Source organism: Pteronotus mesoamericanus, unplaced genomic scaffold, assembly GCF_021234165.1.
Source record: "Pteronotus mesoamericanus isolate MK-2021 breed Mesoamerican mustached bat unplaced genomic scaffold, CSHL_Meso_final contig_130, whole genome shotgun sequence".
Classification (NCBI taxonomy): domain Eukaryota; kingdom Metazoa; phylum Chordata; class Mammalia; order Chiroptera; family Mormoopidae; genus Pteronotus; species Pteronotus mesoamericanus.
In genome coordinates, this window is record NW_026555060.1 from 20,761,018 (window position 1) to 20,868,048 (window position 107,031).

General features: G+C 36.1%; 1 protein-coding gene and 2 non-coding genes across 3 annotated transcripts; 2 read left to right on the top strand and 1 right to left on the bottom strand.

Moving 5' to 3' along the window:
- Nucleotides 1-24,004: 24,004 nt before the first annotated feature.
- Nucleotides 24,005-86,488, bottom strand: STAM (signal transducing adaptor molecule). The gene is made up of 14 exons (XM_054593102.1): nucleotides 86,250-86,488; nucleotides 72,949-73,033; nucleotides 50,969-51,044; nucleotides 50,792-50,887; nucleotides 48,396-48,542; nucleotides 44,119-44,209; nucleotides 42,139-42,331; nucleotides 40,864-40,958; nucleotides 37,482-37,570; nucleotides 35,825-35,912; nucleotides 35,313-35,367; nucleotides 34,500-34,653; nucleotides 32,442-32,617; nucleotides 24,005-25,484 (listed from the first exon to the last, which is right to left on the bottom strand). Exons 1-14 carry the CDS (start codon nucleotides 86,287-86,289, stop codon nucleotides 25,259-25,261), a joined length of 1,611 nt encoding a protein of 536 aa, XP_054449077.1. The 5' UTR covers nucleotides 86,290-86,488; the 3' UTR covers nucleotides 24,005-25,258.
- A 4,594-nt stretch (nucleotides 86,489-91,082) lies between these two features.
- On the top strand, nucleotides 91,083-91,209 carry LOC129087863 (small nucleolar RNA SNORA28). The gene has a single exon (XR_008530954.1). It is a non-coding gene; the product is annotated as a small nucleolar RNA SNORA28 (small nucleolar RNA).
- A 1,308-nt stretch (nucleotides 91,210-92,517) lies between these two features.
- LOC129087876 (small nucleolar RNA SNORA48) lies at nucleotides 92,518-92,652 on the top strand. The gene has a single exon (XR_008530957.1). It is a non-coding gene; the product is annotated as a small nucleolar RNA SNORA48 (small nucleolar RNA).
- Nucleotides 92,653-107,031: the final 14,379 nt, after the last annotated feature.

Consider the following 107,031-nt stretch of genomic DNA (forward strand, 5'->3'; position numbering starts at 1 on the left):
ATTTTTACTTTGCTAGTCAGGAAACTACCATGGCGATATTAGAAACCTGTTATCAGGATTAATACTAAATTAAGAGCTCTCTACATCTAGCCCCAAAGCATATTGAGTACTTAAAACACAATTGTTTCCACGAATATCCTTCCTTAGCACCTATGATGAGCACTTTGCTAGGTGTTGGGGTGTGAGGATGCATGAGTGACGACAGAAGGTTCCTGCCGTGAAAATGCTCACAGTTCACGGGAGGAAACAAACCTTTGAGCAACAAAAAATAACTGAGTTCAGAATTATAACCTAAATGCTATGGTAACACAGAAGAGAACTTTCTCTTGGTCTGTGGGAAGGGGAGGGAACGATAAGAACCACGATATGGATGGCAGGTGTCAGGGCGTCAGTGACATTTCAGGCAAGAAAAAGAAGCAAGGAGGCTGGAACAGGTTACAGGTCCAGTGTGGCACGTGGCAACGGGAAGGTGACATTGGAAAAGTCGGCCGGGGTAGGAATGTAAATGTCCCTGGTGACTGTGGTAGGGAGGGGGAGGTAGGGAGGTGGAGAAGGGTGCAGGGGGGTAAATGGTGATGGACGGAGACTTGACTCAGGGTGGGGAACACACAATACAATTTAAAGATGATGTGTTATAGAATTGTACACCTGAAGCCTATATAATTTTATTAACCAATGTCAACCCCACAAATTCAATAAAAAATAAAAATAAAAGTAATTCTTGATTGGTACAAACTTACGAATGCCATTGAATTAATTTTTCCTGGCTGTTTTGTAATTCCTTTGTTCCTCTCTTGCCATCTTCCTTTATGAATAAATAATTTTCTGTAATTAAAAAAAAAAGAATGTAAATGTCCCATGAAGGATGTGGGGTATATGTGTGTGCAACTTTTTCTGAACAAAGGAGTCACTTAATCATCTGGAAAGGAGAGCGAGTGCAGGTGCGGAGGAAGAACGGGAGCAACGTTAATCGGGAAGCAGGAAGAGAGCTGGGAGCAATAGAGGAGCCTGGGCGAGAGATGAGAGAGCCCGTCTACGGCAAATGGAGCGGGAGGGATGAGAGCGCTGTACCCACGTGCCTGCCGTGCAGGTGGCTTTCCCTGTGCCTGCTGTCACACTGGGGCAAGCCAGTATTTCTCGAGGCTCCTCTCCCCCAAGGCCCTTTGCAGAAGGGACCCTGCACTGTCTGGCTCTCCAGGTGGACCCGGGATTCTGGTGATGGCTCTGAGAAGTACCACCTCCTGCCCCGCCCTGCCTGCCCCCCACTGCAGGGTAATTAGCCAGTTGGTTCCTTAAGCTATCTATTATAGTTATTTTACTTGAACTTGAAGTTTGAATTCACTGACCTTTAGCAGAAATCCTCTCAAATGAAAGAAGAGACTTGGAAGAACAATGACAAGCCTATGGACAGATAGGACAGGAAGCCCTCTGAGCAGTGGTTCTGCCGCCAAGCATCTCCAATATCATGTAATGACATCGGTTTCCTATAGCAGGGGTCTCCCACCCCTGGCCCACTGACTGCTACCGATCCATGGCCCATAGGAACCAGGCAGCACAGGAGGAGGTGAGCAGTGGGCAACCGAGCGAAGCTTCATCTGTATTTACAGCCACTCTCCGTCTCTACATCACCACCTGAGCTCCACCTCCTGTCGGATCATTAGCAGCATCAGATTCTCATAGGGCACAAACTCTACCGTGAATTGCACATGTGAAGGGTCTAGACTGCGTGCTCCTTCTGAGAATCTAATGCCCAACGATCTGAGCTGGAGCTGAGGCAGTGATGCTAGCACTGGGGAGCAGCTGCTAATACAGATTATCATTAGCAGAGAAGTTTGACCGCACAGAGACCATAATAAATCAATTGCTTGCAGACTCACATCAAAACCCTATCAGTGAGTGGCAAGTGACAATTAAGCTGCATCTGATGTCAGGCTTTAGGTCAGAATCTGACTGATTCTGCATTATGGTGCATTATATAATTATTTCATTATATGTTAAAATGTAATAATAATAGAAATAAAGTGCAAAGCATGTGTAATGCACTTGAATCACCCCCAAACCATACCTCCTCCCCCTGGTCTGTGGAAAAATTGTCTTCCATGAAACTGGTCCCTGGTGCCGAAAAGGTTGGGGACCACTGCTCTTTATCATCCTTAACAAAAATTTCTATTTAAAAGAAACTAGATACAAAGTATATGTTAACCTCTGAACTCTTTGTCTTGAGTCATCAAATGCTATGTTGTATTACAATTTCTTCTACAAATTTTGTGCATTAATAGAAATTGTGACCTGATCATTTGAAGACAGTGGTTGCATAAAAGTATCCTTGCTCCAGGGAAAAGAATCTTTGCCCCGCTTATAATTAACATTTTAAATGCTTACATTTTATTTCCATGCATGGGAATTTTAAAACGGACACTCACTTTATTTATTTGTTTGTTTATTTATTTTACCTCTCATTTTCCTCTGGTTCCTAAGGGCTCGCTGCCTCTGCCTTCAAAGACCGCAGGCACCGAGAGCACGAGCGCCGCTGTGGGGAGGCCTGCAGCCCCGGGCGCAGGGGCTGCCGTCAGAACTCGCTCTGCTCTCTCTGAGCAGGAGCGAGGTTGTGCGTCTCACCTCTGCCCACAGTGAGCCCAACACCATGGAAAAGGACGATTGTGTTAATGTTCATTGAACACTTGTCGTGTGTGGGTCATGGCAGACACATGGTCCATCACGACCTGCACTCTGCTTGGGGAGATGACACAAACACATGGGCAAGACCTGAGAACATTAATGGAGTGAGCTGGGCAGGTTAGGTCTGTAAAGCGCCGTCCTGCCCACAGTCCCCCAGCCCCTTTCTCCAGCCACATCTACGTGAACAGACTCTGGGCCACAAAATGTCCAGACATGTAAGTACAGCCTGGCAAAAACTGGGCCCATCGCCTTCTCACCCTTAGGAATTTGGACTCAGAAACATGGGGAGAATTTGATAAGTGGAATTAAAAGGAGGCCAGGATTTTAACTGAGTCAGGATTAGAGCAGCCCAAACTGTCCATCCTAGAACCACTCCTAGCATGTCACTGACACTCAGTAACTACTTGCTGAGTGAATGAACAAATGAATGAATGAATGAATGAATGAACAGAAGCCAAATGATGAGGAAATAAAAGAGCTGATAGAGTAAGAAGTCACCCAGGACAGAAAGACAACTAGAACAAATCAAAAGGGGGATGGATGCAAGCCCACCAAGGAAGACCAGTCCCTTGGTTGGACCTTCCAGTTCACGAGTATTCTCACAATATGGAGCCTTTGTTCTTTGCAACCAGAAGAGCTTGAGTATAAGACAAAAGAATATGTTTATGAGCAAGGGTCAATCATCATATAGAAATAATATTTAAAACTACTGAATGATTCAGAAGAGAGAACTGACAAAAAAAGAAATCAAAGTAGAGTTGATCAGACAAGGCTTCTTGGAGGAGGTGAGTTTTGGCCTGTATTGATTTTTCTATTGACTCAATGCAATATCTATATATTGCTACAGCATCTTCTCTGTATCACATACTGACATTTCCTTTGAATAATAGTCCTAAGAATGTTCCTGATGTAGGGAGTTGGGGAGAGGGTTGGGAGAGAGAAGTGAGTGGTCGATACTATGTATAACAATATGGATGACACAATCTCATCTTTGCTTTAAACAATAGTTGTAGATTTAAATGTAAATTAAAAATCCAGAACGACACTCATCAAACTGTTAATAGAGCTGGCCCTGGAGAATGGGCAGGGTAGAGTGGAGGGGTTTTCACTTTTATTTATTAATACCTGTATAGCTGCAATAATTCATAAGCAAAAAATTAGCAAATAATTTTAGACTCATATAAATCAATTATATTACAAAGCAATTCCAGCTGAATAAACATTTAGTGCTCTATTTTTTTAATCATTCCTCCACTAATTTGTTTTCCCTAACCTCTCGGTAGAAGTGAAGCAAGCAATTCCACTTCTGCTTTCTCTCTTTAAGGGCAACACTAAGGAGCAGGGAAATAGCCATGAGGGAGCCCTCACAGGGAGAGTGCAGAAAAAGTATAGCCTTCGTCCTTTGGCCCTCAGTTTAAGCCCTTTGTGAATCCTTTCCTTGCTCTCCTCCTCCCAGCAGAAGTGAGAATTTCCTCTGTGTCAGAACACCTGCTGAATAGTCTGTATTCATTCAGACTTGGGCTGCAGCACTTCCCTACCTATGTTGTTTGCGCCTGGGTCCCCTACAAAACCAAAGCTCTTTGCAGGCAGAGGACATCTGCTTTCCTCTTTGTATTGTCATGTCTCAGCACAATGCCTAGTAAACAATACAGATCTGTGGAAAGAATGAATAAACAGACAAAGGGAAAGAGAAGTAGGGGGAAGCCGGGCAGGGGGGTGGGGGGGAGGCGGGGGGATGTGCTAGGCTTTGACAATGGCTCACTCATCTTTTATTCCCGAGGAGCGCTGTCTCTCTCATTGACCTTCCAGAAGGAGAAATCATGTACTACCTGTCCCAGCATAATCTGTTCTGTCACGGCTTCGATTTCCTTGTGTGGCCCCAGTTACAACCTCCATCCTCCTTCCTTCATAGCCATGGCTTCTTAGTCTCTAGAAAAGAGAAAAATGAAAAAAAGCCCCTGGGGATCGCAGTTTCGTAATCTCGTCAAGAGTGTGAGGAAAAGACTGTACCCCTCAGCAAGCACTCAAAAGACTTTATAGGTCCCAGTGTTACAGTATCTTTCCCAACCTTTTCCCATCCATGTGCCCTCCAAAAGGCACATTCAATAATGGATTGAAATATTAACGAAGGAGGCTGGTGAGGACTCTCTGGTATTGGCCTGGTCTGAGACACAGCCTTGAATTATTTCAGAGTCCTCGGTCCTTCTAACCTGTTATTTGTCTACATTTTCCATAACAACCTGGGAGGAGGGAAGTTTTCTTGATGAGGGATAAAGGAATTAGCTGACTTGGACAAGAGAAAGAATGCCATTACACCACTGGGCCAACACTAAGCCACTGGGAGAACTAACGCCAGACCCCAGACTTGGAGAAAAAGGCAAAGGGAGATCAGAGAGGGTTTAAAGTCACCTAAGCTTCTGCTGGGACCAGTTTATGCCAAACTCGATTCTTTTCCTTCTAAGTCCTCTGACGGGTCTGTCATGCAATTACACCACCAGCGAAGGGGAACATTTCCAAACCACCAAAATTTTTACTTGGATTCACCCAGAACTGGTTCAAAACACAGTGCCCCCTAGTCTGCTCTTTAATGCTGGGTTTAACAACTTCCTGGTAGGAAACAGATTTGGTTTTCTGAAGCTGGGTCAGTGGTGGAAAGACTGAGTCTTGTGGTTAGAGCTCACTTCCATGTAGGAGAGTGTTGATGCAGTGGTTTTTATTTTAGTAAGCAGAAGATATCATGCTGTCCAGGGGAACACCTGTTCTCCACACTTCCAACTGTCATTTCCTTCCTGCAGGCAGGAAGTCAAAACTGAAAATCTCTTAAATTATTGGTAAGACCATTTGTAACCTTAAGGTTTGTTCATTGTTTTCTGGGTAGAGTCTGCGAAACACAATGTACAGACTGCCAGGAATGTTCTGGCATATCTGTGGTTTGTTTCCTGCAATCATAGGGGGTCGATGTACAAAGAGGCAGGAGCTGGTGGGGTGAACCTGCTGTGTGGATCCAGCTGAGTCTACGGAGGGCCTGGGAAGGAGGTGAATGTGTGTCCCTGGGCCTCATTCACCGATTATTTATAACTTCCAAACTACCTGTCAGATCCTCTAAGCAGGTGTCACCAAATAAATCACCACTTCATATAGGCCCCTTTACCAATGGTATGTTATCGCAGTCCAAACAACACTAAGTTTTTATTACGGAAAAAAGTATATAATTCCATATCTCTGGCTAGTAAATAAACTAATTTGTAAGAGGAAAGGTTTCACTTTTGAAATCCTTTTAATATCCAGTATTTATCTAGTTACTCTATTCTTAAAATTAACAAAATGTAGAGAATGTCCTTACTTTTTAAAAATAATAATAATGGTCCCTTATGATATGTTTTTCTTTTACAGTTGTCCAGATCGAGAAATGAAAAGAAGGAAGAAAGAATTAAGATTTCCCATCCCACCACATAGCCATCACGAAAAGTATGCGTAGTGGTGAATGAATAAGTCAGATCTAAGAATAAGGAGTAGAATTTGGAAGGGAGCATTTAAGATTTTGCATCTCAGCATTGTCATCAATGTGGCTCCAATAAAATCTTATTAAAAGAAGAAAGACTATTAAGGAAAAGAGGAAGTGTCTTCATTCTTTACAGCAGTTCTCAGATTTTATTTTTCAAGAGACTACAGTAATCTGAGTTGATCTTTCAATACTCCAAATTAAGAAATTTAAGCAAGAAATAAAACCTATTTAAATGTACATAACAGTTCTGATTAATTAGTGTACATTCATCCCAAAGTTCACAAAAATGATTTAACTTAAATTTACCAAATCTTCACTGTTAAGAACCTGACATGCTTGCCACTCTTCAATTTTTTCCTTGCTTATGGTAAAGTAACTTGAAATTAGTAGTCATGTCCATATCCTCATAAAATCACGCAAAAATGACAGCTACCCAGTTATTTGGTTAATAGAGATCATTTCCAGTTTTCTTAAGTGCAGTGCTCTCTAACTCCACTGGGTGGTGCAGGTTTTGCTTCAGTCGCAATTTTTAAATGCAGACTTCACAAGATATTACGTTTGGAATCTCCTAACGTAAGTCACCCTTTTTAAAACTTAGACTCTAAATGTATAGGAGTGATATGTCTTTTTGTAGTATGTATATTAGGCCCAAATATTTAATAAGTCAACTTTTCTCTGTCAAAAGGCCCCCAGCGGCCACCCCCTCATTTAGAATAAAAACCCAAGGCTTCATCAGAATTTTCAAGACCCTACGCAATCTATCCCCTACCACCTCTCTCTCCAACTTTATTTCCTATTATCCTCACTCTCACTGTCCTCCTCAATATTCTTTAAACACACCTTCACATGCACACATCCTTTACCCCAGGCTTTGCCCTTGCTGTTCTGTTCCCCAGGTACCTAAAAAGCCAACAACCTCACTTTCCTTGAGGGCTTTATGTAACGACACTTTCTCAGTGAGGCTGCTTATCCAAAATTTTAACTCACCCCCCTCCTCAATTTCCTGTCCTTCTCCCTGCTTTATTTTTCCTCTTATTATGCAACAATAACATAATGTTTATTTGATGTATTTATTACATTGTTTGCTCCTCCAACTAGAACATAAGTTTTTTTAGGGCAGGAATTTTTACCCATTTTGATTTCTGTCACTCCTACCTAGACTAGTGCTTGGCACATAGTAAGATCTCAATAGATATTTGCAGATTAAATGAGTGCCAGAGTGAACTCACAAATGAACAGGCCGGACCCCCTATCCTAGCTACTGTGCTAACGCTGGGATAAATAAGTGACCAAGACATTCTCTCTGCCTTTACAGGCTTACAATCTAGTTGAAGAGAGAGATTCTCATTGTAATTTCAATAGAAGCACAAGGAGAGATGTATGCCCAAGTTGTCACAGGAGCAAAAAGGAGAGGTATATGGTCAACCTAGAGGTTCAGGTAAAGTGTCCTGAACAACAAAAAAAAGGCATGGTTGCTGTACTCAAGGCACTATTCTAAGTAGACAAATGTAATATTCATATGCAAGAATCAAAAGTGAAGTTTAAAAATACCTTAAGATAAATGAAATTAAATGAAATATCTTAAGACAAATGTTCACAACATACCAAAGTGTATGGGATATGGCAAAATACAGAAATAACATGGGAGTTTATAGTGATAAAAAAAAACTACTTTAGAAAAGATCTCAAAGACACAACCCAACTTTACACCTTAAGGAAATAGAATAAGAAAATAATCCCAAAATTAGCAGAAAAAAAGGATATAATGAAGATTACAGAAGAAACAGATGAAATAAAGAATAGAAAAAACAACTAACACTGATAAAAATAAGAGGTTTTTTAAAAAGACAAGCAAAATTAACAAACCCCTAGCAAGACTTACTATGAAAAAAACTTGAGAAGACCCAAATAAATAAAATAAAAAATGAGAGATTTTATAACTGATACCATAGAAATTTAAAAAAGAAATCATAAGGATCATAAATACTGTTAGGAATAATTATATACCAACAAATTAGACAATTTAGAACAGATTAATTCCTAGGAACATAAAGCCTAACAAGACTAAATTAAGAAGAAATATAAAGACTGAACAGATCAATAACAGATGAGATTAAGTCAATAATTAAGCACATCCCAACAAAGAAAACCCCAAGACCAGATGGTCTCATAGGTGAATTATGTCAAACATTTAAATAGTAATACCAATTCTTCTTAAACTCTTCCAAAAAATATAAAAGGGAACACTTCCAAGCTCATTTTATGAGGCCAACGTCACCCTGATATCAATACCAGACAACAATACCACAAGAAAAGAAAACTACAGGCCACTATCTCTGATGAGCATGGATGTAAAAATCCTCAACCACAAAATATTAGCAAACTTAATTCAACAGCACATTGAAAGGATTATATACCATGACCAAGTGGGATTTATCCTTGCGATGCAAGAATGGTTCAACATACACAAATCATTCAATGTGACACATTACATTAACAGAATAAAAGGCAAAAATCACATGATTATTTCAATAAATGAAGAAAGAAAGCATTTGATGAAACTCAGCACCTTGTTACTCCCCCTCAAAAAAAGAGTGTAGAATGAACATTTCCCAACTCAGTAAAGGCCACTTATGAGTTGAAAGCCCATAAATCGAAGGTCACATAAAAGCCCATAGCTAACACTGTCCTCAATGCTGAAAAAACCAAAATCTTCCCCTTAAAATCTGAAACAAAACAATGCCTGTTAGGATTGCGTGTGCGTGCGTGCGTGCGTGTGTGTGTATGTGTATGCCATGTTGGTTAGGGTGGATATGGAGAAATTGAAACACCCCACTTCTGGGTATTTGTTATACATCCAAACAAATTTAAATTGGGATCTTGAAGAAATATCTGACCCCCGTGTTCACTACAGCATTATTCACAACAGCCAAGATATGAAAATATCCCAAATGTCTATAATAGATGAATTGATATAGAAATTGTGGTGTATACAAACAATGGAATATTAATCAACCTTAAAAAAATGAAATCCTACTTCTTGCAACAACATGGCTTGACCTGGAAGACATGCCAAGTTGAAATAAGTCAGTCACAGAAGAACAGATACTGCATATTCCTCTACCATGAGGCATCAAAAATAGTCCAATGTATAGAAGTAGACAATGGTGGCTCTCAGGGGATAGAGTGAGGTAGGAGGAGTTGTTCAATGGGTGTAAAGTTACAGTTAGTTATATAAGATGAGCAATTCCAGAGAGCTGCTTTACTACGTTGTGCCAATAGTCAAAAGTATTGTACACTTAAAAATTTGTTAAGAGGCTAGATCTCATGTTAGATACACTTACTAAAAAAAAAAAAAACACACAAGAAAACTTTTGAAAGTGACTGATATATTTATTATCTTAACTGTGGTGATGGTAAAAGGAGTGTGTGCCTATGTCCAAACTCACAACATTATATACACTGTGTGCAATTTTTATACACCAATTATTACTTCAATAAAGCTGGAAAAAATGTTTCTCCAAACATCGAAATGACTAAAGACGGTATTGAACTTCCCTGTTACAAGCAATATTAGTCACTGCCTCTTCTTATGTACTTAATATATTACTAAATTTTACTTTGTGCTGTACTGTTTAAGGTACATGTTTCATTTCCTTACAGTTATCACCTCCTTAAAGGCGGTGACAGTATCTTGCTGTGTTGTGGGGACCCAACACCATCCCTAGTTTTGATGATTCACACAGAACCCCCAGGGCTCAATATACAGTATTCATGGCTATGATTTATTATAGCAAAAGGACTCAGCACAAAATCAGCAAAGGGAGAAGGTACAGGGTAAAGTCCAGAGGAAGCCAGGTACAAGCTTCCAAGAGTCTTCTCCCAGTAGAGTGACACAGGATGAATTTAATTTCCCTAGCAACAAGCTACGACAACATGTGTGACATGTTGCCAACCAGGAAACCTCACTAGACTTCATGTCTGGGGCTTTTATTGGGGCTGATCATGTGGGCACTCTGTCTGGCATGTATGCAAATTCTAGACTCCCAAAAGGAAAGCAGGTGTTCAACATAAACTCATCTTTTGTGCAAATAGTTTGGGCACAGTGAACCACTCATATCAGTGCTGGGAATGGTGAGGACCCTCCCTAAATCCAAGTTCCCAAATGCCAGCCAAGGGCCAACCTTGAAAGCAAGACTCAAAAGACAGCATTTGGGCCTGCTATGTATGCCCTTTCCTGCCCACTGAGTCACTGTTAGACCCACCAGTGCCCAAACACCTGCCAACTTCCATGTTCAACTTTGTGCTATTGCTAAAATAAGACGATGGGAATTAAAGAAATACATAAAGAGTTATGTTTACATCTTAAAACTGCCTGACATGTTTTTAAGAGCTGTGTGTTTTGCCACTCCATGAATTATTTTTCCTGTATTAAGCTTGGATAAACCAATTTCATGTAAACATCTAGCTAATCACCCTACTAAACACAGAAGTAAACAAAGCTTAATCACCCCCAGAGAAGTAATGGCCCAGATATGATACCTATTTTTAACATCTATTTGGGATCTAACCGAAGGTATTTAATCTATATGACCTTCCTCTGTAATGATAATACTTTAAACTGATATCACAGTCAGTATTAGACTGTTGACAAATTGTATCAGACTGGGAACAAACCTATTAGTTTCAATAATTAAAAACCTTTGAGTGACTTGACAATGCAAGTGCTGGTAGAACCAGGCTTGAGGCTGAGGATGTTTTCGTAGAAGAATGAGCCCCTGCGCTACCGGAATGACTTTACTGGTATGACATGCCCCAAATTATGCTCTAAACAAGAGGCTTGTCTTTGAAAATAAAAGGAAGTAAAACACACACCTTGACAGATCAACAGCCTACTTTATCTCTTTTCTTTTTTTTTGGAAGATGTTAATGACTGCCAACTATGAAATTCTGCCTAAGGCATTCTCTTAATAAACTATATTCTGTGATAAGAACTCATATAGGCTTGAAAGAAACCATATGTGTTGCTTTCATTTATTTTTCTGTGTGTCCAGGAATATAAATGGTAAAATCTGTTCATCTCCCCAGCTCTTGCCGATGGCGGGCAAAGGCTCAGTTAGCAGGGTGGACAAAGTTTACGAGAGGCCTTGAAATCTAGGCTGGGTGGTTTTAAACTGACTCTACGGGACAGGAGTTTGCAAGATAGGACGCTAAGGGATCTCTGAAGAGCCCAAAATTACACATAGAACTGTGGGTAGGAACATGTTTCTGGGGAGAGGACGCACAGTTGTCTTCAGCTTTCAGAGACAATTGTGACCTCAGAATGTTTGTGAAGCCTACAGTCCAGTCCTCATGAAACTTAGGTCAGAAGGAAGTTGCATAGTATCATTAATCCCCAAACTAGTGTGACCTGTGGATCACTTGAGGTACTTGTTACAGATTTCCTGTCCTATCCCAGAGCAACAAAATCAGAATCTCCAGACAAATGGCCTGGAGACCTGTATTTTACCAGTTAGCCGTGGGATGTAATGTCAGGTTAGACACTTTTAAACTCCATGATTTTTATGGGGCTATCACCATTGGTAGAGGCCTGTAATACTCTCTGCTGAAGGTTGACAGGAAAATGGTACCTCCTAGAGTTACCAACCCATTGCTCACTTTTGTCTCATGAGATGATGCTACCAGAAAATAAAGCTGTTAAGTTCTTTCATGAGTTCTCTTCACCAGGAAGTGGAATCACTTTTAAAATCTTGACACATATCCAAGATTCATTACTTATATCTCTAAAAGTAAATTACAGCAAGAAGGTGGTAGTTACCCTCCCAATATAGCACGTCAGAAAATTATCAACACTATGTTTTATAACATGCCTACATTTCAGAATCTGTGGAGGTATGTCAGGGAAGATCCAGAATATTCCATCTATCCCGTAAAACAAAATTCTAAAAAGCAATGTTTTATAAAACAGCAAGTCATAATTTGACTATTCTTTCTTCCCCAAATAACCTGCCTACATAGTCTTCAGTTAAATGTCTGTTCCAGATTATTCAGAATTTAATCTCAGCAGCACCACCTACTCATAATTTAAATTCAGTACTTTATGTAAATTCTTAGTAATGTTAATATTAAACAACTTGAAAGCACCTACAACATGCTGGCTTTTCATAAAATACACATGATAATTGGTAGAGGAAAATTTTAGTCTTTTTACACATAGTGGTGACTCAAATTTCATTAAACGACAACGCATGCTTCAATCCTGCTATAGAATGAATGAGATTAATGTCCTTATAGAAGAGGCTCCAGAGAATTGCCTATCCATTTGTTCTGCCCTGTAAGATTATAACAAGAGGGCCTTCTATGAACTAGGAAGTGGGTTCTCACCAGACACTGGACCTGGTAGCACCTTGATTTTGGAATTCCTAGCTTCCAGACTGTGAGAAATAACTTTCTGTTGTTTATAGCCAGCCAGTCTGTGGTATTCTGTTCAGCCGCCAGAGCGGACTAAGACATGTCCAGATATGGTTCTAACATGCTGGCTTTTTTCTATTTGTCCCACTACTTCTAGATGTATTTTCCATCATTTGGTATTCCCGTTGGCTTCATCCAATGAGAAGATTTGCAGGTCAGAGTACAGTAGAAGACCTTGTGACATCTACCCCTCTGTGCCCTTGTCCTGTCTGCTGTGCCAGTCACAGCTCTGTCACTCTGTCCCTCCTCTATAATCTCCTGCTCCCACTGGGCTCCTTGCATGTTGCTGTGTAACTCCAAACAGCTGCCCCTTTTGGCCTAGGAGTCATGACAGTAATGGATGCTTCAATATCCCTTGCTTGTCCCCTTAGTTTTCAGTAAAAAGTTCTTTCACAAAAGAACTCAGCTGAACCTCCTAAGTATAATTCTGGTTCTTGCCAGGACCCTGACAGGTACATTGAGCTCTCTTGCATACAATAAAATAGATCATTCACTCAACACATAAGTGAATATATTGAAAAAATATTGTTCGAGGGACAATACAGATACAAAGATGAAAAAGATCCCAATATTTTCTTCAAGAAGCTCATACTGTTACCAAATAAAGGTGGGGTTTGGTTGCCCATTGCTGAACACTGGCGTATTTCAAAGATAAAGGTGGACAGAGAAGGAATAAGGTCTTTATTAAACTGTTGCACAATTTGGGGGAATGGGAAACTCCCCAACTCCAGACCAAACTCTTCTGCAAAACACAGGAAAAAAAAAAAACCTATCTGTTCCCCGAAAGACTGAACTCAAAACCATGCCCAGAAATCCCCCTCCATCCTTCTCTGTCCTTTGGAGACTGAGGCTGCTAAGCAGACAGCTGTTTCAAGTTCCCTGGAGTCTGCCTGTGGGGCTAGTGCTGCCATCACTAGGTTGCAGCTTCTCGTGCCCAGGTGCCTGGGGTCATTGCCAACAACTCTGGCTGGACGTTAGGGCTTCCTCGTGCCAGCCCTGGGGTCTGGTGCCTACCACCCGGCCATGCAGGCTCCAGGTACCACCTGGAACCCACAGGTCCCACAAGAGCTCCGGCTCACACGTTACAGGAAGAGGAAGAGAGAGGAGAGTCTCTGCCTTCCCTCTATTTAAATTTTCCAGCGCAAACTTCCATGCACTCTGGAAGGGTTCGGCTCCCCCTGCCAATCCAGTCCTTTTTGCAGGCTGGACTGACAGGTGTTACTCCAGCGCAGCACCACCCCCTGGCTCCATGTTGACCTTTAGGGTACACGTACCCACATCCTCTGTTCTCCCCCTTCAATAAGGGACAGGAAGCGGGTAGGAGGCTTTTCTTTTTGTCCCTCAGTCTCTAGCCTCGGGCAGTCTCTGTGCAGGGCCTCCTCCTATCTCGTTTCTGCCTAGGGATAGGGAAACCTGTCATCTGTTGTCACACACCTCGCCAGCATCCCGCCTTCACCTCGAAGCCTTAGGCATTTCCTGTGACCCCGCCCTCACTCCAAAACCTGGCAACGCACTGGTATCAATACTAATATATAGAAAAGGAAATTTGGGTTTAGTAAAACTTTTAAGGAAAATGGATCACCTAGCTATTTTAATTTCTATACATAAGTTTATTAATCTTAGGTATCAATTAGGTAACCCTTTGACCAAGTCTCTATAGTTTCCAGATTAGAATGCTAAGGTTTATTTGAACAATCTTAAATCAGTTAAAAACCTGGAACGAATTACTTAACCTGAAAATGTGTGAGGTCCGTCGAGAAAAAGTCCAGCCATTATTAATATAAGAATAGTTTGCTACATTGATGTAACCTAGGAGCCAAGGAGAGTGGACTAGAATGCACATGTGTGAACAATGACAACTTCACTGTACTAGTCAGTGGGGATGATAGATGCTGTTGAGTGAGCATGTGTACTGTGTGGCCGTCATATTCAAAATGACTGAGCAACAAATCTGCATCAAAGTTTGCATTAAGCTTGAAGATTTCTCTGTGGAAACTATTCGGATTCAGCAGGCCTCAGCTATGGACAACTGGTGATTGGCAGCTTCATCACAACAATTTGCCCACTCATGCATCATGTCCCATGCAGAGATTTTTGGTGAAACATCCAATCACCCAGGTAACTCATCCCTACTACAGCCCAGGTATGGCACCCTGCAACGTCTGGCTTTTTCCTAACACTAAAATAGCCTTTGAAAGGGAAGAGATTTCAGACCATCAATGAGATTCAAGAAAATACAACAGGGCAGCTGATGGCAATTGGGAGAACTGAGTGAGGTCTGCACATGCCTACTTTGGAGGGGACTGAAGTGTCATTGTCCTATGTACATTTCTTGTATCTTCCTCAATGAATGTCTCTATTCCACATGTCATGTGGCTGAGAACTTTCTGGACCAACCTTGCACACTTTTACATTCTAATGAGTTATTCTCACAAATGATCACCTTGGAGTCCTCTCGTGGAGGACAAACACATGAGTAAAAACCCTTCCTTAATGTGAACGTTCAGCAGAGCAGGGACCTGCCTCGTTCTTTCTCCCCTCCAGCTTTCAGAGTCCTCACAGTAGGGTGAATTACTTTTTTGATGACAAGCGGAGACCAGTACAGCAAAGGGGGTGAGGATACAAACTTTACTGAAGTTTAAAAACCAGCTATGCCACTTTCGAACTGGATGACCTTGAGCAAATGTCTAAATTCTCTGCCTCATTTTCCTCACCTATAACATCACCTTAATTTGAGTGAGTTAACTGAAAAGCATTTAGAGTGGTATTTGTTCCACAATAAGAACAATGTGCTTGTTAATAAATAAAATTACTGTGATGTTTTTACATTGCCTGGAAGCTCTGCAATTGGAAATGACCTTAAGAGATATAATTATCTTATTCTATAAATGATATAACTGAAGACCAGAAGTCAATGCAATAAGCTAGTGTAGAAAGTGTCACTGCCCCGGATAACCTCCTTCCTAGGAAAATCCGCTCTTTGATACAAGATGCTTTAGAAAGAAATGGAGTGCTCTTATCCAACAAAACAAAATATTTTTTCCCCATAGAGTACAAAAACATATGGGCACCCAATCCATTCAGGAAAAGTTTCAGTTATGAATGGACTAATTTCTCTTCCACTAAAAACAATGTCTTGACTTTATTATTATTATTATCCAACACAACTGTCAGTCCTAAGAAGACTCTTGAGATTTTACCTTACTTGCAAGCTAACAAGTTAGCTCTGCACCATTCCATGAAAGCTGACAGAGACACAAGATGCATGGGTCCAAGACTAAGAACTCTATTATTTATAGCATTAGCAGTAGCTAAAATATCAGCATTTTCTTGTGCCAGTTCCGAGCACAGGAATGTAAGCAGACAGACAGGTGATACCTGCACATTCAGTGAGTTGCAAAAGAAAAAAAAAAAGGACCCCTGAGTTTAAAGATCCCTAATCTTTTACATTGGTAAACTTGCCTGCAGTTTGCTCCAGAGGCACCACCTCTATCCCCCAAGGCTGTATGCAATACAAACATCCTTGAAAAGATAGTCTAGGGCAAACAGCTCCTCTGCTTGCTAGACGTGGAGAAGCTCAAATGACTACGGATAATTATCTCTGAACAGTTTCCACCCTTCATTTCTACACCATCTTAGTTTTTGGCAAATTTTCATGAGTATACTGTTTCATTGATCACTCTGATTAATCTGTCTGACAGAGGCTGGGATCAATCTGTCTCATGAAGCATTTAATTAAAATGACAATCAACAGGAACCAGGCAGCAGGAGAGCCAGTTTTAACCATGTCCCAGAGCCTGCACCCAGTCAGTTAAACAAATCCTACAAACCATCAGGGTTCACCTCCAAAAGTCACTCTTCCTGAAGTGGATCTATACAGTGAAAAAGTAATAATCAACTAAATGTTCTGTGAGCATGAAACCAAAACAAGGGGAGTTAAGCTCATCTGAACCATAGCTTTATGCATTACCAGGACACTTTATTTAAGGGGTTATGGTACTCCAAATACACTGGCTACGCTTCATTCTTCCCAGTAGATTCCTTTTTGCTAGACTTTCATGGTTCAACACTGCCCCTCCTTTTCCCAGGCTGTATGTTTTCCATTACTGAATAACAAATTAATGTACATTTAGTGGCTTAAGGAAATAGGTTTATCATCTCAATTTCTGTGGGAGAAGCCAGGGCATGGCTTAGCTGGTCCCCTGCCGGCTGCCGCACACAGATGGTGGCCAGAGCTGAGTTCTCATGCAGAGACTCAGCTAAGGAAGGATCTGCTTTCAAGCTCAGTCCCTGAGCAAGACGGAGTTGTACGTAACATATTCACAGGAGCAATATCCTATCACCTATCCACAGTCTGTGGGTTATTAGCAAATTTTAAGTGCTGCCCACATTTAAAGGGAGGGGATTAAACAAAGGCATGAACATCAACAGGAAAGGATCTTAGGGAATCCACTCTAGGGTCTACCTGCCACATCATGCCAGGCATATTCTTGAAATTATATGGTCCAGTCCTAGAAGGCTTAGGTCAGCACTAAGTCCAATAGGAATAGAATGTGAACCCATATGTGATGTTAAGTTCTCTAGTGGCTACATTAAAAGGAATTAAATACACAAACACACCACAATACTATTCTTTTATGTCACGCAATGGTTACAATGAAATATAGTCCTACCAAAATGATAGTTAACAGGAAAACTATTTTTACATTGCTTCAGGTTTTAAAATTAATTCAAATTAAGTAAGATTTAAAATTCAGTTCAACTGCATTCGTCCACAAGTGCTCAACAGTCCAACTGAACAGTGCAGCCTTAGATTCACTCTAAGCAGCAATCAAAGCCTCAAATATCACCAGGGCTGAGGCCAAAATGAGTGAAGTGGTGGCAAGACGCTCCTCAACCAAACTTTAGCCAGGTTCCTCTAAATCCTTTTCTTGACTAGGCCTCTTTCTACCTGTGCCATACTTGCCTGACCTAAGTAGCCAGTTTTAGCAAGAATCCACCCACGCTCCTTCATATCACGGTACCTTGGCCTGAACTTAGCAAGAATCCCCTTACCCTTGCTGTGCCCTCTTAATAACTTTCCATCTACAGACTCCCCCTTCTCTGCTCCTCAGCTATAAATCCATAGTTGTCCTTACTGTATTCAGAATTGAGGCCAGATCTATGCTGAGGCCTTTTTTTTTTTTTTTTTTTTTTTTACTCTATTGCAATAGTTTCTGACTCCCATTGACTAGTGTCTGGTTCTGGTTCTTTTTGACAGTGGGAGGGTGAGAAGTTGTAAGTAAGGGCTCCGCTGCAAACCAGACAGCACGGCCAGCTGTGAGAGTAATTCAGGCATCATATTGTTAGATCATCTTTTTTTTCAAGAAGCCAAAAAACTCTTTCATGGGAAATTACCGTTACATGTAACATTTACTTTAAATTTTTCTTTAACTCTATGCAGGCAAAATAAAACATGTTGACTCTATCTGGCTGAACCACCGGTTTAACATGCACTTATTTAAGATGCCCATTTTTCTCTGGTGGCTCATTCATTCACTTTTTCAGTTTAATTATAAGGTGTCACATTATTTACTTTCAAACTTTGGGGGAGCTACACCACTGACCACATACAGGGACAACGATCCAGAAAGGAAAGGCTTCTCTAAGGCTCTAGGAATCTCTTCTCCAGCCTTCCCTCTGAGATCCCACCCCTTGCCTACCCTTTGTTTCTAGACTAAAGGAGAGCCTGCGAGGGAAGCAGAGATTGCCTCTTTTTCATTAGACTCTCTTCCCTCTACTCTTAAACATCAAGAGAAAAAAGGGGATATGTTTTTCTGTTTAACTTTATTTCATTCTTTTGTACACTTGCCATTTCTCCCAAGTCAGAATGCAAAGCAAGAAAGGGCAAGAATGAGAACAAGTTTACCTTCGTTCTTCCTGGAGCGGAGCTAAAATGAAGATATAACAGACTTGAAACTGCTGGACTCATAAGGAAATGAAAATACTGCTTTTACTTTGTTACCCACAGGAAGGGTACTATAGGATAGTTTGGTAGGGTGCTTGGGGGGTGAGAATGACCACCTCCTCTTCCACTCCCCTCCACCCCACCCACCAAAGGCCATGCTCCAACAACAGAGTCACTCAACTACCTCCTCTGGGTGGGTACAGGGCTTTGGATTCCGCAGGTGAGTTGTAGCCTCTCTGTGAAATAAAGGTAAACAAACTTAAGGGTTATCATGTTGAATAAAAATCAAATTAGCCTGGGCCTGTTTCAGTTCACCCTTGGTGTCTCCAGCTATAGTCAGAAAACATATTGTGTACCAAATTTCAATACGAGTTGGACGCATTATTATGTTTACTGTTCATTTTTTAGTTAACTTATCTATTGATATTTGTAAATAATTTACATTCCTATTTTCTGACTTGTAAAGATATTTAAATACTTAAATACCCACCCTATCTAGTGGTTTGACATGTCAAAGTTTTGAAAGCAATTAGTAAATCTTGAAAATCAGGGATACAATCAAAAGCCAACCAAATCAAAGAACAGGCTTATTGTTAATCAAAAATCAATGAAAATGACATAATGGCTAAACCCATTTTACTCAGAAAATGGTTATCCTTAATTTTCCTCTTCTCTTTTTTTGGGGTGCAAGGGAGAGGGCAGGATTGTAGGGCATATAATTGCTCAAAAGACTGAATTTAAGCAAAGTACATACTTCTTTGTGCTCACGTTTATTTGGATACTTTCCGATGTGGTAAGAGGAAAGGAGGTTTTGTATCCTAGATGTCTTTCATTCTTATCAATTGTTTAAAAATATAAAAGGTATGTTTCTAAAGTTAGAAATGGTGAATAGCCACTCAGTCTCCGTCTCTAAATACCTTTCAGAGTCAGTTTTGATATAAGAATTGTTTGGAAAACACAAACATGTTGTAGATTTATATACTAGGGAAACAATATCAGCAAAATGCAAATTTCAGTTTGTTTATGCATGATTTTGTCCAGGAGAAATACTAGGTGAAATGTAGAAAACTGCACCCAGATATGCCGGCACACACACCACATACACCCCCGCCCCGCCACCAGTACCCTCGGGAGGTTCACTGCGAAGCCTGAATTAAACGCACCCACATCCGGTGTCAGAACCTGACCTCCAGTTTCAGTAGTCCTTCCTTTTGCGTTCACAGTAACTCAAAAGATACAATCTTTCCAACACGCACTTCCATAGGCACACTTCAGGTTTTCTTTCCAAGGTAAAGTGCCAAATTTATTGTAATATTCATGTATTTATTAACCATTTAACGTGTAAAACCGTGCATTGTATTAGGTTCCCGTCTTTATTCTTAAGTGTGTCACTGCTCACTTGCTGGCGGTGTGCCTCTAACCCCTTTCCCCATAAACCCGCGGGCTTTTTATTTCACAATTACGCACAGCACAGTGACACTGACAAGACTGACGTGCATTACTGCACAATTCACTGTATTCTACTATGAGCTCCAGTTCATCAACATTATAATTCAAGTCCAATACACAAGAGTTATCTGCTAGAAACCACGGCCGATGTTCAGGTTTCTCTTATGTTGATTGTAAGCATTCTGTACAGAATTTTACAATTCTCAAACAATAGCTCTTGGAATAAATACCAAGAAAAAATGAGATATAAGCAGCATTTGATTAAAAAGCTCTAAGTTACTAAATAAAAATGATATACAGAAATATCATTTTCAAAAGATATTAAACACAGTAATTTAGATCAGGATACTTTAATACTTACCTCTTAGTCAAAACTGGAAAATACCACTGAATTCAGAGTTTTTATCTCAAAATGTTTCCTTTTGAAAAAACTAAAATTACCTAAACTCAGCTTCTTTAGCTATTAATCTATCCTCTTTGCCTTAATATTTTGAAAACAATTTCCCTGTGATTTTCCATCATGACATACAAGACTGTGTATTGGTGTTGGCCAAAAAGTTCGTTTGGTATTCTCCGTAAGATGGCTCTAGTACAGTTGTCTTTAACTTCGTTCGAAACAATTTTGTTAGATTGTATTGTGATAGTTGTCTTATCAGATGCATTTAAAAAAAGTATCAAAATTGGTGATTCTTGTGTAGTCATTTTAATACTGAAGATTGAAGAAAATACGCAACATTTTATATTATAAAACATATTATGCTTTATGTCAAGAAAGGTAAAAACGTAACTGAAGTGCAAAAGATTTGTGCAGTATACGGGAGAGACTGTGACTGACCAAATGTGTCTATAGTGGTTTGTAAAGTTTTGTGCTGGAGATTTCTTGCTGGACCATGCTCCACCACTGCGGAGAACAGTGGAAGTTGACAGCAATCAAACTGAGACATTAATTGAGAATAATAAACATTCTATCACGTGGGAAATCACAGACATACTCAAAAAACCCAAATCGATAAAGTTACTGGTGAAAATGAAAAATGGGTGTTTTATTTTACAGGAAAAAAAACCACAGACTCTTTGGCCAACCCAATGCTTATCCTTAGAAGAATGTACTTATCCTCATAAGATACATGATGAAATCTTTAAGAGTATAGTTTACAATGTCTATAACTTGTCTATTCACATAATTATGTGTGTATATATATATAGGCGATAACTACACACATAAACATGTACCTATGTATATGTAAACAAAGAAAGCAAATGTGACAATATGTTGATCAGTGAATCTAGACAAAGAATATGTGGGTGTTCAATATATTATTCTTTCAATCTTTCTCTAGATCTGAAAATCCTTAACATAAAAATTTGCTGGGAAAAGCACCACTTACACAGCATCAGATACTTACTTCAAAGGGCCAATTTAGTTAATACCCTACTTCGTTTCTCTGTTTAATCATAACATCTAAAACAGTGGTGTCCAAATAGGGCCTATACACATCTTAGGGTATAGACTAACAGATTCAGATATATGGGAAAAAATATTTGATCTATTAATAATTTTTTCACTCAAGACTTCTATTTTTTTAGTGTTTTAAAATGTACAATATATATTTACAAAGAACTTGTAAATTTTTAAATACATACACACATACATATTTTGAGGCTATATACGTAAAAATATTCATTACTGATGAAGGTATCACAAAACTACTTTTTTAAAAGTGTCTGACCACCAAAAGACCATTAAAACCAGTACCTTTTACTTTTTCATCCAGGGGCTGCTGACTCTTATTATTTTAACATGTAATCCTTATCAGAATTCTGTGAGTCTATAAGCAGCAGCAAACAGACAATGATGGTAATGGAAAGTATAAGCTAAGGTCCGAAAAGCATCTAAGTTCACCATGACCATAACTTATCACCAATAAAACATTAAATTTTGTTCAGCAAGAAAATCTAAGATTTTAAACATTGAGATTTAAAATGCTCTAGAATATCATTAAAAAAACTGTTGAAGCTAAAAATCTTTAGAACAAATTACTAAGTTTTATAATTTTAAAGGAAGATTATACCAAAAGAGAATACATAAATCTCAGACAGCTGCACTTAAAAACCAGGGGACATTACATATAGTATAGAAAATAATGTAGATACTTGACCAGGGTACTTAATCAAACCACTGTTGTAAAACAAAATATAACTAAACATAGGCCTTTAAGAAACTATTTAGGTAACTTCTATATATTTTATTCTAAGGGGTATACACAGTTAATCAACAAATATAAAAATAAAAATATTAGACAATGATACAACAGTGAAAAATTTAAGCTATAGTCTTAAATATTTTAAAAGTGATATAACAGGAAACTATATTTATTAGCACAATTGGCTAAGTAAACCAAGGGTGTCTGTATGAGAAAAGGAAAACTGCTCTTTCTGTACTAAGCAGATAAAAATATAACCAAATTACATCAATGGACTTCATTTTAACAAGTAATGTATATAGTTTTTATAGTTGCATAGTTTATCATAAAGGGTACTAATTTGCCTTATATAAACTTGAAATTCTGGATTAAAAATATTTTCAAGCTGAATTGTACATGTCATATATGAAAACTATCAAAAAACAATGTAAGTGGTCTGTTAAGCATTTTAAGTACAAAAATTAAGAGGTATACAAATAAAGCTCCAGAGGTTCTTAATATAAAGAGGTCCCTCACTGAGGACTGGTGCCAGTGAAGGGGGCCGCAGTGTTAGGAAACACTGTAAAATCACAGTAAGTAATATAGTACATTTTACTTCTAGCAAGTTTAAAGCATTGCTGTATTATCACGTCCAATTGGCCATGGCATTTGTTAGCTATTTATGCCAGATAGTAACTGAACTTCATTTTTTTATTTAGCTATCATTGGTTTATGGCTACACTTAACACTGTATGAAGAAAATAAATTGAGAAGTAAAATTTACTTCACAGAAATTCACATTATACTCAGTTCATTTTATAAACTTTTTTTTTAAAAAGATTGTCATATTTTAGAGAATTTTTTTTTTTTGAAAGTACAACACACAAAACACTGGGCTCAGAACAAAATCACTGTGCTCCTAACCGGTCCTGCCCTATTTCTGTCCTTGCCATGTCATCTAAAAGATAGAAAATCCAGTGGTTTCTTCTCATTGGAATTTTTCCATCGGGTATTTTTATAGCTAACAAATGAAAAGCACAAACTACTATAGTACCAGTATTAAGTATCCATCATTAAAACCTTTTTAAGCGTACTAATACAAGTTTAAAAATGTATACATATTGTGATAAGGGTAGCTTTCTTCAATTTTACCATTCTTTGACTTTTATATAATAAAAAGCAAGTGAGAGAATATGTAATTGAAGTATATTAACAGAAAGAAAGCATGAAGGATATTAAGATAAAATGGGGAAATGATATACTTGCCACTGGTAAGCAGAAATTTATCAAAAAGACAAAAATACAGTATGATGGGAAAAATGTTTATCAGATAGAATATTTAAATTGGAATAAAGATTACACTCTGACAATGTTTTTAAAAAAACTACATATTAAAATTTTTTAAATGTAAATTTTGAATTCAAATTTAAAAATTTCTATTTGAAGGCAACACACTCTAAAATCAGGAAAACACAACACTGCAGTAGAACACTTACGTTAAAGATCGTGCTTTAAATTTGTAACTAAAATTTAGTCACCATTAAGATTCTTTGACAAAGATGGAATCACTTGTCAAAAGGGAAGGAAAAATGTTATCTGATTATAACAGTCTCAGAAAACGAAAATTAAATTTTCATTTATGGTTTGAAATCTGTTAAATTAATTCATTTAATATGATGCTTGACTTTTCAGTTGATGGTACAGTACAACCAGGAAAATTATGAATACTTAAGGAGATTAAAATGTCAGTGGAAAACATATTTCATGTGGATAAAAAAAAAACAAAAAAGCATTCATTGAAAAATACTCCTGAATAGGAAGCCAACATAATTCCATCAGAACTCCAAAAATAGAGAGAGAGAGAGCAGCCTCATCCAGGTTGAAAGGTAAGAACAAACATACAAACTGTTAAGCAAAGCCAGGAATATTGATTACTTTGAAACATCTGCTTATATCGATTTTAATGAAGAATTAAAGGATACAATGTGTTAAAGACATATTTAAAAGACTAATAATGGAATAAGACAAATGAATCAATTTTTTTTAATATCCTAAACAATTACAAGAGACTTTGAAAATGTAGTGTTTCTCATGGTTTCTTTCCAGTTTAAAAACTTCTATCCATTGCCTCTATCTTTGGTGTCACTGCCACCAATAAACACAGTATACAGTTTATAAACCTAATTACTGTCTTCAACAAGGAAAAAAAGTAAACCAACATTATTCCTTTAAAAATAAGATATAAAGAACATGATCCTACTTATCAATTTGTCTCATGGTCCCACAATACTCTGAAATATCATGCCAAAATGTCTAAGTTTAAAAGGGAACATCATTTGCTATAATTGCACCAAAAATTTAGCTACTGTATGCTGGTGTAATGACAGCTAGTAGTATGCAGAGGCTACAGAAAGATATAATGTACATATGTTTATCTCACAATCAGGCAAAGGAAAAGTTTAATGTAAAAATGAAAACATTTGACAACATAATGCCTTCATGTAAATATGTTACAGCATTGTTCCTTGCAGTTTAAAAGGATAGTGTAATTAGCTTAAATTCACACAAAACATTATGAAACATGGTAGTTGTTCATGATTAAAATAAAATAGCAATGTAAATTAATTTAACAGTGTTAAATATATTCACATGATCACCATTGTGATTCAAAATGGCCACTAATGAAGTTACATAGCAATATATGTACATAACATTTGCCACAACAATTTTTGTAAGTTTGACTTTTTGCAGATCAGGTAATTTTATGAGACAAATAATCTTTTATCAATTCTTTCATATTATGAAAGGAATTAAATGTTGTAAGTAGTTTCATTCCTCTAAGGAGGGGGAGGGGAGAACCTCTAAAAAGTCAGTGCAAATTGCAGAGAGTCCTAACTTCTTGAATATTTGAACTTGTTGACCAAGAAAGATTCCTATAAGCTGAGGATAAACGAACCTTAAGATATCAAAGAAATGCATAACATTGTCAGCGGCATTTTGCAGATCAAAGAGGAATCCCGAATCCTATAGCAGAGCCTTTTGAGAATACGGTTGCTGTGGCTGAGGTGGCTGTTGACTGCCTCCTGGCTGAGGCAGCGCTGAGGATGTTAAATTATAGTTTGGCACGTGGGACATATTAGTTCCTGCATTCTGGTATAGAGTGACATCAGCAGCGGCAGCAGTAGGAGGAGGACTGTACACTGAAGCCTGGCTGGGATATGTATTTCCTTGAACAGAAGTGACCATGGTGCTGTGAAGGGAAAAAACAGTTAGGTCAATATTGACTTCCATACCCATTTAGAGATAAACAGGAAAAGCTATTCATTAAAAATTCATTCAAACCATTCAATAAATATTTATTAAATACCCATAATGAGTCAAACTTGTTATTTCAGGCACTGGAATAGTAAAAAAAAGTCCCCACTGTCCACTGTCGTGAAGTTTACATTCTAGTAGGAGAAAAAAGTATTTTTTAATATGTCAAATGGTAATAACTGGTATGAAGAAAAATAAAGTCCTAGGAACCCTTGGTCCTCCTACTATGCAAGAGATTCTCCCTTCTATACAGTGTGGTAGGAGAAGGCATTTCAGATAAGGAAAAATTTAGGCAGAGACCTGAAAAAAGTGAAAGAGGGAGTCATGTCAATTATATAGGAAAACCAGCTGATGAAGCAAAGGGGCCTTCAACAAAAGAAAATACCAGACATGTTCAAGGATCAGAAAGGAGGTCATGATGTCCAAAGAGTGAGCAAAAAGGAGAGCAGCATACGCTACAGTAGCAGAATTAAGGGGGCAAGAAGCCTTAGAATATACAGAATCGTAAAGACCACAGCAAGGATTCTGGATTATATTTGAGTGGGACGGAAAGACACTGGTTGATTTTGGGCAGAAGAAATGAACATGATTCACTGAGGTATTACCCAACGGGATGCTATTACAACTGTCCAAGTAAGAGCTGACAGGTGGCTGAGGCCATGGTGAACCTGATGAAGAAGAGAGGAAAGGGCAAGATTTTGAAGGCAGTGCCATCAAATTTGCTAGTGGTCAAGAATGCCTGAGGTTTTAGAACTGTACTACACGTACAAATAACTGAAAAGAATGGCCATTCACTGAAAATGACAACAGATGGCAGATAAGGATTACAGTAAATTTGGGCAAGGATAATCAGCAGTTTTGGACATGTCAAGTGAGATACCTAGGAGGTGTACAGGAAGACATAATAAACAGACGGTCAGCTATTTAAGTCTGGAGACCAGGGGAGAGTTAGGATCAGAAACAGATATTTGGGAATCATCAGCATAAACCTGGTATTTAGAGTCGTGGGCTTAAATAAAATCCCCAGGGAATGATCACAGAGAAAAAAGGAGTCCATATTTTGAGCCCTACCCCTAGAAGTCAGGAAAATAGAGAAGCACTAGGCAAAGAAGAACGAAGAGTGACAAAGCAGACTGAAAAGTAGAAGAAAAACTAAAAGAGTGGTCAAAGCCAAGTAAAGAATGTATTTCAAAAAAGAAGTGACCATTGGATCTAGCAATATGAAAATCCAGTTCTTGACAAGAGCAGCTCTGGTAGAGTACAGGAGATGACAGTCTGATAACCTTGTTTTTCTTATTTCCCTGAAAATATAGAACCAAATAAGAGAGACCTTCCATCTACTCCCACCACACTGATCGACCATCTGTTCCTACACCCAATCATATGCTGTGCCTTCCCTCCTGCGGTAACTCATCGGCTGTCAGTGCTCCCATGCAAGACGCCCTCCACTGGTGTACTGCTCCGGTCCACCAAAAATATTCCTTCAGAGTTGTCTTTACTCACTGTCTCTGCTTCCTCCTTCCCATTCCCAGCCTGATATCTGAGTTTTTACCATTTATAAAGCACTAGTTTAGGTATATAAAGGAAATGGTAACAGCTTTAACATTCAGATTGTCCCCACATTTCTATTAAAACTACACAACAGGCAATTTTCAAAGTATTGCCTGTTTCTAAACTTTTCTTCAATTGCTAGATTGTTTATAAATCAATTGCTGGTAAGCTCAATGCCCTAGCATTCTGCACAAATTAAACAATTCATTACTATAACTGATGGTCCTTTAGTGCTACATTACACCAACTAATGCAGCCACTTAAGTAATGCTTAAAGACATTATCATTCCATATGCGCTGCTTTGTTAAATAAAAAAGTATTACAAGAAGTTAGATTTCATGAAGTTATTTGCATCCGTAAGGGCTACAATACGGCTCTAACACAATGTTGGGACTAAGCGCTAAAACTCTGGAGCCAAAATGCCTGGTTTTGTATCTTGGCTGAGTGGAACCTGGGTCCTCCCTCCAGGCCTCAGTTTTCTCATCTATAACATGCAATAACAGTGCACCTACTGCTTCACAGATTATTAATGAGTTAATATGTATAAAGCATACAGTACAGTGCATAGCACTTACTAAACATCACAGTATGTTAGCTATTACTGTAATTATTTGCACTTTGTACTATATTCTTTATCTCAACTTACAGTTCTACCATTCACCCAGCTGCCCCAGGGCAAAACCCAGCAAGTCACCCAATACTTCTCTCTCTCATATCTCCTCTGCACTGTCCCCACCTTGTCACCCACATGAAACCATTTGCTAATCTCCTAAACAACTTTTACAATCTCTATCATTTTATCTTGCAGTTAGACACTCAATTTCTTGTCTAATACAGTCTCCCAGCTTCTAACCTAGAAATTATGAATTCACCTATCTTATCACCCTTTAAATGCCTTTATAGGCTTTCACAGATAAAACCCCAGCTCCTTAACATGATTCCTAGGATCATTCATTATCTTTGTCAATAATTCCAAGTGTATTTCTCACTTCTCCCACCACAGACTAATCCTTTGGTAACATGCTTTTTCATAATTCCCCATGGGTACCATGCCATTTCATACTGCCATATGTTTGCTCATGATAGAAAATCTTTCTTACTTTTCCCCTCTAGGTTAGGAATAACACAGCTTGAGCTTATTCTCTTAGAAATCTTCCCTGAACCCCTAGGCTCCTAAAGCACCTTGCATGTACCTTTATTTGTAATTTGTGTTATAATTACATGTTATTTGTATGGTTTACTCTCCTAGCCTGTAAGCATATGGAGGCTAAGAATTCTAAATCAAAAGTCAACTAATATGACCAGGGAGCCAAGAATACTCAGTGTGGAATGCAGAGTCTCTTCCACAAATGGTGCTGGGAGAGCTGGATAACCACATGAAGAAGAATGAAACTGGATCCCTGTCTTACACTACCCACACACAAAAAAAGGAATTTGAAATGAATTAAATACTTAAGTTTAAGACCTGAAACCATAAAACACCTAGAATAAAAAACAGGGAAACGGCTCCTTGCCAATGGTCTCAGCAGTGATCTCCTGGATGTGACAGCAAAAGCACAAGCAACAAAGGAGAAAATCAACAACTGGGACTGTATCAAACTAAAAAGCTTCTGAACAGCAAAAGATACAAGAAACAAAATTAAAATACAACCTATGGAATAGGAGAAAGTATTTGCAAATCATACATCTAATGAGGGATTAATAACCAAAATATATAAAGAACTTACAGAACTCAATAGGAAAGAAACAGCCATGTTAAAAAGATGCAGAGGAACTGAATACAGTTTTCCGAAGACGACAAATGGTCAGTAAGACAAGAAAAAGTGTTCAATATCACTAATCATGAGGGGAATGCAAATCAAAACCAAAATGAGACATTACCTCATACCTGTTAGAATGGTTATCAAAGACAAGCGGTAACGAGTGTTTCATTGTTGGCAAGAATGTGGAGAAAAGGGAACCCTTATTCAGTGTTAGTGGCAATGTAAATTAGTGCATCCACTTGGAAAACAATATGAAGATTCCTCAAAAACTTTAATACTAAACTATCATATGATCCAGCAGTTCTACTTCTGATTATATATGACAAAGAAGTGAATTCAGGATCTTATAGGAGATTTGCTTCCCTGTGTTCACTGCAATGTTACTCAAAACAGCCAAAATATGGAAACAACCTAAGCATCCACCAACAGATGAATCGGTAAAAGAGATGTGATATAAGTGTACATACATACATACATACATATATCACACACTATGGAATATTATTAAGCCATGAGAAAAAGAAAACTGCCATTTTTAACAACTTGGATGAGACGTGAGGGCATTATGCTAAGTAAAATAAGAAAGACTGAGAAAGACAGATACTGCATGACCTCACTTCCGAATATATGTGGAATGGAAAAAAGTCAAATTAAGACAAACAGAATAGAGTGGTGGTTACCAAGGGTTAGGGGGTGGGAGAAATGGGGAGAGATTAGACAATGGGTACAAACTTCTATTCATAAGGCAAACAAGTTTAGGAATCTAATGTACAGCACGTTGACTGTACCTAATAATACTACTATCATACACCTGAATATTGCTGAGTAAATCTTGTATGTCCTCACCATCAAAAAATGGTAACTCTGTGATGGGATGGAGTTGTTAGCTAATGCTATGGTGGTAATCATTTTGCAATATATAAATGTATCAAATTAAGTCTTACACCTTAAACTTACATAATGTTGTATGTCAGTTATGTCTCAATAAAGATGGAGTGGGGGGGAGAAACTCACACTGTATGTCAAGTGTCTAACATAGTGTCTGGCAGAGACTAAATGTTCAATAAACATCTGTTTAACACAGTAACTGAAGTAACAGACAAATAAACACATAGCTTTGGCTGCTTGAGTACTATCATCACCATGATCACTATAGGTGGGTTAGGAAACTGCATCCACACTACCTTTTTCAATCAGTCATTAAGATTATCCTAAGGTGATATAGTCTGGAAAAGCGATAACCCTAGCACCAAAATTATATGAAAAAAATAAGGAATTACCTCCTACATATGAAGTAGGGCCACTAAAAAAAATCTGCCCACCAAAATAGAAAAAAAACAAAAAATAAATCCAAATTGACCTTGATTTACAATTAGAAAGCTTGAATCAAATACAGTTTTTCAAATGGAAAATATAATAAATAATACTGCAAGAATAAACTGTTCCGTGAACTTATAACTGTAAACCTACTTTTGCCCCATCCTGTGTAACTGTTCTTATATATTATGATATACATTTATATATCTTTTTAAGAACTGCCTCGAAGCCTTTGTGAAGTCTTTGTAAACAATTTAAAAGTATATGCTACTGGCCTAACACAGCACTTGGAGCTCTCATCTTAAACATTTATTTATCAAATATTTACTGAGTTCCTACCAGGTGTAAAAGCCTGTGCTACACAGTGTTGATATAAAGGTAAAAGAGACTCCACTCCAGCTCTAAAAATACTACAACCTAACGGGGATACAGATAAGTCTAAAGGCGATTACAAGACAGTACACAGTGTGCTAGGGCCCTGTGACAGTAAGAGAGGTGGAACAGTGCTGGAGTGGTGGGAAGGGGTTCTAGTAAAAACGAAGCTATGAACAAATAAATAGGAATTAGTCAAAGAGAGCTAAAGATTTCAAGGAAATGCTCTATCTACACAAGCACCTGTTGTGGTGCACATGTGGTTCTTGAGAGATGACATTAATAGCTACAGTGTATCAGTCGAGTCCAGTCACACTTCAGAACACAGTGCAGGCCCCGCACCAGATATTTCACATCTGGACTGCAAAAGCAGACAGAAAACGTCCCACAGAAGAGTAACAAGGTGTTGCAGCTCTACAGTATGGCATGTTTAAATACCTATCAAATGATTCTCTCATTTACAAGGAAATTTCTCAAGGTCCTGAACTAATAAAGGATCTCAGATAATCTCCAGGAACAAGGTGGCTAGTGCAGAATGTGACACAGTAACAGAAGACTAGCTGGGAAGGAGGGAGCAATTCTGGATGACACTAAATTATCTCAGAGATTCCTATATAACTCATGCACCCTGGCTGATTTCTCAACATCCACCTCTCCTCCTTTTGCATCTGGTTTTCAAAACAGCATGCTACTCTTCTAATAGCTGTTTCCTGCCTGTTTGGTTCTTTTCCATATAGGGGTATTCATTTTCACAAAATTTCAACTTAAAAAAAAATGTTGGAAAGAAGAGCTACACTGAACATTTTTTTTTTCTGAGCTATTTAGTAGGATGTACCCTGTTTTTTGATGTCATAAGCAGCCTCCTTTATTACCCTCCTTCTTAAGATCACTTCACAATACTAGATGGGACCACAAAATAATGTTTGCAAACCTCTAAGCATCTCTGGAGTGTGACTCTTTTGAGGAAAAATAAAACAACAGTGGTCAGTATAGGAGCATTCTATGGCAACTCCAATACTGAAGAAAAGGATTTTAGAAATTGCGCCTGTGCCACCAAGAAACTTCTTTTTGAGTCAGAATATCATGACTTCTAGAATTACACACTGATGAACTCTAAAGGCTATCTTTCATTTTGAGCTAAGATTCACAATGAAACAGAAAGGGCATTTATTTTACATAATGTAAAATCATTTAGTTACATGACAGAGGGCGTTATAAGTAAATGACCAAAATAATGAGCAATACTATCTATGTAGTAAGGCTTTTTCTTACCAGCTATTAAGATAGTAACACAACCTTAATTAATACTTATGCTTACAGTAACACTTTGATTAAGGCCTAAGAGACTCATTATTATATTCAAAAACTTGCCCTATGAACTACAGGGGCAAATAACTTCTTGTACTGTCTCTTTTCAGATGATTTATCCTGCAGTGAGTGATATATACTAAATTCCAACACAGGGCAAAAAAGGAAATATTTGTCTTTAAAAGATGGCCCAGAACCATAAATTCTGGAACAATAAATGATAACAAAAACATTTTGATTTTTATGAAATTTGTAAAAATGATATAGTTATTAAAACTTTCATTAAAGTCCTTAGCAAATACCATCATATATTCAAATAAAAAAACAAAATTATGACAGAGTTAAAACCTAAATACAGCAGTTCAATGACTCAGTAAGAGAGAGGACTAGCTTGCTAGCTAGGAAGGCAACACAGTAGGGGTTTCTGTAGAACCCACTCATCACCACAAACAGGGCTGTCTGGTATCAGTAGTGACATCTGTTACAGTTTTCTTATCCAGTTCTTATGGTTACAAATGATCAGGGGTACTTAAAAACTTTAATAGCACTAACTGCAAATAATAGTCAATAATGAAATTACTTAGGGTAAGAAGCCTGAGTCGGCTGACTAGGAAGCCCTGGGTTTGCAGACGGTGGAAGTGCTCCTTGGCTGAGAGAAGACAGCTGCTCTGGGGGAAGACTGTAGCTCTGGAGATGGCTCATCTGGGCATTCCCGGCAACCAGGTAAGCACCGCTTTGAGGAGGCCCTGGATACACCTAGAACAGTTCATGATAACACACATTAGATTTTTCTAAGATTTTAATAGGCAAGCCAAACGCTTTGTAGAGGCATTCAGTGACAAAAAGAACAGTTGCACCCCTGAAATCTTTTTTATAGTTATTTCTGTTAACAGGCATTTTAAAAAATATTTTTCAGTGCAGTTGGCTTCTGATGATTTTATTCTTAGGTAAACACTGACCAAACTCATTTTTATTTCTATCCAGAAACAGTAAAGGAACATATCTTGAAACTTTATACTAGTATTATTCTCTTTTTTCATGTTGATATTTGTAGTACTTCTCTAAAAGGAATCCCAAAGGATGTTTAAGAAGTGTCTTTAAATTCATTGTTTTATATCAACAGACTGCATTTACTTATAAATACAATTTATATTTCTTAAATTACTGTTTACTGAACACATAACAAACTTTTCTGTAAAGGTCCAGAGAGTAAGTATTTTAGGCTTTGTGGGCTATATGGTCTCTGTCACAACTACTGAAGTTGACCCATGTTGAAAGCAGACAGAAACAATTCATAAATGAAAGGGAATGGCTGTATTCCAATACAAGTTTATTTAAACAGATGGGAGACTGGATTTGGCTCTTGGGCCGTTGTCTGCCTACTCCTGCATCTAAAAGCTATGTCTATCCCTGCTCAGGTAGCTGAGTTGGTTGGCGCATCCTTCTGAACACCAAAAGGCTGCAGGGTTTGATTCTCAGTAGGGACATGTACAGGAGGCAGCCAATCAATGTTTGTCTTTCTTTCTGACTCCTTTCCTCTCTCTCTAAAATCCATACACATATCCATGGGTGAGTATTAAATAAATAAATAAAAATAAAAACTACTTGTTTGAACCGAAAGAGACTGATGCCTTAAATTCCCAAAGTCTTAAACATGCACAATGTTCTAGTTTTCTGTAGTATTCCTTAGATCCCTCTATCTCACATGTTTGAGAATAGAACTCTGCTATCCATGTAGTAAGGCCCTTACCAGTTGTTAACAGAGTAACACAATCAGCAAGAGAGAAGACAACAATCATCTTAGTAACTTTGGTTAAGGCCTGAAAGGCTCACTATGCATCAGAATCCAAAAGGTCTTCATTGTAAACAAAGCTATTCCTCATAAAGGAAATGCATTCTTTTTGCACTTTGCAAACTGAACATGAAGAGTTTTTTGTTTTTTGGTTCAGTGGTATTGAGGCCCATGAGTAGGTGTTGTCTAGCCACATGTTGCTCAGGCCTAGCTGCTCATCTCCAGTGTTCCAGCCCCTCATTTCAGAGAAAACTAATCTATTCTATGTTTGTGTCACCCTACATGGATAAAATGGAGTGCCCGGCTAATTAATCCCTATGCCCTGAACTTACTGAGTTTTTGGGAAAGAAACTCTTCAAACAGTTGCTTGAGATGAAGAGAAGGAAAGGGCTCTGTATTGCATTGCATGTGTTATGTAAACAAAGGAGGGAAATCTGTTTAAAGCAGCTCACTATAAAATTGAAACCAATAGATACTCAAAAGAATTTATAACAATTAGAAATTTTACTGAGACAAAAATTGCAGTTCTTAACCAAATAATTACATATGAAGCTTTAAAAGTATACAGATGTTTAGGCCTCCCTCCTGAAGATTTTGATTCAATAGGTCTGGGGTGGCACCAAAGAATCTGTATTTTTTTAAAAAACTTGATGGGTGAGTCTGATGTGCACCCCTGAAGAAAAAGAATTTTTTTTAAAAAGAACTATTGATATAATTGTGTATTATACATTGTATGTGTCAAGTAAAAGATTCTTTTAAAATCTATTTTTTATTTTAAACATTACTTGTAGAAAGTTTCACATTTTGAGAATTTAAAATAATATACTTGAGTTTTTAAAGGCTTACCTGAGAAGCAGAAACACCAGATGACTGCATATAATACTGCTGATTCTGTAATTTTGCATACATGGAATACATTGGATCTTCATTCATTAACTTGGTGTACAGTGAAAGTGCCTCCATCACTTTAACATTAAGTTCTGAGAGTTCTGAATGTTTTCTGAAATATTATACAATAATCTGAAACATAATTGCTATTTAAATAATACAATGTTCTAAATAAGAAACATCAAAATCAGCAAAATAGCAAAAAGTGGTATAAGTAGATATTATTAAAAATTTAACCTCATGCCAGAAAATATCCTGTATTTTGCCTGCAAGGCAATCAAAACAAAAGTTTAGGTACTGTGCTGGGAGAGTTTACTGTATTTGACTTTACTTTGAAATATCTAGGGTTCCCTAGATATTAACAGATGGGTCATTTGGGCTTTGGTAATGACACAGCAAACATGATTATAATAGTTAATCCTTATTTTTTAAAAATACTAATATTATTTTTTAAGTGAGGTCAAATAAATCCTCACATAAAAAAAAAAAAGAAGGGGGGGAGAGATGAGTCTAATCCCAATTCCCACATCTAGCAGAACACAAGTACATAAATAAGAACTGGTTCCTTTGGCACATAAAAATAATAAACATTAAAAAAAATTTTTAAAGTAAATCAAATGAAATAGACTAGAAAAATTAAAAAGTAAAATAGAATAGAAAATAAATAAAAATATTAATAAAGTAAACTAAAATGGCAGCTCTATCTCAGTACATAGTTTATAGAGAACGTTAGGAACAAAGGTATACATGATAGAGCACATGTTCCTTTACCTATCAATATCTTCCAGCTTTTCATCAATGAGAGGTCCCATCTGGTGACACATTGCTTAAATAACAAGATTTGAAGAAATATATGAAATATATGAAGAAATATATGAAAAAAGCAAATCTCTGATGAATATTCACATATTTAAGAAATACAAGATATACCTTGGAGTAATAAAAATTATATTAATAAACCACAGAGGAGAGGATCCAGGATTTTCTTGATCTCAAAAATATTAAAATACCAATATTTATTTTACAACATTCTAAAATGTTGAATAAAATACTTGCATATTTTGAATAAAATATTTAATTTGGACAGAAAAGTATAAGAATGGGAACTGTGTGAAAGGTTTAAATGGCTTATAAATGCGAAACTGGGTCACAGAAGAGTAAGAAATGTTAATATTTTTTATATTATTCTCAATTTTATTGAAATATAAACTATTCTATACATAACAGTAGATATAAACTCTAATTATCCTTTATTTGCAAGGTAAATGAAAAACAAGGTTTACCTTCAAGATGAAGTAACTCTGGAAGATCTGGCTGATCATCACTGGGATCTGTACTTTGCAACATCTGTAGCAACTGGTCCATTTTATCCTACAGGAATTAAATAGTATAAAAAGCAACAAATCGTTATGCAACATACGTTCTCACTTTGTAAATCAGATAGCGAAGAGAGAACATCTGTAATTCACAGATATGGAGACTCCAATTTGGGTTTTATGTATTTAGTATCTGTGTACACTCTTTATGTGAAGTTAAGAGCCCTGAAAGCTCTACCTGTTTTTGCAAATTCTTAGAGATTCTCTTAAATGAGAAGAAACAGAACCACCTTTATACATACAACATGTGAGTTCTTCAATCTCTTTTATCATGGTAGTTAATTTCACTTTATTTTGAAGTACCTGTAGCCCTGACATACTAACAGGTGTGACCTCTCTCTCAAGATGGCGTTACTTATGAGTAACAACTCAGTTATTAACTTCCTCCCCAGGGTGAATATGACAGCTGTTTTAGTAAGGCATAGCTCAGCTATATTACACCTGTTTTCTTTCTATGTGGGGCCATAAAGACTTAGTCTACATTTTCTTTCCACCAATGTTTCAGTTTGGGTTTCTCTATTCTTCTACGTGGAAGAGGCTGGGAGGCATCTCACGGCAATGATTTAGATCTATTTCAGATTCTTTTGTTGTAATAACCAATGGGCCTAATGAAACCATCATTACATAACTATCTCTATGTTATATAAATATGAAGTATTTATATGTAGGTTTTTAAAAATCAAAATACAGACCTCAGAAGCTTAAGAAAACTTATGAAGTGAAAAATTTTTATATTTTGAAATGAGTACTATTTTTCAATGTAAAAGATTCACAATGTTCATTGTAAGTTGTCTTAAAAAGAAGGCACATGTCAGAAAAGTTTGCCTACAGCCAAAAAAAAAGAAGGTGGGGGGGAAGAAGTCTTGTAAAATGAGAGAGCAACTGACATGTGAATAATTTGTGTTGTGTTTGCAGAATACTACACCCTGTTTGAAATTACCTACTGTCAGAAAAATAAGGTATCAAAATAGAAGCCTAAACTGACCCTACCTGCATTATCTTATGTAACACAACCAGCTAATTAACTTTCCCTGACTCAGTTGGGTTCTGTGGCTCCTAGCAGTTTTCTACAATTTATTTCTCTGAAAGAGCACTCTCCTAGCTTTCTGCTTCTGACTCCTCTAAAAGGCTGAAAACCTATAAATCCCATCACAGATTTTAAAGATAACATCTCTTTTCATCATAAGCCTAAAGTGATACCAAGAATATAATTCCCAGGGCTTTAAATGTGGACACTGTAAACAGTTACACATTCTTTGAAATATACTTCCCCCAAATCTCACAATAGTGTTTGTAATAGCAAAAAACACCAGAAAAAACTGAAAACAACCTTAGTGCCAACAACAGAAAAATCAAATCATGATATATCCATTGCATAAAATACTAAGCAGAAATTTAAAATGAGGTACAACTCTATGTGCTGACATGGTAAGAATGGGGCTATATTATTTATATTTTTATAATAACAAAATACGTTTATAAATTAATTTTTTAAAAGAAGACAAGAAAAACATTTCAACCTCAATACCAAGTATGAACCACTCTTATGAAGGAAATCACTTACTTCATCAATAAAGACTTGTTCCGGTTCTGGCTCTATTGTTTCTACCTGAACATCATCACTAAATTGCACCGTCTTCTTCTCCGGTTTTACTGTAAAACATGCAATATTTATCTTTTCCTTATAACAAATTTAAAATTCTATTTGAGAACACTTTAAGTTCCAAGAGTGTATTTGAGTTAAATATTCCTCTTAAGCTAAGAGACTCAATTTGAAGAATAATTAGGTTGCAGATTTAGGCAATAATGACAGAATATTAGTTCATGTCAAGATTTCTTAATTTTTTTCTTCTAAAGATTTACATTTTCCATAAATGATACTCTACAAAAAATAAGACATCTATTTCTGAAAGAAAGAAAAAGGAATAATCATCTATTACACAAGAGAGTTCAGTAAACTGATGAACAAAAAGCAAAGTTTTACAATGGCATAAATGAATGATATAATTTTAAATAAATCCTCTTTTTAAATTACCCATCTTTTCAAAGAAAAATCTTGTTTGATAGACGGTACTATTTCAATGCGATAAACTGGGAAGGTAACTGTATGTTCTCCAGCAGGCTACTCTGACTTTTCACTAAGAAAACGACATCCAGGACAATGGAGAATTTGTCAAGTGGCCTTGACAGAGATCAGAATTTTCCACTATATTATCCTGTATTTTTTTTTTTTAGTTACATTATACTTTGCAATGAAAAAAATGATTATTAAGGGATCCAAAAGGCACTGGTCAGAAAAACGTATTTCCCTTGTTCAACAAAGCAAACTTTAAAAATCTAGTCAAGATAAATTAGTACACATACAGATATGATTAATATAGCAATTAATCTTCTCCAAAAGAATACCTAGGCACAACACAACTTAAATGAAATGAACTTCCTCTCTGGATTTTTCTTCTTTGTAGCAACATGGTCAATCAGTATTCATAAAAATATTAACAATCAAGATAAAAGGGGGGCAAGCATGGGGTAGAATTAAGGAAGGAAATAATATCTACTAAATTATTAAATGTACTTAATGGAATACATACATTTCCTCCAATGAATCTAGATTACAATCTTATGAGATATGCTCATTTCATAAATGAGGTTTAACAGTGGCTTAGAAAGATTATAAATTCTTGGACAGGTGAAATCTACTAAATGACAAAGCCTGGATTTGAATGCCAATCTATCTGGCTCTACTAGCCCACACTACTGGAATCTGGCCTGTGATTTTACTCTGAGAACAAGAAGTCACATCACTTATATATTCTGTGTTGTGTGATGCCACACAAAATGGAAATTGTTTAATTCATCCCATTCAAGTCACCATAAAGCAAAATTCTACATACAAAAAAAAAAAGTTTCAGAAAGTTTTAGCTGATTTCATTTTCCCATGGGGGAATAAAGAGACATCTGCTATATATACTGCTTTCTATATCCTGAGCAATTAATATGTAGAAAGCCGGGAGAGCACCACTGTACTGTCTGCTATCCACAACAGACACATGGTAGATTTCACATCCTAACAGCTGACCATGCATAAATTTGCAATGTTTTTCCCTCATAGAAACTAATACCATTACTATGTTCACACGTGTAGGTGCACATTACATATGTATATATAAACATATTATTTTTATATACATGAAAGATAAAATGCTTTCACAATATCTAACTGCATCTCCAAAACATAAACAAGCTAAGGAGACCAGGTATTTCTATTTGACACGTCAAGTGAAGTAGGTTTCTGTTTCCTCATAAAAAAACGATGCTCTGAGGATCCCTTTAGCACTCGTCTTCCAAACTCAAGAGCTAAAACAATTACATAAGCTCTGCTGCTTCTGTTTCTCTTTTAGGTGTTCCACAGTGAAACACAGGAGATGAGTTGAAATACTCATTTTAAAGCTGTGATGCAGTATCATAGAAAAAAGATAAAATGGCTAGATGATCTACATGAGCCCTTGGATCTCATCCTGAACAGAAGTCCAAGACAATTTTACCCTTTCCAACAGTTGATTCAGGACAAGAAAACCCAAACTCCCAAAAACAAACAAAAATAAACACCACCATCAACCCAAGCTAAAAGTCAGCACAGTATGCACTGCCATCTAAAAAAGGTTCTACAACATGTTTCTTTGAGTTCTAACAATAAACAACTCCATTAAAGAGGAATGAGTATCAGAAATCTGTCTCTATAAAAATGTCAAAAAACAACCTGGCAATAATTATCATAATTAACTAACTATAACTTAACTAATAATAATAATTTAACTAATAATAATTAGTTAAAAAGATGACTAACACAAAGATCTCTTTTTAAAATTCTTATAAACTAAGAAAGACCTAAGCATCTTGCAGTTTATAACTTTGATTTCTTTGTCCTGTCATTATATAGACAGATGAGCTAAGATATTCTGTCAGATAACTTTAGCTCACTGACTTATATCCAAAAATTCTTTTAAAATTCTAAAAATTTCATGGACAAAACCAAAGGGGGTATGATTGAGGGTGGGTAGGGGTGTGGGTGGGGCAGGCAAAAGTGGTGGAGGAAAAATGAAGACAATAGTACTTGAACAATTTAAAAAAATGAGAATTCTAAAAGTTTCAATCACCAATAGAAATCTTTCTAGACTAAAATATCTGTTTCCTTAAACAGAGGGACATAATGACTTAATCCTGATGACTGAAACTCATTATTATGAAGATTCATTAAAGTACAGGATAATGAAGAAATATAGCCAACTGTCTACCAATGTTTTGATAGGCTACTGTCAGTGACATCTCCGACAACTATCACGCCTGTCAGTACTACCACTTCTTCCTTGGGCCCACTTTCTTTATTTCTCCTAGTCAGCAAAGATTAGGAAATCAAACAAAAAACCATATGACTAGCTATGGTTGCTGCTGAATATCTGTCATAGGGTTTAGGATAGCCATTATTGTTGCTTAGAGGCCACAGCTTCTAAGTTTGAGGCTAGAACACTAGAGAAACGGTCTCAATCTTGAACAGGAAGAATTCTCTATGACATTACACTGAATTTGTCACACTTTTATCAAATGATGATAATGAAAATACATAATGCATAAATTCATTAACACTTTTTAATGCGCATTTTTACAACAGCATATATCTACATATATATGTGCGTATGTAACACGTATGTTTTCTTTCCTATGAAAAAGTCCATAGTTTCTCTAAAGATAATCTTGGTAGACAAATGATTGTAATTCTTAGATGATTTCTGGTAAATGATCTACTGACCAGGAAGCTGCATTTTATAATAAACAACTTGAAGGCACTAACATTTGAAAGTCCCAGCTCCAGAAAGTGGAATTTACACAACTTTCATTAAGAAGAGGATTATCGATTACCTTACACTGACAGACTAGAAAATACTTACTCATTTCTGGTTCAGCAGTGAGATCTGCAGTCACAAAATTAGAGGGAAATAACCCCATGCCTTGATGAGTTTCACCTTTCCACCAGTTGGGATCACTATGAGGAACAAGAGGAAAAAAAAAGTCTAAAATGAAGATTTTTATGTCTTTCCATTTTTATAATGTTTAACTTACATTATTAACCAGATTTAAATCCCACAACAATCCAGTGAAGAAGGAAATGAATGTATCATTATTATAAAAAACACACAAGGCCTCAGAGAAAATAAAAAGGCATTAAACACACAGTTCTTTATCTTTTAGAAGGCTGGTGAAGGCTCTGAGGATCTAATATGAGGCTCTGAACTCTTTCCCCCCAGAAAAGGTCCCTGTACTGAACAACTGTCAACTTCAGGTGGTTCATGGGCTCCAATGCAAGAATCTTTTGTTAATAAGATATATGGTAGGGCCGGTGCTCTAGCTAGTATATATCAGCCAATTTTTCCCCACAAGAAAACACATATGACAGGTACACTGTTTATAGCACAAGACATTCACAAGGAACGCACTTCCAGGTGCATACTCATTTTCTCCACTGTATCCCAGTGTGTGGTATAAGAAAAAATAGCAAACTCTCAATAAGTATTTTAAATGCATAAATAATCAAGGTTTTGTGCAATTCTCAGCAAAACAACTTCAATGTAGCTTCATTTTCTTCCACTCAAGAAATTGTATTATAGTGTGATATTACAGAAATAACCTTAAATCTATTTGAATCTTTTTAAAAACCATTTGCAAAGTTTAATACTTCATTATTAGTAATTTTCATGTAAGCATAAAGCTGTAGTAAAAGAAAGATGCACTGATTCACTCCCCATGATAATGTAAATGTATATAACTCCGTGTAAAATGAATTTGTTCCAAACAATACACTAAATGATAAATAAATTCACTATATTTGTATTTCTTACAAATTTCATAAATACATATACATACTTATTTTCTAAAAATTTTAATTTTTTACTAATTTAACAATCTATATTATTAGAGGAAACCAAAGATGAACAGATTAAACAAGGCCTCCAAAACAAACCAAACTATTTAAATATTACAGATAGGAAAAAAATTAAACTACAAAATAAGAATCCAGCTAGTATGACAATAGCATAGCAACCGTCAAACAAAGGAACTAGCTGGGTCAACATATTTTTTAATTGTACTTGGCGAAAGCATCCAACAGGAATATTATGAAACACAGAAGTAACGTGCTATATATTTTCATATGAATGTTCCATCACCTGTCATCAAGAACTGTAATAATTTCTCCAGCTTTAAAAGTAAGTTCATTATCTTCAGCAGCTTCAAAGTCATATATAGCACGAACTTTTCGGCCTTCATGTTGGTGGTTCGTTAAGAGATTTGATGTGCTTGGATACAAAGTGGAAAGGGTGGTGGACTGCTGCCTTTGTTCCTTCAGGGACAACTCAATGGCTAGAAAATAATGGGTGTAAAAAGACCAAAAATGTTAATATAGCCAATAACCCAAAAAAGTACAAAAAGATATCTTAAGGTAAAAAGTATTCTCTCAATAGTGCAGCTAGAATCTAGGACATATCCTGACATAATATATTGAATAAAAATCATTTTATCTATTTTATTTATTCATTCATAACTCAAAGTTAAAAAAATAAACTAAAAAATTGAACAGCATGATGACAATTTTTACTGAACAAATACAATTTAAATAATTCTGGATAATAACAAGGATGTACACTCTTAGATCCATTTTTAAAATTTAGCTGTAGATATATTTTATATTTTTAATGTACTCCTCTAGCTTAAATTCCCAAAATGATAATCAAAATCAGTTGGGAAGTAAAGAGTCTCAAGCCTCACTGGGTACTTACGAAATAAGAGCCTCAAAGGTAGTAGCTGAGAGCCAGTATTTTATTGCTCCAAAGGTAATTCTTAGGTATCAGTCTAGGAACTGGAATTTAGAGTAACTACAGTAAAGTCTCACCTAACAAATTCCCCAAAATAGATTTCAATGCATCTCCCCTATCTCTACCACTCCTCCTCCACTGCAAGCCATCACCATGTATATCACTCAGGCTCTGCAATGTGATCTTAAGGGATTGACTGCTCTGCTTTCAATCAACCCTTAACCCTCTCTTACCTCCACCTCTGTTCTAGATCAATAAAAGACCTAATGAGAAAATAAAACTTTAAAACTATTATTAAAAAATATAGGAAAATATCTTTTAGGATCTGGGGTAGAAAAAAATATTTTAAGACATAAAAAAGCAAAAATAACAGAAAAGCAAAAATCTGACCACATCAAAATTTAAAACTTATTTAAAACACATTATCCAAGTAAAATTATATGCCAAAAGTCAAGAGTAGATGTCTCCTGTAGATATAACAGGCAAAGATATGCATCCAAAATGAAGACTTTTTACATATCATTGTTTTTTTAAAGATACTCGACAGAAAAAGAGACAATCAAAACAGCTAATAAACACACAAAAACGGACTCAACCTCACTAGTAGTAAAGGAAACAAAATTTAAAATAATGGGACATTATTTCAAACCTCTCAGATTCATAAAACTCTAACTCTAACAATCCCAAATGTTGTCAGGAGTTTAAAAATAATAATAGCTTTCATATATTGCTGATGGAAGAGTACCTAAAACTATTTGGCCAAGCTGAAGATGTGCCTGCCCCTTGAGCCAACAGTACTTCACTTTTAGTCACACGAAAGAGCCCCTTGGCTCTGCACCCCCACAAACGTGTACAAGGATATTCAATGCAGCATGCTTGTTATAGAAAAAATAAAAACCAGAAAATCCATTTTTTATCAGTAGGAAGATAAATTATATGTTTATTAATATGCTAGGATACTATACAGCAATTAAAACAAATAAACTTGGTTTGTGTGTCTAATCATGAATAAATCTCAAATGTTGCATGTAAAGAGGCAGGTTGTATCTAAGTATACTACTTATGAAAAAAATTTTTGTGGGACACAGAAGTATTTAGTATTGTTTATAGATATTTATGGGTAAATTGTGTAGTAAAAATGTTAACTGAAATGACATACATGATAGTAGTCGCCTTGGGAGAGAAGAGGAAGGTAGACTTCTGATACTGAGGAGAACCAAGGAGTCTTCAGCTTTAGCTGTAAAGTCATATTTCTTTTATTTAAAAATATCTCAGAGAAAAAATATTAAGTAAGAGACCTATCTTCCTGCCACCATCAGGGACTTAAAAACATACCTTTTGCTAAATCTTCTTCCTCTTTTTTGTTAGCAACAGTACCAGGATCCTTGGCTACCAGAGCAGGGCTGGCTTTTGCTTGTTCTGCAGCCTAACAAAAAAAAAAAAAAGAAACACAACATTTGAGTGTTGATCTCAAATATTCCTACTCCAATCTACAAAGGTGCAAGAACCTTCTTGTCAATCTAAAACAAACTTCTGAAGTATAAAGAAATCCAATTGGATCAGCCTGAGGAGGAGAGGAGTTAGCACTGGAGAAAATAGACTCAGAGCAATTGCATACTTAGAGCCAACAGCTTAACAACACTGTTGCAGGTTTGTGTAAGGACATTACTTAAAAGTTCACAAACCAAAAAAGAAAGACTAGAGATTTTAAAACTTCTAGAAAAATTCTAAAACGAGAAAAGGAGCTGGGAGAGGGAGGTAGATGACCATTTAAAAAGATTTTTTTTAATTTTTTAAATATGTATTTAGGAGTTACATTTTATTGCTTGCTTCCAGATCAAAATCAGGGTATTATCTTTAGGGACCCAGATTTATATATCATATAAATGTACATAAAATTATACTGTTTGGTACACCAAAATACAGGTAGTTAATTCTGGGAATATATTACTGTCCATCATAAACATTTTGTAAGTCAGGTGGTATACAAGTAAATAAATACATAAATTGATTCACGCTTATGGAATTATAAGCTTTCTAACCCTCACTGACCCCTTAGTTTTTTCCATGACAATCAAGGCAAATCAGACTCCAATCTACCTTACCAGTCTTATTTTCAACTACTCTATCAGTTGCCAGAAACTGTTAGGACACATATAGATATAACATTTGTATATAATATATACACACATATATACATACATAACATACATATATACGGGTACTTTTACACCTCTGACACATTTTCTTCTACTTAAAATGTCCTCCCCTCTGGCTCTTTTTACTCCATTCACATTTTTCCCTGTTGAGTTTCAACTCATCAGTCAGTAAACAGCTAAAGTATCACTTTCGCAATGAAACATCCCTAAGCCCCTTAATTAAGCATTCCCTCCTCTGTATTTCTCTGATAACACTTTCAAACAAGGTACTGTGACATGGTAGTTACAGAAGCAGGTTCTGGAGTCGGGCAAACGTGAGTTCAAATGCCAGATCCACCACATTCTAATGTATGACCTTGGATACATTGACCTTTTTGTGCCTCACCTTCTTCACCTACAAAATGAGGATAATAATAGCATCTACACACTACAGGATGTTAGGAGGGTTATATTAACACCTGTAGTTTCCAGAATCAGGTAAGATGAAGGCCATTCAGGGTTTAAAACAAAAAGTATAACACTGTCTTCCAGGATTTATAATGTATGTAAGGAGAATAGATGTCATATGTAAGATGAGTATAAGATGCTGAAGTGAGGAGTACATAAACTCTATACTGTTGCAGAGTTTCTACAATTTACATGAAATAATACAATATTAAGTCAAAATAGACTCTAAAAAGTTATGTATGTATACTCTATAATTCCCAAAGCAACCAATAAAAAATGGAATTCTAATTTTTAAATAATTGTTGAGTGAATGAAAGGCAAAATATGATAGTAAAATATAGTTCTTTATTTGTCACTTAGTATATTTTATGTCAAACAAATGCACAAGGCATTTATTTTTAGAAAAGCTGATTAGAAAAATGCTTTTTATAGTTCACTGAATTGAACTTGATGCACTTTCAATCCTGTTCCACCTCTTGTAATGTTTTAATAATTATGTGACTCTAAAAAATGAAAGTATTCTTGGTCAGAGGCAACCTTTTTCATACTGTATAAATTTTTTTTCCACATTCTGGTGAATTTCACAAAGCAGACATTGATCTTTTGTGGTCTATGAAGAAATCTCTATTGGTCCAGAAGGCCGCAGAACAAGCTGCATTAAGCTCTGTATTCCTGAATTGCACACTTTTCAAAGTTCCTTTCCATCATCAGGTTCTAAGTGTAGCAGTGACACTTGTCTTATTAACTAGCCAAATACAGTAGCAGTGTAACATTATTTTTATCTCTACGTCAAAAATTAGTGCTAAAAAAAACAGCAGCATATAAATAAGTTAGGTGACTAAAGTATGACTTTTCTTAATATATTATTTTCTGTACATGGATTAAAAAATACTTTTAAAATCCTTATATTTTCAAAGGTTTCTGCTAAGTATATTAACAATGGTCTAGTACGACTAAATGTAACGACAAACAACTAAGTGACTTCAAAATCTACAGGGTATTATTCTACAGTTGAGCCTAAATGATACATTTTTTTCATTAAACACGAAGCTCTTTACAAACAGGGTTTTCAATGATACACTTTTCAGAAACTACTATAAAAAAAATCACCATTCTACCTCATATTTTACTTTATATGTATTTTATATATTTCTTGTGGCTAAAAGACAGCAACTATAACAGAATTAGCTTTTACATATTTTATAACATCTTGATGAAAAGAAGAAAAGTAACTCTTAACTTTACTGTTACTGATCTATGTCCTTAATCTTTTGAACAGGAGAGTGACCTAACTTCTATGCCAATCAATAAATAAATGCTCTTGCCAGTGTTCACTCCACTTCTTGTCCTTTGAAGCCTAGTCCAGACAGACACATATCCACTAACCTCTATATCAAACAGGAGGCAGGATCATGTAGTGGAAAGAACACTGGACTGAGAGTCAGGAGGCCTGTGTTCTACTTCCAGCTCTGTCAACTACTAGCTGTGGCCCTGGGCAAGTCACTTAACCATTCTGGGTCTCAGGTGCCTCATCTGTAAAATGATGGGATTATATTAGAGAGTTCCTAAAGTTGTTCTCACCACTACCTGAGATTCTGGGTTAACCGAACAATGCTATATATCAAACAGATCTTCTTCCTTCTGTTACAGAAATAAGTCCCTTTGTGGACAGATATACAGTTTTCACATGCACTGAGAGCTGTGCTCTACTTCAATGTGCAAACAGAACCACCCAGGGATCTTATTAAAATGAAGATAATAAATCCATGGGTCTGGAATGGCACCTGAGATGCTGCATTTCTAACAAGCTTCCAGGTGGTGATGTTGATGATGGTCAATGAACCACATTTTGAATCACAAGCTCTAGAATAGATTCTCTGGGTACAGAAACAGCAATTCCACTAAGCATCTAAGGTCTCTTTCGTCTCTGTAGTGAATGTACTTTGATAATTGAACATTGCTTCTATTGTCAAGAAACTTATAAGACTACTGGATTATTCTGCATAAAATTATTCCTTAATTATACAAATTTTAGAAATTACTGAGAGTAGTAAAAGCCAGCTGTCAATTATGAATGAATACCTCTAAAAGATATAATTTATCATTATAAAACTACTCATAAGTCTAATTTTTTCAAGTAAAAAGAAAAACAGCCTTCCTTCCTTCCTCTCCCAAGTATATGTCTGGTTCTGTACAGTTAAAGAGTACACAGATAAACTAGAAGCACCTTGTGAAGAAAGTTTATGTAAGTCTGGATGAAGGGATCCCTCCACAGCTGAGTTTTATGCTCATGCTTTTATACCACTCAATGCATACAGCGGGGAACTACCACATATTTTAAGCCCCCTTGATTGGCTGGGAACCCTAAAGGATGGTAACCCGAAACAGAAAAAGAATAAGAGGTACTGTTTCATTTTTCATGACATAAATTAGAGATTGGTCTCATTACATAATTTTTTTTCAAAAGGAATATTAAGCCTTACAGCCAATCATATTTATTAGAAGAAAGGAAAAAGATGTTTATATTAAGGGAAAAGATGCTTCACATGCTTCCCTTCCCAATGACCCCCTTATATCTTCTCAATTTTAATATAGGTATTCATGAATTTCATAATCAAAAGAACCTCTAAACTCATCCTTCGATTTTAAGGATATCCCCATTTTTGAGCCGTCATTCTTTGTAGATAAAACCATAGTATTAAGAGCATTTAGCAAGATTGTATTACCTGATATAATGATTTAATTTGGTCTATACTGTTAAAACTAAATTTAAACATTTTAATTACAAAATGTTAATTCATTTATAAAGAAGGAGAAACAGTGGGAAAGTAGAAGTTGGAACATGTTAATATTCCACTATATTTTTCTGGCAACTCTAAATGTGAGATTATTACTATTATTAACAAAAATTCCAAAGCTACCTTGGTTTGGAGGGGAAGAAAATTCAAATAAACATGGTTACTTTAGAATAACAAACTGTAGTGCACACACAACTTTACAAAATACCTGAGAGCCAATAGCTGGAAATGTAACACCTTGCTCCTTAAGGTTCTTAATCATTGCTGATATAAGACTAAGCTGTGGATCATTCTTAAATTCATCCGTCCATTCAACCATAAGGGCCTTTAATTTTTCACACACTTTAGGATGACCCTAAAAATAGAGAAAAAAATTAATAAGATTTTATCTGGAAAAAAACAATTCTTATGAAAACGAGCTGATAGAGAAATATCAATCTGAATTTTAAGTCATTTATTATGGTTTTGTTATTTAATTTTTGCATGAGTGATGTTTTCATTAAAGTTCTCCATACCAAAAAATAAAAAAAAACTAATTTCCTGGCTAGTTATTTAATATAGATATTTTACATATAAAAATTATGAAGTGTTGTAGATCTCTTTTTAAAGCACAAATTATTACTCTTAATTGTAAACAATACATAAGTAAGTATAGTTGGTTATTAAAAAGAAACTAATTTTATTTTCACACTATGAAAAAACAAGAGAAGATACCACCATAAATACCTCACATCAAATTCAAATGGATTAAATATATAACTTATTTTGAAGGTCAGAAACAGAGAACTTTTGAGAGTATTTTGCAACTACGCAAGCTTTGTACATCAGGGAGATAAAATAGTTTTGTTCTTTGTAGACCAATATTATAAAAATAAGTTGGGAACAATAAATAGTACACTTCCTTGATTCCTAATTCTTGACTTTTAACATGCATTACCATGTGTTTTTCCCAAGTGGCTTAATTATTTAAGATCTGATTTGAGGTCCACTGTAGGTCATTATCCCTGGAAACTTTATTTCTTCAAAATACTACCTCACCTAAAGTATAAAACCAGTATGTTCATTCTAAAACATTTGGAATATAAAGAAAAGTCCTTTCTCCTATACAGAGTTGTTTTTCAAAATACTTGTTCATGTTAAGTACAAGTTTGAGTATTATATCTTCAATTGAATTATAGAAAACATTATCATCTTTTCATAAACAGTGGTACAGCTTGGTGAATATTCAGGATATTAAAAGAACAGTTCTTAGTAGAAAATAGCTAAATATTGGTTTGGTGAAAAAGTCCGTTTTTTCCATAAAATAAAAGACACGTTTTTCATTTGCACCAATAACTTTATAAATTTGGATACTTTGAGTATGTTGGCTATCTCCTGCATGGTGTAAGGTTAACTGTTCTCAATTAATGTGTTGATTTGATCGCTATCAACCTCAATTGGTCTACCCGACTGTGGAGCACTGTGGAGCAAGAAATTTCCACACAAAACTTCACAAACCACTTTTGACACGTTCAATCAGTCATAGCACCTTCTCCATACACTGCACTAATCTTTGCATGTCAATTACATTTTCACCTTTCCTGAAATAATAAAGCATAATATGCCAAAAATGTTGTATTTTTTTCCATCTTCAATATTAAGATAGCTTCACAAAAATTCACCAATTTTGATGTCTTTTCTTAAATGCATGCTGATACGACAGCTGTCACACTACAATCTAACAAAATTATTTTGAATGAAGTTAAAAATAAATTAGTGCTACTGGAGCCATCTTACGGGAAAAAAACAAAGTTTTTGGCCAGCCCAATATAAATTAACTTTAAAGCAGAATAATAAAAAATTTTTTATCATGTAACCATGTTTGAAAACAAGTACAGAATTTTAAATTCTCATGTCATTTCTGTATTGTTTTCTATGAAAACCTGATATACTCATTTATTTTTTAAAAAGGGCATTTTCCCTTTTAAGACTTCACAATTTTTTCATGATACATAATGCATCCTCCCACCCCCAGGAAAAATAACAGAAATAACCCACAGAATGCATAAATTTTTACTGAGAAAACTCACATATTACTTAGTAACTTAAATTTTTTTAAAGTCCTTGCATTGCAAGATTTAAATTCCTTATTCTACATGTGGCAGGTAGACAGTACAGTATTAAAATCCAGTGATGGTCAGGTAGTGGCCTTATTCACATCAAGATGAAACTCAACAGTGCCATATTTTGGCAGTGTTTTTGAACACTGCTACATTAGGAAAATACTTCTGTGGCTACAAAAACTGCCTAAAAATTGACAAGTATTATTTAATCAGAAAGAGAAATACACATATTTACCTATTAGATGAAAAGAATGATAAAGAGGTTAAATAAACTGTAATTTCACTTGAAAAAACCAACTCTCTTCATATAAATCTGAAGTCTTCAGCAAAACCTAACTTTTACATATATGATAAACATAGCCTAGAAAGAGTTTTGTTTTTTTTTTGTGTGTTTTTAAAACACAGACTAGTTCTTTGTGATTTAAAATGTAAGGAACTGAACAATAAAATGTATGAAGAAAAAAGACTGTCTTAATTCATTCCTGGGAATAATGTTCCTTACCTTGTTTAATACGTTGCTTACTTCACTAGCAAAATCTCTTGAACATACTTCTAGATGAAAAATTTTGCCACAGTTTGATACACAAGCTCCTAGAAGCTAAATGCACAAATTCCAAAGTTAAATGGGCTCAATTTCAGCAGATAATTTTGTGGTAGTAACTAAAATCAAATCACTCACAGTCAGAGCTTGCATAGCAACATGAGGATCTTTATGGTTCACCCTCCTCATGATGGACCGAAGACAATCTTTAGGTCTAAAACATAAGACATGTAACATAACAATCAATTAGTAGTACATCCAGCTTCCCCCGCCCCTTAACTGTAACAGGCAACAGACTATTATACAAAAGGGAGAATATGGTAAAGGAGTTTAAATTTTATTAATGACACCTGAAAAACTGTGCACTGACAAGTTCCTTTAAACTTTCAAACAAGAGTAACAGACTCTCTTCATTAGCAATCACAATGCACATTACGCTGATTCTGAGTGAAAAAAGTTTTGAAAACAAAATGATAGACCAAGACTTCCACTTCCAGTCATGATAGAGTAACTGGAACCAGACTTATACTCCTGCTATACACAATTACAAAACTAGAAAACTCTAAGTAAAATTTACAGGGATGGGCAAAAGTAGGTGTACAGTTGTAATACAAATAAATAATTCAATAATGAATAATACAAGAATAAACTGTTTTGGATACTTACAACTGTACACCTACTTTTGCCAACCCCTGTATATTGAGGTAACTTTTAGTTCATAATGATGATCTCTAGGAAGGAATACAAATTAGATAAGCCAAATCTTTGCTTCAACTTCTACCTAAAGGCACTTCCAGATATTAATACAGAGTTTCTGCCTAAAGGCAGTTCTGGATCTCAGTGTCAAGAAGAGAACAATTATCTCACTGAGTTGGGCGGAAAGAAACGAGAATTCGGAAGGCTGAGGGAACTAAAATTTGTAGGACAGAGAAGTAGTAACTATATACTAGAAGGGTACATAGAGTAGAGTTCTTTATACTAGAATAAGGGATCTACTTAGGTCTGCTGTGGGGAAAACTCCACAATGCTGGGCAGAAAGTGAGAGCTCTATTTTGAAAAGTCAAACACAAAAGGACAATGTTGTATGACTTCATTTATATGATGGACCTAAAACAAGCAAATAAATAGTAACAGAAAGTAGACAGAAGTCACCAGTGGCTGGCAGGAAGAGAGGAATGAAGAGCTCATATTAATGCATAGTTTCTACCTGGAAAGATAAAAAAGTTTTGGAAATGGATACCAGTAATGGCTGTATGACATGAAAAATGTATTGAACACCACTGAACTGTACATTTAAAAATGGTTAAAGTAGTAATTTTCATAATACTTATATACTATAGCACTATTATTTAGATTTTGCATTTTTCACAGTTGGACTTATTTTAAGAGCCAGAATCTGTGACCCCATGCTAATATTTACAGTTAAGAAAACCACGGTGATACAAAAACGCAATGCTATCATTTCAAAGCACTGGTAAAGGCCATAGATAAAAAGAATTATCTGAATAATAAAGTTAAAACCATTAAAATAACCCATTGATGATTCACCTCAGTGAATGAATATTTTAGGACATTTATACCACCAAATTTTTTTTCCACCAAATTTTTAAAGAAAATTCCTGGTGTATTGGTTTTAAAGCACTTTTTAATTTTAATTTTTTATTGATTTTAAAGAGAGGAAAGGAGATAGATCAATTTGTTGTTCCACTCATTTATGCATTTATCAATTGATTCTTCTTTGTGCCCTGACCAGGGGTCGAACCCACAACTCTGGAGTACTGGGACAATGGTCTAACCAACTGAGTTACCCAGACAGAAAGCAAACCATTTTTTTAAAAGTAAGAATCTAAACTTGTGGTGACTTTTGGAAAGTGTCACAGAGAAAGGGGCTCTGAAATGATTAACTGATCCTGTTTGGACATTTCAGCACAGCTGATTTCCTTTTCTTTTTCTCTTTCTCTTCTCTTTTCTTTTCAGCAAGAGGGAAACAAAGAATGAGATAGAAACATCAATTTGTTTTTCCACTTATTTAGCATTCATTGATTGTTTCTCGTATGTGCCCTGGCAGGTTATCAAACAGGCAACCTTGGCATATTGGGACGATGCTCTAACCAACTGAACTACCTGGCCAGGGCTGACCACAGCACATTCTTAAAACCAAGGCAAAGATATCTCTGGCACCAAAACAAACTTGGCAATTGTGTCATAAAAAGTATAGAGCAGCAAAGCCAATCAGGATGATTATAAATGCTGATGAACACTTCTATGTATGCCAACACAGCAGTATCTATTTAAATATAAACTAAATAAAATCACTTCAGAATTGTGTATAACACTGGCAGCATTCAACAAAAGTGGCCCACAAAAATTTAGCATTAACTATCTCATTCTACTCTGCATTTTTTTCAATTCAGTTTTCCAGTGTTTACACAGATGATAAACAAAACATATAGTGTGCTAGTTATATTTTGAGAAATCCTAAAATTTAATGAAAGATTATGATCAAAACAGTGTTTTTTAAAAGATTTAAGAGTAATAAGTGAATTTAAAGTTAAGTGTACTATGGCTATTATCCTCTCAATGACAAAAGGAAGTTGAAAACAAACGTAGTGTCTGTATAATTTATCATCCATGCAAGCACCCTTTTGAGAGTGAAGTGGGTGCCAAGCGGACATAGTACAGGAACGGAAGGCATATACTGGAATTATCCAAGGCAAACTGGGTATATAGGCACCCTAGGAAAAACTATGTTCATCTGCAAAATTATCTTTTTATGCATAAACCTGGGTCATGCAGTTAGTTCATGAGAGGCTGAGAAAAACAAGGGCAGTACTTTCAGGAAGTTGTGGCTTCTAACATTGTTTTCTCAAGTCACAGATGAAATGAAAAGAGGCTTTTCAGGAATCAAGAGGTAATGTCTTACTCTCACCTTGATTCTGGGCTGAACTCAGTGACCTGCTTGACCAAGCGAATATAATAGAAATGATGTTCTGAGATGTACGGTCATAAGAAGTCGTGTAGGGTATACCTAGGTAGAACATTTGCTATTAGGATGCTCCCTCTAGGAACTCAGCCATCTTTCTGTGAGAAACTCACAGAAAATGATGGCCCCAGTTGAGGTTCTAGCTGATAGCCAGCCATCCACTGCTAGCTATTTTGAGCATCTGTCCCAGTCAGGCCTTCAGATGATTTCACTCCCAGCCACTGTCTGACTGCAACTTCATGAGAGGCCCCAAGTAAGAAGTGCCCAGCTGTTAACTAATTCACAGAACCACAAAGACAATAACTTGCTCTTTTTGGCCACTGAGTCTTAGTATGGTTTGTTATGTAGCAACAGATAACTAGAATAGCCTCTAACAAAGTGTGCTAACAGATGTCAGCTTTAAATAGTAATAATGTATTATTTAGAATTATTTCTTTTCATCTTTTTTTTAAAAAACAAAATTTCCTTAACTGTTTATCTCCCCATCTTGAGGGTTCCTAAAGACAGGGTCCAGGGCCGGGCCACTTAAATTCTCAAATGAAATTTGACAGAACAAAAATAAGAATTATTTAGCAACTGCTGTTGCTCTCTAGTGACTGATGGTAATACAGTTTCTGAATGTTGCCTAGAACAGTGCCATCAGCATGGTAGATGCTCAATAAAATCTTGTCATGCTAAATATAGAAAATACTACTTTTCACTGTTGTATAATAATTAGTACTTAGAATTAAATATACCTTATAAAGCTATTTGTTACCAATTTCTGCATATCTTCCGCTGAGTTTGCTTTCTATGTGAAAATGTACATACTCTCATAAAATTTATTTCTCAGAATTATAACATGACCATGATAAGGGAAAAATGCACAATAAGTGGCACTAGGAGGAGCACAGAATGTGAGGAAAGAGACTGGCAGTAATAAATACAAATAAAGTATTTTGTAAAAATGCATGCTAAGATAAAATCTGCATGTGCATTTAGAAGTCTACCAATGGTTTCTATTGCCTACTTTTTTCTATAAGTGTGGTCAAATCCTCATCTCCCACAAAAACGTCTCAAAACCCCACTTTGGTATTTTAAAACTTTTTGTGAGATACATCCTCTCTTTTTCTTATCTTGAGATGGGAAAACAAGAAATTAGAGGTCAGGGATAGACAAAAAAAAAGTGAAAGGAGATTTATCTCTTATGTCTCTCACTTTTCCAACCCCCAAAATAACTCTCTTTCAGGTGATAAATGACCATAGTACAAATCACATCATTGTAAAATGTAATGAAATAGTACCATTTCCTGGGGTTTGTTGGCAAAGTCAAGGTTATGAGGGAAAAATTGCAGTTCATTAATTTTTCTTGATTAGGGGTTATCTGTTAGAGAACATACTCTGCCATCTCTCAAATATGCTCAATACAGGTGACTTTTCCTCAATTATTAAAGCAAAACATTTAGCACCAGTTGAAGATGCCAGTTTGCATACAGGGTCATGTTGTTTAAAACATGCATATTCTGTGTAAAGATCACACTCAGTGCAGTGAGATATTCACCGTCTATAAGGGAAATGGGAACTGTAATTGTGAGACAGCACATATAAGCTTCCTAAATGAAGAGCAGGACAAGTTTTTAGGAAAAGTAAATTTTGAGGGGCAGCAAAAGAATACTGTCAAAGTTAGCAAGTTAAGCATGCATATGATGCAGCTCAAATCTATTGTCAGAAAAGCAAGGAAAATTAAAACTAATTTTGTAATCCTATAGGTCTTTTTTCAAAGAATAATGAAATTTCAAATCTCTTTGAATAGCTAAGTAAATTTCCAAAACTGCCACATTATATAAATGTCTATCCACTTATATCTATGCTGCTGTACAGTTATCACAGATAAATACCTCAACATTAGTCTTTAGTCACCAGTGAACGAGATTACCTGAAAAGGTCTTTCCATTAATATATAAAGAGAAAGCAAAAAATATTTAATGATTTTGTTGGATAAAAAAGTCAAGATTTTGTGATATCTTTGTGCTTTATAAAACTTTAAAGTCTCATTTCAAATTATATCTCATCTCTACATCCCATGTGAAAAGTTCTTTGTATCATAAGAATAACAGGTTAAGCTGTGATAAAAAGATTATTTTATACTCTTAAGAAAATTATTACCAATGAAAAGACAGTAAATTTAAATTCTGATTATTATATCTCCTACTAATTAACCAATGATTTTCAATCCATCAACTTTCCTAAACAAAGGTACTACCTCTTCATTATCTCCCTCAAGGGGCCTTAAAAATAAGAGGGTTTTCCTTAAAGTCTTGCAAACATAAAAGAAAACCAGTAAAACATATATTAATAGTAATAATACTAAGCTCAGTTAGTGAATGTGCTTGCATAGTTCTAATCATCTATAAAACAGAACTGAAAAAATAGAAAGATACTAGCAATATGTTTCTAAATAGGAGCATAACTGGTTGTTCAGGGCAGAAAAATTATTTTTAGAGTAACACTATCTGGCATGTAACACCCTTGGTCTCCACCTAATCAATGTCAGTAGACAGTGCAACAACCAAAACCATCCCTAACAGAGCAATACCACCAAGGCTGAGAACCACTGCTAGACAAAAGCAGCAGTGTAATACAGTAGAACAAGATATGTAGCTTGACAGACATCATCTGTAATAGGGAGTTCTAATGCTTCCTTATGAGCATGTTATTACAATACTAGAATGGTGCCAGGGACTTGGAGACATTCAACAATGTTCATTCTGGAAAGCACAAACATGTCTCATTCTTTTATAAAGTTACTTTTACAACTTTAGCTTCCAAAGTTAGTTTAGAGTGATTTAAATTTTACATTTTCTTCTGACATGCTATAAAAAATACTTTACTACAACTTACCATTCAAGGATATATGTATTCCATATTGTGGAGAGAGGAAGGGTATTTGCATATGCATATACATAGCTTTTATAGGTCTTAGTATGCTACTACATAGTACACACACACACTATATGATATGGAAACTCAAGTCTTTGCTGAATGAAGTAACTATACACACACGTAACTGTAAGGAAACTCTAACATACAATGTGAAAGAAATCAGAGCTAGGATGAATAATAACTGTATATTCAGTGGAATATTCAAAATGCATAGGTGATTTGTAATGCACATTACAAAGAACACATTCTACAAATCACAAGGGCAAGATGGCGAAACACTGAGTACAAATATCAAATGCTCAATTTCGGGTTTGTAAAGTAGGAATTTCTTACGTGACGGTTGATGGAACATGAATATAATAGATAAACAATTCTCTTTGGCTATTTAAAGAACCTGGCTGGTGTGGCTCGGTGAATTGAGTGCCGACCTAAGAACCAAAGAGTTGCCAGTTCAATTTCCAGTTTAGGGCGCACGCCTGGGTTCTGGGCCAGACCCCCAGAAGGGGGTGCATGAGAGGCAACCACACAGCGATGTTTCTCTCCCTTTCTTTCTCCTTCCCTTCGCCTCTCTAAAAATTAATAAATAAAATCTTTAAAGAATCCAGCGATTCTACTTTCAGGAATACCGTATTTTGCCATGTACAACGCGCACCCATGTTTTTGGTCCAAACTTTCCGGAAAAAAATCTTGCATTTTAATTTTTTAATTCAATTTTTATTTATTTATATTTAGATATTTTTTGTATTATAAAGGAATTTTAGCATTTATTTTTTAACATATTATGGCACAAGAGTTTTTATGTAACAACTTATTACAAAACACAAGAAAAGCTACAAGGTACAAGAAATTTTACTGGTAACAAATGTGTGATATTTACCCATCATAGAAGGCCAAGAACTCTTTGTCACTGTCAGTATCAGAAGTATCATCTTCTTCAATTTCTGCATTACTGGCGTCTTCTGAAGACTCACTTTCCTTATCCTGGTAAATTTCATTGTCTTCAGTTCCAACCCTAGCACTGTTAATGCTGCATTTTTTAAACAATTTCACAATCACTTCCTTCTTGACATCATTCCAGGATCTTAGGCTCCAATCATGCACCATGGCGATGGATGCTTTCTTGATCCTGCCTGTAGGTGTTAAATCATTACCAACTGACTACATACATGACGTCCACTCTTTCTTCATTAGGGCCTTGAAGGGCTAGTTTACTGAAAATCAAGCAGCTGCAGTTGGCTGGTTAGCCCATCAGGTATCACAGGAAATTGGGTTTTTAAGTCTTCTGTGAATGCTTTTGCACTTTGTGTAACATGAGCTTTGAAGTAATCAAAAACAAGCAAAGGTGGTTTTTTAAGTAATCCTCCAGGCCTTTGTGACCAGACATTGTTAAACTAGATTTTCATGTCGTCTTCATTCATCCATCCTTTTTCATGCATGCAAACAATAACTTCATTTGGAATCTTTTCTTTTGGAAACATTTTTCTTTTAAAGTTGAACATAGGTGACAGCTTTGTCCCATCTGCAGAACAGGCGAAAACAACAGTGAAATGTGTTTTCTCACAACCACTAGTTTTAACAGTCATAGTCTCTGCTCCTTTGAAGTCCACAGTTCTGTCGGATGGTATATCAAATGTGAATGGGACCTCATCCATACTGGAGATTTGGGCCAGCTCAAAGTTGTAAGTCTTTCAAAAACTAATAACATCAAAATAAAATTCCAAAACTTGATTCTAACAGGCTACTGGAAGTTCTGGGGCAAGTTTTGTTCATGTCCTCACGCTCAAAGCTTCTCTCTTCATAAAGGTAAAGCACCATTTAGGTGTCCCTGAGAAATCAATGTTTTTTTCTCATGCAATCCTTTTACCTTCTTGTATCATCTTGGTTGAAACAAAGATCCCAGCCTGACAATGCTCCAGAATCCAGGTCTTCACCTCCTGCTCCACCTCCAGCCACTTTGGAGGTATCCCTCGCATTGCCTTCTTCTGCCTTGGCATCTGAAGCAGCTTTTCTTCCTGCTGCCTCCATGATCTGATGACACTCCCTGTGGGAGGAGGTCCAAGGAGCCTCTCGACAGCTCTCTTGCCATGCTTTTTATATATTTAATAACTTTTAGCTTAAAGCTTGCAGTGTACAAAAACCATTTCAACATTTTCCAAGGGATTTTCCAATAATTTATCCCACCTAAAGTCTACAAAGAGAAATGTCGCACTGTTCAAGCTATGGTAATAAAGTCAACATCTTGTCAAGTGGATAACAATCAGCATCATTTCTCTTACACTGTGGGTAACAATATGTGGCTCTTCATTCTTCCTCTCATTTCATTGAATCACTGGCCAAAACTGCTTTCACTGCAGGTTCATTGTAAGATCAACAAAACTGGTTATCATATTCCAAGGTATTATTTTGCAAATGGATATCGTTATTCCTTTCTAGTGTTACACTTTTAATGCAAAAGTATGAATAAAAGAATTAAAAACATTTATATAGATACAGAATTAGTACTACCCATGTATAATATGCATCCTTATTTTTCCCTCAAATTTTAGGCAAAGTAGTATGCATTATACACAGCACAACTGGGTATATCTGAAAAAACCTGAAACATTATTCAAAAGAATATATGCACCTTATGTTCACTGCAGCATTATTTACAATAGGCAAGATATGGAAGCAGCCCAAGTGCCCATCAATACATGACTGGATAAAAAAGGTGTGGTACATTTACACAATAGAATACTACTCAGCTATAAAAAAGAAGGAAATCTTACCCTTTGTGACACATGGATGAACCCGGAGCATATTATGCTAAGTGAAATAAAGCCAGTCAGATAAGTACCATATGATTTCATTTATATGTGGAATCTAATGAACAAAATAAAACTCACAAACGGAATAGAAACAGACTCACAGATACGGAAGACAGATGGATAGCTGTAAAAAAATAAAAATAAAACCTCATAGACACAGACAACAGTATGGTGATTACCAGAGAGAACGGGGATTGGGAAGAGGTGGAAAAGGGCAAAGGCGGGGTAACGGGGATGGAAGGAGACTTGACCTGGAGTGCTGAATACAGGATACAACACACAGATGATGTATTATAGAACTGTACACCTGAAACCTACATAATTTTATTAACTAATGTCATCTCAATAAATGCAATAAAAATTAAACACAGAAATTCATGACTTCATCACAAAAGATAACTAAACTTCTACATACTAAACATGGAGGATTATGTAAGGGTAGGTAACAGTCACTACACACTTAAATTCAGCTTGACAATATTTTGAATTTTCCAGATTATATAACACTGAGGTATATTCCAGTCAAACACAAGGCAGAGAGGGAAGAACTTTAAAAACTTCAAAATAAAATTGCTATGTCTTTGTTCATGATTTTAAATTTCAAATAATTGTTCATTATAGGCACTGAAGGACACAGCCTAGAGGAGTGAGAAAAAAACAAAACTGGGAGTAAAAAACCTGACTTCTAATTTTGCTTCTACTACGTCACATTAAAATCTCAAAACTTTAGTTACCTCATCCATGAAATGATCTCTACAGTCACTATAGACCCTATTCTATAAAATATATACTGTTTTAAAAACCATACTAAAATACAAAAGTAAATCACCGTTTAGGGCAAATAAAGATGACAAAATCAAATCTAATCAGATCCTATTTCCTAATCAAGAACATGGCTCCTGCTACTATCCCCATTTTCTCATCATCTTAATTTCCCTTTTATGATGAGTCACTCTTTTCAGCATACACAGATGTAATAATATAGTCTACCTTTGAAAAAGTAATTCCCATCCAACAAGCAGTTAAAGACTTTACTTCACTAGCAACAAAAAGGACAGAATACCTTGTAAGAAAATACCAAAAATGTGTAAGATTTAGAGAAAAACTTTAAAATACTACTAAAAGATATAAGCAGAAGATACGCTATGTTCTTAGAGATGAAGATTTAATATCATAAAGACAATTTATTAATTAAAAACAAAGCCAATTTAGTAAGAAAGGTTTTTTTAAAGATTTTATTAATTTATTTTTAGACAAGGGGAAGGGAGGGAAAAGAGAGAGAAACATCAATCAGTTACCTCTCACACACTCCCAACTGGAGGGACTTGGCCTGCAACCCAGGCATGTGCCCTGACTGGGAATCGAACCTGCGACCTTCCAGTTTGCAGGCCAGCACTCAATCCACTATGCCACACCAACAAGGGCCAGTTTTGTTTTTAAAATAGTCAAACCAATCCCAAAGTTTATCTGGGGATAGTAGGAAGGGGCAAGACTTATCTAGAAAGACTACAGGAAAAAAATACAATGAGAATAACTAGCCCTGCTAAATATTAAAATGTATTATAAGGCAAATAAAACTATGTGGTAGCAGCACATAAATAGACACATACCAATGGGACAAAGAGAAAATTCAAAAAATACATTCAAATACATATGGAAATGTAATATATAAAGGCAGCATTTATAATCAGAAAGGAAAAAGATGGACTACTAACAAAATGATGTTGCAACTTTTGAGAAGTCAAATAGAAAAGAATAAAGTTAAAGCAATACTTCATACTACAGTATATAATAGCATAAATTCCAAATAGATGAAAGACTTAACTGTAAAACTGAAACCACAGGTACAGACTTTGAAAACAAGTTAGATGGTGTTATACAAAGCTAAACACAGTCTTACCATATGATCCAACAACCACGTTCCTAATTATTTACCTCATTGACTTGAAAACCTATGTGTACACACACACAAACTGTACATAAATGTATTTTATAGAAGCTTTATTCACAATCATCCGAAACTGGAAGCAATCAAGATGTTATTCAACATGTGAAGAAATAAATTATGGTACATGCCTATAATGGAATATTTCACAAATAAAAGGAAATGAGCTATCGAGCCATAAAAAGACATAAGTTAAGTTTCAGTACCTTTTGTTTACTTAGCAAAAAGCCAGTCTGCAAAGGCTACATACTATATGATTCCAATTATATGACATTTTGAAAATGGCAAAAACAGCAAAACAAATTAGAGGCTGCCAGAGGTTCGGGGGGGAGGGGGAAGGGACGAATAGGTGGAGGACAGAACATTTTTAGGATGGTGAAAATATTCTGTGTGATACTGTAATGATAGACACATGTCATTATGCATTTGTCAAAAGCCATAAAACTGTACAACAGAGTGAGCCTTAATATAAACAATAAATTTTAGTTAATAATAATGTATCAATATTGGTTGATTACTCGTAATATAGGTACCACACTAATGCAAGATATTAATAATATGGGAAACTGTATGAGGGGAGTGGAGTAGGTACATGGAATTCTTTGTACTATCTGCTCAATTTTTCTTTAACCTAAAATTGTATTTAAAAACAAAGTCTATTAATTAGAAAATAAAAGTAAAATCATAAAAAATGAGATAATTTTACAAAAACCGTGGAAAATTCCTGAATAACTCAAAATTCTAAAAACTGAAAGAAAAGACTGATAAATTCAACTATATAAAAATCAGAAACTTCTAAACAGAAAACAAACAACAAAGCAAGGTCAATGGAAATATATATATGTATATATACACATATATGCAACCCTTCATATTTGAGATGTTCCTAATAAGCTGAGGATTCCTAGAAATCAGGAAAGATACAATTCACAGAAAAGGAAATACAAACAGCTCTTAAAAATAGAGAAAGATGTTCAACTCAGTAAAGGGTAAGAGTGAGCTTTTGACTTGACATAAGCCCATCCCACCTCAAGCCTCTTCACTTTTAGGAAAAGGAATAAAAAAAGAGCCCCACTCTGGCTGGTGTGGCTCAACTGGTTGGAGCATGGTCCCACAACCAAAAGGCTGTGGGTTCTATTCACAGTCATGGCACAAACCCAGCTGGCAGGTTTGACCCCCAGTTGGGGCACGTATGAGTACACAACCAATCAATGCTGCTCTCTTACATGGATGTTTCTCTTTTCTCCCTTCCTTCTTCTCTCTCTAAAAGCAATGAAAAAATGTCCTTTTTGAGAAGAGAGAGACAGAGAGAGGAAGAGAGGCTGAGAGGCCGACAGAGAGTAAGCCCCAACTACTCTCCTTTCCAGGCCTCCAATGTTCTGTCTGCAGAGATTAAAAGAAGGCCTCTACTACCCAGTAATTGAGAATTTGAGAACATATGCCTATTATTCTTGTTTATATCAGTCCCTACTGAGAAGCTCCAGATGATCCTTTCTATCATTAAACAGCTCTGCATATCCATTAACAACTTTAGAAACCTTTCAGCTATATTCTCTAGAATTCACGGCCCTTGGTCCTTCTGCTCCACAGAAACCTGGCTCTCCAAGCAGGATACTTACTCCTACAGCCATCTCAAGTGGTAACTTGTCCCTCCACCCCTTTTGTGTGTACATTAAATGAGGTATATATGGGTCCTCTTTGATCCCTTGCTACTTCCAAATCATTCTCCCCTCCTCTTTCCCAAAACAGTCCAGTTCTGATCATGTCAGACAATCTTGTTATAGTTCATTTATAAAACCTCAACGGCCTCCTCATCTCTCAATGATTTTAACTCCTGGCTGACTGCCACTCTTTCCAACATTATTTCTATCTTAACTCTCAGAGAAGTTACTAATAATGTAAGTGATGCTTCCGATATCTTGGCTTTTCAACTTCTATCCCCCCTTAGTATTATTAACTGTCACGGTCACAGCCTAGACTATATCATGACCAATAACTGAAAACCCTCTATAATCACAATTTCAATCACCTTACATGTTTCTAACTCACTCATCCTCTCTTATACCCAACTCTGTGCTCATTAAGGGCAACGCACCTCTGCTCCAGCTACTCCACATCTTTCAAGTCTCTAAAAAGTACCAAGTGTTCTGTACCGTGCAGCATTCATGTAGATGATCTTCCCGCTGCCTAAGACCTTGGCTTTCAGCTGCTTCCCTCTTCTCAACTTGAACATCAAATGTTATCCTCTCACACCAGAATTTCCCTGAAAAATCTAAGTAGGTCTCCCCTCCTGTTCTCCACTAAAGCCCTTGATTCATTATCTTCTTAGCCCATTGTTTGTTTACCTGGTTATTCCTGTCTTCCACTACTAGACTGTCACCACATCTGATGGCAAAGGCTATACTTGCTTTATTCACCACTGTACAAAAAAAGCATAATGCCCAGCCAGTGCTTACCATTTGTCAAATAATAAAACCAACCACCATAGTTCTATGATATTAAGAAGTGAAAGAGACATGGAAATCAAGATCAGGCTTTACAAAAGTCCTTTAACTTTATTTCTGGTTGGTCTCTTCTCCTATTTTAAATTACATTAATGAATCTCAAATATGGATCAGATTCTCATTTATAAACTGGAAAAATGTACAGTACCTAGAGCTGCTCTGATGATTAAATGTTTATAAGGGACTTAAACAAGATCTGAAAAACAATAAGCGGGCAATAAATGTTGGCTATTATTCTTAAAAGAGCACTTAAAAGACTGAAAATTAAGGCCCAGAAATTAAAGACATGATCATAATAAAATATGTATTGCAAGAGAACCAATTCTCTCCTTTATGCTGCCCTTCCAACTTGAAGAAGTCTAGGTCAGAGATTATGTTTTCCTTAAAAAGTGAGGAATACAGTATTTTATCAAACTCCAGTTGAATGCCAGAAAAAGTTATAGCCCATCTAGGTCCAGGACAGGACAATAAAGAGCCAATGAAAAACATTTTTTAACAAACTCTTTCCAAAATGCTTATACTTATATTTTTCACAAAATATTAGTAATGCTGTAATTTTACCCTTACAATTCTGTTTGAAAGAATCAAAAACTTACAACCTAGGGCCCTGTCCACGTAGCTCAGTTGGTTGGTGCATCATCCCAATATGCCAAGGTTGTGAGTTTGATCTCCGGTCAGGGTACATTAAAAAAAACCCCACCAGTGGATGCAAAGATAAATGAAGTAACAAAGAGATGTTTCTGTTTCTCTGTTTCTCTCTCTCTCTCTCTCTCTCTCCCTCCCCCATCTATCCCCCTCACCTCTCTCCCTCCTTCCCCCTTTGTCTCTAAAATCAATAAATAAAAATTAAAAATAAATAAAAATCCTTATAACCTAAATAGATCCCTTAGTTAAGAAAAAGCATGTTTTCCACCTTCAGCCAACAATACTTTGTCTAAGCAAAGACAGTTAAGATATAAAATAATAGCACATTGAACTATGTGTCTGTTTTTATGTCAGCACCATGCTGTTTTTATCACTATGGCCTTATAGTATAGTTTGACATTATGTAGTGTGATTCCTCCAACTTCATTCTTCCTCAGGATGGCTGTTGCTATGCAGGGCCTTTTGTGGTTCCATATAAATTTTTGAAATATTAGTTCTAGTTCTGTAAAATATGTCATTGGAATCTTGACAGGAATTGAGTTGAATCTATAAATTGCTTTGGGTAGTATGGACATTTTAATGATGTTAATTCTTCCTATCCATAAACTCGGTATGTGCTTCCACTTATTTATATCTTCTTCAATCTCTTTCTTCACTGTCTTATAATAGTCCATGTACAGGTCTTTTACATTCTTGGTTAGGTGTATTCCTAGGTATTTTATTCTTTTTGAAACAATTGTAAATGGGATTGTTTTCTTAATGTCCCTTCTGTTAGTTCATTATTGGCATATAAAAATGCAACTCTGATTTCTGGGTATTAATTTTGTATCGTGCTACTTTACTGAATTCATTACTAGTTATAGTAGTTTCTTGGTGGAATCTTTGGGGTTCTCTATGTATAGTATCATGTCATCTGCCAATAAAGACAGTTTCATATCATCCTTTCCAGTTTGGATGCCATTTATTTCTTCTTCTTGCCTGAATGCTGTGGCAAGGACTATAGGAGACATCCCTGTCTTGTTCCTGATCTTAAGGGGAATGCTTGTAGTTTTTTGCCTGTTGAGTGTGATGCTGGAAGTGGGTTTTTCATATATAGCCTTTATTATGTTTAGGCTATGTTCCCTCTATTCTCACTCTGCTGAGAGTTTTGATAATAAATCAGTGCTGGATTTTATCAAAAACTTTTTCTGCATCTACTGATATGACCATGTGGTTTTTATCCTTCCTTTTGTTTATGTGGTAAATCACATTTATTGATTTGTGAATGTAGATCAATGAAACAAACCCACACCTTTATAGTCAATTAATATTCGACAGAGGAAGCAAGTACATACAATGGGCTAAAGATGGTTTATTCAATAAATGGTGTTGGGAAAATTGGACAGATACGTGCAGAAAAATGAAACTAGACCACCTTCTTATACCATACACAAGAATATATTCAAAATGATCAAAGACTTAAATGTTAGAACCAAACCATAAAAATCCTACTAGAAAACATAAGCAGCAAAATCTCAAACACTGCTTATAGCAATATTTTTTTTGATATATATCCCCAGGCAAGGGGAACAAAAGAAAAAATAAACACATGGGACTGTATCAAATTAAAAGGTTTTAGCACAGCAAAGGAAATCATCAACAAAATTAAAAGACAACCCACAGAATGGGAAAACATATTCACCAATACATCTGATAAGGAGTTAATACCCAAAATTTATAAAGTACTTACAAAACTCAACACCAAAAAACAAACAACACAATTAAAAAATGGGCAAAGGACCTGAATAGACTCTTCTCCAAAGAGGACATACAGATGACCAATAGTCATATGAAAAGATGCTTAATGTCTCTAAATATCAGAGAAATGCAAATTAAAACCACAATGAGATACCATCTCACAGCTATGAGAATGACTGTTATCAATAAATCAATAAACAGCAAGTGCTGGCAAAGATGTGGAGAAAGTGGAACTCTTGCACTATTGGGTGGGAATGCAGACTGGTGTAGCAACTGTGGAAAGCAGTATGGAAATACCTTAAAAAATTAATAGTGCATCTTCCTTTTGACCCAGTGATCCCACTTCTGGGAATATAGCTGAAGGAATCCAAAACACTAATTCAAAAGAACACAAGCACCCCTATATTCACTGCAGTTTTATTTACAATAGCCAAGATATGGAAGCAGCCCAGGTGTTCATCAGCAGATGAGTGGATAAAACGACTATGGGACATCTACTATGGGAATACTACTCAGCTGGAAAAATGAAGAAAATTTTCTTCATGCAACAGCATGGGTAGACCTGGAGAACTTTATGCTAAGTGAAATAAGCCAGTCAGATAAAGACAAATACCATATGATTTCACTCATATATGGAATCTAATGAACTGACTGAACTCACAAGCAAAACAGACCCACACTCATGGATGGAAAGCAGATGACAGGTAGTGAGAGGTGGTGGTTAGGGGGTGGAGGGACTGAGAAAAAGGAAAAAGGACTCATGTACATGGACAACAGTGTGGTGATTGCTGGGGGGAGGTAGGTATAAGTGGACTAAATGGTAATGAAAAAAAATAAAGATTAAATCAATACATAAAATAATAGCACAAATTAATCTGTCAATTATAGAACTTTAACTTTGCTGTGAATAAGCAATAGCTACACACTCACATTTTTTACATATTATATAAACAAATCAAAAGACAAAAGATATTTATTATGCGAAGACATGTTAACAAAAACTGCTACTATCATTCTGAAAGTTCTCAATAATAAACAGACTTTTCAGTCTATCATATGACCTCACTGGCTAGGCATTTTTCAGCACTTACTCATACACTGGAACTACAAACCAAAAATCATGTGAATGTATCAGGAAGTCAGAAAAATATTTTCAGAATGTTTCTAAAGTTTTAAGTCCAGCATATTCAAACATTTCAGACAAAACAAACCAACCCTATAACCTATGTGAAGCAAACAGGAATTACATCTACTAGGTTTCCTAAAATTGATATAATTATTTGAAATCATTAAATAATTTTAATTAATAATTATTAAAGTTCTGTTAAACATTCTACATGCCACTAATCAGAGCCAATGCTAAACCAGAAAATTATTTCTAAATTTGTCAATTTTTACAACCAATGTAATACTTCAGTAATACCCATTAAAAGAAATACATTTCTAAGGCTGTAGAATAGTGTATACAACATGTCTACAGAAACAATGAAAAACATAAAAGAAATGTAAGAGGTTACCCAGAGAGGATGGGAAAGGGAAACGGATAGGAGTTAGGTTTGTCAATGTTCATCTTTTTGAAATTTTTTAAATTTCGAGCCATGTGAATATGTATCTATTTTTAAAACAACAAAGTACACTTGTATTACATAAAGATACTATGATTTTTTTTAAATCAACGAAGACACACACATACACATGTGCAAATTAAAGAACAGAACAGTAAGCTTTTTTAAAAAGAGGAAGCATTAAGGGGGGATTTTCGATACACCACTGGGAGCCCTGTTTCTGGGTCATAGTTCTAACTAAAGAAAACTTCACAGAAATGGCTTTTTCCTTTTAAAACTTGAGAATATTTTCCAAACTACCAGAACTCTAAACAGGTGACTGTTAACAAAAAAAGAAAAACAAATTATCTCCTTGTGGAAGAAAGACTTATTTTGTTTATGCATTAAATAATATATTGCTGGTTACAAATCATTTTGATTTTAAAAAAATACCTGAAAGAAAAATGTTTTTCCTAAGTTCCCTTCACCATCCCTAAATCAGCCCTCTTAAATAGATTTGTACACTTTATAAAATAACAGATTAATACCAAATGGTAATACTTAAAACAAAATTTAGACTATTCCCTAGTATAAAAATAACCTCATAAATTGCATTCCAATTCCTAACTTCTCTCTACATTGACCTACCCTGTCTAAATTTGTCTCATGAAAACTCATATCCCCTTTTCCTCTTTCACACCAATAACGTCTCAGTCTTCTCTAAAGCATACCAGGTATCTAGAATACCTCACTGACAACCTTCCTACCATCAACAACCCATATCTAAACGTATGTATCTAGGTTCCTAGAAAATATAAATCAGATAGATCTCCATTAAGTTTTCTACATACACGAACTATAAAATGATTTAAAAGATTAAAACTAAATTATAAGTGGTTTTCAGGCACTGGGGGAAGGGAGAATGGAAAGTTGTTTAATAGGTAAAGAGATTCAGTTGGGGATGACCAGAAGTTCTAGAGAGGGTGCTGGCAGAGTGGCTCAGTTGGTTGGAGCATCCTCCCATGAACTAAAAGGTTGCGGCTCCATCCCCCATCAGAGCACATACTTAGGTTTAGGGTTCGATCCCCAGTCAAGGACAGTATGGGAGGCAACCAATCCATGTTTCTCTCTTACATCGATGTCTCTCTCCCTCTCAAATCAATCAATCAATCCATCAACCAACCAACAAATAAATGACATATTAGGAACTCCTTCATACATATTCCAGAGTTTATTGTGCACCTAAAAAAAAACCTTAATAATTTTCTATTATTAAGTTACCCTGATAATATATAACTCAATTCTATAATACAATCTTTGGGCACACAGGCACAATGCCTAAAGGGCTCACAATTATTTTAGGAGCCCACAAAAATGTTTTAATGTATAACATACTTGTCTTTACAACAATGAAATCATAATTTTTTTTTTTTAATGGAGAAAGGAATCCAGGAAGTCAAAAGTACCAAGTGTCCATGAGAGTTTTAAAGTGGCCCTGATGCTTATGTAATACATTTTTGAAGAGAAATCACACATAAGAATAAATATGGAGTGTTTGACATTTAAAAATAACTTCAATAATATTAGAATGATATAAATTATTATTCAATCATTTTCACACAATTCTTTATTAATAAATGCTATAAAGGAATATTGCATTTACACAAATAAATGCTTAGAAATTAATTTAATAAAAATTTAAAGGAACTAGAGAGCCATACTGCCAAAAAAAAAGAGAGGAAGGAAGAGGAAATAATACTGATTAAAAAGAAAAATAAAACCACCCCTCATTATTTCAATTAGCAAAGCTGAAAATATATCCTAAGTAAATTTATAGATTTAGCATAATGTCAATTAAAACTCCCAAAGGATGACTGAAATATTAAGAAATATACTGAGAGAAAGTATGTTGGCTAAATTTAAAAAATAAATAATGAGCATGTATCTAGACCTATGGATACTGGATTTTTAAAAAAAAGACAAACAAGTTTTTTAAAGCTATAAATAAGTACATTTTAAATATATGTGAACAACAAGGATGAACCTTGAGGGCATTGATACTAAGTGAGATGAGTCAACAAAGACAAATATTGTTATGATCACACTGATATGTGGAACATAAAACAACTCATAGAAACAGAGAACAGACTGGGCGGGGGCAGCAGACAGAATGGATTAAGGTGGTGAAATGGTACAAACTTCTAGCTATAAGGAAGTTCTGAGGATGTATTGTATGGCATAGTGACTACCATTACAATACTTTATTGCATATTTGACAGTTGCTAAGATTGTGGATCTTAAAAGTTCTCATCATAAAAAAAAAAATAGGGGAAAAAAACAAATGTTTCTAGTTAACATAAAATAGGGGGAAAAAAACAAATGTTTCTAGTTAAGAAAAACGAATTGGTTGCTTCATCTTCATTACCCATCATACAGAATTTCAGATGAATTATAAATTTATTTTTAACTAGAAAAAAAGGAATATTTCTAGTAATGAAATGCAGTTTTGTCTTTTTATGTCAAGCAACTAACCAAATTATAAAAATTATCTACAAAATGAAGAACACCAAAATAAAGATAAAGAAAACCAACAGAGTGAAAAAAAAGAGAAGAATCTTTGCAACTGGAATGTTAGATAAAAGTTTTATCTCCAAAATACAAAGGGATGGAGCTAGGCCTATACTCACTCCTCAACAAACTGTCTTACAAAATACAACTTTAATCAAAAAGAAGAGATGCACCCATTTAACCATGTGCCAGGTACTACTCAAAACAAGCCCCTTATGAACAAGATATTATTTTCATTATGTAGCAAACTAGAAAGGGAAGTTACTTACCCCGTGTAAGTAGTTAGGGGGTAACAGCTAGGATTTGAACCGAGGGAGTCTCACTCCAAAGTCCATCATCTCAACCACTAAGCTACTTGCTTCTTTCCTCTGTACAATAAAAATTCATGGACCTTTCATTCTACAAATCCAAGTCTACTAAATAGATATAAATTACTATTATAAAAGACAAAACAAGTAAGAATTGTTTTGGTATAATGCTTTAAGGATTCAGAGGACTATAATATGATTTCAGTAAAGGGAATAAGGAAAGGCTCTGTGGGAGAAATAATATCTATAATGGGACTGGAAGGATGTGAGACAGATAGGAAATGTTAGAAGAAAATATTCCACACTGAATAAACAGAATGACCAATAGCACTACATTAAGGTAGAAAAGCACTGACAACTCAAATGCTTGAGTTGAAAAGAATGGTATGTATGAGAGAAGTAACTGGGGAAAAAAATGATTTAGAGGCCTAAGGAGGTTAGACAGTTCAATACAGAAGGAAGGAGAATAACATCGTCACAGTTTTTGTACAGCAACTGGATATGAGATGAAGTGGAAAGAAGTAACAGAAGGTCAATTCACAAATCCATGCATGGTAAAGAATGTTTCAAGTAAAGTGGTCGAGAGAGGAGAAATACAGAAAAAGGAATAGATATGTACAAAGAACACAGTAGCTACTCAAATTTTGATTATATTAAGGAACTAACAAGGTCAGAAAGAACAAGACAGTATACTACACTATAAAGACAACAAAAGGGATGGATAAGGCCACATTTGGAGGCCACATTTTGGGGAACCTAACAGGTGAACATTAGGGGCAAAAAGGGCTAAAGTGAAGGGGTAAAAGGGACTTGAAGAGAAACTGCTCCAACCTGGTTTGGCCATGGTCAAGAACTTAACTAAGGAGACTTTACAGCATCAACATTCTAAGAGATATTATGGAAGCAGACTGACAGAACTAGGTAAAAAAATAAATGTGGCAGTTGACTGAGGTTTTAAGTGCAAATGAAAGAATAATCTTTTCATTAACAGAAACAGGGAACAAAAGAGGGAAAGTAGGTTTAAAGAGTAAAGAGACAGGAGTTCAGCTTTAGAGATGGTGAGATTAAGGCTTATACAGTATGATTATCCAGAAATAACGCTGTATCCACAGGACTAGTGCGAAAAGTTAGAGCTGAAAAAACATATGTTACCTACATAACATAAGTTGCCAGATTTCAAAAGAAAAGGTACTAGAAAAGAAAAAAGCATTAGGGGAAAAATGGATCAAAGAAAGTCTAAGAAACTATCTGTATTTAGAGGGGAAGGAAGAAAAGCCAAAGAAGGTACATCAGAGGTTAATATTACCACCAGAAGAATGAAGTATAACGCAGTAGTGCTCCCTAAAATTTTTCAGGTGAAAGTACATGAATAAGACACCATGTGTGAGGTAAGAAGGCATAAATAAGGCTGCTAACAGCTGGGGAATTATTAGCTTGGGAATTAAGGAAATCATTACTCTACCTACCAGTCAATCCATTCACTGAACTGTTGAGAAAGCTCTGTATTCTAGCACAAAAGCCCATATGCCAAAAAGTTTAATATTCTACTTCCCTCAAGTACCTCTTTCAGTAATCACTGATCAGCTGGGTAGAATGTTGTGATGTGACAAAAGAGAAGAACTCAGAAATCACCACCACACTTTATAACTGAGAAATCCCTGATGACTTTAAAGATCAGTAGAAAAGGCTAGATTTCAGGAGGAAAGAGAGTTTAAAGTACTGACATTTTTTTAGTCATATTACCCTAACTGGTTATAAGAAGTAATCTAAATAGGATGATTCTTCACATTTTTCAAGGAAAAACACTCTCTTTTAAAATAAATTGTAATTGGCTCTGGCTAGCATGGCTCAGTTGGTTGGAGCATCGTCCCATAACCATAAGGTTGTGTGTTCGCTTCCCGGACAGGGCACAAAAGATCCTCGGTCCGGAAACGTATGGGAGGCAACCAATCAGTGTTTCCCTCTCTCCCCCTAACTCTCTTTCTAAAAGAATGAAAAAAATGTTCTTGAGTGAGGATAAAATAAAATTAAATTAAAAATAAATATAAAAATAAATAAAAGTTATAATTGTAATATGTTCAATCTTCTGATTCTTATTTCATGTTAATAAAAAGGAAAAATGAATAAAAATCCTTTGAAACTCTGCGACACTTACCCAGTGCGAGACTGACCAACTTTATCACAAATATCCAAAATGAGGCCCCAGTCTTCAGCAGTATTCATCTCACTCGTTGCTTTCTCTGTATATGATAAAAAGAAATTGCAGAAATATTATTTTTTACATATACATAAGAGGTAAATAATCATATTCAAATCATGAAATTGTCGTATAATCAAATAATAACAAATCATAATAAATGCCAGCAGTCTGGTTAATAAGATGTTCAAGTTCATCCTTAAAAGGAAGGAGGGGCACCTTTATATCACTATTATTTTTCCCATTCACATTTGTTGCTTATTACTTAGTGTTAAGAATAAGCCCTTGGTTTTTCTTTATTAAAAAAAAATTATATACAGGTCTATCTCTGCACATAGAAAGACAAAAATAATATTTTCATTATCAAATAATTCTTAGCTATATTTACCAGTGAAGGAATATGCCTAGGCACAGATCTCTGTAAAATGTTTCAGGTAATTAAATTAATTATCTAGTTTTGATTCTGGGTTCTGATAAGGGGGAAATGAACAAAAGAAAAACAAGCTTGAACTAAATATGTCCTTTAAATAAAAACTTGACAAATTAAAGATATAAAGACAGGAAAAACATGAAAAGCAACAATACCTCAAAAGCTATATAACAATATAGGTATGTGATAAATCACTCAGAAGATCCAGGAAACGTTACTCGTATATTGACAATAAGAAAAAAAGCATAAGAACCAGACTTTTTTACACCACTGAATTCCCAGAAAATTCAAGTACTGGTAAGTCTGCAATTCAGAGTGAAGAATAAAGAAGACTTAAAGTTAAGTGGAATGGGTTTAATGCTGTTTGAAATGTAGGTAGGTCCCTACTTTGCCTTCCTTAATCAAGGGCTCTAACAACCATCTCGCCTCCACCTAAGAAAATACGTGAGGATTTTTTTTCCTGGAGGCAAATCAAGTTTTTCTAGACAAGGAGACACAAGACATAGTTGAGATGCAGGTATTAAAAATAATGAATTACTTCCAGTTCCCAGTCCAGCATGTAAGGCGCTTAGAAATCATCACTCCATTCTAACAAGTGAAACACTAAAAAGTGAAAAATTGACAACTTTTCTTAGATCCCTTAGAAGTGAGATCACAGGGCAAATCACTGCTCCCAAAATTAGAAACAAAGACAGGTGGATACACAGAATCACAACTTGAAGCAGAAACCCATAACCAGAAACATCACCAGAAACCAGTTTGAGGACATGAAAATTTAAACTGTAACAAATTGCCCTGGTTGGAAAGCTCAGTTGGTTAGAGCGTCATCTCCCCACAACCCAAGGTTGTGGGTTTAATCCCTGGTCAAGGAAAGTAGAAGAATCAACCAAAGAATGCACGGATGAAGGGAACAACAAATTGATGCCTGTCTCTCTGTCTGTCTGTCGCTTAAGTCAACAAAAATGTTTTAAAAAAATTACTGGAAGCTAAGTGAGTACAAGTCTGAGAGTCAAAATTCTACAGGGGCCCAGTCAAAGAAGTCCCACACTTTTGTGAGTTTTACAGGAGAAAAGTTTCCATGCCTTTCCAGCAGGGGGAGAAGAATAGGAACCATTTTGGAGACATCAGAGCATTTTCTTCTTAATAAGGCCCATTAGTCTCAAGAGAAACTATTTACCAGCCACTAACCACCTAGGGTTTTACCAGAGTTTAACACATCTTAGGTAAGTGAAATACCCAACTCCAACCCACTCTGACCACTCTGTTCCAGCTAAGGGGTGCAGGAGGTATGGATAACCATGTGAGTAATTCACATTCCAGTGGCAGAGGTTCACTATGAGTCTGAGACATTATCAGAGGAATCCAGAATCCTTTTCCACTGACAACTTACCATCAGACTGGTGTTCCATTTATCTAATACACCATGTCTAACTTCCCAGCAAGGCACACGTATTAGGCAAAAAACAGTCTAAAGAGACAAAACATGCATCAGAACCAGGCTCAGACACAGCAGGGATGTTGGAATTATCAAACCAGGAATTTTTAAAACTATGATAATATGGTAAGAATTCTAATGGAAAAAATGAGACATTGTGTAAGAACAAAAAGGCAATGTAAACAGAGATGGAAATTTTTAAAAGAATCAAAGAGATGTACTAGCAATCAAAACTACTATAAAATGAAGAATGCCACTGATGAACTCTACAGTAGACTGGACATGACTAAGAAAAGAATCTCTAAGCTTGAGGATATGTGAACAGAAATGTCCAAAACTAAAAAGCAAAAACAAAAAAATGAAAAATAATTGAACAGATTATCCAAGAATTATGGGAAACTACAAAAAGTACAATATAGACATAACTGGAATATCAGAAAATAAAGAAAAATAACAGAAGAAATATTTGAAATAACGATGACTAAGAACTTCACCAAATTAATGTGAGACACCAAACTACGGGTCCTGGAAGCTCTGAGGATACCAAGGCAGATAAATGTCAAAACACCACCATCTAGGAATACCATATTCAAACTGCAGAAGACCTACCTGAAATTCAAAAATACCCAAAATCTCCTATGTTGCAACACCCCCAACAGCCTAGGGGCCACACATCAGCAAGAGCTCCCCCCCCTTTTATAATCCAATTGTAATCCAGTAAAAGCTCAAAGCCCCCATCCCTCAATGCTGGTGCATATCTCTGCACCTAGCCCTTTCCCTCTCTTGGGGAAGTAAAATACAAAACTTTGCCCTCTGCATTTTCTTCTCTTTGTGAATTCTTTCACAGTCCATATCATTGACCACCCTATAACACTGAACAGTCTAGGATGAGATTGGCTGAGAAGCTGAATGCCTCCAGTGTGCATAGAATTATGGGCCGGAGATTTAAATGAAGGAAGGCAGTGACTGGCTCTCTCTTTACCCTGAGAATGCCGGGACAACCGTGATGTAGCCATCTGAGTTTCCCAAAGGATGGTATTTTCTTTTTCAGAGAAAAGTGGGATTCTGTAGCTCAGAATATACTCTTTTCACCTTTATTATTTAAATTTTTAGTATGATACTGCAGTAATATAGCAGTTGTCTAACTAAAGCTAAAAGTAAAAAGAATTATGCTAAGGAAGGGAAGAAGGAAGAGATGGTTAGCGAGTTCTTGGAGCGCAAGTCCTCTCACCCCCATTTATTTACACGATTGAAAGAGTTTTGATAAGCATTCACCAACACTTTAACATTTGAGTTTTATTTTCTTGGCCATTATCTATTTTATTGTATTTCTTATACTTTCATTCTAATAATAAAAAATCAAAATAGAGACCAAAGGGTCAAAGACAAACCCTGCTCCAAAAGGATTCAGAAAATGTATTTTTATAGTCAAGACTGTGAACTATTTTATTTTTTATTTAATCTTTATTGTATTTTTTCCATTACCATTTAGTCCCCTATACTCCCCACCCCCATCAATCACCACCCTGTTGTCCATGCCCATGAGTTCTTTTTCCTTTTTGCTCAACCTCTCCACTCTCCCATTAGCTGTTGTCTGCTCTCCACTTATGAGTCTGTTCCCACTTTCCTTGTTAGCTCAGTCTGTTCATAAGATTCCACATGTTAGTGAAATTATATGGTATTTGTCTTTTTCTGACTGGCTTATTTCACTTAGGATGGTATTTTAAATGGGAAAAGGAATTCTGAGCACAGTCTAGGATTGCTCTGGCCTGGCAAAGAGTGGCAGGGTTATTTTTCTTTGGGTGTTCTAGGGGGACAATCTCTGATGCAGAAGCCTCCCATTCTTCCAAAATTCTGTAGCTTTTGTATGTTATGTTGTTTTATTTTGTAAACTAATCTTATAGAAATAAGGTAAATAAAAACCAGCAAGGTGAATGAGAGGGGAACTCAAGAGTTAAAGGTTTTGGCCTTAAAACAGACAGGCATAAGCAATTAAAGCTGGAACTCGAGAATTAAAGATTTCAGCCTTAGTTGATCAGCTGAAGTGACTAATAGATGTGGAAAGCTCTTATTCCTAAATTGTGTGGCCTTTGAATAAAGACTCCTTTCTTTTTCTCCAAACCTCTCCCTCCGGAATTTTGCCTAGAGGGTTGCGGTGGGCAGCAGGATCTCACTTGCTGTTTGGTAAGAGTAGACCACCCCCCACTTAGAGGAGGAACAAGTAGGCCAAAGAATAACCTCATGTTACTCCCATTCAAGACTTTGCATAACCACTCCCTTAAGCTCTCAGGACAAGGAGATTCTGGCCCACATCAAATTATCTTAAGAACAAAGCCTTGGCTCTGTTGACCACAGGGACAGAGTTTTGTTCAAACTAATGACATTTAGGCCTCAGCTGTGTTTCAGCTACAGGCCCAGAAAAGCAGCAAACCAGAAGTGCCAAGACTGTTGAACTGAGGTTCAATCACTAATGCCATTTCACCACTAAAATCACCAACGAGGAAGTTCAACTGAGCTTTGGTTTCCAGGGTTTTTAGTAGTTTACTTATTAAGGTATGATTAACCATCTCCTGGAATTCTATCTCCAGTCCCTTCCGTGCTTCCTGGTGGGGCTGATATCATGTGACTCAAAGCCCCAACTATCTAATCACAACATTATTCCTTCTGGAGTGGCCAGCCCCCATGCTGAGTATACCCTTAACAAAGGTATATGCTTAGGAACTCACAGTGAGTAAGAAAGATGCTCCTATCATTCAGGAAATTCTAGGGATTTAGAGGCTCCCTCCCAGGAAACAAGAACCATGGCATTCAAAGACCATTCTTTATTATTTAGCACATTCTTTTAATGGAAAATCTTACCTTAAAAAAAAAGAAAAAAAAAAATATATATATAAAGCAACTTCAAGTGGAATTATTTAATAGAGGCATCTCGTAGCCTTATCCCTCTGGACCCTCAACCCCTTTAAAGCCCAGGAAGATTGAGTGAGCCATCCTGAACAATACCCTCCAGTCTAACATTTACTCCTCAGAAAAGGAAAGCAAGTTATTACTTTGATCTGGTAGTGCCTTTAAATAATTAATTCATCATCCTGACTGGTAGACTCATTTAAATCTTAAAACCTATCATCCTATTAAAAACATAATAGCTATGCTTATTAAAACTTAATATTAAAATGTTAATAGGTAACTAGAAATGGAAGCCTTGTGCCTGATCAAATATAAATTGCCTATATTATAACTAAGTATGCTCTTATAGTTCCTGAATTAAGTCACATCTAGGAGTGTTTGGTATAGTCATTAGCAGATACTATACTGGACACTCATGAACTACCTTTGTTACTTTCCTTTGCATAAACAAAGCCAGTATCAGAAATGCAGCCTATTCAGAACTCTAAAACTGTTCACATCATTTCTTGATGCTGCCTCAAGATCAACAAGTGCAGTAGTGGAATTCTTCTCAAGTTATAAAACAACTATTTTTTAAATCAGAAGGATATAAACCATCGCTAGCAGCAGTTCAACATGGTTTTGTGAATAGCAAATGAAATCAAAACTATTTACTTTCTAAGACAAAAACAGGGTTTGAGAAAGGGAAAAGTGGTAGCGAAAATAAAAAAGATTTGCTTCTAAAGAATTCAAAGCTTCTTAATGATGTAATTTCATATTCATATTATCCTTACACAAATACTGAATAAGAGAGGTTGATAAAGTTGTCTAGCAATACCCAGAAAATGACACACAGCCTCATTTAAATTTCAGTAGCCTCAAAGTAGGGTTGAAGAACATTTTCTGATAAGCAGCTTCTTTTGATCTCAAAATTTATGACGGTCAAAGATGTAGGGAGGTAAGAAATGCTGACAGGATCACTGCCCACCATGTTCAGGCTACAGGAAAAAGACTTATTCAATCAACTTAGAGATGCTCATCAAAAATGAGCAATGGAGTAAGGTGGAAAGTGAACTCGAGGGGTTCTGTACTTGTCCATTATTTTGCTCACTTACTAATAGCAAACGCTGCAGCTGCAATTTAAATCCAAAGCCGAAGGTCCTTCCATCACGCCACACTGCAGGAGCGTAATGGGACATTACTACTTACGAAGACTAATCTGGCTGTGGTTTATGGTACTGAACAGACAAAGGAAGAACATCCCCAACTATGCAGGATACAAACTAGCCCAAAATAATCTGACTAAGAATGCAAATTTACTATTATAAAAACAAAATTTGATGCTTTAGCAGAGTCAGGGAAATTATTCAAAATGCCTCTTGGGTTTCAAGTCAAAATAACTAGAACATTATAAAATTACCAAATAATGAAGGAAGTATTAAACTGGGAAAGATAGGTTCACTTTTCTAATATATTGATTTTAATTTTTATTTTGGTGATAACAGAACACTGAATAGAAATACAAGACTGGAGATCTAGAAAAGTATCAATAATTCATTTTTGGTAAATAACTATTGAGTGCTTACTATGTATCAGGTACTGTCCCTAAGGTACTAGGAATAGGAATGAAAAGTTCTTATCCGTATGGAGTTTATAGTCTACACAGTCAGCCAATCAATTGGTCAACCCATCAATGTAGTATTTTTTTGAATACTACAAAGAAAAATAAAAACAAGGTAACAGTAAGTGGGTTAAGATGAATTTCTTTTTTTTTACCAAAGTTAATAAGGGAAAGCCTCTCTTAAAAACTGATTTGAACAGAGCCTTGAATGATATGATGGGAAGACTTTCAAATACCTGAGAGAAGAATATCACCAGCAAAGAAAACAGTACAATATAGAAACACAGGCAGGGATGAGTTTGGAGTGTTCAGACCCAAGAGGCTTTGAATGAGAGTGGGGATCATAATCAGATCAGAGACCCAAGAACGGGCCAGATTGTGCATCATAATAATAAGGACCTTGCATTTCCCTGTAAGAAAAATGGGAAGATACTGGAGGGTGCTGAGCAGGTGACATTATCTGACACTTTTCAAAGACTTTTGTAAATGAAAACTAATTATAGGTGGCAAGAGTGGTAGCAAAGAAGCCTAACAGAAGGCTTTTGCCATAGTCTAAGAGGTAATGATGACTGGAGTGAGATAATAGTGGTGAGGTAAGAAGTGATGAGATTCCTTACGTATTTTTAAAGTAGAGCCAAAAGATTTTCCTGATAGAATGGATGTGGAAAGTGAAGGAAAAAGAAGAATCAATGACAATTCCTAGACAATAGAGATGAGTGGCCAGAAATATCAATGGTGCCACCTACGGAAATAGGTAATGATGAAGGGATGAGCACATTTGAGGAAAGAAACTAAGAACTACTACTATCTCCATATTCCAAATTAAAGATAGGAAAACTGAGGCACAGAGTATCTAAGTAACTAAGTCACACTGCCAGTAAGCAGCAAATCTGGGAAATGAATTCAGGCAGTGTAGCTCCAGAATCCGAATTCAGTAACAAATTCACTTGCCTAGAAAAAATAGATAAGTTCCTAGAAATACATAACTTTCCTAGACTGAATCAAAGAATTACAAAATCTAAACAGGCCAATCAACAGTGAGAAAGCTATCAAAAACCTCCCAAAAATAAAAGTCCAGGACTAGATAGCTTCACTAGTGAATTTTAGCAAACATTTGACACGTACCCTTCTCTAACTCTTCCGAAATATTGAAGAGGCCATACTTCCTAACACATTTTATGAGGCCAACAAAACACTGATACTAAAACCTGGCAAGGGTAACACAAAAAAAGAAAACTAGAGACCAGTCTGTTTGATGAATACTGAGGCAAAACTCCTAAACAATATAGTAACAAATCAAATACAATACATTAAAAAAAAAAAATCCATCACAGTCAGGTGGGGTTCATTCCAGGAGCACAAGGAAGGTTCAACATACATAAATCGATCAATGTAATGCACCACCTTAACAAAACAAGGAAAAAAAATCATATAATTTTCTTCGTCTATTTATAAATAGACGCAGAAAAAGCACTGGATAAGATACAACATCCATTTATGATTAAAACACTCAAATAAAATGGATATAGAAGTATCTCAACATAATAAGTGGCATATATGACAAAGCCTCGGCTAATGTACTCAGTGGTGAAAAACTGAAAGCTTTTCCTCTAAAACCAGAAACAAGACAAAGATGTTCACTCTCACCACTCTTACTCAACACAGCTCTGGAAGTCCTAGCCAGAGTAATCAAAAAAGAGAAAAAGATAAAAGGTATCCAAACTGGGAATGAAGAAGTGAAACTGTCACTTTTTTGCAGATGACATGATTTCATATATAAAAAACCATAAAGGCCCCCCCAAAAAACTATTAGCAACAATAAATACAGTAGAGTTGCAGGATACACTATCTTTGTACAAAAATCCATTATGTTCCTAAATACTGACAATGAAATTTCAGAAAAAGAAATGAAGAAAAACAATTATTTTTGCAATTGCAACAAAAAGAGTAAAATACCCAGGAACAAATTTAACAAAGGATGTGAAGGACCTATATACTGAAAACTACAAGCCAATAAAATGGAAAGACATTCCATGTTCATGGACTGCAAGAATCAGCACAGTTAAAATGTTCATGTTACCTAAAGCAATACACAGATGTAATGTCATACCCACCAAAATCCCAATGCCATTTTAAAAAAAAATAGAACAAAAATATCATCACATTGGTATGGAACCACAAAAGACCCCAAATAGCCAAAGCAATCCTAAGAAAAGAGAATGAGAGTCAGGGACTCAGACAAAAGTATCACACGCCCTGATTTCAAATTATACTACAGAGCTATGATAATCAAAACAGCATGGTTTTGCAGGAGAACAGACAGATCAATAGAATAGAACTGAGAGCCGAGAAATAAACCCACATGTATAACGGCAAATAAGTTTTGACAAATGAGCCAAAAACACACAACGGAGTAAAGAAAGCCTTTTAAATAAATGGCACTGGGAAAACTGGAAAGCCACAAGCAAAAGAATGAACCTATATAGTTTGTCCCCATGTACAAAAAATTAATTCAAGATAGATCAAAGATCTAAATATAACATCTGAAACAATAAATTACATAGAAGAAAACATAGGTACTACACTCATACATCTCGGTCTTTGACAAGATTTTATGAACTTGACCCCAAAGACAAAGGAAGTAAAGGCAAAAATAAATGAATGAGACTATATCAAACTCAAAAGCTACCGCACAGCAAAAGAAACTACCACCACCACCACCAACAAAAAATTTCAACCAACCACATGGGGGATGATATTTGCAAACAACAGCTCCAACATGGGTTTAATAACCAAAATATATTTTTTAAAAAACCTCATACAACTCAACACCAAAGAAATAAATAATACAATTTAAAAATAGGCAGAGGACCTGAAGAGACACTTCTCCCAAAAAGATATACAAATGGCCAACAGATATACAAAAAGATGCTCAGTCTAACAAGCTATTAGGGAAATGCAAATGAAAACTTCAATGAGATTCCACCTCACACTTCTTAGAATGGCCATTATCAACAAGACAAGCAATAACAAGTGTTGAAGAGGTTGTGAAGAAAAGAAGGAACTCTCATTCACTACTGGTGGGAATATGAACTGGCACAGCCACTATGGAAAACAGTATGGAGGCCCCTCAAAAAATTAAGAACAGAATTACCATATGACCCACAATCCCTCTCCTGGCTATCTACGCTAAAAGCTTGAAAACATTTACTCACAAAGATATATGCACTCCTACGTTCACTGCAGCACTATTCATGGTGGTCAAGATGAGGAAACAACAGAAGAGTCCTTCACTAGATGACTGGATAAAGATGCAGTACACACATGCAATGGAATTCTACTCAGCCATAAGGAAAGATGAAATGCTGCCATTTGCTACATGGATGGACCTTGAGAAAAGCTAAATAAGTCAGTCAGAAAAAAAGCTAAAAACCATATGATTTCGCTTATATGTGGGATATAAAACTGAAATTCATAGACACAAACAACAGTATGACCATTACCAGAGGGAAGCGGGGCTGGAAGGGTAGTAAAGAGAATCAAATATATGGTGACTGAAGATGATCTGACTTTGGGTGGTGGGCACACAATGCAATATACTGATAATGTAACATAGAAATTTATACTTGAAACCTACATAATCCTATTAACCAAATTATCACCCTATTAAATTTAATTTAAAAAAAAATTTCTTAAAGCTAAGCAAAATTGCCTGCTAAGACTCTAACGGAAAAAATTTTTGAAAAAGTTCTAAGTCTGAGCTCTAGGCTCAGTCCAAAAATTGGAAAGCACAAAACGGAGAGGCCAAAAGAGACCAAAAAAAGGGCTAAGCAGAAAACCAGAAAAAGTTCAGAGTCCTGGAAACTAAGTGAATTAAGTACATCAAATAGGAATGTGAAGAGATGAACAAAGAAATGGACTAGAAGTTGACTGTTGGAGTTGGCAAGATGGACATCGCTAGGGACTTTGAAATAAAAGCTTCATGGAATGACTTAATTTATAATCCAAGAATTGAACTTGGCAGGAAATGTGACATCCAAAATGAGATTCATTTATTCAATAAATGCTTACTGAATGTTTATTGGTGTCAGACACACTACATGCTGGGAATGTCATAGTGAACAAACCAAAGAAAAACCCCTGTCCTCGTGGAGCTCACATTCTAGTAAAATGTTTAGCCATTTCTTCAACGGAAAAACTATTATCAGTATTTTGCTTCATTTGAAATGTTGCGTTACATAAATCAGTTTATGAATTTCTGATTCACCATTTCAGCTCAAGAATAAAGTGGAAGATAATTTTGAGTAAGTACGAATGTATACTAATGTTAAATGGTAAGTAACGGTAAATAATTATATCAAGTGATTTAGTGGCAGCACTTTAATATCACTGAAATACCCACTGATGGACGAAGTAAGAAGTAATAGTGTTAAATGTGTTCCATATACTATATTCTACATTTTATCCTAGTAAAAACTTTAACATGGTAGTCTACCGGACTTTGTCCAAGGATTATTTACTGGGAGTCTCTGACAGGTCTCCTTAAATAACCATTCATGATATTTTGATACATGGATCATGAAGAGAGAACTGATCCAAGTACCCAAACCTGACTAACTTTAAAAAAGTAAGCTTTTCTGGAGCAAAACAATGTTCCTACACTCAAGAAACTTACTACCTAGCAGGATGAAGTGACACATTCTCAATTCAACAAATATTTATTAAGTGGCTATTATGTGGCAACCAATACAATAATTAAGGAGCCTAACACAGACTATAACTACCTTTAATGCTAAATAATTTGTTAAGGACAAAAAGTACTGCATCTTTGAAAAGAGTGGAGATTTTGGTGAGTTACAGCAATGGTTCTCAACTGGGAGCTATTTTGTAGGCCTAGGGAACATTTAGCAATTTCCCAGAAACCTTTTAAATCATGACTGAAGGTGGGGGGAGTCCACTGGCATCTAGTGGGTATATGTCAGGGATGCTGCTAAATACCTTACATTGGACAGTTCAGACCACCCCTCACCCCCAACAATAAAGACATTTATCTGGTCCAAACCATCAATAGTGTCTCTACTGAAAAACTCTAGGCTAGAGTAATCAGGAAATGATTCAGGTATAATGAGTTGGATTCTGAGTTGGCCTTTAATCATGAGGATGTGTAGAAAGGTAGAATAATAGAAGTAAACGTATAAAGGCAAGAAGGAGCCTGCTTTAACTGAATGTTGTAGGTATTGAAAAAGGGTTTGACATGAAGAAATTTATTTGAATCCAATGGAAATATGCATTGAAAAATTCAACAGGATATAAAGTGACTGGGTAGTTGGAAGCCAAATTATATAAAAACTAGATAAAGGTACTGGGAATACAAGAAGCAGGTATTAAAAAATTGTTTTAATTTAAGCATTTGCCCTAAAAATTAATGTAGTAAGTTGCAAGACTGCTTAAAGAGCAGCAACCATGTCTTATTAATAACTCTGTCTTAAGTCACTGTTCTGTAAATAGTGTGTGCTAAGTGCTTATTAAATTAAATGCAATTTTCCAGTTAATTATTGACAAGTATTACTGGTGCTCTCTAAAGTTCCATCTATTGTTAGTATTCAGGACATTCATTTAAACAAACAAAAAAAAAAAGGTATCATTTAGTAGGTGACTACTATATAAAGGCATTGTAGTAGGCCCACTAAACATATTTTTTAATTTAATCACAAGCAGAATGTGTTTTGCTCTTTAAAGATGACGGTACTTGGACTCAACAAGCTTACTTAAGTAACTTGTCCCTGATTTCACTCAGCTAGAAAGTGGCAGATATAAGATTGAACCCTTTTCTAGTCTTAACCCAAATCTGCGAGCTTCAGTGATATGCTGTGAGGAAGGATTAAAAAAGCAAAAACTGACACCTACCATTCACAATTAAAATATACATACAAACAAACCAAAAATCTATATATATAATCACATACACGCACACAACTCTACTTCTTTACTATAGTAATTAGTAAATTCTGCTTTAAGGAATTTGGACATGGTATTCGGCTTCCTTTCCACCCCACACGTGTGGGCCAAGGAAGTTCCTTAACTGCATTCAAATCACACCAAAATTCTCTTCCCAGAAACTCAGTCCTGTAGCTATTACCCTTAAACCAGAAAAACATAAAAATCTAACCTGTTGAAGTGGTCTGATCAGTACCTACTACCAATGATTCAGGGAGGGGAAAAGAAAGCATTTCAAATTCGAAAAAAATTAGTATTTTCAGATTCAAGGTCCTTGTCCATACTTCTTAAAGTACAGAAACCTACTCTAAAACAGGCAGCCCAGTGTCTCAGGACCTCTATTCGGCCTCAGCAGTTGCCAAGTATTCCATTTTCAGCACTTCCTACGTTTTTAAGAGTCTACCTTGAAACAGGAGCTCTCTCCTCCCATTAGAGCTACAAAGTAGATTTTTAAATCCTTTAGGAAACCTACCCTAAAACATTCACTTAGTTTCAGACGCTTAACATCTGTCCAGAGAAACACTTTATTATAAGGCTTACAATCCTACACTAGTCTAGATACCCGTCAGCCCTCAGCTCTATTCTTCCAGAAGCACCGTCCCACAACCAGGGGCTACACCAGCTGTTCCTCTGAAGCTCCCTACAGCCACCCTTTAAGCAGTTCTTCCCAAGCCCACGGGTCCAGCTCAAAGCCCATTTCGCACCCTGAGTCCCATTTGTCTCAAAGAGGATGCGCCAAGCCCGCAGCCTCCCCCGAACTCTTAAGGTTGGAGCCTCAGTGCAGGGACAAGGCTTGTCCCCGGCCCAAGAGTCCAGGAGGTATGCAGAGAGCAGGCAGAGTACACTTGCAGTTCGGGGGCGGGGGCACAGGGAGCGGCAGAAGCACTTACCAACATCCTGATCGAAGGGATTGGTGGCAAAGAGAGGCATCTCCACGGCGTGCCGAGGTGTCCGTAGGGACTCCCCGTCGACACCACCGGAGTCAGGGTGCGACGGAGGAACGATGACTCTTCAGGCAAAAACAACAACACACACGGACTCTACAGGGTCCACGACAGGTTCTCGCCTCACCAAACCGCAGCAACCGCGGCAGCGGCGGCAGCCACAGCAAAGGAGCCGAAAAGGCCCCCCGCGTGGAGCCTGTCGGGAATCTGGGCGCCCTCAGAGCTGCCTGACCAGAATCTGCTCAGAACCTGCCCCACCAAAACAGGCCCAACCAAAGCGCCCCCTCCTCCCTACTCCTCAGTTCATTAGTCACGCTAGAGAGTAGCAGCAATGCCTGCGTTTTCTGCTTTTTCCTTGGCCGGCACCCTCCGGTGGACGGGGTCCTGAAGGCGCGCCGAAGCCGACTACCAATCCCAGGAGTGAATCAGAGACTAAGAGAAAGGGTCACGTTTGTGTTGAGTGGGACTCTTTTCCACTCGCCTCTCTCTGTAGGTTGTCAGATTTTGGTAGTTCTTGTGGAGGGGGGTGGGACCTCCTTTATTTGGAGTTATCTAGGTAAAAAAGGCTATGAGTAATGTGCTGTCTAAGGTGACAAGAAACTTGCTTGAGTGAAGTCATGTGAGCTGAACGATTGGCTGGAATCCCAGAAGAGGGGAGTGTCAGGGCGCGCTCCTTGGGAGAGAGCTGGAGTAATGCTGGCATCTTCCTGAGCGTCCCTGAACGCCCGGCTTCAGAATCTGTCGAAAGCACTCCTAGTTGGGCGTTGGTTAGTAGTGACTAACTGTGCAGTCACTAAGCAGTTGTGATGGTTGGAAAATAAGTCTCACAACCCAAGAAATCTCCCCCTAAAGTGAGCAAAAAAGAAAACTGAAAAATTGGAACGAGCAATTGATTAGCGATTCCTAACCACTAATAATGTTTATTTAGTAATTTTGTTTATTTAACAAAAACCCTCTACGTCACGTAGAAATTTTAAGGAACATCTATTGGATTTTGCGTCCCACCTGAAACAAAGAGCATCTTGCATGTGAATAGAAAATATGTAAACTATGTCCCAAAATAAAATACTTCCAAAACTAGAATTTACAAAGTGTCGACAACAGTATTAATATTAGTGGTATACAAAGTGTACTTACAAAACTCCATTAAGGAGGAAGTTCCTTTTCTAAAAGTAAAAATGCAAATTAAAGTAGCATTTAGATACATTTTTGTCATTCAGACAAAGAATGGAAAGAATCAGGAATGTGGGGAATCATACACTCACATTGTTGAATTAAATGTAAATTACTATATTCTTCCTAAAAGAAGCATTTGGAAGTGTGTAACCAAAACTTTTAAAAATGTGAACACCTTGGGACCCAGTAAGTGTACTTTCTGGGAATTTATCCTAAAGTCATTCCTTAAGAACATGTAGAGATAATTCATAGCAACATTGCTTATATTATCAAAGCATTGTTAACCACTAAGATGTCCAATATTAAGAACTTAAACAAATAACTTCATTTCTTGGTGCCCCAGTTTCCTCTTCTATAAGAAAACAGGAGAAATAATATTGTTGTGGAGATCAAATGTATTAATACAAGTGAAAATCTTAGGTGCCTAACATAGTAAGCAATAAATAAGTATAAGCAATGGTTATAATTAGTACTGGTCAAGTAAATTACAATACATACGTTGTAAAAACTCCACAGCTATTATAGGTGATAACATACATCTATATTTACATAGAAAGAGATCTAAATACATAAGTTTTTTAAAGCAGGTTATGAGGGAAAAAAGCATGCAGAGTTACAAAATGACCCAGATTTTTAAAATCTGAAATACATGAGAATATTATGACATGATCCTCTCTCAGTAGTAAGATTGGAGATAGGTTTTAGTTCTTTATGCATTTTATATTTTCCAAATATTTTAATAATATGCCTATTTCAAAAGCAGGAGGGGAAAAGTAAAAACACAACAATGTAAAAAAAAATGTAGTATGTTTTGCTACTGGTTCATTTTGAAGAGCCAGTACCAAAAACTTGCTTGTGTTTCATTAAGACAGTATAAAATTCTTCCAGAACATCATTATTGGTCTGTGAACTAGAGCATTCTCTCTCAAAAACCGGTTCTTGATGACTAGGCTGAAAGAATCAGGTGACAACTTGTCCACCTCAGGTTCCTAAGCAGAGTTCGGGGCACATGATTATAATCACACTGTATCACACCCAAATGGAAATGCATTTGGATGTGTTTTGTGGTTCAGTAATGAGACTAAATTTTTCTGTTGCCAGAAATAAGCTATTGATCAAACTCTTCAAGCCTTAATTATCATCACCATGTGAGCACTGGGAACAGTGAAGGAATAACAACTTTTAGTCTTGATAACATTATCTATATATTCTGACCTAGAAGGATGAATTTAGCTATTTGGGACCTTTATGATTAATATGCTATGAATAATAAATATTTTTAAAATGTAAAATTTTTAATGCTATTATGTTTAATATAAAAAGTGAATTGGGTTCTTATTTTGAGGTTAGTTTTTAATTATTATCCTTTAAAACATTGCATCTGCAGGGGTTTCACTTTGAGTATTTCCATAGTTTTGAAAACACTGTTGGGACTATCAGTTTCAGATTCAAATGTTTCTGTAATATGTGTTCACTAAATTCTGTGGTTAATTTAAAATGCCAAATCCCTTTGTTTGATTTTGAAAATTCTTACAAATTAAAAAAGATAGAAACATGCAAATGGAGTTACCCTAGGAGAAATACATAATTTTAAGGTTTAGGGGGGAAATGTCCTGGGAAGATTATTAACACTACTTTAGTTGACACCCTCATCATCTCTTAGATGAATTATTACATTCACCTCCTACTATGTTTTTCTCCTTTCTTACTGTTATGGACTAAATTGTGTCCTCCCCAAATTCATATATTGATATTCATAATATCAATGTGATAATATTTGGAGATGGGGACTTTGGTGGATAATCAAGTAATTAGGTTTAGATGAGGTCAGGAGGGTGGGGCCCTCTGATGGGATTAGTGCCCTTATAAGAAAAAACACCAGGGAGCTTGATCTCTCTCCTCTCCGTCTTGTGAGCACACAGGAGAAGGCAGCTTTGCCTGCAAGCCAGGATGAGAGTTATCACCAGAATCTAACCACGCAGGCACTCTGCTCTGGGTCCAGCCTCCAGAACTACAAAAGAAATAAATTTCTGTTGTTTAAGCCACACATCTATTATCATATCTTATGGCAGTCAAACTGAGCAATCCACCTACCTGTCTCTAAACCATTCTCCAGACCTCTGCTGGAATTATTTTTCTAGGATATAAATCTGATCATGTTATTCCTATGAAATTTTTACATAGTTCTTCAGTCAGCCAGCCAGTCAGTCATTCAATACATATTTATTAACTCCTTATGTGTGCCAGGTACCATTTTAGATGCTAGAAACATAGAAAATAAAAGCTCTATGTGAAATAAGCTTCTTTGGAGTATGGCCTATGGGAAATACAGTCATTATGTAAATAATTAAATTAACTGTATGGTTACAAGTGTGCAAATTAGTCTCCTGCCTTCAAGATTAAATTCTAATTATTTAGTATTACGTCCTTACGGAACTGGCTCCTGAGTACCTCATCTCCTCACAATTTTTCTCCATACGCTCTATTTCAGCTTTTCTAATGTCCCCATATTTTCAGTGGCTTCAGACAAGCAACTCTTTCTACCTTTCCTGCTCTGATTCTCTGCCTTCTCTAAACCTCCACTCATACTTCATTTTTCAAAAGCTATTCCTGACCCAGTACCTGAGCAGTACTAGACATGTAATAAATACTTGTTCATTCTTGATTATTGGTCACCTCTATCACAGCGTGTAATGGTATTATATTTGTTCTGGGTGTCCTTTACTACATAAAATTCACTCCAAACTTGGTATCTTAGGGTAATAATAATAATTTATTTTGCTTACAAATGGGAAATGTGCTCAGAGCTCTGCAAGCACAGCTTGCCTTTTTCCCACAATGTCAGTGGAGTGGCTCAAAGGCTGGGATGACTATACCTGGTGCTGTGATCTTTTGAAAACTTACACACTTAACATGTCTGGCAATTGATGCTGGCAGTTGGCTGGATCATTAGGGTTGTCAGCCAAAACAACCACATGAGGCCTCCTATGTGTCTTCTTCGTTCCTCCTAGCATAGTAGACTGAGCATTTCAAGAGACAAAAAAAGGAAACTACCATTTAAGATCTGAGCTAGCAAATGGGCACAGCATCATTTAGTCATAGTGTATTGGACAAGAAGCCACAGTGTCTACACTCAAGGAAAAGAACTAAATCTCATCTCTTTGTGGAAACAGTTTAAAGAATTTGAGAGCCATATGTGAAAGCTACCACAATACTGTAACTTTTAGTCTGTGACTCATTTATCTCTATATTTCTGAGCTTTCCACAGTAGATGTTCCATAAATACTTGTTAAATGTAGTAAATAACTATGACATGATTAAAATGGCATACTATCTTTACCAGTCATATGGGAGTAACAAGATCTGGATTTATCTTTTCACCATAACTAAATAGAACACTGGACAAAATACATAAAACAATTAATTTCAAACATGGGACGACAGATTGTGATCTCAAGGAGAAAAGAAACATGCAATAAACCCTATGACTGCTGTAGCATTATGTCTAGAGTCATTTTCTGAACTGTGCCATATGCATGGGAAACTCAAAAAGAACCAGAAGGTCCTATTGTATAAAAAGATAAAAGTCAGAGTTTGGGTTGCAGGCAACACTTTGTGGCAGATGATCAAAACTGTCTGACACAATTTGAACCTTCCTATAGCAACAAAGTCTAACCTATTGAAGTGCTCTCTCCTCTATGAGACAAACTGTTATATAGACTTAGTGTAAAAAAATAATGAAATAAAAATCAGAGTTTGGGGAAGACAAAGGGCTAGAATATGCAGGACAGAATACTAGGAGGGTGCTGTCATCCAGAGGAAGTGCTCCAAAAACCTGCACAGGCCTTCCTTTGAGACTATGGCTGAATGCTAATCTAGTCATGGATAGGGTAAAACTCTCCAAGTCTGAGTAAAGAACTTTGAGGGCAAGAGGTATCACCAAAGAAGAAAACTCTAAAAAGTCCCAAGAATTCATGCAAGTCTGGAAATCATTTGAGTTATCTAAGCCAGAGAAAAGATACCTAATCGAATATCCTGGGTATTTAGTCAATACCCACAAAGGGTAATGGCTTAGTAGTGGGGAGTAGCCCGAGAGAAAAACTACTCTAGATCTTCTTTAAAAAAAAAAGCTTAAAAACGTTACTGTTAAAATCAAAATGGATACACATAACTAACTTATATGAAATTTAAAGTAGAACAAAGTATGAAATTTAAAAGGAATACTCTCACACTGAAAAAAATATATAGCACTCAAAAATGTAAAATTCTACAATGGTTAGACTCCAATAAAAAGTTACTGAACATATGAAGGGCCAGGAAAATGTGACCAATAACCAGGTGGGGAATCAGTCCTTAGAAGTAAACCTAGAAATTAAAGAGATGATTGAACTAACACATAAGAATATATAAAGAGCTATTGTAACTAAGTCAATATGCTTGAAGAGATTACAAACAGATGAGCATAATTAAGAGAGAAATAAAAGATATAAAAAGAAGCAAATGGAAATTCTAGAGATTAAAGTATAATATCTAAGATGAAACTCACTAAATATGATCAACAGATTAAACACTATGAAAGATAAATAAATTTGAACATACAGCAACAGGATGTCTACAAATTGAAGCACACAGAAGAAAAAAATTAACTGAACCTCAATGACATGTACAAAAATATAAAGCAGTGTAATATATGTGTGGAGTTGCAAAGCAAGTGAAAAAAATGTGGAAGTAAAAATATTTTTTAAATGCCTAAATTTCCCCAATTTTAATGAAAACTATATTCCCACAAATCTGAGAATATAAATGAACCCAAACCATAATTAACAATAAAAAATGCCATCAAAGCACAGCATGATAAAATTGTTGCAAATCACTGATAAAGACAAAATCTTAAAATAAAAATACAAATTACAGTAGACATCTAATCAAACTACAAAAAATAAAAAATAACAGTGGAACAGCACCTATAAAGTCTGAACTTAAAAATTGTCAACCAAGAATTCTCCATTAGCAAAACATGTTTCAAAAATGAAGGTGATGTCCCTGTTTTGGGTAGAGTTGCACCTGGTTTGATGGTGCTTTTCTCATATCAGCCAGAGACAAAGTAACTCCTGTTTATCCCACCTTGGCTTTTGGTCTGTGCTCATGCCAGGTTCATGGGCTGGACACATGGGGAAAAAAGTGAAGGTGAAATCATAAATTACATACAAAAAATATCATCACCCACAGACCTATACAATAAGAAATGTCAATACATACAAAGTAACTTCTTCAAAGTAACTTCTTCAGACAAAAGAACTATAGTATCTATGATATTAATCCTCACATAGTCATGAGAGCATCAGACTGATAATGCATTTCTACTCGTTTTAAAATTTCTTTTTTAAAAAAACACTTTATTTTTAGAGAGAGGGGAAGGGAGGGAGAGAGGGAGAAAAGCATCACTGTGTGGTTGTCTCTCATGCGCCCCCTCCTGGGGACCTGGTCCAAAACTCAGGCATGTGCCCTGACTGAGAATCAAACCGGTTACCCTTCAGTTCATAGGCCGGCACTCAGTCCACTGAGCAACAACAACCAGAGTAAGTTTCCTGAGATTACAAAGGGGTAGGAGCACCAGTGGCACAATTGGTTAGCGTGTGGTATTTATGCAAATGGATATGACGACCCTGGGAGGGGGAGGGGTGGTTGATGGGCTATCTTCATTGTTTTGACAGTAGTGATAGTTTCATGGCTCTATCTATATATATAAATATGTCAACACTTATCAAACTGTACAATTTAAATATGCACAGATTATTGTGTGCCCATTATACCCTAATAAAGCTGTTAAAATAACCATCATTTATATCCTTTGCAACAATTTATAGATTTGATGAAAAATCTTTGATGATCACTTAAAGATATGAGTGAAGATAAAAATATTTGAAAACAATAGCTTCGGCCCTTTCCGTAACAACCAGACTGCTTCACCCCCCATCCTCTCCTAACAGGCAATACTGGATTAGCTGCTGCCTCTGACTAACATGGTTTAACATCTTTTGTAGCGCAGGATGGACCAATCTGCATAATAGCAGGATCTATAAATAGGCCTCCCACAGCAAACATAGTGTTATAATAAACATCAATTTCCTTGATTTATTATAGCTTAATTCATGACTTCCACTTTTTACCCCTTTCTTATTATAATGATCATATATCTTCTTTAACCTAACAACTGCCAAGACTGGGTAAATGGATTAGCAACACTCACCAGCTGGTCAGGGTTTAGGGTGATTCCACTTACTCAGTTTGCAGCTGGTGTAGCCAGAAGGGTCTTTAGAATTGAAGACCTCACCAAGGAATCTACTCCTCTCTAGCATTTATCATTCAAAGACTTTTCGGATACTTTCATGGATATTAAAATAAGCCACAGGTTTTCAAAACAGATAACTCCAGTTCTGAAGGTAATTCAAAGTTTTTGGACACAATGAAAAATGCATGTGCTTACTGTAGGAAAATTTACAAGAAAAAAACAATCTTCATTCTCGAGTTCCCTGTGCTGTGTGTGTGTCTATGTAGAAAATGTTCCCCAAAGGAGCATTTAAAATATTAATTTTTATATTGTGTTTAATCTAACATGTTAATGTTTATAATAGCATATGTGTGTGTTTTGTTTCCTTTTCATGATCAATTTTGCAAGGTACAAAATGATTCTTCAGGAATGAAGTTATTATTTATAACAATACATCTGCAGATTTATTGTTACTCACAAAGATTTGACTTTCAACTGTCAAACTAGAACCAAATCTATATAGATTCTGTTTTAGAGGAGATTCTAGATAAACTCTAGGTGAGGACATCACTGTGCCTCCATTTTCACATCAATGAGAAATTAAATTAATGCCACCTCCAAATCACAGTGCTCAATTTATCATTTTGTAGATTAATACCCCTGTGTTTAGGGGTTTCTCACTCTTCACATTTCAGTTCTCATTATCTCTCTTTGTGTTTACTTTGAATTGTACTTCCATTATGTAACTTCTGCTGCATTTCACACTTTCCTCCTGAATCCACCAGTTATCACATTTATCCCAACTATGATACTGACGAATAGAAAACTGGTTAAAATTAATTTTTTTCTCTTAATGGTATTACTTCGCATTAATGTTATTGTTCTTACCTAGTCAAGTGTTATCCCTTTGTGCTAAAAACATGCTTTACAGATCACTAACATCACTAACACAAGTCACTAACCCTCTCTGATTTCAAGATTTATCATAGAGCTATGGCAATCCAGATAGTATGGTCCCGGGGTAAAGATAGACAAATAGATGAATGGAACAGAATAGATATTTCAGAAATACCTCTCTATATATATGGACACTGATTTTTGACAAAGGTACAAAAGCAATTCAGTGGAGAAAGGATGGGTTTTCTACAAATTATGTTTGAACACTTGGATAAGTATAAGCAAAAAATACGAACTTCGGCCTACATCTCATACCATATACAAAAATGATCTCAAATGGATCATTGGCCTAAATGTAGAACTTCAAATTATTAATCTTCCACCAAAAAAACTGGACAAAATCTTTTGTGGCTTTGGATTTGGCAAAGGTTCTTAGATATGACTTTAAAAATACAATCTGTCAAAGAAAAATGTTAACTGAACTTCAGCAAAATTAAGACCTTCTACTTTTGAAAGACATCATTAAAAGAATGAAAAGCCACCCACAAACTGAGAAAAAATATTTGCCAATCATATATCTGATAAAGGACTTGTATCTGGAATGTATAAAGTACTCTCAAAACTTAATAACACAATTGTACACTAATAAAATTGGTGAGAGATTTGAACAGTCTCTCAAGCAAAGAAAATACGCAATTGATAAATAAGCACATGAAAAGAAGCTCAGCATCATTATTCATTAGAAAAATGAAAATTAAAACCACAATAAGATAGCACAACATACTTGTTAGAATATGTAAAGTTTCAAACACTGACCATACCAAGTATTGGCCTAGATGTGGAACAGCAGAAACTCTCATATGTATCTAGTGAGAATGTAAGATGGTACAACCACTTTGGAAAACACTTTGGCAGTTTCTTAAAAACCTCAGAAATATACCTACCTACCATGTGACCCAGTCAAACCACTCCTAAGTGTTTATTTAAGGAAAATGAAAGCATATATTTATACAAAGACTTGTCAACAAATGTTCATAGATGCCTAATCTATAACTGGAAAAAAACCCCAAATGTCTAAATATGAATGGATAAGCAAATTGTGGCATATCCATACAATGGGATACTTACTGCTCAGCAATAAAAAAAAGTGAATTATTGATACACACCATATCATGGATTAATCTTTAATTCTGCACCAGCTACATAATTTGTGAGACATGGTGCAAAATGAAAATATGGGTCCCCTTGCTCAGATTATTAAGAATTTAAAAACAGTGACAATAGAGCATTAAACTGTCAGGCCCTTGTATGCACAGCTCCCATGCCAGGAAGCTGAACCTGCTCAAAATAATTAAACTGGGTGAAATAAGCCAAACAGAAAAGAGTGTATATTCTGTGACTTCATTTATATAAAATTATTGAAACTGCAAACTAACTGTAGTGATGAAAAGCTGATCAGTGATTGCCCGGTGGACATTTGGAGGATGGGATGGGATAGGAGAAAAGGATTAAAAAGTAGCACAGGTAAACTTTTGGGGATAATGGATATGTTCACTATTTTGATTGTGGTGAAGTTTTCAGAGATGATACATATGTCCTAACTTACTAATTTATACATTTAAAATACATGCATTTTACCATATGTTACCTATACCTCAATAAAACTGTTAAAATTGCAAAACTGGTCTTTGAAAAGGATTTTTAAAAATACAGTTCATTGTCTATAATATGCAATTCTTCCCCACAGACAAAACATACACAAGCGTACGTTAAGTAAAAGCAGAGGACAATCTATAATTAACTACTGAAATGAATGATATTTTACCAACACAAACTGTTTCAGCTGGAGGAAAAAAGCATCTAGGATGAGCTGGAGTGGTCAGGGAAAGCCAGTTGAAAGATTTGGTATTGAATGCAGCCTTGAAGAGTGAATCAGACTTATACACACAAGAAAGACAAAAGGATGGTAAGAATGGAGAATTGGGTTAGTTTATGGACAATGAATATACCTGATTGGTTGGATCATACTATTTTGGTAACAGGTACTTACTAAGAAATAATGTCTTGTTGGCTCCCTTGGGCTCAGGTTATAGTAGAGAGCCCAGAAGGTAATGCTAAAACCCAGTTTTTATCCTAAATGCTGGGGCTAATACATATAGATTGATAAAAGATGCTTTCAGAAGTCAAACCCTCTTTACTTTCAATTAGGTTACCTGCATCAATTTTCTTTTCTCTACCTCAAAATACCTCTCCAGTTCCCTTATTCCTATCTGAAAAAGAAGTGTCTTTTCTCTTTTAAATCTAATTTCTCCACTTTATCTTCCTAATTCTTTACTCTTCCACTGTCAGAGGATCTTGCTTCATAAAAGACTGTTTCACGTAAACAATCTCTCCCTATTTTATAGCACCTTTGCTTCAACAAATAAACAAAAACTTATTTTTGACTCCATTTTGCCTCAAGATAACTTCTTATTGATTCCCCTCTTCATGCTGAAACTGAACACCAACCTAGCTCTGGCCTTTATTCTCTCCTAAACTGCTGAACTTATTTCCTGCATAACCCCCACCTCTGCCCCCATCTATGCCAATCTATCAATACACCATTGCCAAACCTTTGAAAAGAGGTTTCTTTAATATGGTTTTCTTTCTGACAAGTCTTCAGAAGTTTACCACTGCCTTTTAACATAGATGAAAGAGAAAAGAAACATGAATCCCTGATAGCATCAGAGTCCTGCTGAGTGATTTCTGGACTTTGTGTAGGGGAAAAAAAAATCAACCCTTTACTTGTATGTCATTTTTGATAGATTTTCTTCTGCTTTCAGAAGAGCACATTCCTAACTGATATAAATATTAATGAACACCGATTTCATATCTCATACTCAAATTTTGTGAGAGTGGTTCTCAACATATTTCTATTGTTTTTCTCCTAATACTTCTAAGATGTAGTCAAATTGCACTATGTAGTGTTCCTCAAAACGATTTGTTTTCCTGCCCTTCTGTTTATGGTAAGCTCTTAGCCTGCAATAACCTCTTGCAATTGGTCTGTTGAAATCATACTCATTCTTCAAGTACTCGTATTTAAGTGATTTCCTGTATGAGGCAAGCCTTTCGGAGCCCCCAAACAAGTTACACTTTCTGACAACTTTTTAACTCCCACCGTATTTTGCTCTTCATTTTTACAATTTATTTTATTCTGCACTTAATAATAGGTTATGGACTTTAGAGTGAGGCAGAACTTCAAAATTACTACTTATTAGTTTCTGACCTTGGACAAGTTTCTTAATCTCTTCAGACTTCAATTATCCCATTTGTAAAATGTGAATACTAATACCTATGTGTAAAGAGTGTTGTGTGGATTAAATTAGCTGAAGTGCCTGGCATAGGAGAAATGGTACGTTACTAACATATTTTGGAACACATTTATTTATATGACTTTTTTATCCATTACAAAGTACTGTTAGCTTCATAAGGACAAACACCATTTTTTATTCATTTTAGTATCACCTATTTGAACATTGTACAAAGTAACTTACTTACTTTTTAAAGAGGTTTTACAATCTGTTAGCATGCATATTATTCTTAAAATATTTAAAAGTTCTTTTCAAAATATCACATTCAATTTTGTAAAAAAACATTGTGAAAATGAGTTACATTTCATGTCATATTCAATTGTTTAAAGGAATAATTGGAAAGAAACTATTAACTGTAAAATACAAGCTAATTCTCCCAAACTATTTGGGAGACCCAATAATATTGTAAATTTTACACTTTAAAATATTTATTATTCATTATACTTTAAAATCAACTCAAAGCAATAATTTATACACAAATGCATCTGTTTTCTGTTTAGTATGAATTTTGATTTATACCTGTGTAACACCACAATCAATGAACAGAGCATTTACATTACTCCAAAAGGATTCCTGTGTCTATTCCTAGTCTGTTCTACATACACACATATCCCTAGCCCCAGGCATCAACTTTTCTGGTTTGGTTTTTTTTTTTGTCATTATAGATTTTCCTTTTCTAGAATTTTATATTAATGTAATAATATGCTATGTAATCTTTTGTGTGTCTTTTTTTGCTCAGCTAAAGTATATCAGATTCCTTCATGGTGTGTGTACAGTAATGTTCTTTTTTGTTGCTGAGTAATATTCCATTGTATGAGTATACTACAATTTGTTTATCTGTTCACATGTTGACAGATTATTTTCCAATTGGAATTACATGAATAAAGCTGCTACAAACATCTGTGTCTAAGTTTTTGTGTGGACCTGTTTCCTTCTCTTCAATAAACACCTCGGAGTGAAATTTCTGGGTCATATGGTAAGTGATGATGTTTTTAAGAAATAGCCATATTTGTTTCCAAACTTGTATCTCTTTAGCCATGTATGAGAATGCCAGTTATTCCACATCAATGTCAGCATTTATAAATATTAGATGTAGTCCTTGCTGGTGTGGCTTAGTTGGTTAGAGCATCATCTCATACACCAAAAGAGTGGGGATCCGATTCCTGGTCAATGTACGTACCTAGGTTACAGGATTAATGGCCTGTAGGGGTGCATATGGGAGACAACTAACCAATGGTTCTCTCTCACATCAGTGTTTCTCTCTCAGTCTCCATTTCTCTCTTTAAAAATCAATAAACAGGACTCCAGATGGTGGAGGAGTAACTGCAAGCTTCACTAATCTCCACCTAAGACCAAACTGGAATTATAAGTAAATCATAGAAAAATCATCCTCAATAACCAACTGAACACTAGCAGGAGAGAAACCTCACAATCATGGATAAATGGAACAAAAAAAGCCATATCACCATAGTAAGACTGGTAGGGAGTGTGGTAGATGTGCAATAGGGCTGTCTGGGCTGCCACAGGCAGCAGCTAAAGTACCAGAGGGATATTTCAGTGGCCTGGGGGTTCCCCCTGAGAAGTGTGGGATCTAAACCTCATGCTCAGCTCCCCAGCCTACAGCACCAGAGCCATGAAAGGAACTCAAATAATGGCTGTGAAATGCAGCAGGGTTTCTGTCCACCAGGGACAGAAAGCTGGAGATGCAGAGAGCTTCTTAAAGGGCTAATGCACATAATTTCTTTTGCAGCCACTTAAACCTGGTCTCCAGCAGAGGGAGGGCAGAGTGAACTATAGAAGAGTCTAGGGTTGGTGGCTCTGGGGAGAGAATTGAAGGAATAGCCACCAGGATCCCTGTGCTGAGTCATTCCACATTCTGTAGGAGCCATCTTTCTTAGGTAGACCATGCCCCACCAAGTAGCAAGAGCCTGAGGGAAACAATAGCCCCACATACAGGAAATACTCTGCCCCACCTTGTGGTGCTTAAGCCCTGCTGTTGAGGAGTCCAGCTGGAAGACTTTCAGTCTTTAAGCCTAACAGAAAGCCTGAAGGCAGAGGCAGATCTCTGGGATCTCTGAGACTATAGCTGACCCTCCCCTGACCCCTGTGCTGGTAAAAGCCAGCCTTGGTGTACAGCCTGGTTCTTTCTGCACACAAACAGGCCCATCAGAGGGGGCCACAGGCTTTGGATCACTGATAGCTCCAAACAGATTGACCAGGGCCAGCCATGGGCAGGGTTTGACTTAGGCATGCACCAGACTCTTGTAGATCTACCGAATACATACGAAAAAAACACAAAGAGGCAGCCAAAATGGGAATATAAAGAAACAAGCCCCAAATGAAAGAACAAGAGAATTCTCCAGAAGGAGAACTAGATGAAATGGAGGCAAGCAATTTATCAGATATAAAGTTTAGAATAATGATTATAAGGATACTCAACAGCATGAAAAAAGCCATAGAAACCATTAAAAAGGACCAGAAATAAAGAATGCAATATCTGAAATAAATAATACACCAGAAGAGATAAAAGTAGGTTAGATAAAGCAAAGAATCAAATCAGTGTTTTGGAAGACAAGGTAGAAAAAGACACCCAAGCAGAGTAGCAAAAAGCAAAAAAGAATTTTAAAAAATGAGGAGAGCTTAAGAAACCTTTGGGACAACATGAAGCATAACAACACCAGCATCATGGCAATACCAGAAGGAGAAGAGAGCGAGCAAGGGGTTGAGAAACTGATTGAAGAAATAATGACCAACAACTTCCTTAATCTGGTGAAGGAAAAAGACAGACATGTCCAGGAGGCTCAGAGAACCCCAAACAAATTGCACCAAAAGAGGCCTGCAGTAACACACATTATAACCAAAATGGCAAGGCTTAACAAGAAGGAGCGGATCCTAAAAGCTACAAGAGAAAAGCAGGTAGTTACATACAAGTGAGCACCATTTAGGTTGTCATCTGATTTCTCAACAGAAACATTTCATGCCAGAAGAGAGTGGCGTGAAGTATTTAAGGTGATGAAAAGCAAGGACTACAACACAAAGGCTACTTTATCCAGCAAGGCCATCATTTCAAATGTGAGAAATAAGGAGATTCCCCGACAATAAAAAACTAAAGGAGTTTGTTAACACCAACCAATACTGCAACAAATGTTAAAGGGCTTGCTAGAAGAAGGAGAAGGAGAAGTGGGAGGAGGGTAAGGAGGATGGGAGGAGGAGAAGAAAAAGAAGAAAATAGAGGAAAATTGTCTAACAATAAAATGGCACTAAGTATGTATCTTTCAATAATCACCTTAAATGAAAATAGCATAAATTCTCCTACCAAAAGACGTAAGGTAGCTGAATGGATAAGAACAAAAGACTCATATATATGCTGCCTCCAAGAGACCCACATCAGATTGAAAGGTACACACACACACACGAAAAGTAAAGGGATGGAAGAAGATATTTCATGTAAACGGAAAGGAAAAAAAGCTGGGGTAGCAATACTTATATCTGACAAAATAGACTTGAAAACCAATACTATAGTAACAGATAAAGAAGGGCACTACATATTGATAAAAGGAACAATCCAACAAGATGATTTCACCCTAATAAACACTTATGTACCCAACACAGGAGCACCTAAATATGTGAAGCAAATCTTGATATACATAAGGAGATAGATCCACAGAAATATAGTCATAGCCTGGGGTTTTAACATCCCTTTGACTTCAATGGATAGATCTTCTAGGCAGAAAATCAACAAGGAGGCTTAAATGACTAACTAGTTCCAATGGATTTAATTGATATCTTGAGAGCATTTCATGCCAAAGCCACAGAATATACATACTTTTCAAGTACACACAGAACAATCTCTATGATAGACCACACGTTAGGACAGAAAATGAGTCTCAACAAATTTAAGAAGACTGAAATCATATCAAGCATCTTCTTTGATCACAATGCTATGAAACCAGAAATCAATCACAAAAACACTGAAAAACACAGAAAGCATGGAAGCTAAATAACATGTTATTAAATAATGATTGGGTCAATAATGAGATCGGGGAAGAAATCAAAAGATACTTGAAATAAATGAAAATAAGAACGCAACTATCCAAAATCTGTCAGACACAGGGAAAGCAATCCTAAGTAGAAATTGATAGCATTACAAGCCTACCTCAAAAAATGAGAAAAAGCTCAGATAAACAATTTAACTTTACACTTAAAGGAACTTGAAAAAAAAGAGCTAAGCTCAAAGTGAGTAGAAGGAAGGAAAGAATAAAGATCAAAGCAGAAATAAATGAAATAGAGTCTAAAAAAATACAAAAGATCAATGAATCTAAGAGCTCATTCTTAGAAAAGATAAACAAGATGGACAAACCTTTAACCAGATTCATCAAGAAAAATAGAGAGAGGACCCAAATAAATAAAGACAGAAATGAAAGTGGAGAACAACTGACACTAAAGAAATACAAAGGATTGTAAGAAAATTTTATGGACAATTATATGCCAACAAACTGGACAAACTGGAGGGAATGGATAAATACCTAGAAACATACAATCTTCCAAAATTGAATCAGGAAGGATCAGAGAATCTGAATAGACAGATTATACCTAGTGAAATGGAAGCAGTAATAAAAAAGACTCCCAAAAAACAAAAGCCCTGGACTGGATGACTTCACAGATGAATTTTATGAAACATTCCAAGAAGAACTAACAGCTCTCCTTCTCAAACTATTTCAAAAATTTCAAGAGAAAGGAAGCCTCTCAAGCTCATTTTATGAGGACACCATTATCCTAATTCCAAAACCAGATAAAGGCACTACAAAAAAAAAAAAATTAAAGGCCAATATCCCTAATGAACACAGATGCTAAAATCTTCAAGAAAGTAATATAAAACTGAATGCAGCAATACATCAAAAACATTATATGCCATAATCAAGTGGGATTTATTTTGGGAATGCAAGGTTTGTACCACATTTACAAATCAACAAATATGATTCACCCCATAAAATGAATGATAAAAACCACATGATCATATCAGTGATACAGAAAAAACACTTGATAAAATCCAGCACCCATTTATGATAAACACTCTCAGCAAAGTAAGAATAGAGGGAACATATCTAAATATAATAAAGGCCATATATGACAAACCTATTGCCGATATCATACTCAATGGGAAAAACCTATAAGCACTCCCTTAAGATCAGGAATAAGACAGGTATGTCCACTTTTGCCTCTCTTATTCAACATAGTTCTGGAAGTCCTAGCCGCAGCAACCAGACAAGAAGAAGAAATTAAAGGCATCTAAATTGGAAAGGAAGAAGTAAAACTGTCTTTATTGGCAGATGACATGATACTGTACACAGAGAACCCCAAAGATTCCACCATGAAACTGCTAAACTGACAAATGACTTCAGCCAAGTAGCAGGATACAAAATTAATATCCAGGAATCAGTTGCATTTTATATGCCAATAATGAACTAACAGAAAGGGAAATTAAGAAAACAATCTTATTGACAATTGTTTCAAAAAGAATAAAATACCTAGGACTAAATCTAACCAAGGATGTAAAAGACCCATACTCAGAACATTATAAAACACTGAAGAAAGAAACTAAAGATACAAATACATGGAAGTAAATACCATGTTCATGGATAGGGAGAATTAACATCATTAAAATGTTCATACTACCCAAAGAAATCTACACACTCAATGCAATTCCTATGAATATTCCAATGACATATTACACAGAACTAGAACAAATATTTCAAAAATTTATATGGAACCACTAAAGGCTACACATAACAACAGCAATCCTGAGAAAGAAGAACAAAGCTGGAGGACTCATACTACCTAATAACAAACTATACTATAAGGCCATAGTAATCAAAACAGCATGGTACTGGCACAAAAACAGACACATAGATCAATGGAAGAGAATAGAGAGCTCAGAAATAAACCCACACCTTTATAGTCGATTAACATTCGACAATGCGCTAAAGATAGTTTATTCAGCAACTAGACAGATATGTGCAGAAAAATGAAACTAGACCACCTTCTTACACCACACACAAGAATATATTCGAAATGGATTAAAGACTTAAATGTTAGACCTAAAGCCATAAAAATCCTAGAAGAAAACAGAGGCAGCAAAATCTTGGCCATAACCCGTGGCAATATTTTATCTGATATACCTCCCCAGGCAAGGGAAACAAAAGAAAATATAAACAAACAGGACTACATCAAACTAAAAAGTTTTTGCACAACAAAGAAAATGTCAACAAAATAAAAAGACAACCCACATAATGGGAGAACATATTCTCCAATATATCCGGTAATGGGTTAATAACCAAAATTTATAAAGAACTTACAAAACTCAACACCAAAAAAAAACCCAAAAAAACGAGCCAATTAAAAAATGGGCAAAGGTCCTGAGTAGACACTTCTTCAAAGAGGACATACAGATGGTCAATGAACATACGAAAACATGTTCAACATCACTTATCATCAGAGAAATGCAAATTAAAACCGCAATGAGATATAATCTCACACCTGTCAGAATGGCTATTATTAATAAATCAACAAACAACTAGTGCGGGTGACGATGTGGAGAAAGGGGAAACCTTTTGCACTGCTGGTGGGAATGCAAATTGGTGCAACCACTGTGGAAAGCAGTATGGAGGTACCTCAAAAATTAAAAATTGATCTGCCTTTAGACCCAGTGACCCCATTGCTGGGAATGTATCTGAAGGAACTCAAAACACTAATTTGAAAGAACATAAACATTCCTATGTTCATTGCAGCATTATTTACCATTACCAAGATATGGAAGCAGCCCAAGTGTCCATCAGTAGATGAACGGATAAAAAAACTACAGGACATTTACACAATGGAATACTACTTACCTATAACAAAAAAGAAAGTTCTACCCTTTGTGACAGTATGGAGTGACCTGGAGAACATTATGCTAAGAGAAAAAACACAGTCAGAGAAAGACAAATACCATATGATATCACTCGTATGTGGAATCTAATGAACAAACTGAACTAACAAGCAGAATAGAGTCAGACTCAGATGAGAGCAGGATAAAGTCTAAGAGGGGGAAAGTGGGGGGAAGGATTGAGCGAAAAGGTAAAAGGACTCATGGACAACAGCGTGGCGATTGCAGGGGAGGACGAGGGCATTAGGCTACTAAATGGTAATGGAAAAACACAATAAAAATCTTTTAAAAATCAATAAACATTAAAAATTCAAAAAATAATTGAAATATCTGATATAGTGATATCTCATTGTGCATTTAAGTTACATTTCTTTAATAACTAATAAGATTGAGCATCTTTGCATGTGCTATTGTTATTTCTGTATTTTCTTTGTGAAGGGTCCATTCAAATCTTTTGCTCATTTAAAAAAATTGGGTTGTTGTATTATTGAGTTGTAAGAATTCTTTATATATATGGTATTCTGGATATGAGTTCCTTGTCAGATACATAGTGAATATTTTCTCTTCTTAAATGGTGTCTTTGCGATAACAGAAATTTTACATTTTGATGACGTTACATCTGTTTCTTTTCTGATTAATGCCTTTTTTTTTGTCATAGTGTCTACGAAATCTTTGCCTTCCTCAAGATCACAAAGATTTTCTTCCCTAGAATTTTATAATTTTAGCTTTTATGATAAGGTCTATGATCCATATCAAACTAATACTTGCATGTAGTGTAAAGTAAGGATCAAGGTTCATTCCCCACCCCCCATGGATATCCAGTTGTATCAGCTCCATTAATTGAAAACACTTACCTTGACATCTGTTGAAAGTCAGTTGACATATTGGCCTGGAATATATTTTGTTTTATTGATCTATATGTCTATCTGTATGCCTATCTACCACTAAAACTGGTTTTATACTAAGGTTTGGAAATAGGTATGCATGTGTTCCAACTTTGTTTTTCCTATGCATTTCCATATAAATTTGAGACACCTTGTCAAGTTAAAAACTTTTCTTCTGGGATTTGGGGATAACTGACAACTCTATCCCTCTTCTTCCCTTCCTCCCTTCCCCTATTGGAACGTCTTCCTCGAAATTATCTAAATTCTCTGGAGGAGTCTGGTACTGCTGCCTGGGCGACGGGCCAAGAGCCTGCATCGCGACTGCGTGGGCCAGGCTCCGTGTTCTCACTTTGGTGTCCTCTCTAATCCTCTCCTCCTCAGGAGGATGATCCATATCTTGAGGAGCTCCCAGACTTGGGTCTCTGTTGTCCTCCTGTGGTCGTCCCCTGACTGGGTCCAGGTTCAAGGTCCAGGAGTAAGGCCTAACAAACTGGTCGCTTCTATGGCCCTGTGCGGAATTTCCTGAGCTGGATCGGGATCAGGAGTTCCCGAGTTGCCAGAAGAGTGCTAGCCTGCTGATTTGGGGTGACTCAAAAGTGTTTCAGGACTGTAAGTGGTGTACACGGATACTTTCATTTAAATCTCACAATGATCTCATGCTGTAGGTTTTAAAATTCTTCCCACTGAGGAAACTGAGGCATAGAGAGGTATGGTTGCTCATAAAGAGGTATATAGCTAATTAAGACTGGTGTAGCCAGAAATTTGCTGTTTGAATTTCCGAACCCTTGACTCGGGCGCCTGCCTTCTTAACTGTGTTCTTTAAGGGAAAATACACAAGAGTTACTAGGAGAAAGCGTGGGTATTTGGAGGAAGATTGGGAGAAGGGGGAAAAAAAAAGGAAAGAGATATAGCGTGGAAGACAGTGTACTTTCCTGTGGGAAAGGGTTCTTGTTAGCTCTACATCTGTGGATTGCTTATATCTATTCGAACTTTTCTCCTTTGGCATCTTGCCACGTCCTCTTTCCTCAGGCTTCCCTCTAACATTCACCATTCCGCGGTTCATTGAAATTATGCCTGGCTCCACGTGCTCCACAAAGTGGGCCAGTCCTGCTGTATTCCCACCATTCATGCCCCACAGGCCAGTAAAAATGAAACGGGGCGAAGGGGACACTTCCTCCTCAAAAGCTATTAAGAATGAGTTTTTGGGGTGAAGATCTCAGTACCT

Coding starts and splice junctions, on each gene's coding strand:
- STAM (XM_054593102.1), bottom strand. CDS start 86,289: ATGCCTCTCTTTGCCACCAATCCCTTCGATCAGGATGTTG. Junction 51,045..72,948: donor GTTGGTCAGTCTCGCACTGG/GTAAGTGTCGCA, acceptor CTTATGTTTTAG/ACCTAAAGATTGTCTTCGGT. Junction 34,654..35,312: donor AAGCTGGAAGATATTGATAG/GTAAAGGAACAT, acceptor ATAATATTTCAG/AAAACATTCAGAACTCTCAG.